Below are 126,713 nucleotides of genomic sequence, written 5' to 3' on the forward strand. Positions count from 1 at the left end.
ACATAGTAAAATTACACCAATATTTAAGTCGGGATGCTCTTCTGACCCGAATAACTACCGTCCTGAGTCGGTTTTGCCGACCCTTAGTAAAATTTTTGAAAAAATAATTTTAAGCCAAATGCTTTTACTTTACTTTAATTCTCATAACTTACTTCATTTGAAACAATTTGGCTTTACTAGGCAACGTTCATCAACGGATGCAGGTGTTGAGCTAATCATGAATATTTTTGATACCTGGGAGGAATCGCAGAATGCACTTGGCATCTTCTGTGATTTATCTAAGGCTTTTGATTGTGTTCAACGTTCAACGCTGGTCAGGAAGCTATACCACTATGGCATAAAAGGAAGTGCGCTCGATCTTCTAACTTCATATCTAAACAATAGCTGTTTAACCTGATTCCTGCCGCCGAATTCCACCTTCGCACGACACGCCACAAGTTAGGATTTCATCCCCACATCCCCCTCTACAGTGCGGTTTTCAAGCAGCTTTCTCCCTCGTACTACAATACACCCTCCTTAAAGGCCGGCAACGCTCTTGTGATTCCTCTGATGTTGCAAGAGAATGTGGGCGGCGGTGATCACTTAACACCAGGTGACCCGTACGCTCGTTTGTCCTCCTATTCCATAAAAAAAAATAGAATGCAGAGGGTCGACGTTAATGGCAGGAGATCTCCTGGGACTCCTCTCAGTATGGGGATCCCACAAGGGTCTATTCTTGGACCCTTCCTCTTCCTTGTCTATATAAATGATCTTCCTAATCTTATAGAGAAAAAACATAAGGTAGTATTGTTTGCGGACGACACGAAAGTGAAAAGAAACTAAGCTATGTATGACGAAGTGAACGATATTCTATCTGACATCGTGTACTGGTTTAGCGCTAATAACCTATTGTTAAATAGCAAGGAAACTAAATACATTGACTTTACCGTACCAAATGTCAAAAATGTAAATGCAAATGTTTTGTTTAACGGAGAGGTGAGAGAGTGAGAGGAACCGGTGGAATCTGCTTTATTTCTTGGCATAGCTCTAGATTACAAATTACAATGAAGGATTCTATTAGATAATATTAAAGGATTGGCGAACAAACTTAGTTCTGCAGCATACGCGGTTAATAAGATTAGACAATTAACTGACACAGATACGGCGCGACTAAGTATACTTTAGTTATTTCCATAGTATTATGTCCTATAGTATATTGCTATGGGGCAACGCTGCCGATATTAATACAATATTTGTGCTGCAGAAGAGGGCTATTCACGCTATTTACAACCTAGGTCCTAAAGAATCATTGAGAGCAAAATTCAAAGAAATTAACATCTTGACTGCTGCTTCTCAATATATTCTTGATAATGTAATGTATGTTCACAGCCACATAAGTGAATTTGCCAGAAACTGTCATAACCATAATGTTAAAACCAAGAACAGACATAAACATATGATGATGCCTACTATTCGGCTAAGTCGAGTTAGTAAGTCTTTTGTGGGGCGATGTATATGTTTTTACAACAAGATCCCAGAAAATGTTCAAAACAAAAGTATTACGTTATTCAAAAGAATTGTTAAAAAACGTTTGTGTGGTAAAGGTTACTATAACATAAATGACTTTCTTAATGATACCACAGATTGGGAATGGAGTTACCGCCCTAAGGCTATTCAATAATAAGTTTTATTATACAATATTACTGTGTAAACATATTTATTCGATGAAAAAAAAAGGCCGCTGAGTTTGTTGCGCCCATTCTTCTCAGGTCTGAGGCATTCATTTTGGAATGGGTGGTAGTTTTTGACTAAAAAATATTTGATTTTGAATTTGAATATAAATAACTATTCCTTGTTTTTTATATCAATTCTCATGACTGTCGGACGGAGAGGGGACGCTACTTGTTGTAATTTTATGGTGCACTAATTCGCACATCCCGCTTTAGTGACACTTGTTTTATTTTAGTATAAGGTACATATTGTGTAAATAATAAAATTTCATTTTGCGTCGTGCGGGCGGGCTGCTGTTGTCGAACTATCGATACTTTGTTATCGATATATGATTTATTATAAGCCGGAAATCATCTATAATATCTATAGGGCTATCGATATAACATTGAATATTTAGATTCAAGTATACTATAGTATTACTGTGTATCGAAAATATCCATACTATCGATAGTTTATCGATATTTATGGCTTCAATTATCAGCTGTTATAATATCCTATTGATAGCGGACTGTTGAACCGAAACACTTTTGCGTGTCCTCTCATTTATATTAGGTAGATATGACGCCTGGCTCAAATGTCGTTTGTGCAATGTACAGTGTGCAAAAAAGTTTTTGAAGTGAAACTTCTTTAGGCGCATGAGAGCGTTTGACACCGATTGAAGAAGAGTATTTCTTCCTCCTCGGGCTTCCCTACTAGCCTTCTATCGTGCAGGCTTAGCGCGCGGCTGCTAGTAAGTAGAACATCTTCCCTACTAGCCTTGTATCGTGCAGGTTTTATTTTTTTAAATCTAAGATGGCTGCCGCGCAAAATTATGATTTCAACATTATGGATATCATTTCCGAGGTTCTCGAGGGTGCTGAAAACGAATTTGGGATCATTTTTGAAATCCAAGATGGCCGCCGCTCAAATTTATGATTTCAACAATATGGATATCGAATCCGAGGTTCTCAAGAGTGCAGAGAACGAATTTGGGATCATCTATTAAATCCAGTGCTAGTTATATGTGGCAATAAAGTGTCACGTAAATATGGGACGTTTTTATCCAAGATGAGGGAGAAGGACATTGAGACCGATTGAGATAGAGTGAGAAATAGCAAACGTGTCATGAAGCGTAGGGGTCACCTGGTGTTAAATAAGCCGCCCACAGTCTCTTGCAACACCATAGGAATAACATCAGCGTTGCCAGCCTTCAAGGAAGCTGTACGCGCTTTTTTTAAAGGTACCCATGCCGTATCGTCCTGGAAATACCGCACAAGGAAGTTCATTCCACAGCTTTGCTGTACGTGGAAGAAAGGTCCTTGAAAACCGCACTGTGGAGGACCGCCAAACATCCAGATGGTGGGGATGATATCCTAACTTGTGGCGGGTAGTGCGAAGCTGGAATTCAGAGGCAGGAATCAGGTTAAACAGCTCTTCGGAACATTCCCCGTGATAAATGCGGTAGAAGACACACAATGAAGCGACGTTTCTACGCAACGCTAAGTGATCCAGCCGTTCACAGAGCACTGGGTCCCCGACAATTCAAGCCGCTCTGCGTTGCACGCGGTCAAATGGATCGAGCTGATACTGGGTGCGCCAGACCAGAGATTGCAGCAATACACCATGTGTGGCCGGACCTGCGCTTTGTACAGCGCCAGAATGTGGGCCGGCTTGAAGTATTGCCGTGCTCTATTAATAACGCCCAGCTTCTTCGAAGCCAATTTGTCTTTGACCTCAAGATGGCCACGGAATTGGCAATTGCTCGAGATTTTGAGACCCAGTATTCCGATACTAGGCGAGGCTTTAAGGCAAGTGTTGTCGAAGAGCAGTGATACGACAAATTGGGTTTTTTTGGTGGAAAGGTTCAAGGTTATGGTCGACGATTACCCGAGAGAGACCTGCAAGGCCCGTGTATACGGCATCACCAGTCCTGTCGTCTGCATAGCAATGTATGTTGGAGGTGTCCAACATATCATTGCTATGCTGATACAATCTCAAAAAAACTGTTAATGGATCGATTCCTGGGAAGTGGGATCTTTAGACAAGTCTCTACCTAGCAACAACATATTAAATACATAATTATCATATACGTGTAAATCATGTGTATGTGTATTGGTGCATTTGTTAATTCGAACACTCTTGTTTGACGTTAAAGTACTATTTTTTAAGTGAAGCTGAGCGGAGCCGGGTGACTCCAATTGATTTCTGAGTTAAATTGTTTTTCGGCCATTTCTGGACCGATTTTAAAAGATTAGAATTCATAGAAAGCTTTCAAAAATTTCTTGGTTATTGTCTAGAATTTTGAATTTCGACTTGATTCAATAATTATAATTAAAAACAAACATTATTTACAAAATATTATAAATTATCACGTGCTATTTATATTTAAACAATTCATGTTTTTAAAGTATTCAATTGAAGTGATTTTATTTGAAGTGTGTGACTTCTAGGATTAATAAACAAATATAATTTGAATACAAAATTTTATGAACGATGCGGGACTCGAACCGACGACCTCTGGCGTTCCGTACCAGTGATCTCAACTAAGCTAACCGTTCGAGTGACGCATCGTCATAAAATCTTGGATGCTTTGTTCAAATCTCAGGTTGTGCCTTCATCTAGAGGATCTACTTTACAGTAATTGTTAACCTGCTCAATCCAGATATTTGCATATTAGGCAAGTGACTTGAGATTTTGCTCTTGTAAATCTACTGTTGTATACTACTACTACTCTACTGTTATAGGAAATTGACTTGATTGAGGTTGTATTTGTTACATTTGGACTTTTCTTCTTGAAATAGATATTTCTAATAGATGACAATGATAGCGATAGAGTACAAATAAAACATAGTAAAAATATAACTTTTTAACAATGGAAAATAAATAAATCTCAAACAATAACACAAATATTCTTTTTTATATTTTTTTTTATTTATTAAAATATTTTTGTTTTATTTCCATATCTTTTTTCTTTCTTTCTAATAAAAATGACAGTCATGACACACAAAAGTGTTTCAGTTCAATAGTCCTTTATCAGTAGGATTATAATTGATAATTGAAGCCAAATAATATCGATAAACTATCGATATGTTCGATACCTACACAGCAATACTATAGTATAATTAATCTAAATATTCAATGTTATATCGATGGCCCTATATATATTATAGATGATTTCCGGCTTATAATAAATAATATATCCATAACCAAAGTATCGATAGTTCGACAACAGCCGCCCGCACGCACGACGCAACGATGGAGTAGCCGATTACAGCGCGGCCGTGAGGCCAGCGAAAAATTGCCGGGGCCCGGTAGGTGCGGGGAAAACATCTCGCTCCACCCAGATACTCAAGGCCGTTGGCAGATACAGCACCCTTAAATCGGCGAAAATGTGAAAAACCGGAGCCGATCCCCTCCCCTACTCTCCCACAACAATATGACAGCGCTCGTTAAAGATATTTTCCTCCAGGAGACACTGCCAGAGTCGGGGAATCCCTCCCAGAGTATTCTCAATTTGGCCACCCGTCGTACTCTGGACTGTATAGACTGCCTCTTACCTAATATTATACCGGTATGTTCGTTTATGAATGGATATATATTTGATATTTTGGCGTTTGTAATTTGTTTTGAGAATAATTATTATTATTGTAATCCGAATTTTAGAATTTAATCTTGGGCTAGTACATGTCCATTTTTATGGCCCTTATGAATTATATACTTAAAACAGACGTAGGCCATTCTAATGTATTCTGAGACTTACGTCCTATTTTCATTGGACGATTTTTGCTTTAGGTAAATTATTATTATTTATTTAGCTAGGCTGTGAGTTGTTTGCAATTGGTCTTAAAATAATTTTACTTGTACCAGTCGGCCTCCGGATATCCCACTCACCGGACGAAACACAGCGGCATAGCCGCTATTTCACGCCGGTTTCGACTGGGGGAGTGGTATTTCTGACAAATTACATTGATTGTTTATTTTATTTATTTAGAGCATTGGTAACAAGGCCAAATCAAACGAAAATACAATAAACGAATATTTCAATCATATTTAAATAGGTTTATAACTGCAATAAAAATTACGTTTATAAAAACTGACTTCAAAAACTGAAAAGTATCAAATAACTAAAATTTAATTTAATACACCTATTATGCAAACCTGTGTTTGAGCTACCTATTGATAGATCTTAAGTCGGTGCCACCACACGGTTTTTTTCAAATTATCCATACGCCGTTGGTCTCCTTATAAGAAAAAGAAATAAAAAACAACTTGAATTCTCCAAAGCTCGAATTGTCGGGGACCCAGTGCTCTGTGAACGGTTGGATCACTTGGCGTTGCGTAGAGATGTCGCTTCATTGTGTGTCTTCTACCGCATTTATCACGGGGAGTGTTCCGAAGAGCTATTTAACTTGATTCCTGCCGCCGAATTCCACCTTCGCACGACACGCCACAAATTAGGATATCATCCCCACCATCTGGATGTGTGGCGGTCCTCCACAGTGCGGTTTTCAAGGAGCTTTCTTCCTCGTACTACTAAGCTGTGGAATGAGCTACCTTGTGCGGTGTTTCCGGGACGATACGACATGGGTACCTTCAAAAAAAGCGCGTACACCTTCCTTAAAGGCCGGCAACGCTCTTGTGATTCCTCTGGTGTTGCAAGAGAATGTGGGCGGCGGTGATCACTTAGCTCCAGGTTACCCGTACGCTCGTTTGTCCTCCTATTCCATAAAAAAAGGTATGAAAACAACTGGCTGGATAATCATTAGATATATATATATATATATATATATATATATATATATATACTTGTTTCAAATTAAATATTCGTCATGCAGTTCTAGGTATTAGGCCAAATCCGGGTAGATTGATTAAAGCGAATATAAGAATATATATTTCCTTCAAGTGCTACGATATGCCTTTTACATTTTTTTACTTCTATGACCAATTATATCACTCTTTATTCTAAAGGATGGTTAAATTTTAAGGGCCGATGTTAATTTTGAATAAAATAGAATTATTTGGGAAATTATTGTCATTTCATATTATTATGATAAAATGGTATGGTCATTTGTGTATGGAAAAAAATATCGGCCAAATAGCCGCCGTGACCTCGGCGGCACACCTCCATCCGATGATCCAAATTTTAGATGACGCTGAGGCATAATTGAGGTTCAATGCAGTTAATGTATCGAATTATCTTATCATTTACCTCTTGAATTGTTGATGGCTTATTGACGTACATCTTTTCTTTCAAATAACACCAAGGAAAGAAGTCCAACGTTGTTAAATCACATGATCTTAGAGGCGGCCAATTGACATTGACACCACGTAAGATAACACGGTAACACGGCTATTGAATTAGTCGCGAATTGAGCCATTGTTTCGTTAGCTGTGTGGCAAGTGGCACCATCCTGTTGAAACCGCATATCGTCTACCGCTATAACTTCCAATTCAGGCCATTAAAATTTCGTTATCATCTCACGATAGCGAACACCATTCACAGTAACTGCCTGACCGGCCTCATTTTGGATAAATACGGCCAGATGATGACGCCAGCCCATAAACCGCACCAAACAGTCACTCTTTGTGGGTGCATTGGTTTTTCGACAATCACTCTTGGATTAGCATTCGCCCAAATGCGGCAATTCTGCTTATTGACGAAGGATTGACAAAGTTTGGAATGGTGAAGAGATTTTAATTCTTGAGTCAATTGCACCTTGTAAGCATGTAAATGCAAGTCCTTATGCATAATGTTCATCAACGACGAGCGTGAGAGGTGTAATTGTTGGTCACGACGACGACTTGATGATGATCACTATCGCGAACAGCAGCAATATTTTCTGCAGAACGATCTGTACGAGCATGCACTGGTGTTTTCAAATTTCCTACAGATCCAGTTTGCTCAAATTTTTGTACGATATTTCCGATTGTACGCACATTTGAACGATTAAATTGACCAAAAACATCACGAAGTGCACAATATGCATTTTGATTTGAACACTTTGATTCCTTTTGTAAATATTTTGTATAAATATATTAAAATAAATAAGATTAAGTTTTAAATATTATTTAGTACTTATATTAATTAATTATTTAAGTATTTCTATTTGTCTATGTCGTTTATAGTCTTACAAGCACGTATATAATTTGTTTCAGATATTATTAGAAAATTAAAGTTTATGTAATCTGAACACCGATTATTACCGTTAAACTTAGAAGACACATACTCAAAGCTTGGTAGTCTAATCTAACGTGATTCTGGCAAATCTATGGTATATCTTCCACAGAAGCCACAGTAGGAAGAATAGAATAGAATAGAACTTGACGTTTAGGTGTTATTCACATTCAACATCGGGCCGTAAAATTTAACCACCCGATACTTATTGAATATTTATGCACTTAATATCAATATTTGTGGGGATAGGATTCATATGTAGGTACGAGTTTTGTGTTAACTTTAGTTGTGATCATGTTTGAGGGTTATAATCGTTATGCCCTAAGCCCTACGGGGTCAAACAGAATTGCAATATTTCTTAATGACCGTAACGATCACTTGATGTTAGCTATGTCTGCTGCCCTTACACTTCAGATGATAGCAATACTCCTTAAGTGGCCAGCTTGAAGTATTCTCACGCTTTTTTGATGACATCCATTTTCTTCAAATCCATCCGTTGCAACCCTGCTTCCCCTGTATCAGCTCGAAACATTTTACGATTTAATTAAGCACTGCTCATACTGTCGTAGGTCTATTCTGTGAGTGGCTTCCCCACTTGGCAATTAGTATTACAAATAGATGTTTTTTCTTTGTCATATTTAGCTGATGAAGATATTGTTCCAAAAAGTGACAAATTCAAATATTATTATTCAAAATAGGATTTAGAATCATATTTTATTGGCCGCCAAAAACTACCACCCATTCAAAATAGTGTGCCTCAGACCTGAGATGATCGGGCGCAAGAAGTTGGTTTACAGCATGACTATTAATAAAGTACAGGGCTAAGCATTCCAGTATTGTGGAGTTGAATTAAGGGAATGCTTTGCTCACCGCCAAACATACGTCGCATGCCCACGATTAGGGTCACCTCAAAATTTGTTTATTTACAGTCCGAAACTGCTAGTTTATTCGGGTAGCCTGGGGAATAAAAATGCAGATACATTTTATTAGTGAGCCTCACAAACAGAATCCCTTAAATTTCTAAATTTTCTCTCATGCCTTGAGTAGTAGGTACTCTGAATGCAATGATGTATGATGGTTGGATCAATATTTGGGGAAATATCTTAAAGTTCCAAACGTAAATTCTGTTGTGAGATTCAATACGAAATCCCTTAAAAACAATATATATTAGGTTATAGTAATTCATAACTATGAATAAATCATTAATCGCAACTATTTGTCGTTTGCGGCTAAACCACACCAGCACTCCTCCTCTAGTCTAGTCTGACTAACGCAAAAACGTCACGACGTTAAAACGTCATTACTCATTGGACTAACGGCAGGTTTCAGAAGTTTAAAACTATAAAAATGTTTTATAAAACACCAGCACTAACATAAAACTTTGAAAATTCATCATCACCGTACAAATGCTCATAGATACGTGGCCTCAACTTGACATTGCCTACATTGTGGTGGTGTTTCCGCAAAAGCCGCTACTATAAGAATAGTTTAGAAATTATTTGCTCTTTGGCTGTCACGTAACAAAATGTACTCTGTGGCTGTCATTACTGATTTGTCACTTAGATTAAATGTTTATTTTGTTTCGTTTGTTTACAGTTTTCGTACTTCGGTAGCAACCGTTTATCGATACATTTAAAAATGAGATGAAAGTTAGAATACCTTTATAAAACTAATTCTACTATAACTTCTAAAAATGCGAACAGTGCCTAAGTGGGTTAACAAAATCCACGAAGCTGATAAAATTGAATGCTCTAGGTAATATATAATACTAGTCTAAAATAATTTATAGAAAGCTATGAAAAGAATCGATTTAAAATAGTCTATTTTCTTTTAGTGTCCAAGCAATCTGCTTTAGTCCTGATGGCACTCAATTAGTAGTTGGGGCTGGGGAAAAAATTATGGTGTATGATCCTCTTGAGGGAGGATTGCTTCAACTTCTCCAGGCCCATAAAGGTCCAGTTCATGCGGTAGACTACTGTATAGATGGCAGAAAGTTTGCCAGTGGAAGTGCTGACAAAAATGTTATAATTTGGAACTCTAAAATGGAAGGCATTTTAAAATATTCGTAAGTACAGATGTGTACCAACTACAACCTTCTGAGATGGTTATACATCCACTTATCTCAACTCACATGACTATTCGTTCTCTCTAACTTCATGTTCAAGATCAAATGAAAAAACATAGTATCACTCATCATCATTATTACATGATTATATAATTACTAGCCATTCCCACCCGCTTCCTTGGGCGAATTTTAATAGGAAGGATCATTGGAATTTGAAAAATAAGTAGTCATAAATCATCTAGGATAAATTTCGCATCTAATGGTGGTAGTTTCATGTCGATATGATCAGTGGTTTAGGCGTGAAAGTGCCTCAAACAATGACCATTTTCATTATATATAATATATATAGATCTTAGGCCATTGCTGACAGTCTGCTCTAGGTAAATCAATGATATTTTTTACTCATCTTAATTTATTCTGCTTGCATTACCTGAGTTCTCAACTTTATTAAAATTGTTTGAAAGTAATAATGCTTAAACTGCTATTTTGTTTCAGACACAGTGAAGCAGTTCAGTGCCTTGCATATAACCCAGTTACATTCCATTTAGCATCATGTGCATTATCAGATTTTGCATTTTGGTCAACTGATGTGAAAGCTGTTCAAAAGTATCGTGTGTCTGGTAGAATAACATGTTGCGCTTGGTCTGCTAATGGTCAACACTTAGCCATAGGGTTGGCAAGTGGTATGGTTTCTATTAGAGATAAAGTATGTACAATCAAAATATAAATCTTACAATATTTTTGTTTCAAATTTATTGTGTCATGTTTTCTTTATGAAGCAGTGGTCTTGTGTATAACTAATATACTTTACACAATTTACTACTTCAGAAATTAGTCATAGACAAATGACAAACATATAATATTGCATTAAGTTCTTATGCAGCTGAATCTTATTTTTTTTAAATATATATAATGTGTGCAATTTTGTATTAGACACCATAAGTATTTTATTATTTAAAATTTTCAGCTTGGTGATGAAATTCAAAAGATTGTTAGAGATGCTGCAGTATGGGCAGTGGCTTTTTCTAAGAATGTACTGCTGATCACAGATTGGAATGAAACTCTTTCTTTTTACAATATAGCTGGACAACAAATATGGAAAGAGAGATACATAGGTAATCTTGGCTTTATTATAAACAAACACAGACCTGCAATGCCTCAATGATGATTTTGTGGAGGTGGAACCATTAATCCTTACCATGGTGCCCCTATTTAGATCCTTGCCCGCCATTACCAAAGTGCCTTAATAATTTCATGTGTTTGTATATTTCTTGCTTTATTAGTTTGGTAATGTTCTTGTCATTCATCTGCTGATACAAGAAACTGGCTTGTGGAGATTGTTGGTGCTACTTCATTATTATGAGTTAAGAGTAAAGTTACATTTTAGGTATTTAGCTGTTCAATGAATGATTGAAAAAACTTAGTGTCTAGTTATCAATATATAATTTATACCTATTGCTTTCTTTGTTTCACATGTGTTCCAATTTATGTAAATGCTGATCCTCCCTTAACATATTAGGATGCAAACATACTTCATTATTTGTAGCAAATATTTAATAACTGAGATTGACTAGCAAGATAAACTTCTCAATTGTATTTTCATAGAATTTAAGAGCAACAAGTCAGCCCCATCACACTCAGTCTTCACAACCAACTCTTACTACAATTTTTATGTAGTTATTATCATAATGGAGTTTCTCTCTCAGAGTGTCATTTGTTTCCAAAGTGGTAGTAGTATCTAGTATGTTAGAAATGACATTAAAAAGAATTCTAAAGAATCAATTTTGAAAAATTTAAATGCTTTTTATGCCTTTAACACTGACTAAATAATTTATATGATAATAAAACCGTCTGTTCTTACTCTAAATCTTATGAATCCACATCTGATCAAAGTTCCGAATTGTTATGGAGATGTACTGTGAATGCTTATCATCTGCCCTAGCTAGGGGTATTATGAATACAAGTCAAGACTCTTCAAGCTTAACCCATTGGTTGGTGTTTTCAAAGGTTAAGTATTCCTTCATGGAGCCTTATTGACAAAATCAGATACAAAAATCAAAGCAAAATATAAGTTTTAGTTTAATGCATGATGTATTTATATAAGTCTATGTTTAGATTTTGTCTCTGAATAGACAGTGTCTGGTCACTCTACCGTGTGTAACAGTGAAGTTCATAATTTATATTATTTGCAGGTATAGCAGCTCTGTCGATACATGTCAGCGGGGCATTAGTGCTCGTCGGGGGAATTGGTGGATGGAGTGTGCTTACATCTGAAGGTGTCATTGTGCTCACTACGGAACTCGAGTGGGTCTGGTCCATCGCTCCGTCGCCTTCTTTTGGAGCGCTGGTAACTTGCATTAAGAATTGTTAATATGCAAGGGCATAAGCAAAGTTTACAGGTGGTTGTCAACTAACATATTTAGCGCAAAGTCACAACTAAACTTCAAGCCTGATTTGCCTCCAAACTCGCAAGTGTGCTAGGTTCCGAAAATCGCACAACCTTTTTAATAAGCATGGCAAATTTCAACTTTTTCATTATTGTGGTTTGTAAGATAGACAGATGCAGCGCACCGACAGACAGACGCATGGACGCACTGCGGAGTCTAATTAATAGGATTCCCGTTTAATTAAGTGTGTTTTCGTCTATAGAGTGATTTCTCTAGATTGAAAGGCTCGTAAATAATGTGTTAGGCACGCGGTGGTGCCCACAGCCTTATAAAAACTAGATTATTTTGAATTTTACAAACAAAACAGTGATCATACATACACAGAGAGGAGTGTTGTCAGTTTTGCTACATCCGGCTGTTTACAAAACGGCGATCGCCGCTCCTTTTTTAATACCTATAGCCTCATTGAGTCCACATTTAAAAATTTCAGCGTTATCATGGAGAAGTAATGGTGAAGATCGATTCATGAGTCGGGGTTGTTTCTCTGTTAGTTTTGCTATTATTGTTCGGAGTTCGGCACAGTAGACATCTCCGTTATTTCTTGACCAGATCGGAGAAACCTATAATAGTGAATAACCCCACGCTGAGACCACGAAACCTTACCTTTTTATTACCAATAAAGCTTTGCTTTAGGACACTGTTGCGACGTTTTATCTGGGGTCAGCTATTGCATTTTTCGCTTACGGTTATCGTAAAGAGTCCACTTGTGATCGCATGTCACACAATTCGATCCAATAATCCTTCATTTCACAACACAAGTTTCAACTCACGTTTCTGTCTGCAGATCAGTCAAATCATGAAGCACCCTTTTTTCATATTTTTTATTTTATTGATTTGACGCAAATGCGTCAATATTGTTGTTAAGGTAACATTACAGCATGTCGCTAATTCCTGGGTAGTTTGGCTCGGATCGGCTTCCACCATCTCTTTCAATTCATTGTTATTCACCTGTGTGGGTCTTCCACGTGGTTGGTTCTTCAAATCAAAGTTTGCACTATGAAAACATTTACACCAAAATGGCACGGTGCGTTCATTAGCAGTCCCCTGTCCCAACGCAACATTGATATTGCGAGCTGTTTCTACCGCGTTACTTCCGCGTCGGAAGTCGTATTCAAAAATCACTCGAAATTTCGAAGCATCCTTTCTTGTCTAAGCCGAATTAAAAAAATAAACTGAAAGTCGATTATCGAATGATTTTTTAAAACAAGAACTACATATGTACCATGTGAAAAAAGTTTCACTCAAAAATCTCAAACCATGAAGGTTCTATGTCAATTCGAAGTACCTATTATAATAAAACGGCAATTTCATATTTAACCTCTATTATATTAGATTAGACTAGCTGACCCCGCAAACGTTGTATTGTCATATAAATTAATTGCGATTTAAAAAATAGATGTTGGCAGGTGGCCTCTTCCTAGACCTATGTACGCATATATATTAGATAATCTAACAGCGATAGGAGGAATTTACATAATAGGTATAATTTAAATATTACAATCTATTAAATGTAAGTCATAAAAGGTCATCACGTAAATACAAAAAAGAGTAAGTTTTATTGAAAATATGTTAAATTTGAATAAACACTATTTGAAAGTGTAAATGCACGTGAATGTCTAATGTAGTTTATATGTTTACAGGCGGTGGGGTGTCAAGACGGTAGCATCTGGTGCTACCAGGTGGTGTTCAACACGGTGCACGGTCTGTTCAGAGAGAAGTACGCGTACCGGGAGAACATGACGGACGTGATCATACAGCACCTCGCCAGCGGCAACAAGGTCCGGATCAAGTGTCACGACACAGTGCACAAGATTGCCATTTACAAGCATCGACTAGCGGTTAGTGTCTTAATATATTATATGTCCAATATGTAATCTTATTTTAGATATTTTAGTGCCGACCTGTCACATTCATAACTATATACCGTTCTGTTTTAGTGTGTAGAGCGCAGGGTGGCGACGTCGTTGTAAGTGTATGTAAGTTGGTTGATGTGAGTGATGTACACACGCAACATGTTTCAGGTGCAACTCCCGGAGCGTGTCCTGATATACGAGCAGACTGACAGCGAGGGCATGATGTACAAGGTGAAGGAGAAGTTGGTGCAGAAGGCTGAATGCTCGCTGCTCGTTACCACGAGCACGGCACTGTTGCTGTGTCAGGTAAACAAAACACGAGGTCATGCACTCGCCAATAAAATAAAACAAAAGGCAAGCCAACCAAATTGGGGCATGCCACTTCAAGTGAAAAAATCTTAGCCAACAATATTTTATTGAATGTTGCAATATATTCTTGAATGTTCTTTATGTTCATAAGCAAATTAACGAATTTGCTAGAAACTGTGACAATTTTTCATTATTTCATTTCATTAACATTAGTTAACACGAGGAACAAACATAAACTTGTTATGCCTACTACTTGGTTAAGTCGAGTTAGTAAGTCTTTTATTGAGCGATGTATATACTTTTACAAGATGATCGCAGAAAATGTACAAATAAATGTGTTACCAAATTCAAAAGAGTTGTTAAAAAACGTTAGTGTCGTAAAGATTATTATAACATTTTCTTAATGATACCACAGACTGCGAATGGTGCGGACGCCCTCAGGCTATTTAATTTGCTAGAATTTATTTTACGATACTACATAATATATTCTAGCTAAATTAAGAAGAGAAGTAGCCCGCTGAGTTTGTTGCGCCCGTTCTTCTCAGGTCTTCGGCATATTATTTCGAATGGTTAGAATACCCAATAGTGATTTTGAATCCTATTTTGAATAAAAATATTGAATCACCTCATCATTCCTCATAGCTTTTGTTCAGAAAGAACCGAGAACTCTCCACTTGATAGCTCGAAGACAACAATCATTAACGGCTTCTTTTGTATAACAATATTGAATGCCTCCAACATGCATAGTTATCAGTACTGGACATGCCATGATATGTACCTGCCATGCAGGTCTCTCTCGGTCGGAGGCTGGAGAAACTTGTGTCGTTTGTAGAATGGGGTACAATGAGCCTTGTTTAACGCGTTGTTCACTTAAAAAAAAATCCATTTGTCGTATCCTTGCAATTCGACAACAATCCCCTTAATGCCTCGCCGAATTACAAACTCTCGAAATCTTGTATGATTACCAATTCCGCAGACATCTGGAAGGCAAAGACAAATTGGCTTTCATGCCGCCTCACATTGTTATAACTCTACACAACTCATAAAATGGCGTAAGCCACATATGCAGTATTGCTGTCATGTCATGTCACAGAGGCATAACTTTTCTGTGTGTCTTTTAACGCAATCATCACGAAGTGCTGATTGAGCTGATTTTTGCCGCCCAATGTCACTCACCTTCGCATCACACGCCGTAAACTTGTATGGCGTAAATTATAAAGGAAAATTCTAGCACATACAATATCAGAATGAATTTTCTTGCGTGTTGTATAGCCATGTTCTATCGTTGTCCTGGAAACATCCAGGACTGGCAACGCTCCTGTGATGACGGCGGTTGACCCTAACCAGTTTTCCTTCTCTTCCCTAATAAAATATTTAAATGACCGAAGGACACGAAGTTGACGATGGTGGGGTCACGCTCTTGGGACATGCCGGCGCCGATCCGCTACGTGAAGGTGAGCACTCTACACTTGGAGGAGGTTCTGTTACTGGGCTTGATGAACGGTCAGGTGAGTGTTATTATTGACTTTTTAATTTATTGTGATGTAGGCCGTTGACGGGCGCACCACAGGCCTGACAGGACATAATTATGATATGACATAGAAGAGAAGCGCATTCGCTTATTAAAAAATGTAAACATGACCATATTACCATTTTCTAAAACTATCAACCAATTTACCTTCTGAGCTATGCGTACGAGCTGTTTTCATGTTGAATCATCTCATGTGAACACTTAATGAGTTTTAACCTCCTAAACAGGCCGAGTTTTAAGAAGGACATAGTTCTATAAAGGACATGCAGTTTATACAGAAGTCTGTAGAGTATAGTAACCCTGTGTTTATTATTGAGTGTTTGACTCTTTTGAGATCTGGTCTGTTTGGAGACTTTGCACCGGTGCCTGGCGATATAATTGAATGCTGACCAGTCTTTATGATGCTGCACGATTGACCGTTCAGAATTAGTAGACTAAACATATTGGATGTATTTGAATTAATTCTGGTAACTTAGATTTCCTTTTTTGTTAATGTATTTGAAAGTGCCTGTGATGGTGTAATTGAAATAAATATTTTGACTTTAGGCTATAGAATTTCTCTGAAGGATCTCTGAGGAGATTTGGGTGAATGATGCACGCCGTATTTATGTCCAGTAGTGGAGTAATTGTAGTGGCTTATAAATCTTCAACGATTACACGGTCAAACTTATTATTTACAAAAATTAATTACTTATTATTTAAAAAAACATAAATAAAAATAAATTTGCCTTGGCTTGGCATTGCATATAAACATATATATTATAATATACACATATATAGTACATATAAAGATATATATTATAATATTTATGTTTAGTAATATTAATTAATTAATGGTAATTTCAAATAAATTTATTCTTTTCTACAACACAGACAGTTCAATCTAATAGACCTCGTTTTCATGAATTTTAATCCGAAAACGAAATCGCCATAACGTGGTCGGGTTGGGGGCAGGTTGGCCAGTTTTAATCGGATCGTTCAAAGACTTGTCAGAATTTGTTATGTCATTGACAAACACGTGACCATTAATTAGTGATAGTTGTAGCCCCAGTGTGCACTTGAGTATAATATGCTTTATGTTCCAGATCTGGCAGATAGAGCCCACGAGGGGCGAGATGAAGATGTTGGTGCAGACTGGGGGCGCGGTGCGGTGCGTGGACGTGAGCGCGGGCCGCTCGCGGCTGGCCGTCGTGGACGAGGGCTCTGTGTGCCGCGTGTACGGCGTGCCGCGCGGCGACCTGCTCTACACGGTCTGACCTTCATTGTACAAGCACCACGCTGAACGTGACGTGAGCGCGGGCCGCTCGCGGCTGGCCGTCGTGGACGAGGGCTCTGTGTGCCGCGTGTACGGCGTGCCGCGCGGCGACCTGCTCTACACGGTCTGACCTTCATTGTACAAGCACCACGCTGAACGTGACGTGAGCGCGGGCCGCTCGCGGCTGGCCGTCGTGGACGAGGGCTCTGTGTGCCGCGTGTACGGCGTGCCGCGCGGCGACCTGCTCTACACGGTCTGACCTTCATTGTACAAGCACCACGCTGAACGTGACGTGAGCGCGGGCCGCTCGCGGCTGGCCGTCGTGGACGAGGGCTCTGTGTGCCGCGTGTACGGCGTGCCGCGCGGCGACCTGCTCTACACGGTCTGACCTTCATTGTACAAGCACCACGCTGAACGTGACGTGAGCGCGGGCCGCTCGCGGCTGGCCGTCGTGGACGAGGGCTCTGTGTGCCGCGTGTACGGCGTGCCGCGCGGCGACCTGCTCTACACGGTCTGACCTTCATTGTACAAGCACCACGCTGAACGTGACGTGAGCGCGGGCCGCTCGCGGCTGGCCGTCGTGGACGAGGGCTCTGTGTGCCGCGTGTACGGCGTGCCGCGCGGCGACCTGCTCTACACGGTCTGACCTTCATTGTACAAGCACCACGCTGAACGTGACGTGAGCGCGGGCCGCTCGCGGCTGGCCGTCGTGGACGAGGGCTCTGTGTGCCGCGTGTACGGCGTGCCGCGCGGCGACCTGCTCTACACGGTCTGACCTTCATTGTACAAGCACCACGCTGAACGTGACGTGAGCGCGGGCCGCTCGCGGCTGGCCGTCGTGGACGAGGGCTCTGTGTGCCGCGTGTACGGCGTGCCGCGCGGCGACCTGCTCTACACGGTCTGACCTTCATTGTACAAGCACCACGCTGAACGTGACGTGAGCGCGGGCCGCTCGCGGCTGGCCGTCGTGGACGAGGGCTCTGTGTGCCGCGTGTACGGCGTGCCGCGCGGCGACCTGCTCTACACGGTCTGACCTTCATTGTACAAGCACCACGCTGAACGTGACGTGAGCGCGGGCCGCTCGCGGCTGGCCGTCGTGGACGAGGGCTCTGTGTGCCGCGTGTACGGCGTGCCGCGCGGCGACCTGCTCTACACGGTCTGACCTTCATTGTACAAGCACCACGCTGAACGTGACGTGAGCGCGGGCCGCTCGCGGCTGGCCGTCGTGGACGAGGGCTCTGTGTGCCGCGTGTACGGCGTGCCGCGCGGCGACCTGCTCTACACGGTCTGACCTTCATTGTACAAGCACCACGCTGAACGTGACGTGAGCGCGGGCCGCTCGCGGCTGGCCGTCGTGGACGAGGGCTCTGTGTGCCGCGTGTACGGCGTGCCGCGCGGCGACCTGCTCTACACGGTCTGACCTTCATTGTACAAGCACCACGCTGAACGTGACGTGAGCGCGGGCCGCTCGCGGCTGGCCGTCGTGGACGAGGGCTCTGTGTGCCGCGTGTACGGCGTGCCGCGCGGCGACCTGCTCTACACGGTCTGACCTTCATTGTACAAGCACCACGCTGAACGTGACGTGAGCGCGGGCCGCTCGCGGCTGGCCGTCGTGGACGAGGGCTCTGTGTGCCGCGTGTACGGCGTGCCGCGCGGCGACCTGCTCTACACGGTCTGACCTTCATTGTACAAGCACCACGCTGAACGTGACGTGAGCGCGGGCCGCTCGCGGCTGGCCGTCGTGGACGAGGGCTCTGTGTGCCGCGTGTACGGCGTGCCGCGCGGCGACCTGCTCTACACGGTCTGACCTTCATTGTACAAGCACCACGCTGAACGTGACGTGAGCGCGGGCCGCTCGCGGCTGGCCGTCGTGGACGAGGGCTCTGTGTGCCGCGTGTACGGCGTGCCGCGCGGCGACCTGCTCTACACGGTCTGACCTTCATTGTACAAGCACCACGCTGAACGTGACGTGAGCGCGGGCCGCTCGCGGCTGGCCGTCGTGGACGAGGGCTCTGTGTGCCGCGTGTACGGCGTGCCGCGCGGCGACCTGCTCTACACGGTCTGACCTTCATTGTACAAGCACCACGCTGAACGTGACGTGAGCGCGGGCCGCTCGCGGCTGGCCGTCGTGGACGAGGGCTCTGTGTGCCGCGTGTACGGCGTGCCGCGCGGCGACCTGCTCTACACGGTCTGACCTTCATTGTACAAGCACCACGCTGAACGTGACGTGAGCGCGGGCCGCTCGCGGCTGGCCGTCGTGGACGAGGGCTCTGTGTGCCGCGTGTACGGCGTGCCGCGCGGCGACCTGCTCTACACGGTCTGACCTTCATTGTACAAGCACCACGCTGAACGTGACGTGAGCGCGGGCCGCTCGCGGCTGGCCGTCGTGGACGAGGGCTCTGTGTGCCGCGTGTACGGCGTGCCGCGCGGCGACCTGCTCTACACGGTCTGACCTTCATTGTACAAGCACCACGCTGAACGTGACGTGAGCGCGGGCCGCTCGCGGCTGGCCGTCGTGGACGAGGGCTCTGTGTGCCGCGTGTACGGCGTGCCGCGCGGCGACCTGCTCTACACGGTCTGACCTTCATTGTACTTCATTCAATAAACAAAGATTAGGGTTAAGAAATAATGTAAATAAGAAAACAAAAATATAACATAAAAAGTTACACATTGTTATCAGAAATAAGTATAGGTAAATTATATAATTAATACAATGATTAAATGTAAGTAACTACTATACAGTAGATCGTATTTCATAGCGAGAGTGTATTCTTCAATAAAATACGTATATTTCTTAATCACATTTATAATAAAGGAACTGAACTAAATAAGCTACAGACTGCTACTTTTTTTTTATGGAATAGGAGGACAAACGAGCGTACGGGTCACCTGGTGTTAAGTGATCTCCGCCGCCCACATTCTCTTGCATCACCAGAGGAATCCCAAGAGCGCTGCCGGCCTTTAAGGAAGGTGTACGCGCTTTTTTTGAAGGTACCCATGTCGTATCGTCCCGGAAACACCGCACAAGGAAGCTCATTCCACAGCTTTGTAGTACGAGGGAGAAAGCTCCCTGAAAACCGCACTGTGGAGGACCGACATACATCCAGATGGTGAGGATGATATCCTTACTTATGGCATGTCGTGCGAAGGTGGAATTCGGCGGCAGGAATCAGGTTAAACAGCTCTTCGGAACACTCCCCGTGATAAATACGGTAGAAGACACACTTCTTCGATGCCAATTTGGCTTTGCCCTCTAGATGGCCACGGAATTGACAATCGCTCGAGATTTCGAGACCCAGTATTCCGATACTAGGCGCGGCTTTAAGAGAAGTGTTCTCAAAGAGCGGCGATACTGAATATATAATAAAGTTATAATTAATGGGAACACAGTGTGGACACGCATACAATACAACTACCTTCAAAATGCGTGAATAAATGTTTTTGATACTTCTTTTTTTTACCAGTGGGAGGCTTCTTTGCACCTGATGCCGGCTAGATTATGGGTACCAAAACGGCGCCTATTTTTGCTGTGAATGAGTAATGTTTAAGCATTACTATATTTCGGTCTGAAGGGTGCCGTAGCTAGTGAAATTACTGGGCAAATGAGACTTAACAACTTATGACTCAAAGTGACGAGCGCAGTTATAGTGCTGCTCAGAATTTTTTGGTTTGTCAAGAATCCTGAGCGGCACTGCATTGTAATGGGCAGAGCATATCAATTACCAACAGCTGAACGTCCTACTCGTCTCGTCCCTTATTTTTATAAAAAAAAAAACTTGTAAGGTAGAAATTATCTATCACCAGGTAATTATTGAGGTGTATTGGTGTCCAGGAGGAGAACGTGAGTTCGGTGTCGTGGAACCTCTGGTTCGACGAGCTGCTGTGCTTCTCCGGCGGCGGGCTGCTCTCCATCAAGGTGGCTCACTTCCCTGCCGCCACTCAACCGCTCGCCGGATCCGTCGTCGGCTTTCAGGTCCATCATCACAACGCAGCATATGCATATAATTTAAATATGAATTATACATTTGTTTAATAAACTTGATGGATTCATAATGTTATTTTAAAGCAGCGGTTGTTAGAATTAAGAAATAATTGATTTCATCTTGTATCATTGTAACCATTGTAACACACGTCTTATCGTACTCATTATTTTGTGGCCCTCGGGAGCATGTTCGAGTATCAAACAAATAATTATTTTAATAATGTAATTTAGGTCAATTAGCTATTCGCCCGATCACCAATCTTAACCGCGTAAGGCGTTCCGCGGCCAGCGGTTCACTTACAGCAGCGACCGAGTGCTCTCATAAATTATATCAGCTCATATATAGACTTAATTTAGCAGTAATTTAATAAAGTCATAGTTCAAATTAGCAAAGTTATTTTCTATCTAGTAGTGACCTAATACTGTCCATTAGGTAATACGTAAACCGTACAATTGTACTATTAATAAATCGTATCGCTGTAGCCGCACAACAATTTCAATGTGCTGGTATATTGTAGGGTGGGCGAGTATTCTGCTTGCAGTCGAGCCTGATGCAGACTATCAAGGTGCCCTTGTCGCACGCCGTACACCAATACGTGCAGCAGAAGATGTTTCAGTAAGTATTTGTAGTAGTTACTGATTGTTATTACGGCTTTTAACTACGTGCGCCACAGTAGAGTATAAATATTTTAGTCGTAGTATTCATAATCCGAGGGACACTCTTACCCCTCAAACGCGCTACGTCGTGGAGTCTAGGTGTCTTCATAAATATTATTTTATTTTCAAAATGTCAATGTAAGCCGTATCGCGTTATAACAATTAATTGTCTCGTACTCTTTTTCTTTGGAGACGGAATAGTGCTTTGTTCTAATTTAATGGTAATATTCTCCGTGAACCACATTCTCGGGTAAATAATAAAACTTGATATTATTAATATCTCCTACTACTCAGTGAGGCATATGCCGTCGCCTGCCTGGGCGTGACTGCATGCGACTGGGAGCGGCTGGGAATGGCAGCTTTAGAGGAGCTGTCCTTCGAGGTCGCCAGGAAGGCGCTGCAGAGGAGCGAGAATATCGTCTACCTCACGCTGATCGACCACTTAGAGGTGACTCACCCTGCTTCCGTTTGTACTAGAGCAAGCACATCATGTTTTTCAGAAGGTTTTGAAGATTGTCACCTTTCTCAGGTTTTATTAAATATAAGCGGGAAAAGGAGCTTTCTGATGGAAAGAAGGAAAACCAGTCAAGAAGTTAAGAGAAATGTTGCCGAGCTATATTTGGTTTTAGTTGAGAGCCTGTTATAAGTGTGAATACTGCAGCTGGCAGTCATTAGTATCGGGCTAGTAATTTCCTGGGAGGTATTTGTACATATGTGATTGATTGACAATGCCTCTTTTAGGTAGAAGGTAACAACTGAAGTTTGAAGAGACAACGGAATGTAGGGTTTTTCAAATGTGTAATACTTAAATGAAGCACAGTTTTAGTAAAAAGTGTTGTAAATGAAGATCCTGATTTTCTTTTGGTAAAAATAACAAATGAAAATCTCTAAACACGATATTGTCATATCTAAATTAACATGTAGCACGCGTTTCTAATTTGTAAATCGTATATTTGTGGCTTAAAGGTTTATATTGATGATGATATGAGTTGAGAGTGTGTGTGTGTGTGTGTGAGGGCAGGAGCGGTTGTCTGCGGGGGAGGAGCGCGCGGTGGTGTCGGGCGAGGTGCTAGCGCAGCGCGGCAGGTTCGCGGCGGCCGCGAGCAGCTACCGCGGGGCGGGCGCACACCGGCGGGCGCTCGACATGTACGTGGAGCTGAGGATGTTCAGCAAGGCGCAGGTGAGCGTTAGTCTCATATTATAATATATATTACATAGGTTATCACAGAACATACATTAGTCATATCATGACCACTAGGGAGCCATTTTATTCCTATTTTTGGAATTTATATAATTTTCATTTTAAAAATGGCAACACGCGCAGTGGCACTACTATTTGTTCAAATATATTTATTCCTTGTACTTATAATTTTATGTGAGTTGAAACGAACATACAAGTGAAGAATTTTCAGTAAAACATTTTTCTGACATAAAATTTTCATAAATAATGCCTAAGTACCAAATGCAGTAGATACCTACTGAAAAAAAATATAAATTACTTGTTTGCTCTAAAATTATACGTTGTATAAAAAATAACTATATTATTTTAGCACATAAAAATAGCTCGTTAAATCAAGCTAGCTTCACCTCGATCGATGTCGGTTATTATGTGTTCCGTCTGACGTCTGAAGTCCTTTATGAGAGTACATCGCTCCTTTCGACGTTCCGTCACTAGATATCGCTACTAGTTTCCGTGCCGAGCAGTGCTGAGAGTCACTCTATCCATTGCTTCCGGTTGCAAATGGTACCAACCGATGCCAATGTTAAGCAAGCCACCATGTCAGTTGGTCATTGTTGCATCGTTCTTCGATCCGAACGGACCGATCCTAGATTCAATGAATAATTTTTAGAATTTTCGAGAAGTAAGGTAGAAAATTCATTTAATGAACAATATTTAAATAAATTACTTCTTTATATATTTTTAGTGAGTTTCTGTGCCGTGCTTCTAGAATGGAAAATTTAAGTGAAAATTCCTATAGAGCCTTGGAGGACAATAATTTTGAGGATTTTTCTGATCCTACTACTGATAAGGTTCTCGTTGAAAATACCATACCTATCAGTTCAAGGAGAAAGCGGGCAAGCGAACAGCAATCATCGGAGGGTAGTTGATCATCGCAAAACTCATCAGATAATGAGGGTAAAAATACCTCGAAGCGACATAAAACCTGTGACGATTTAGGACTAAATCAAAGGTTTGAAATGTTATCCTATCAGCTGGTGAGTTATTTAAAGAATATTATGAAAAGTTTTAATTGCCGAACGCTTCATATAATCAAATCACTGTTACATCAAACGCTGTTAATCAGGAACAGTTTTTGCGTCCTCCAATCGGCAGTAAACATAAATTTGACATATCTGATCTTAGTGTATCTGTAAAAAGGCCTACCTTGCCAAAGGCAAGTTCAGATAGGGTCACTAAACTGAGTGCATTACAGCGTTTCGATACCTGCGAATGGAATTCAGTTCGTTATACCGACGTGCAAAAGAAATACGTTGCATGTCCTGGTTTTATGGAACTGAGAGTAAATGAAGAGTTGAAGCTGTTTAAAGAGCAGGGTAGCGCCTCGAGAAATGTGCACAATGAACGCAGTTTTGCGGCTATTTCAAATGCTATTATGGCTCAAAATGAGTCCTTGAACATTGCACTTCAAAATCTTGTAGACTGGTCGTATAAACCAGAGACCACCCTAACGCCCTTAGCTTTATATGATACACTGAAAGAACTGTTTAGTAACCAGTCTAGTTACAAAAATGTCTCAAATGACATCCTTCAAATAATTTGTGGTAAACGAGCAAAAGCTTTGGAAATGCGACGGCGGTCTCTCCTGGCTGCAATGAAAGACAATTATATGAGAGAGGATATACAAAAGATACCACCGAGTGCCGAATATATGTTTAGTCCTGAAGCGTTGTCAGTCTACATACAAAAAATCGGGGGTGTAGATAAACTTCATAATATAAAACCGTTGCTGTAAAGCTCGTGCGAAGTCGCCCACTCCCTCAATGTCATGTCAGGACAAATCATTTCAGCCTCGCACTAATAAAACAAAAGGAGACAAGAAGTTTTTCAACAATAAAAGAAACCAAGACAACTCATCAAAAAAAAAAAAATAAGCTATATGATCATCTAGCTATAACCTCCCTTTTTATACTCCTTACCCAACTGTTTCTGTACTGCATCTCGATCTCTGGTTTCTAAATCCATAAACTTGTTTTCGATATCCACATGTGATGGGATTTTGTCCCCGAATAGTCGACCGTAGAATAATTCTGAAGGGAATTTACCCGTAGTCTGGTTCTGAGTACTGTTATACATCATTAGATAGTAGAATAGGTCTTGTTTCCAATCTCTTTTCTCTATTTGGCTGATGCGCAACCTTTAATATGCTTCGGTTCTCTCTTTCGACTTCACCATTTTGTTGGGGCCAGAAAGGTGTGCTGTTATAGAATTTTATGACACACTCTCGCAAGTACACGTTACGGGATAGCCCAGCCTTGAGAAGATTTCTTTTAAAATCTTTATTATTTCAGTAGAAGTTATGTTCCTTGTTACCTTTATTTCCTTGTAGCGGCTGTAGTAATCGATAACTACCAAAATATGCTCTCCAGATGGCAGAGGTCCTAGAAGGTCCATAGATACATCAACCCAAGGCGCAGTAGGCAATTCTCTCCGCTTCATCGGGTTCGGTGGGTTCGGAGCGAATACTACAATGCAGCTGTTACAGTTTTTTACCATCCGTTCTGCGTCCTTCTCAATTTTCGGCCACCAGACCTTCGTGCGTAGTAGTTGCTTCATGACCACTATGCCAGGGTGTCCTTCGTGATCTGCTTCCAATACTTGATTCCGCAGTTTGCTAGGTATAACAATCTTACTACCTCTCAGCGCAGAAGCAGAACTCCGTAGCAAAATGTTTATAACTTGTGACTGACGAATCCCCGAATTGCTCATACAAACCTGCTCGTACATTGATGATTTCTGCATCTTCAGCTGAAAGCCCTGCTATGTCAGCAAGGGACACTGCAGTTGGTTTGGAGTGTTCCACAATTTGGTTAATGGTATCAGCAAATTCTGGTGCACTGACAGCATTGACGCAAAGCCTTGAAATTGGATCTGCAATATTAGATTTTCCAGGCCGGTACACAAGGTTTCGAGTTTTGTCCAAATATGACTTCTAATGGTTTGTGGTCGCTGATAAGTTCGAACTCCTTTCTATATAAATATATTTTGAAGTGTTCTACAGCCCACACCAAGGCAAGCGCTTCTTTTTCGCAGTCCGTTAGGCTTTTGCTGCCATATGCTATAGACTCGGGGACCCTTGTAATCGATTTGGTTCAAAACTGCTCCCAGGCCTACAGAACTAGCATCCGCAATTACTTGAGTCTTGTCGGCGGGATCGTAGTAGCCCAAGGTTTTTATTTTCGAGAGTTCTTTTTTTAGTGTCTGGAATGCCTCGTCTTGCTCAGTTGCCCATTCATCCGAGATATTAAGCTTTTTACCAGTCTTGTTCCGCAACACCTTTCTTAATGGTTTAGCAAGATTCGGTATCCATTTTCCGACATAGTTGACTAGACCCAAGAAGCTTAGAAGCTCTTCCGTTGTAGCAGGAGCCCGTTGACTAGACCCAAGAAGCTTAGAAGCTCTTCCGTTGTAGCAGGAGCCCTAAAACGTTGAATGGATTCCACATACTTACTCAAGGGTTTGATACCTTCTGGAGCAAGCTCATGACCCAAAAACTCAATTCGGGGGATGTTGAATTTGCATTTTTTCTCGTTCAACAAGACGCCGTTGTCTGTCAGTACTGACATCGTGTGTTGTAGGTGCCTCTTGGCTTGATCCGTAGACCACAATTTCATCAATGAAATTGACTGTACCTTCGCATCCCAAAAGAATTCTTTCCAAGGTCTTTTGGAATATTTCCGGCGCACATGGGATTCCGAACATGAGTCTTTTATACCGGTACATACCCTTGCCGGTGATGAATGTAGTTATCTCACGAGAATCAGGGTGTATCTCTATTTAGTGGAAAGCTTCTTTTATGTTAAGACGTGAGAATACCTTTGCTTTCCTAAAACGTGGTAGCATCTGGTCCATAGTCGGCAAAGGGTGGTTTTCGCGCATGATTGCTTCATTTGCTTTTCGCATGTCAACGCAGAGTCGTAAACCTCCGTTTTCCTTTAGTATAAGAACTATTGGTGATACCCACCGGGATGGTCCTCTCACTTTGTGATGTCTGCGTCCAGAAGATCCTGTAGTTTGTCACTTACTTTTTCTTCTAGTGGAATAGGTATTCTGCGATTTGGTTGGCAAACGGGCTTCATTTCTTCGTTCACAGGTATCTCAACAAGAACATTTTTGAATTTCAGGAAAGGAATCGGATCACGTAGAGATGGAGAAGTGAACATAATGGGCGAATACGGATATGGCAAGCGAAACAAAAGAGGTGAAAGGTTGGTCCAATTTTGTCTTCAAAACAACCTGAAAATAGCGAACACAATGTTTAAGAAACCACTTAAGCTAAGATGGACATGGAGATCACCTGATTTCATTGCCACAAACAAGCCGCAAATTATACTAAACTGCAATGTCATCAGTAACTTAAAACATCCAAGTAACCACCGCTTAGTAAGGATTACTACCAACATAAATGTTAGAAAGCAGTCAAGATGTAAATTCAATACTAAACTTTCGAACAACTTTGACTGCAAAAACTACAGCTTACATCTTTCTAAATTCGAAGACACAGAGAGTACTTCAGTACAAACTTACTACGACAGTATTGAAAAAATGATTGTGAAAATTACTTCACGCCCACAGAAAGTGCGAAATAGAAGGGAGAAAATAATGACACAAGAGGTAATGGAACTATATGAACGAAAACATATATTAAGGGAAAAACAAAACAAAACAAAAGAAGAAAAACATGAACTAAGTAAAATACATAGAAGAATTAAAAAGAAAATAGAGAGAAATAGAAAAAAATATAGATGTGGCATTATAGAAAATTATTTGAAAAAAAACAGGAGCAGTCAAGAAGGCAAACAAGCATTTAAGTAATAACAAACAACTGATGAATCAATTACGGGCAGAAACAGGAGCAGTAGTCACAAATAGGAAAGAATTAGTACAAGTTGCGACAAATTTCTTTAAATAACTATACATGCCGACAGAATCTCCTGAGGAATATTTCGAATTGAAGCAAAATATATGCGAAGAAATTCCATTGTTCCTCGAAAGTGAAGTAGAAATGTCAATAAAAACGTTAAAACTGGATAAAAGCCCCGGACCAGATGGCATTACTAACGAGATGATCACTGCTGGAAAAGATACACTGATTAGGCCATTAACTAAGCTATTTAATCTTATTTTAGTAACGAAAAAGATACCAAAACAATGGACAAGCACGGATATAGTATTACTATTCAAAAAAGGCGATTCAAAAGACATCTCCAATTATAGACCCATCAGCCTCAGTTCGTGTATATACAAATTATTCTCGAAAACAATATTAAGACGATAAACTAAAATATTGGACGAAAATCAGTCAGCGGAGCAGGCGGAAAGTTTTCTACAAAGTTTTTCGACATTAGACCATATCAACACAGTGAAAATTATCATAGAGAAATACTGTGAATACAATATACCACTATACATATGCTTCATAGATTACAGCAAAGCTTTTGACTCAATCTCTCATAACTCAATTTGGAAAGCTCTGTCCATGCAAGGCATAAATACAAACTACATTGACATAGTCAAAGAGATATATGAAAAAAGTACTTCCAAAATTAAATTAGATACTCCAGGACCATCATTCAAAATAGGAAGAGGAGTAAAACAAGGAGACCCGCTATCACCGAAGCTTTTTACGTCTGTTTTAGAGGAAGTCTTCAGGGCACTAAACTGGGAAGATAAAGGGCTCCAACTTCACGGCAAAGTTTTCTCACACCTCAGGTTTGCAGATGATATTGTATTATTCTCAGAAGATGCAATAGAAATGCAATTTATGATAAACTCACTCTACCAAGAAAGTAAGAAAGTTTGCCTCGAAATAAATCAAGACAAGACAAAAATAATGACTAACAGAGAACAGGTACCTATGAGTCTTAATGCAAAATTTATTGAATATGTTGACGATAACATTTACCTAGGGCATGTAATATCCTTCAAATCCTGGAATGAGAAAGAAATAGAACGTAGAACTAAAAGAACTTGGAATAAATACTGGTCGATGAAGGAAATTTTCAAATCAAATTTGCCAACGAAGCTTAAAACAAAAGCTATGGAAAACAGTTTAATGCCATGCCTCACTTACGCTTGTCAGACATGGCCTCTAACCTATAGAAACTTAGAAAAAATTAAAGTTTGTCAGAGAGGAATTGAGAGAAGTTATATGGGGCTAAGAATAAGAGACAAAATTAAAAATGTCACAATAAGAAATAAAACAAAATCAAAAGATGTAGCCTTATCTGTTCTACGTTTAAAATGGAAATGGGCTGGACATATACAAAGAACAACGCGGCGGTCGGAAATTGGACTGCCCCTTCATCTGCATGTTCATGCTATTTATAGGCTCAGCTTGGTGACGTCATCGGGTGGCGTGATATTTCATGTTTGGAATAAAGCAGTAAATAACTATACAAATATTATAATTCATAACACGAATTTATATGCATAAGATAAGCTGATAAATAATTACTGAATTAGACAAAGTAGACTGGCAAACTGAACTGAAGAATTGTGATAATACCAATACGATGGTGGATAAATTCTACAAGTCTATTCACAATATTATAGAAAAGACTGTACCTAAGTCGATTCATAAGAATTATAAATTTCCCATCTGGTTCTCTAAGCCCCTTATTCGTATGTTAAACGAAAAGGAAAAATTAAGAAAACGATATAAAAAATATAAAAATCCAAGAGATCTGTTTGAATACAAAATTCCTAAAGACCGAGTTGATAAGCTTATGCCTACTTGTTACAAACAATACATTAGGGATATTGAGAGTGGTATTCATGGTAATCCTCGTAGATTTTGGCCATTTGTTAAAAATCGTAAGAGCTCTTCATCATCGCTTCCCAGCAAAATGAGTTACAATAATATGACGGCTGACACAGGTGAAGATATAGTAAACCTATTCGCTGGTTATTTCTCCTCCCTTTATCAAGGTACCCCTATTAATGACTCTTATGATTGTGTAAATACAGCCCACGGGCACTCCACTTTGAGTTATATATATATCAATGAACACGTGATTATTAAAACCCTTTTGTCTCTCGATCCTTCAAAGGGGGCTGGCCCTGACGGTATCCCACCAATATTCATAAAAATATGTGCAAAACAACTAGCCCTTCCACTAAAAATTATATTTTCACATTCCTTATTAACATCTTCTTTTCCCACTAAGTGGAAATTAACTAATGTCGTACCAATATTTAAGAAAGGAGATAAATCTGATGTTTCTAATTATCGCCCCATTTCTCTATTATCTATATTTCCGAAAGTCTTTGAAATAATTCTATATAAATTTATGATTTGGCATTTTAAAGAACTTATTTCTAACACTCAGCATGGTTTTGTTGGTGGCAAATCTACTGTGACAAATCTTATGAGTTTTGTTAATAACCTAGCTGAAAGCGTCGACAAGTGGTATTCAAATGGATGTCATTTACACGGATCTCAGTAGTGCGTTTGATAAAGTCGATAACCTACTCCTGACTAAGATTTTCAACTACGGTATCTCTAACCCCCTATTATCTTGGTTTAAGTCATACCTAAGTGGTAGGTCTCAAAAAATCATCACGAATGGTTATACCACTCCACCTCCTACCTCCACTCTACCTCCACGTGTTACACCACATTTTCTGGCGTTCCCCAAGGTTCTCTCGTAGGGCCTTTGCTGTTTGTCGTTTTTATTAATGACGTAATATCAGTTGTGAAGCATAGCAAGGCGCTACTGTATGCTGATGATTTAAAGTTGTACAGATTAATTAAGTCGCATAATGATGGAGCGTTGTTACAAGAAGATCTTTACGCTGTTAGTGACTGGGTCAGAAGTAACAAAATGATCCTCAACGCTCATAAATGTGTTCATATTAAAATCACGCGGAAGAAAAATGTAATATCCACAACATATTTTGTTAATGACCTTGCCATCAATGAAGTAAATACTGCCAGAGATCTAGGAATTTTAATCGACACTAGACTTTCATTTAAACCACATTTGGATGAAGTTGTTGGAAAGGCGACCAAAATGGTTGGGTTTATTAAGCGTACTTCAAAAGATTTTAAACAGATTAATTCTGTTGTGTGTTTATACAATGCATTTGTTCGGTCGCATTTGGAATATGCTTGTGTGATTTGGGACCCCTTTTACAAAATTCATGTTGATAGGTTGGAAAAAATACAACGGTCTTTTACTCGATTTCTGGTATACAAAGACACAAAACATAGAGGTTCATGTTTACGATACAGCCAGAGGCTAAATATTTTTAAATTAAAATCTCTCGAAAATCGTCCTCGTATTCAAGATTTGCTATTTTTATTTAAATTATGTAATGGTATTGTTAGTGCCCCAGAAATATTACGACAAATTGATTTCAATATACCCCGCCCCGGTGCAAGGCTTATTAATCGAGAATTCTGTCATCTTGCTATTCCGAGAACTAATATTGGTCTTCACTCTCCACTGCAGCGCTCTATGAGATCATTTAATGAGCTTCTTAATAATAATTTTGACTCCATAGATATGTTTGGGATGTCGGTGCTACAATTTAAAAGACTTTGCAACAGTGTTATTTATAATAGTTTTTAATTATATATGTGGTCTGTTCGCTTTACTCATATTCAACATAAGAAATAATTTGTATTTTTAACATTTATTAATCTTTAAATTACTTTGCGTTTTTTGTACTAACATTATCTTTAATAATACAACAGAGCTGTAAATACCTGTAAGAAAGCTATTCTGTTCATAATGTTCGTTTTATATTTTTCTTATTTTTGTTTAGTTTAGAATAGCTTGTTGGTGTGTCTATTATAAATAAATAAATATAAATAAATAAATAAGCTATATGATCATCTAGCTATAACCTACACCTTTCATACCCCTGTATCCCCTCAAATGACAGACGAAATTCAAAAATTGATTACACTACGTGTTTTGGAACTGGCCCCCTTATCTACAAGTTTTATATTTCCAATGTTTCTAACCAGAAAATCAAATGGAAAGAACCGAACGATCTTCAATTTGAAGCCGCTAAACCAATACATGAAACCGAAGCATTTCAAGCTTTTCAATCACTATCAGATGCACATGTTTTTGTAGCCACACGACTGGATGGCAAAAATCGATATAAGCCAGGCTTATTACCATGTGCCAATCATAAACTCCCACAGGCGGTACCTTCGCATCAGCTATCAAAACCAACTGCTACAAATGACATGTCTGCCTTTTGGACTTTCGGCAGCGCCGAAAATGTTCTCCTCCACAACAAATTAGATCGCAGAAATACTGCGAGCGAAAGGAATACGTCTGATTGTATACCTGGACGATTTTTGCCTAGTACACCAGTCCCTCGGGACTGGTGTCTCGACATGTAGTCGAAGCTGCTCTCGAGCAGCTTCGACTACATATGATTGCACTAGAACTTCTGAGCAACCTCGGATGGTGTGTCAATTTCGTAAAGTCTGTCGTTACTCCGACACAGACGATAGAATTTTTGGGCATAACGTGGGACACACGGAGCAATTCCAAGTCCTTGCCAAGCGAAAAGGTGCAAAAAATTCAACATTGCCTTCAACAGCGGTTGGACCTCGGCAGTTGGACCCTCAAGCAGGCGCAACGCCTCTTAGGGTATCTCAACTTCATCACCCACCGGGGAAGGTTGCATTGCCGCAGTCTTCAACTTCACTGCTACCTACTGAAAAAGACTACATTAACAAACGTCAAGTATCCAGAAGAGGTTCAAATAGACATGAGTTGGTGGATGGAAAACTTGACATTGAGAACTCCGATTCACGTGGAAAAGACACGCACCAACTTTATTACAACCGATGTCTCCGATTACAAGTGGGTTGCATTAGTCAACAACAAAATGGTAGAAGGCAGGTGGCAAGCTCACCAGACAAAATGGCACTGCAATTTAAAAGAGATGTTTGCAGTAAAAGCAGCAATATTGTGCGAAAAGGACAAACTTAGAAACTCCAGAGCCATTCTTCAGAGCGACAAAAGACTGTTATAGCTTACATAAAAAACGAAGGTGGGACGAGGTCACAACATTTACTAGAGATGGCGAAGGATCTTCTAAAGCTGACAGACAGGCTAAATATACTGTTAGTGTCGCATTTCCTGCCCGGGAAATACAATGTCGAAGCGGATCATTTATCCCGAAACAGGAAAGTTGCCGAGTGGCACCTGACAAGAGAGGCTGTAAGACCCATCTTCGCCAAATGGGGAATTCCAGAGTTCGATGTGTTTGCCTCCGTTTGACTCTAGACTTACTAAGACTCGAGCGCCAGCTTTCAGGACGCATTCAGCAGGCCTTGGCGCTTCGAGTTGGCTTAAGTGTTTCCTCCACCCAGTCTCCTAGCGAGAGTTCTACAACACATGAACACGGCCACCGGACGGTACATAACGATAGCACCGAAGTGGGAAAAGTGTTTTTTGGAAGCCCGATCTGAAGAGCAGAGCAGTAACCCGTCCAATGAAAATCCTGGATTTAGACACGGTGACAGGGAAAGCTCCAGTACAGGTTCACAGCCTGCAGTTGGAAGCTTGACTTCTTTCGGGTAGGATACATTAATCGAAAACTGGTCACAACAGGAAAAAGACCTACTATCTAAATGCTGGCGAGATTCTACATTAAAAACGTACACACCAATCTGGAATAAATGGATTCAATGGTATTCACAAAAACAAATTAAACACCAAAAACCTGCTGCCAGCAAAGTTGCTTGATATTTAGCAAAATTACATATCATGGACAAATTAGCTTATCGAACGATTCTGATTCATAAATCCGTTATTACTTCGGTCTGTGAAACTACATCTGAGATGAAATTATCTTCAAATCCTCTAGTAAAGCATATTCTAAAAGCTATATCAATATCAAAGCCATCTCCACCAATGGCTCCCATATAGGATGCAAGAGTTCTAATTGCTCATTTGAAGAACACAAATCCCAACCTAGACAGTTTATTTGAGGTTTCCCAGCGAGCAGCGGCAATTCTACTGCTACTGTTTGGACGTGGAGTGCATGATTTAACATTATTACATTGCGAGTCCAGCCGATTTATAGAAGAATGCGAAAAAATTACGTTACGTCCCGAATTTGGATCTAAAACAGATACTGTACACCACCAGCAATCGGATTGGATACTATCACCGCATCCTGACCTCCATATAAACCCAATATTTTGGGTGCGTCGATTAGTAGAGCTCTCCAGCGCAGTTAGGGGCTCACTTACTAAACTTTTTATAACCACAAGAGCTCCGTATTAACCAGCATCACGAACTATTATAGGCGGTTGGCTGAAACGTCTGTTATTAGATGCAGGAATTAACGCTTCTCCTGGCAGTTTCAGGTCGGCTGTAGCCTCGTTAAACTGAATAGAAAACTATCCTATTGATGAGATTTTGGCAAAAGCAAATTGGCAACACGAAACAACTTTTGGAAAACATTATTTCAGAACAATGCAATCCTCATCGCATTCAAACGAAAAATCACTGTCGGAATAATTATTTTCTGTTAAATAATATTAATTAATTGCCCCTCACATTGTTGCATTTATTTAAGCCACCAGGTGATAACAAACAACGTCTCTCATAAAGGACTTCAGACGTCAGACGGAACACATAATATACTAATTTTACCTTACAATAAAATTGTTATTATGTTTCCTTAAACGTCTGAAGTCCTAGTGATGCCTACCTGGTGCATCTACATCATTTATGATCCTTACAATGACGAACTGGGGGAAGGTAAACAGCACATATACCTAATTGGTTCGAACTTGATTGGTGACTATTATATTGACTGCCTAAGGATACCCACACATTTTCATCTTTGGTTTCAAGATTTATCATTCTTTTGGTTACATAGGAGCTTAGGATTGCTATTAGGACTCCATCTCCTCTAGATTTTTGGGAGCAGATCCTATCTTTTCTGCAAACAGTATATCTAGGATCAAATAATTCTTCATGATGTATATCAGCTGTTAGCCACGTTTCGGTTAGAATAATTACATCATAATTTTGATTCAGACTGCTTAAATAGAACTCTGTCAATTTAGTCTTTAGACCGCCGACGTTTTGATAGTAAATATTAAGCATGAAGATTAGCTACGTTCAGGGATCAATGACTAAGTGACTTCCGACACTATTGCTTAATATCATCTAAAAACTTTAGGGATGATATACGTACTGCCTGTGACTTTTCATCCTTGCGAATGTAAATTTGACCATTTCGAACCCAGATGAACTTGTAGCCCAACTTTTTACATTTTATCCTGGTGGCACCATGAAGATTTTTCTTATCGGGGCATAAATGCTCTGATACATATATTGAGCTAATTCTCCTCCAATACCAAGTAGTTGTGTATTAAGTTTGTTGTTTGCGTTGGTTTTGTTGTATTTTTGAATTGCAGCCAAAATATTATCACGACAGCGATTACTACGACTACATCTAGTGACGGAACGTCGAAAGGAGCGATGCTCTGCAATGAGCTCTCATAAAGAACTTCAGACGTCTAAGGAAACATCACAATTTTATTGTAACGTAAAATTAGTATATTATCGTCGGTAGCAACTTGGATAGCTCCCAAGCCGTTCCCGCTGCTCGCATGGTGGTTATTGCTCGAGGTGTTTGTGACATCGGCAGGAGGTGGCTGAGCAGACGGGCGGCGCGGACGCGGCGTGTCTGACGCGGCTGCGCGCGGAGTGGGCGCGACGCGTGGACGAGCCGCGCGCCGCCGCCGACATGTACCTGGCCGCCGGGGACGTGCGCCGCGCGGCCGCCGTGCTGCGGGACAGCGGCAAGACGCACATGTAACACACACAACATGCCGTCGACATCAGGGACGCCTGCCTACTTATAGCTAGAGGTGTTCGCGGAGGGGGCGCGCCGCCGCCGACATGTACCTGGCCGCCGGGGACGTGCGCCGCGCGGCCGCCGTGCTGCGGGACAGCGGCAAGACGCACATGTAACACACACAACATGCCGTCGACATCAGGGACGCCTGCTTACTTATAACGAAAGGTGTTCGCGGAGGGGGCGCGCCGCCGCCGACATGTACCTGGCCGCCGGGGACGTGCGCCGCGCGGCCGCCGTGCTGCGGGACAGCGGCAAGACGCACATGTAACACACACAACATGCCGTCGACATCAGGGACGCCTGCCTACTTATAGCTAGAGGTGTTCGCGGAGGGGGCGCGCCGCCGCCGACATGTACCTGGCCGCCGGGGACGTGCGCCGCGCGGCCGCCGTGCTGCGGGACAGCGGCAAGACGCACATGTAACACACACAACATGCCGTCGACATCAGGGACGCCTGCCTACTTATAGCTAGAGGTGTTCGCGGAGGGGGCGCGCCGCCGCCGACATGTACCTGGCCGCCGGGGACGTGCGCCGCGCGGCCGCCGTGCTGCGGGACAGCGGCAAGACGCACATGTAACACACACAACATGCCGTCGACATCAGGGACGCCTGCCTACTTATAGCTAGAGGTGTTCGCGGAGGGGGCGCGCCGCCGCCGACATGTACCTGGCCGCCGGGGACGTGCGCCGCGCGGCCGCCGTGCTGCGGGACAGCGGCAAGACGCACATGTAACACACACAACATGCCGTCGACATCAGGGACGCCTGCTTACTTATAACGAAAGGTGTTCGCGGAGGGGGCGCGCCGCCGCCGACATGTACCTGGCCGCCGGGGACGTGCGCCGCGCGGCCGCCGAGCTGCGGGACAGCGGCAAGACGCACATGTAACACACACAAAATGCCGTCGACATCAGGGACGCCTGCCTACTTATAGCTAGAGGTGTTCGCGGAGTGGGCTATATCGGCTATATCTTGAAATCGCGTTATAACGATGCGGTATTTTTAAAACGCCTATTATTTTTTACGCTATAATATATTAGTACACTTCGTTATGACTTATGACACGTTTTATTATTGTTGCTATTCGTTACAGAATGTTGATGTATCGTGCACTGTTCAGTTTTATTCTAGACATTATTATTGTGTGAGCTTTTAAAAGTGCTTACTAATGAAATGAATGATGCATAAGGGAAAAGCGTCACGGACAGGACTGCAGAAATTACCGCGGTATAAGCCTTCTCAGCGTCGTCGGTAAATTGTACGCAAAAGTGTTGATTGAAAGAGTTGTGAATGAAACAAACGAAAAAGTATGGGATGCACAAGCGGGATTTAGAAAGGGAATTTTCCTTGCGGTAGCATGGCCGAAAAGGTTTTGGCTAAAAACAAGAAGGTCTATTGCGCGTTCGTAGATATAGAAAAGGCCTATGATAGAGTGGTGAGGAATGAATTGTCGTCAGCATTGTCCGCAAACGGTGTGAGCAGTGTCCTCATACGAGCATTGCAATCTCTTTATAGAGATTCTAGTGCTTGTGTAAGGATAAACGGGACATACACTGAATGGTTTAATATCGAAAAAGGTGTTAGACAGGGATGTGTAGCGTCACCGTGGCTGTTTAATCTGTTCATGAACAATTGCTTGACAGATTTAAAAGAGAATGAAAGTGGGTTGAGAATGAATGAGTTACTCGTCAAATGTTTTCTCTATACTGATGACCAATTATTACTTGCATCTTCGGCCGATGAGTTGCAGGAGATGGTAACTGCTATGAATGGAGCTTTTGGTAGAAAGGGAATGAAGATGAATGTAAAGAAGACGAAAGTGATGGTGCTTGAAAGAGATGAGGTAGTGACAGACTGCAATATCGTGATTGGAGATGAAAAAATTGAACAGGTGAATGAGTTTGTGTATCTGGGTTCTAAATTTACAAGAGATGGAAAGTATGAGAGTGATATTGAAAGAAGAGTGAATGCAGGAAACATGGTGAATGGAGCTTTGCACTCCTTTATGAGCAGGCAGAAGGTGTCTAATAAGGCTCGTTTGGCTGTGCATGAGGTGGTGTTGGTTCCAACACTCATGTACGGAAGTGAAAGTTGGGTATGGCAGAAGAAACATGAAAGCAGAATAAATGCAGTTGAGATGAGAGCTGATGACAAGTATGATAGGAGTTAAACTGAGTGACAAGATAACAAATAGTGAAAAAGGGAACGTTGTGGTCTGAAAGAAGATGTTGGGACAAAAATTGAGAAAGGTATGCTGAGATGGTTTGGACATGTCGAGAGAATGAATAAAGAACGATTGACTAAGAAAGTGTATAAGGCCAGTGTGAATGAAAGTGTTGGAAGGGGTAGACCTAGGCGGACGTTTCAAGATCAAATCAGGGGCGTCTTGAAAAAAGGCCAGGTCAAGAGTACCCTAAATCGGAGAGCATGTAAAGTGGACGAAGCGAAACAAGTATGTAAGGAAAGTGAATCGTGTTGTCAATAACTTAAAAATAGTGAAAACATACAGAAAAGGAAACATTTATTGATGATAGATGGGATAAGAATACTTTATTAAAATTTTTTGTAAAACAAAATACTGAAAATAAATACCAAAAATGAAAATACTAAATACAAGGCAAGCAAGACGAATTAAAAAAAATGTACTCTGTGGTCCTATCAAATAAAACATCAATGGAGGTGCGTTCATAACTTATTATTTTTCGAAAACACCTAAGCAAACATTTAATTTGCAATTCAAAGAACTATATTTATTTATAATACTATTAATTAATAAGTACAATAAAGGGCTTAATGGTTTATATTTTGACGCTATAAATCGCAATTTTAAAATGTATTTTAAGTATTTTCTACGTAAAAAACCGCTAAAATCATATAATTTTAGGATTCGAAACGCAACGCATATGGTTCGAGTAAGAGAGACAAACTTATACAACGACTGTCAACTCTTTCTCACATCGTGGACCACAGACAAATTTATTTCGTTCTTTCTTCATAAGCGATCCAAACGCCATTCAGTAAAAGGCACTTCATGGTACGAATTTTAGTGATTCAGTTTAGGTACTTAAACTGAATTGCATCGGAATCGCATCACTTATTAAAAGTTGATGGTAGGCCCTCAGGACTTTTATTTGAATAAAGTTCTTATGCAGTCCTCTTATTACTTACAGATTTGATACTTATTTAACAAAAATATAATCTAACGCGTTGCAATAGCCAAACAGAATATATTATTTTGCCTAATATATTTCCAATTACAACTGGACTTTTATTTGAATATAGTTCATATGCAGTCTTCTTAGAGCATAATTTGGCAGGTGACAAAAATAGCGCATCGCATGAATTATAAACGACTCTCATTTGAATTTAGTTGTTATGCAGTCCTCTTAGAGCATAATTTGGCAGGTGACAAAAATCACGTATCACATAAATATTAAATAACGCCTGCCAGTTTTAAAAATTAATAGGATATGATTATAAATATATATATAATTATTTTATCAGCTAGCTATCTAATATAATGAACACCTCTACTTATAACCATGTGTTGCCTTCAGTAAAGCGTGTAACCATTGATCGGGCCGGTCCTAGTTACCGTTAACCATTTGTCTATAACCATTACAGGACCGGTCCGTGTAACCATTTTAACCATTGTAGCCAATTAATAGTAGAGATCCGCGTACTCACAAGTATAACCATTAATTAAAGTTATTTAACGTGTCATAGATTTATTTAGTACCTTAAGTTAATAAATATTTTTACCATAATAACCAATATATATATACACCCCTAAGTATAACCCATTTCATGGTCCTTCGACCCTACCAGTCCTGTACCTACATCGCACATAGTATTATACTTGTAAGTGGTTTACGAGTACTCAACATTACTCATGGTTTTAATAATTAGTTAGCACGTGCTCACGCTACCATTAACTATAAAATAATATTGTCGGTAGTGATAGTGATGCTGGTGTGTGGTGGTGTCCGCAGGCTGATAGAACTGGCGCGCAAGATGGACAAGGGCTCGAGTGAGTCGCTGCGGCACCTGGCCGAGGCTCTGGTGGCCGCTGGGGAGCTGACCACCGCCGCCGACCTCTACCAGAGACTCGGAGACTACAGGTGATACCCTCACGGACTTCACTCTATTCTCTCACTGTACCGATGATCACAATATACAAAAAAATAATTTTAAACATTTTTTTAGAAGACGTTATTTTTTTTATGAAAATAAGGGACGAGACGAACAGGACGTTCAGCTGATGGTAATTGATTACAATGCAGTGCCGCTCGGAATTCTTGAAAAACCCGAAAATTCTGAGCGGCACTACAATTGCGCTCGTCACGTTATGACATAACAATTGCTCAGTTATTTCACTAGCTACGGCGCCCTACAGACAGAAACACAATAATGTTTACACATTACTGCTTCACGGCAGAAGTGGGCGCCGTTGTGGTACCCATAATCTAGCCGGCATCCTGTGCAAAGGAGCCTCCCACTGGTAAATGTACTGTACAAACGGTTGATCGGTGGTAATTTTAGTAATAAATTACGGGAAGATTCATATTCTATCTTATGCCAGATCTACATATAACGAATGATGACGAACGAAAGCTGACTTGAAGAAATGGGAAACATTTGCTGACTTTCCTTAACCATTGCTGTTTGTATGTAGATTAGCCCTTAAAAGAACAGAACAAGCATATTAAGAGAATGTCATTTCTTGTGCCCCATTTTAGTTTCAAGCTTTCCAAATTTATTACTTTTATGCTGTTATTTTAAGTTTATATTAAAGCGGTATTTATTATATTATTATACGCACTAAGTTCAAACGATTCTCTTCTTAGATTTGCAAATTGTATGAGTCGTAACTATGTTGAATTGATGGAGATTCTGTCGAAAGCAGGCCCCCTTCTAAGATCTTGGACATATGTTAAACGATAGCTCCTGGCAAACTTTGAAGATCGTCAGCAGATCAATATTACTTCAACATCGCAAACATGAAACTGTAGGTTATGGGCTATGGAGATGATCTTTTCATTCCGACAATCTTAAAATGGGCTTCTTTGAGAATCATTAAAAAATAAAAATCAAAACGTTTATTGAACTCATAACATTGATTAACAATGGCTTAAGCTCAGTAATAGACCTTTGAGAATAAAAAAACAATATATTTTAAGCCTCATACGATCCGCTTTAACATTGTTGAAAAGGTGTAGTAATCAAGTAAGATCACAGTATAACCGCTATCCGTCTAAGATGGAGCATTCTCTGATAAATGCAGCTTAGTAAATCTTATGTTATCAAAACGGTTCAGTTGAGCCAGTCAAGTACGATATCTGGCAGTTGAACTGGACAGTAAAGATAAGGAGATGGCTTTATTCAGGTGTCATAAGGCCGATTGTCACTTTATGTCTTGCGATATTCATGGTAGACAAAGCTTGCAACTAGATTTGCAGCGATTCAATTAACTGGCCATCTACATTCAACAAGAAGCAACGATATCGGCTTAGTGTATGTATGAGATGACGACGACTACCCCATAGCAACTCCAAATAAATACAACATGACTGTTCGATGTAGAACTAGACCAGTCAGGTTTTAATGAATTTAGAATTTACACAGGTGGTTCAAAAAATAATATTTCATTTATCAACCACTGCCATTCAGCCAAATACGTACATAATACCCAATGGGAAAACTATCACAAGCTGCTGGTACTTAGTTGAAACTACCATAAAAGTAATAGTTTTGCAATAATGCCGCACATCACATTCACCTCTTACGTAGTATAAATAAAGATCCCAAACGTTTGAACAATCAACAATAGACTGATAGTTACACGACACCACACTTAATCTCATAAACATATTAGTAAAATGGCAAATCTTTTAAAGTGGATTGTGTTATATTTTCTACTAAACTCCCAAATCATATTAAAATATTACCCATTAAAAATTTTAAATGTATCGTAAAAAATAAATTAATATCTAAGGCCTATTATAATGTGAAAGATTATTTGAATGATAAAGATAGTTGGAATTAATGTTCTAAGTTTTGTTAATGAATGTTGTTATACTCATTTGAATGCTATTGTAACTTTTGTGCTTCATCCTGACTTGCACTAAATAACTTATAAAGTTTTACAGTGAATAAAGATTTTTTGGACTTTGACTAATATAACGTATTGATTTTCAAAGGAGAGTCGGCCAACTCGCAGTGGCTGCGGGCGAATGGTCGCGAGCTTTCGCGCTCGCTCGCGATCATCCCGAATGCAAGAAAGACGTTTACTTACCTTACGCGCACCGGATGGCTCAAGAAAATAAATTTGTTGAAGCGCAAAAAGGTGATTCATATTTTCTAATATATATTGACTTCATGATTATTAACATTGCTGAACTTAAAATTCATTTAAAAAAGTTTTAAAGATTTTCAACATCGCTTCGTGTTAAATATCACAGTGGCCTTGGACTTAAAACCCAAACGCTGTGATGAAGCACAGCAAATATGTTAAAGATCACTTACCAATCACTTGTAATGTAGACATATCGCAACTACAGATGTCTGATGATGATGTCAGATGCATACAGATGCATGCTGATCAATTACAGTCGGCCCACTAGACCAGACCAGACTTTGAGAAAGGCTTGTTCTCCCAGATATTATTATTTAAGTAAAAAAATAGTATATAATAGTTTTGCCCTTTTGAGTGCGATAAGCTTTTAACGGTGTATCTTTAGCTCTGTTGGTGAGGGGAACAGCACCAAGTAATCGGACTTGAATTGCGGTACTCTATGTATAATGTTAGGGATTAAAGTATGAAATTGCTTTTACGTACCTACTGATTTTTTTTTATTGTATTTAAGTTTTGGTATATTTATTTAATGTAAGTATTTAGCCTCGCACATACATATACAGTACATTTCATTGTTCAGTTGGTACATGTATATTTCTGCCATCTCACAAGAAGGTGAAGTATGCGGTTGAGGTAGAACTCTGCCGAGCTGGGTTCAACATTCTCTGTGAAGGCATTTTATTTTGCTTCTTGAGAAGGTAATTTTTCTATTGTTAATAAGTAATTGTAATTAGGGAGCTGTTTTCTTACTGTCTTTTTATGGAATAGGAGGATTAACAGACAAACAGCCATATAAGTTGATGTACTCTGTGGACGAGTCGTAGCTCGTTACTATCTAGCTCTGTAATCCATCCTGAATACATAAGTCGTATATGTCGTTGGCTCGATTAGCTGTACATTAAGAGACAGGCCAGTCAGTAATGCGGGTATGCACAGCGTACCACATGGCGGGCGACTGGCAGACCGCTCTCCGCGTGCTCACCATACTGGAGCAGGGCGCGCTGTCTGAGGAGCGCTTCTCGGACGCGGCTCACCTGCGCCACCTGCTGGCGCGGCAGGCACTACACTCCCTCCACACCTCCGACAGGTACGTTAAGTTATACACAAGCTAAACATTGTTTTGTAATAGAAAAAGATAAACTCTATTTTAGACGTCGTTATTGGGTTACTGAAGTTGTTATAGTTAGGTTACTGTCTAACAAAACACGTGTCTAAGTCGTGTTTAAATTTTTTTTTTTTGTAATAACACCGTAAAGGTTATAAAATATTTTTCTATGTTTAATTAACAAATGCGATTCTTAAACTATTGACTTTGCCATGACACATGCTTGTAACGTAACTATTATGATTGTAAACTAAATCTGATCTATTTAAACGTAACGTACTTAGTTGGTTCTGTTGGTGCTCTTAACGAATAAGCAAGGGGGGTTTCATTGCCTGTATTTTTATTTTTTTTTTACCTAGAATATGAAGAATTTAAATCTAACTTTAAGTTCCTTGCCGTAGATCTTTTTGACACCATTAATAAGTTGAAACCATAAAATTGGTGCTTTATTATTTTATGAAAAATCATTAAAATATAACCAATTTTTTAGTAGATTATATTAGTATTGTATTATATTGATATATATTATATAGTATTGTATTGTATTGATATATATTATATAGTATTGTATTATATTGATATATATTATATAGTATTGTATTATATTGATATATATTATATAGTATTGTATTATATTGATATATATTATATAGTATTGTATTATATTGATATATATTATATAGTATTGTATTATATTGATATATATTATATAGTATTGTATTATATTGATATATATTATATAGTATTGTATTATATTGATATATATTATATAGTATTGTATTATATTGATATATATTATATAGTATTGTATTATATTGATATATATTATATAGTATTGTATTATATTGATATATATTATATAATATTGTATTATATTGATATATATTATATTGTATTGTATTATATTGTGTTGTATTATATTGATATATATTATATGGTATTGTATTATATTGATATATATTATATAATATTGTATTATATTGATATATATTATATAGTATTGTATTATATTGATATATATTATATAGTATTGTATTATATTGATATATATTATATAGTATTGTATTATATTGATATGTATTATATGGTATTGTATTATATTGATATATATTATATAGTATTGTATTTTATTGATATATATTATATAGTATTGTATTATATTGATATATATTATATAGTATTGTATTGTATTGATATATATTATATAGTATTGTATTGTATTGATATATATTATATGGTATTGTATTATATTGATATATATTATATAGTATTGTATTATATTGATATATATTATATGGTATTGTATTATATTGATATATATTATATAGTATTGTATTTTATTGATATATATTATATAGTATTGTATTATATTGATATATATTATATAGTATTGTATTATATTGATATATATTATATAGTATTGTATTGTATTGATATATATTATATAATATTGTATTATATTGATATATATTATATAGTATTGTATTATATTGATATATATTATATAGTATTGTATTATATTGATATATATTATATAGTATTGTATTATATTGATATATATTATATGGTATTGTATTATATTGATATATATTATATAATATTGTATTATATTGATATATATTATATAGTATTGTATTGTATTGATATATATTATATAGTATTGTATTGTATTGATATATATTATATAGTATTGTATTATATTGATATATATTATATAGTATTGTATTATATTGATATATATTATATAGTATTGTATTATATTGATATATATTATATAGTATTGTATTGTATTGATATATATTATATAGTATTGTATTATATTGATATATATTATATAGTATTGTATTATATTGATATATATTATATGGTATTGTATTATATTGATATATATTATATAGTATTGTATTATATTGATATATATTATATATTATTTTATTTGCCGTGGGGTATCCGGCAGAGTAGAATAGACCTCCCTCACTCTTACCGAGGCGTCGTAAAAGCCGACTAAGGTATTTTGACGTCAGTAATATCATCAAGCTTTTAACGTCTCCGATCTTAGAGAAGGAAAACTTGAAATAAACCCGGTATTCTGTCCCGCCGCTTAGGGGCTGGCTGTCAAACCCCAAAGACATCATACAGCCTAACAAACAATTACCGTCGGGAACATGGCTGTAGGAAAAAATACTGTAACTGTACCCCAGGGGGGTACCGGCAGAGCCGGAGAATCCCCTCCTCCTCCTGTATCTGCAGGACGAGGCTGCTCCTCGTATTCTGGGGGGAGCAACCTAACAGCTGTAGGCGGCGACGATATTCGCCATACGTCACGCCAAAACCGAAGTCCAAATTGTTCTCGCCGGGGCGGAAAGTGGGCATCGGAATGCCGTTTTGCGACTTTGAATGTTAGAGGAGGAATGAATGAGAAACTGGATGAAATTTACGAGTTAATGAATGAAAGAAAATTAGATGTGCTGTGTGTGAATGAGACAAAACGTAAAGGGAAAGAGATACTGACGCGCGGCCCGTTCACAGAAATATGGTCGGGAGTTCCAGATGAAGAACATGGCAGTAAAGGCGTCGGTATACTTCTTTCAGAGCGAATGTCAGAATGCATGCGAGAGTATGAGTGCGTAAGTCCCCGCCTTATCTGGGTCCGATTGAAAGTAGGTCTGACACCTCTATTTTTGGTAGGTGTATACGCTCCGGACTCTTCCCATAGTAAGGCGGCAAGAGAAGAATTTTGGGAACAAACGAGAGAGGTTTTGTTATTGCGTAAGTTGAATGAACGTATTGTCATGCTTGGAGATTTCAATGCAAGGGTTGGAGTGAAGCGTGATGGGTATGAAAATGTGCTTGGGACGTTTGGGGATAAGAGTGTGAATGACAACGGCGTATACTTGTTAGATATATGTGTGGAGATGGGTCTGTCTGTGATGAATACGTGGTTTCAGCATAAGATGATACATATGTACACGTGGCAAAAGAAGGAAGGCAATGTTGTGTTAAGGAGTATGATAGATCTTGTGATAGTCGATGAAAGAATAAAAATGAAAGTAGTGGATACTAGAGCCTATCGTGGACCAGATGTCGGCACAGATCACTATTTGGTAATTAGCAGAATAAGTGGTTTGTTTAAGCGCTGGCGGCACAGATCAAAAGGGTCAACTACTGAATTAGAACGTATAAAAGTGGAAAGATTGAAAGATCAGCAAGTAAAAGAGATGTATAAAAAGCAATTGAGTGGACGGCTAGAAAAAAGCTGGAGTGATGTTAATGAGGAAAGTGTGAATGATGTATGGTCGGTATTTAAAACCAACATTATTAAATGTGCTGATGATGTATGCGGTGTGAGTAAAAGAAGGCGCAAGAAATGCCAAAATGCCGACTGGTGGGATGATGAAACTAGAAGAATGGTTGAGGAAAAGAAAAAAGCATGGCTGGATGTCTTGGCAATAGAAGCAACAAATAGAGCGAGTGGCGGTATGAATGAAGATAATGTTAAAGAAATCAAGGACAAATATAGATGCGTGAAAGCGAAAGTTAAAGAATGTATAGAGAAGAAAAGGAATGAGAAAAAGGTGAAATATAAGGAACAATTCGGCGCAAGTTTCCGAGATAATATAAAACTGTTTTGGAAACTCGTGAAAGAAGCGCGGGGAACAAATATAAATTCATCTATGAAACTGATTAGGAATGAACAAGATGAGGTCATACATGAAGAAAGTATGATACTAGAGTGCTGGAAGAATTATTTTGATACGAGAAAGATGTAAGTGAAAAAGAGCAGGAAGAGATAATAGATATGTTTGTGGACCCGAGTGATGAAATAGGTTTGGATGAAATTATGAAAGCGTTAAGAGGTATGAGGTCGGGAAAGTCTGCTGGGTATGATCGAGTGACGACTGAAATGTTGAAGGCTGGCGATGGACTAATAGTGAGCCTGCTGCATCGCCTTTTTAATTTATGTTGGAAACAGGGCCAAGTTCCAGACGATTGGACGAAGGCAGTGATTGTCCCAATTTATAAAGGCAAAGGCTCGCAGCAGGAATGTCAAAATTATCGCGGGATCAGCCTTCTTAGTGTTGTTGGAAAAGTGTATGCCAGAATATTGATTGAAAGAGTAATGAATGTGACTAATGACAAGGTATGGGATGTGCAAGCGGGATTTCGGAAGGGAATGGGATGTACGGATCAAGTCTTTTCCTTACGCTGCATCACTGAAAAATGTCTGGCAAAAAACCAGAAAGTATATTGCGCGTTCATAGACTTGGAAAAGGCATATGATAGGGTGAAAAGAAAGGAATTATGGAAGGTCTTATCTATGTATGGGGTGGACAATTTTCTGATAAGGGCTCTGAAATCTCTGTACAGGGATTCTCAAGCCTGTGTTCGTGTTAATGGTGCCTATACGGGCTGGTTTGATATCTCCAAAGGTGTCAGACAGGGTTGTGTAGCGTCGCCTTGGTTGTTCAACCTATTCATGGATAGATGCATGAATGATGTGAGAGAAATGCAATGTGGAATCAATATGGAAGGGTTGTGTGTTAAGTGCCTCTTGTACGCCGATGATCAAGTCATTTTTTCATCATCGGTAAATGAGTTGCAACAAATGATTGACTGTTTGAACGGGAGCTTTAAAGAGAGAGGTTTGAAAGTAAATGCAAGAAAGACGAAAGTGATGGTATTTGAGAAGGATGAAAGGTTGACTGAGTGTACTATCACGATTGAAGGTGAAAGGGTAGAACAAGTTACAGAATTCGTATATTTGGGTAGCATGTTTACAAGAGACGGAAGATATGAAGGTGATATTGAAAGGAGAGTGACTGCGGGAAATTGTGTGAATGGAGCGCTGCATGCCTTTATAAACGGTAAGACTGTGCCAATAGAAGCGCGAATGGCTGTACATAATGGAGTGCTTGTCGCCACGTTAATGTATGGAAGTGAGAGTTGGGTATGGCAGAAGAAGCATAAAAGCAGAATTAACGCAGTTGAGATGCGATCACTGCGTAGTATGTGTGGGGTAAGACTGACTGATAGAATTCCGAATGCGGTAATACGAGCGCGCTGTGGTTTGAAAGAGGATGTTGTGACAAGGACTGAAAAAGGAATGCTTAAATGGTTTGGACACGTGGAGCGAATGAGTGAAGAAAGAATGACGCATCAAATATATAAGGCAAGTGTGTGTGGGCAAGCCGGTCGCGGGAGACCTCGTAGAACATTCGTCGATCAAATTGGGGACGTTTTGAGAAAAGGAGAGGTCCGAAGCACCCGCAACCGGCGAGCATGTATGAAAAGAGTAATGAATGTAGAGGAAGCGCGTGAGGTTTGTAAGGATAGAAGCAAATGGCATTCTATTGTCTCTGCCTACCCCGACGGGAACAAGGCGTGAGTATGTGTGTGTGTGTGTGTGTATATATTATATAATATTGTATTATATTGATATATATTATATGGTATTGTATTATATTGATATATATTATATAGTATTGTATTATATTGATATATATTATATAGTATTGTATTATATTGATATATATTATATAGTATTGTATTGTATTGATATATATTATATAGTATTGTATTATATTGATATATATTATATAGTATTGTATTATATTGATATATATTATATAGTATTGTATTATATTGATATATATTATATGGTATTGTATTATATTGATATATATTATATAGTATTGTATTATATTGATATATATTATATAGTATTGTATTATATTGATATATATTATATAGTATTGTATTATATTGATATATATTATATAGTATTGTATTATATTGATATATATTATATAGTATTGTATTATATTGATATATATTATATAGTATTGTATTATATTGATATATATTATATAGTATTGTATTATATTGATATATATTATATAGTATTGTATTATATTGATATATATTATATAGTATTGTATTATATTGATATATATTATATAATATTGTATTATATTGGTATATATTATATAATATTGTATTATATTGATATATATTATATAATATTGTATTATATTGATATATATTATATAATATTGTATTATCTTGATATATATTATATAGTATTGTATTATATTGATATATATTATATGGTATTGTATTATATTGATATTAGTATTATACAGTATTGTATTATATTGATATTAGTATTATATAGTATTGTATTATATTGATATATATTATATAGTATTGTATTATATTGATATATATTATATAGTATTGTATTATATTGATATTAGTATTATATAGTATTGTATTATATTGATATATATTATATAGTATTGTATTATATTGATATATATTATATAGTATTGTATTATATTGATATTAGTATTATATAGTATTGTATTATTTTGATATATATTATATAGTATTGTATTATATTGATATTAGTATTATATAGTATTGTATTATATTGATATATATTATTAGTATTGTATAAGAGCGTGTGCGTGTATAGGAAAAATTTTCTCAGTGTGAAAGTGTAAATGAAATGTCATTGCATTTTTACACTTCATTACACAGTCTAATAGAAAAATTTGTACCTAAAACTAGAGTCGCTTAAGACAAGTATACACCGTGGTTCAAAAAGCAATTAACTTAGTTAACAAAAGAGAAAAATAAACTTTTACATAAATACAGGGTCTATCAAAACCCGTTAGATAAAATTTCGCTTCAAATCTTAAATAAGAGATATAAGCAACTAGCTACATCATGCTATAATTATTATATACAAAGAGCTGAAGATAGTATTTGAATTAATCCCAAATATTTTTATTCGTATCTAAAAAATAAACGCAGTAATTTAGTTCAGATACCTCAAAATATGACTCTCAATGATACAACTGCATCCGATGGTCAGAGCATATGTAACTTGTTTGCCAACTACTTTTCTTCAACGTTTGATAATACTTCAGCTCATCCAACCACACAAATTAGTACAACTGTTCATAATACTAACTTTATCGGCAAAATTAATATTGGTCGAAAAAGCATCCTAAAACAGTTAAATGAACTTGATGTTCACAAAGGGGCTGGACCAGATGGCATTCCACCGTATTTCGTGTCTAGGTGCAGCCTAGCTTTGAGTTTTCCACTTTTTCTTATAATAAATAGGTCTCTTTCTACTGGTATATTCCCTGATATATGGAAAACTGCCAAAGTAGCTCCTATCCATAAAAACGGAGATAAAGACATTATTTCGAATTATAGGCCCATCTCAATTCTGTCCGTATTTGCGAAGTTATTCGAAGTATTGCTCTATCCGTATTTAAAGAGCCATACAAAACAACTTCTCGTACATGAGTAACATGGATTCACTCAATCCCGTTCAACGAGCACTAACTTGGTTGTACCATAATGAAATAGTAAATGCAATTGATGCTGGTGTACAAGTAAGCGCTATTTACATGGATTTTGCAAAAGCCTTCGATAGAGTTAGCCATATTATTTTATCGCAAAAATTAAAGTTATATGGAATAGGCGGGACGCTTTTGGAATGGTTTAGTTCCTACTTATCGGTAGCGGTGAAGGGCTTCAAATCCGACAATTACGCAGTGATCTCAGGAGTACCTCAGGGTTCTCATTTGGGGCCATGGCTGTTCAATTTATTTATTAATGATATTGTATCTCACATCCAACACAGTAGCACTTATCTCTTTGCAGATGACCTGAAGTTATGCAGAACTATAACAAGCCCTTTAGATTGCGATTTATTACAAGAAGTTCTTAATGCAATATACAAATGGTGTACTAGTAATAAAATGACATTGAACACAAGTAAATGTTACTCTTATCACATTCACTCGCAACCGCGATATACTCAGAACTCAATATAGCATTAATGGTTTAATTCTAGAGGATATAACTGATATTAGAGACTTAGGGGTTTTTTTTGATAACAAATTAACGTTTCTGACTCATATTGATAATGTTATTAATAAATCTTCAAAAATGCTAGGCTTCATCATCCGTAACTGTAAAAAATTCCGCAATCCAACAACTAAAATAACCCTGTATAATGCTTATGTGCGCAGTAATCTAGAATACTGTAGCATCGTTTGGTCTCCTTAATTCAACATTCACCAATTAAGAGTTGAACGCATTCAAAAACGGTTCTTATGGGGTATATAAGCAATTGCCATGGTACTGCGATAAGTTGAGACTTTTTAACTTAAAAAGTATATCTGTTCGACGACAATTAATGCTAGATCTAATATTTTTATACAAAATAATTAGAAATCAGTTCGACAGTCCATTACTCGTGCAATCCATCAGCTTACGAGTTCCCCCCCCCCGAGTACCAAGGCGTGCGTGCATCAGCCATTTGCCAAAACTAACCTTAAGCAATTTTCTCCCATACCACGTCTATCAAGAACTTATAACTCCATCTGTGGTGAAGTAGATATTTTTAAAGATTCAGAAGAGAATTGTTAGGCGCCAAAATATGATTAATATTCTTCTTTGTTTTCCTTCTTTTCAAATTCGTATCTTGATTTTATAATTTTTGCTTTATATTATATAATTGTTTTCTTGGTGTCACGCAAGCAAAGACTGTGCAGTTTTGTGACACCTTAATTTGTTGTACATTCAACTCATTATTTGTTAATATTTGATATATTTTAAGCATATTAGAATGTAACGACTACTGGTTGTCCTATAAATAAATAAATAAATAGGAAAACATATAGTATTAAAAATAAAAATAAGTTAATGCCATGCGAATAATATACCGGTGCCCAATGTAACGAATGATAATATATTAACCGGCGCGTGAGTCAATTGGTATTAAATGAACCAATCAGATATATAATAATTAATCTGTAAAATATATAGTAATGTATCTGTTGTCTATAGCCTATAGGTATCTCTCTATTTGTACAAGAACTATCTGCATTATAGTTTGCCATAACAAAAGAATTACATCAAAGAGAATGATAATTACGGCGCAAACAGGTATAAAGTTAATAGTATAAATGTGACAGTATAAATGTATTTTATTCGTTAAACTAGTTACGTATTTAAAAATTGACAAGCCTCGTTTGGATAACTAAAATACGTGGCCATCATAGGTTTAACTAATAACTATTGCATTAAATAAATATAATTAATTATGTTTGATAACCGTTATTGTAGTAGTGAGCGCGCAACATTGCTGCGTCAGTACGAGAAGAGCGAGTGGTTGTCGCGGGTATACCACGCATACGACGCGGTCCACCGCAGCGTGCACGAGCCGTTCTCGTTGAGCCAGCCGGACGGCCTGCTGCACGCGGCGCGCTACGTGCTGTCCCAGCTGACGAGCGCACCCGCACCGCCGGGCCTCTCCATGTTGTATCCTTGTCACGTTCATACTTACACATGCACATCATATTTAAAACAAAATAAACACACATTTAACTTTTATTTTGGAGTGCATGAAACACGTTAAACTGATTTATATAACATTTGAAGAACCAGTGGGAGGCTCCTTTGCACAGGAAGCCGGCTAGATTATGGGTACCAAAACGGCGCCTATTTCTGTCGTGAAACAGTAATGATGTTAACCATTGCTGTGTTTCGGTCTGAAGGGCGCCGTAGCTAGTGAAATTACTGGGCAAATGAGACTTAACATCTAATGTCTCAAGGTGACGAGCGCAATTCTAGTGCCGTTCAGTATTTTTGGGTTTTTCAAGAATCCTGAGCGGCAGTGCATTGTAATGGGTAAGGCGTATCAATTACCATCAGCTGAAAGTCCTGCTCATCTCTTCCTTTATATTCATAAAAAAAGAAAGAATATTGAACTTTAACCAGATTAAACAGCTGCCTCTATCTCTGTATGGCGAAACAGGCCAAACAGCTGAACGCAGGACTTCTGGCGCGACAGATGCTGGACAAGATTCTCGGTCTGCAGATACCACACAAATTTCAGGTACTTTATTTCCATACTTACATACCATAACGAATATCTTCCAAGGAGGCAGTCCTTGAGACAAATTGTCTTAAAACATAAATAAAAAGACGTGAGGCACTCGGGACTGCCGCGGTAAAGCTATTGCATAGCATTTTTATCAACTTATACTATTATAATTATAATGATAACCTCGGGCTGCTGCAGGAGAGTGTTGAGCTGCTGATGCTGAAGAGCGGCAGGCAGGCGGGTCGCGAGGAAGACCTGGTGCCGCTGTGCTGGCGCTGTCGACGACACGCCCCGCTCATGGCCACGCACTGTCCGCGCTGTCGGCACGTGTTTGTGCACTCTATGGCCACACACGGTAAAATAGTCACCTGTTCAGAGTGGTTTGTATAGATCAATCTAATGAGGCCTTAATAATGCGCATATAGTTGCGCTCGGGCGAGCCAGGCATTCTGGTGATAAAACATGGTATTCAAAATGCTGGGTTGATCTGATCTGTGACTTATTAACGGAAAGAGTTGTTTCATCATCATTCTGTTACTTCATTTGAAATGAATATATTATTGTATTGTCATTGGTTTTTCATTAATGTGTACGGTTTCAATTCAATCCAACATTTTAAAGTGGGTGAAAATAATGTACAAAGCTTCGATACATGCAAATAAACTAACATACAAGATAACACTTGTCGACTAAGAGATGCAATTTTATTTTTCACAACAAAATTGTAATTGAAAGTACTTGGCGCACAGAGGTACTGGCGCTGGTGCAGTTCGTGCCCGAGACCGGCATCTCCGAGGAGGAGGCGCTGGATCTAATCGAGCGGACAGCGCCGCCCGAGGACGTGGAGTCCGACCAAGACGTGCTGGTCGTCCACCGAGACACCGACAACGCAGACCCCTTTGTAGATAAGTTCGACGAGGTCAGTTGATATAGCCCCAGCACGGTGAAACAGTGACGGAAAATAAGTGTGTCACGTCAGATGGTTTTCAGTTTACAAATACTTTGCTTGGTAAATATTAGAGTGTCTGCCTAGGCTTGGCGACACAAGATGGCGGATTATCTCTATCCTAACACATGGGGATAATATTGCGTATTAAACTTGACCATGTTGACAAGGCTTTTCCATTTTTGGGATCAACTAAAGTAAGAATACGGTTTTACCTTATCGAGTACAATTAATAAATGTGTTTGGAAAGGATACGACTTATGAACGGACCTTTAAGAATAAACCCTGAAGACCAACACCTGAACTAACTATTATTACTGGTAACTATTATTACTGGTAACTATTATTACTGGTAACTATTATACTGGTAACTATTATACTGGGCAGTCATTTCATGTGATGTTAGCATATTCTCAATATTGATCCATTTTCAACAAATCAGTAAATACAAGTGCCTCGTAGGAGGACGACGGTGGAGTAGTGGTGTGCGGACGCGCTGCTCTGGTGCGGCTGAGCGCGGGCTGCGTGGTGGTCGTGCGCCGAGCTCCGCTGGCCACGCTGTTCTACCGGAACATGTTGCCAGAGCTACCTGTCACCACGTGCCCCGCCTGCCACACGGTGAGTATACGTACTTCACAATTGTATTACCAACATTACTGATCAAATAGCATATGTAAACAGCCAATTGTTTCGAACCTTTCAAATATTGTCGATTTTGTTTCTACGGCATAAAACTAAACAATTTTAAAATATTATACGCTGATAAGCAGCTCAATAATTTAAAAACATTGTATATTTAGCCAATCGCACGTGTCGTCGCTTTCCAAGTGCTTGTGTTTCTCAAACACTAAAAATATTTAAAATCTTTTGTATTGTTGAAATATCTGGCGATTGGAAGCCCTTCATATTGTTATCTACCTCAGCTCTACTACACGGAGGACTATGAAGTACAACTGGTAACGCGGGGCCACTGCGGCTTCTGCCGTCAGCCAGCCGCTTGCGACCAGAGCGAGGACCACGAGCGGGTTCGGGGCTCCTCTACCGACGACTCCGGCCCGAGCAGCCCCCGGACTCCCCGCGACGATCAGGCCACTTGGTGATGGCTGCCCCTAAATTGACAAGTGTACTGAATGAAAGACGTCAAGTGATATCCGTCGCTTCTATATATACAATCCAAGTTATTATCGGCCAAAATTAATGGACAATGCAAGGCTTGAACCCGCGCCTCTAACCTCCGGAACTTTTAACCTAATGAGTGTACCATTTAACTAGCCATGCTCAGACATATGACAAAATTGCTATTATCATTACCATCTGGAAGTGTAGTCATCTCTTCAACGAACTATCTTGCACGCACAACAAACTATGGAATGAAACTCTGTTTGAAAAAATGTTTCCAGGACGATATGACACGGGTGTCGTAAAACGTTCTTGCTCGTACACTTTTCTAAAAGGCCGTCAGCGCTCAGCCACTGTGATGTCTGATGTTGCAGATGAATGTGGGCCGCGGTGATCACTTAACATGAGGTGACTATCTAATATTTTATAATATACAATAAAATATTATATAAAAGTAGTATTTAGAATAAATTAAATAGAAGGCTACCAGAGAAGGAGGCTGTTTGATTGTGCAACAATCCCTCGTGTGTTTTGATTTTCGTACTCCGACTAAGAGCCACCGCAAAAAAGTTATTCTCTGCAACTAATATAAGTTTGACAACGAAATAATATTGATTTAAAATTACGATTAAATACCTATTTATATTATAGAAAAAACTGATCTATTTTTATAAGATGAACTTAGGTATACTAGGTAGGTACAGGTTTAAGTAAAGAAGACAACCCTTACGTCGTCAGAAGAGGTAAGAATGACGCGATAAAAAGAGAGAAAGCTTTAAAGGGAATATAAAAGTAAGTTATTAACGTTGTGCGATATGAATTGAGCATAATGTATCCGCCTTAACACATGGCAAGAATCCCTATTTCTTTAATTGATTTTGCGAAGTAAGAGAGGTCACTCCGCAAAGGTTAACTCAGGTTAGAGCAACGGAGGCATTCACTATAGAGCGCGGATTCGAATCCCGAATCACCTATAAAGTTTTGATACGAAAACAAGAAAAAGTGTTTTTTTTTAAGTTCAGTGAATATGTAAAAGCCATAACTTTGAACATAATATTATAAACTAATGCAAAAGTTAAAGTAAAGAAAGTTTGTATGTTGTGAGCCATGTCGCCATAAATGAATGTACAAACACTTATATTAATGACCATTGCACGCCTGTAAATAATATCATACTTAGTTTATAAGTGGTCCATATTTACGAACTACACCTTGTGATATTGCCACCGCCGTTATTCCAAATAAATTCATTCATTAACATAACATTGGTTTTTATTTTAGGTTTATACCACCCATTTAATCTAGTTCAGTGATCACCCCGTACATAAAGACCTACTCCTAGCAGTGGGAGAATCACTATCTATGACTTGAAAAAATAATTTTTAGTTTGATTTTTAAAAATGATCATTCCTACCACCCAGAAATACTTGGATAACATTTGAATTAAATGGGATTCAAAATAGATACTAACTCAATAAGTAGACTTACTCAACTGGTGTTACGTGGTCCCGAGGAGATTTCCAGAACACAATTAATTAAATATTCTAGACCAGTACCTAACAGTTTGTGCTGCTGACTGAGAACTCAAATTTAGTTTCCATTTAGCCATAGTGTTGAGACACCATTGTCAGAACACTAGATAATAATACTCGGGAGTATGGTGAAGGAAAGAAGCATCCTGAATTGGCTCCTGAAAATATGATGAATACATAGATGACGGTGAGTTGCCTGATCCATGAAATTCATCTAAATTACACCTTTATTCAAATTAAGCTTTTGTTATCCTGCCAATTTTAAGGCAACTTCTGTAACGCCTGTTTTTAATAATTTAGCAATAACAACCGTTTTTGTTGTTAGCTCATCGCATAGCAAGGTATAAGGGCCATTGAGCACCTATTTGACAACCGGAAGAGGATGCATTAAGACTTTATTTGTCTAAGCTTTGATTTGACCGCGACCACCATGAAACTACTCCTAAAACTTAAGCATTAAGGAGAAAACAATACAGCTAGAAATCTGTTTTAATCATTTTTACATTGAACAGTTCAGGTAGTCGACGTAAACAGCAACATTTTCGGGTAAACACATAGGAATAAAATTACTGCGGGGTTCTATTCTCGTTTTTTTTATTGTTGTGAGAATCTGTTTTGAATTACGCTGATTATGGATGAAAGAATATACGTTTGGTATCTCGGGGTGTGATGGTATTTGGGAATAAGTAGTTCTTTTTCGTATTATGAAGATAATATTTACTTTCGCTACATTACTATGCATTAAGTATGCACTACACTCTAAACAAGAGTGCTTGCTAGGCATCTGTGTCAGTTAGTCATCGAGTTTTACAGCAAGGGCTGGTAATCTTATTTAAGAAACAAATCAAGGTTAAGTAAATGAGGTGCTCATTGGAGCTGTAGGTAAGTAAATAATACTTACCTACAGTATTTCTAGGTTTAACATTTCAAACTCCTAATAAAGGTATCAACTATTTTTTAACGTTTTGTACCAATATTTTTTGACGTATTTTTTATGGAAAACGAGGACAAACGAGCGTACGAGTCACCCGGGGTTAGTTATCACCGCCCCCACAATCTCTTGCACCACCAGAGGAATCACAGGAGGGTTACCGGCCTTTAAAGAAGGTGTATGTGCTTTTTTTGAAGGTATACTTATATAAGGTCGTATTTTCCCGGAATCACCGCACTAGGAAGCTCATTCCACAGCTAGGTTGAACGTGGAAGAAAGCCACACATCCAGATGGTGGGAACGATATCCTAATTTTCTAATTTGTGGCGTACCGTTCGAAGGTGGAATTCGGCGGCAGGAATCAGGTGAAACAGCTCTTCGGAGCACTCTCCTTGATAGATGACACACAATGAAGCGACGTCTCTACATAACGCCAGGTGATTGAGCCTTTCACACAGCACTGGATCAGCGACAATTCGAACAGCCCGACTTTTGATTCTTAATTACAATTTTATATTTACACCTCGTAAATATGATTTTAACAGTTTCACCGAGTGTCTTTGTAGGTACATCATAATGATATAATACAATGCAATATTATGTCTAATGATGAATACAACGCTTTTGTCTAATCAAGACCTTCTTCTTAACGTGCCGTCTCCTTGCGAAGGTTGGCAATCATTAGGGCAATTTCAACTTTCGACACAGCTGCTCTAAATAAAGATCTTGTGCTCTTATTCCTTGATATCCTTATTATTTGATATCCTTCTGCGGCCAGGCCTCCTCCTGCCTGCCACTTTCCCTTGCATGATTAGTTGAAGGAGTTCATATTTCTTGGCATTACGCATCACATGTCCAAAATATTCTAACTTTCGTTCCTTAATAGACGTAAGTATCTCTGTAGCCTTTCCCATTCTCTCTAACACGATGCTATTCCGTACGCGCTCTGTCCAAGAAATTTTCAGCATACGTCTGTACACCCACATCTCGAACGCTTCCAGTTTTTTGTCATAGCTTCTGTCAGCGTCCAAGCTTCTACGCCGTATAGGACTACAGAAAAGACATAGCACCGCGCTATGCGTATACGAAGAGAGATGCTTAGGTTCCGGTCACAAAGTACTTTTTTCATTTTTGAAAAGGCGTTGCGTGCTTGCTCTATTCTGCATCGTATTTCGAGGCTGTGATCTCCTGAGTCGTCAACCATTGTGCCTAGATATCTGAACTTGGCAACCCTTTCAAGACTGACCATTGAGGGATAAAAAAGTGGTAAGCTCAGGTGTACGGCTTATTACCATGTACTTCGTCTTTTTGGTGTTGATGTTAATACCATACTCAGCACTGACAGAAGCTACGGAGTTGACTAGTCTTTGAAGGCCCTCAAGACTGTCCGCGATTAATATCGTGTCGTCTGCGTACCTAATATTGTTCAACATTTTGCCATTAATTGATATTCCGTCTGTGCTGTTATCAAGCGGTTCGGAAAATATGGCTTCAGCATACAAATTAAAAAGTAAGGGTGACAAAATACAGCCTTGTCGTACGTCTATCTCGATGTATGATGAAAGTTTCCCGTTTACCCTAATGTTTGCACGCTGTTTCCAATATAAGTTTCTGATGAATTGACAGTCTTTAAAGTCCAAGACAATTTTCTGGAGCACTTCCATCAATTTGACATGTTGAACTCAGTCAAAGGCCTTTTCATAGTCAATGAAGCAGACAAATAGATCTCTATTCATATCCCAGCATCTTTGTACCAGCACCTGATAGCCGAAAAGTGCATCTCTTGTACCCAAACCGCTTCTAAAACCAAACTGGGTATATGATAGTAAGGACTCACATTTCGAGTAAATTCTGCTATGAAGTACTTTTAAAAAGAGCTTCAAAACGTGACTCATGAGTGAAATTGTGCGGTAATCACTGCATTTTTTGGGCTTATTGATTTTTGGTATGGTGATAAATGTCGATTTGAGCCAGTCAGAAGGAATCGTGCCCAAGTCGTAGATAGCATTAAAGAGGTTAACGAGATAATCTAGATTACACTCTTCGATTGCTTTTGCATTCCTTATGGCATGATAGACTTCACTTTCTTAATGGCTGGTCCCGTGTCATCACAAACGAAATCTACAGGATTGTCAGCTAGTATATCTGCTAGTATATTTTGTGGTTTCCGCTCGCCTCAAGACAGCAACACATATGTACCCTATGTATGATCCCATTGTTGGAAAAGAGAGAGAATGATCTGTGGTGTGGTTTCTCACTAGAGTGAGAAGATAATATAATCTTCTACTACCTTAGAAGATAATTTAATTTCATCCTCAACATCTAGATATTTGGAGTTGATATCCCCAATGTTGTTTACACAGAACTTTATTTCACTAATAGACACATCTATGATCCCAACAGTAATTTAACTTGAAAACCAGCTACTATATAAGCTTTATAAATAAATGTAGTTGTTAATCCCAAATAAGGAGCCATGACAAATACAAGTAAACTTTTACAACAGCTACCAACATACTTGTTCAAAGGTGTTGAAGAATGCTTATAAAAGGCCATTTTTATAATATTGTTTATTAAATACGGGAACACAAAATTATTCAATATATTGCACTCAAATGTATTTTTATGAGGGCAGCTTTACGTTTTCCATTCCTTTTATTAATATATCATACTTTTCTTTAACAGATCTACATGCCCCTTGAAGATCTTCAAATTGACTCTGAAAATTAATAAAATAATACTGGAATATTAAAATGTTATAAATGTTAAGTAAATTTACGAGTTAATGAGACTGGAAAAGTATTTATTATATTATTTTAGGACATAGTATGCATCACTTGGCCTGTTGATTACTGGGCTAGTCACTTTATATTAAATGACAAGCTCAATTGTGATGCCCTTCAATTTTGGGTCCAAGTAAAAATCCAGATTGGCTGTGCATTGTGATGGGTCAGGTGTATCACTCACCCTCAGGTGAATATCTCTCTTGTATTATACTTTATCTGATAAAAACATAGTGATTAAAACAATAAAATAAGATTTTTAGACAATCAATATACAATAGAAAAACCTTGTGGATTTCAGACCTACTAATGATGCTAACTGGAGTCTGCAATGCTGAAGTTGGCACAATAAGTAATCTGTGATGCTGAGTAAGTCACTATCCTTATAAATGTGCAAATAGAATTTATCACAGATTACATAAGCTGAGAGCCTAAGATTAATAACTCCATTTATGAAAAATAAATTATTATTGAAGAGGAGAACAATAGTTTATGGCTCTCTTAATGTTAAGTGTTCATCACCAGGCCCCCTTTACCTGCAACAACAGAGTTATCAGAAGTGTTGCTTACATTTCTCAAGCTATATTAGTCAGATACATATTCAAGTATCAAGCTTACTCAAACATCTCCTAAACTCTGCTATTACTGATTTCCATGGGTGGCAAAATTTTTTTTCTATTTTATATCAGGGGAGCCACATTCCTGTTATTTCCCCTCCAATATAAAATTTGTCAGAATAATATTAAGGTTAATTTTCATAGTAATTATATAAAATGCATGTATTTGGACTTAATTTTGTTAATAATTTTCCTTATAATAAATAACACATTTAGCTAATTCACCATTATTTTGATGAAAAACCCATATGTTTACCCTAGTGACCAAGAGGGTTTACACATTGAGAGACTGGGTCCAGCAAGATTTTTTTAAATGTATCAGACAGATTATTGAAATGTTACATTGTTTTGCAGATTTTTGCACATCTTGTTTATGTTCACCTGACATATGGCAGCCTGCTGCTTCATGGCTATACAATTTTCTATTATATCCTTAAATTGCTCCTTATCATCATTATTTTTTTTAATGGTTTCTGTTAATAATTTGTCTATATGATTTTTATATTCTGTTACAACTGTAAAAATGAGAATTTTTTATGAAACATTAAGTCTGATACCGGCTACATATTTTTTATGTGTACTTAAAAATAAATATGATTTATTTTTTTAAACTTACCAGCCAATTGATACTTTAAAGATGTTAATTCCGACATACATCTTTCGCCATCATTATTTGTTTCATACTTTTCTTGTAAATAATTTAAATACAAATAAATTACACTCAAACACAATGCAAGAACAGGAATAATATACCAACGATGGTTCAAAAGATTTCTAAGCATCGTTTGGGTAAAAAATCATATTCTATGTTTTTGTAATCTAGGTACCTAGTGCCAAATGCTCGTTAGAGGGTAAGTGTTCTGTGGACAAATGCCAATCCAATATTATATCGTTTTGGCGATTTAGTTTAATAAAATTATTTCCAAATTCTCTGGTGATAGGAAAAACATAGTAAACAAATGTACGTCGTAAAGTCTGAAATTTTTTAAAATTCGAGATCAAAAAAATAATAGTGTTGCCAACTAAAAAAAATAACCTTTTCGTGTAACGAAATATACTCAATATCATTTTAAAATTATAGTGTAGTCTAAATTCATACAAAAAAATATTGCACAACGTTTTCTCTTTGTAGTATTGTATAACATACATCCAAAAACTAAAATGTTTCATGCAAACTTTGCTTTCACATTCGCAATAAGATAGAAGCTTTAAACATTGTCTATCGTCTGCAGAAGAAAAACATAAATATAGTCGATTGTAATGTTAGGTACACGACCTTTGCATTTTTTAGAGGACGCAATTTTATTTTTGGGACATGTGACATATAACTTTTTTTTTTATGGAATAGGAGGACAAAAGAGCGTACGGATCACCTGGTGTTAAGTGATCACCGCCGCCCACACTCTCCTGCAACACCAGAGGAATCACAAGAGCGTTGCCGGCCTTTAAGGAAGGTGTACGCGCTTTTCTTGAAGGTACCCATGTCGTATCGTCCCGGAAACACCGCACAAGGAAGCTCATTCCACAGTTTCGTGGTACGAGGAAGAAAGCTCCTTGAAAAACGCACTGTGGAGGACCGCCACACATCCAGATGGTGGGGATGATATCGTAACTTGTGGCTTGTCGTGCGAAGGTGAAATTCGGCGGCAGGAATCAGGTTGAACAGCTCTTCGGAACACTCCCCGTGATAAATGCGGTAGAAGACACACAATGAAGCGACGTCTCTACGCAACGCCAAGTGATCCAGCCGTTCACAGAGTACTGGGTCCCCGACAATTCGAGCTGCTCTGCGTTGCACGCGGTCAAATGGATCGAGCTGATACTGATACTAACTTAATTAAATATTTTAATTTTTTAGGGTAAAGAGGTTTATAAACATATTTGTAGGCCACACAATTCGCTACAAATTATGTCGTGCGTCTTACAAATTTTTGTAAGACGCACGGTTTCCGAGATATCGCGAAAAAAGGGTTTTCACCACTTTTTCCAAGATGGCGGCCGGGGGACATGGGAGGCGTCAGGCGACCCCACAAACTTGAGGATAGGCGTCTATTGACCCCCCATACATGATTCAAAAATAAAATTGCGTCCTCTAAAAATTGAAATATTTGGTCCTTAAATTGTAACATTTCATAATAATGTTACAAAAAATCTAGGTCAAGTGACAGGTATAGACTGGTCGCCGAATTGTTTTGATAATTCGGTTTCTGACGTTCGTCGTGATCAAATGTGCTCTTGCTTTTCCGTTGTAGTTGTTAAGTTTTTGTTTGTTGTTTGTTTTCTTTATTTCATTTATCAATTTTGTTTTATTTCATTGTTTTCATAACAAAACGAATTCTGGATGTAACCATAACAACCAGAAAAGGAAGGCATCTTATAATATCTCATATAGGTAGCGAGGACAGTTTTGTAGATGGAGCAATATTAATGTTCGAATACAAAACACACTAAAAAACTCGCTCATTATGAAAGCTATAGGGCATACTGCTAAAGCCAAAAGCCAATTCGGTATTAGTTTTAGATAAAGTCCCTTACCACTCCCGAAGGTTAGGATTGAACCTCACTACTGCCGGCCATAAAGCGCAAATTATTGAATGGTTCAAATCCAAAAATATAAATGATGAAGATAATATGATAAAAACTCAGTTACTTACTAGAAATCGTAAAAAGAGAAAAATCAAATGATCATACTCTTGCAATGGACAAGTTGGCTGCGGAAAATACAATTTATAATAAAAGTAACCAATTGCGATTCATCGTCATCAAGCTCTTCAGACCCCGAAAATTAAGACATTTGTAAATAATATTTTTTGTATATGTATGAATCAAAATAATTTTGTAATTCAACAACATGTAAAAATATTCATCATTCATTTATCATCTCTGAATTATTATTTCAACAGTGGCATTTCTTTGTTTAAATTTTTAATCTCGAATTACATTTCCGACTAATAGGTAGGTAACAAAATTTCATTAGATCATTTGGAAATTTCATCAGAGTTAAACAGTTCTTCCATCGTTGGTTCTATTACTGATTTTGTGTAAAATAGAGCAAAATAATTTTCAAAGCCAACACTAAATTACTATAATACATAACATAATTATTTCACGAATTCGACGGGTTTTTTCTTCACACGACTGCAAAATTACGACAACCCTGCGTGTTTAACAAAATTCTATGTATTCATGACTAAAGAGCATGGATAATAAATATTATACTGATTACTGATTTTCATTCAAATTCAATGACTTTCTATAGATATAGACAATGCATGTTATACAAAATCAAACCGAAATATAGCACATGCCATAAATGACACCTTACTAACTTTTCTATACATTTCTGCGTTACTCCAGTAGTTTAAAATATTATTGCCCAATAGTCATCAATGTAAACATTTTTTAAGTTCAAGCTGCATATTTTGAATTTAGAATCCGATTTGGACAGTGACATCAGTGGAGTAGCAGTTAGGTATTTTTTTTAAACCCAGACGAAAAAGAGGGTTGCTATAAGTTTGACGATCATCAGTCTGCCCCTATTTTCTGTTCAAGATCTATTCAGCCGCAGGTTTTTTTAATAAAAAATCACACAAAATTTGACACTATTGGCAAAAAAAATCTTATTGAATCTACCGCTAGTTCGTAAATGGTTGAGCACACAGAGTACATTATATAATATAGGTATAGAGTTGTCAGTCAATTTCAAGGCGAAAGCGACATCGCGTGGGAACTTGACAAAACATTCCTTGGTTATACCTACATATACGTATGTCGTATAACATAAATACCTGTATTGTTGGTTGTTACCTGGTTGTTTTAATTGTAACATTAATTTTACACAGGATTTCCGCAATAAATTTAATGCAGAATTACTGAAATGTAGATATTAGGAACTTATGTTACAATAAAAAAACATATTATTTCCTTCTTCTTTTAGTATAATACTGTATAGCGAATGTTTGCATTATTTCCTCCTCATCGTGCGTTGAAATTGCTCCTTGAAGTATTTTATTGATGGACTGCACCAATTATATATAAATATCATAGTAGATATAGTAAATATCTTGTCAGACCATTCGGACCTATGCTCTTTGCATTTTAAGGAATTAAACGGAAATCAGTATATACTCAACACGCAACGAACACCAAACAACAACAATAATGAATAAGCAAAGCGATGGCGGCAAATAAATTAATAAACAAGATGGCGATTGGCAGCTACCTACTGTGTAGGCGGGCGAAGCGGGTGTAATGTGTATCAATCAGTGCCCTCTATATTTTTTTTTTATTCTTTATTCTTTATTTGGCTACTATGGCCCACTTAAATGTCATAATAATACAGTCAGATATAATTATAATTAACATAAAATGAGTACATAAATCATTGAATTTTAAAAAATTAATAACAAAGCCCCATATTCCTCCGTCCCTGTGTGCAACGTGCAGTTTACAACAGCGGTTTATATAACCACAGTAGAGCCGATCCGCCAGTGCAGCCAGCATGCTGTTGTTGCTCCCACGGACTCGGCGCACCAGTGACCTGCCTCTCTTTCGCATTATTGTATAGAAACAGTCAACACGGGCTTCGGCAAACATCGCTGAGGCGCTGCAATAGCGAGGGAGCCTCAACAGCACCCTAAATGCATTGTTGTACTGGACCCGAAGGGCGCTGTACGATCTTTGCGTATGGTCAGTCCACAGGCTGCAGGTATAGCATGAGGTGCAGTAAGCCCTAAAAAGAGTAATCTTAACACCTGAAGAGCAGCTTGCAAACCTACGGATCACCATATTAGCTCTTACCGACATCGCCCCCCGTTCCCGCTCAACATCTGCGTCATCCCTCAGGGAAGGTGTTACTAAATGGCCAAGATATTTAAATAGATCAACCATTTCTAACGGTGTTCCATTTAGCCTTATAGTTGGCATCTCTGTTACTTTTCTAGGCCCTCCATGAAAGACCATGCACTTGCTCTTTTTAACATTATACACCAGCCCGTGTCCAGCTGCATAGCCCTCACAAGTGCTTATCAACTTTCTGAGTCCACAGACCGAAGCGCTTAGCAGAACCATGTCGTCCTCGTAGCTTATGTTATTGAAACATACGTCGTCTATGTAACAACCGACATGCTGTTTGCTGAGCACCTCGATCATACCATTTACATATAGATTAAAAATGGAGGGCGAGCTCAACCCCCCCTGCCTCAACCCGCATTCAAATCTGTACGAATCAGACATGGTGCCCGACCATTTCACATTATTCAACTGGTTCCCATACCAGTACTTAAAGATGTTAATAAGCTCATTAGGAATATAGAATTCTCTCATCTTTTCCCATAGGATGTCATATGAGACTAAATCGAAGGCCTTAGAAAGGTCAAGGAAGCAAGCGTAAACCGATGTATTTTATAGACAAGTTGACAAATTAATTTTAATGTGATGGTATTGTATGAATCAAAAAAATGTTCTGAGTGCAAACGCCGTGGTTGAGCAAATGAAAAGAAGTAGCAAGATATTCATTGCCACTCTTTTAAATCAAGATTTACATTTTCATCAATATTTTTATTTACATAAAATAATTCGGGAAACTGGTTATTAAAATTTTAGATTCCCTGAAATAAATTTAAATTGTAAAATTTTGTTTTAATACATAGAAATCTTTTCCAGGGTATCTTTTTGGCATTTTTAATGTAAGCGGTCACCAACATAGCTTTGTAAAATTTTAAATATGGCTAATTAGACTTTTGTATGTGCTTCAATTTGACTAAATTTACAAAGTATATTCACTTTCGAAAGAAATTTCAATACTTTAAAAGTTAAAAAGGTTTTATCATACTTTATAAGAATAATATAGAAAAAGTAAGAATTTTTAAACGCTTAAACCTTTTAGTGAGAGCAAAGTTGGCATTTTCTACCTAAAAGAAAAAAAAATGCCTTTATTACTATAATTTTATCAAGTAAGATTTTATATATTTTACAAATAATGCTATAATGCTTATTTTGACATTATTATTCATCTGAAATTAAACACTTACTTTACAGGTCAAATCATTATCAGGTTCTTGATTTTCTCTTTTATTCTTCTTGATGAAAGAGTAAAATGTTCCTGGGATTCCGCCATTTTATTTGACAGATTATTATTTTCATTTTGTATTCTTTTTATATTTTGATACTAATTCGAACATTTTACAATTTTCACTCATTAAATAAAATAAGTGAAAATAAGAAATTGAAGGTTTGGATTGAAGGAAAATTATTAGCACATCAATATGATGTTGTTATTGAATATTAAAAATATGGCTGTATGGGCTCAATACCCTTTGCCTTTTCAAATACAAATTCAAATTCAAATATTTTTATTCAAAATAGGATTTATAATCACTTATTGAGCGTCAAAATCTACCACCCATTCAAAAGAGACTGCCTCAGACCTGAGAAGAATGGGCGCAAGAAACTCAGCGGGCTTTTTTTTATATAAAATATGGATTACAATGTAATATCGTACAATAAACATTAATAATTAAAGAGCCTGAGGGTGTTCGCTTTAATCCCAGTCCGTGGTGTCATTAAGAAAATCGTTTATTCTATAATAACCTTTCCCACACAAACGTTTTTTAACAATTCTTTTAAATTTCGTAACACATTTGTTTTGTACATTTTCTGGTATCATATTGTAGAAGCATATACATCGACCAACAAAAGACTTACTAACTCGACCCAACCGAATAGTAGGCACAACAAGTTTATGTTTGTTCCTCGTGTTAACATTATGAATGTCACAGTTTGTAGAAAATTCCTCAATGTGCTTATGAACACACAAAACATTATCAAAAATGTATTGAGAAGCAACAGCCAAAATATTTATTTCTTTAAATTTTTCTCTTATTGATTCTTTAGGACCTAGGTTATAAATCGCGCGAATAGCCCTCTTCTGCAGCACAAAGATAGTATTAATATCGGCCGCACTTCCCCATAACAATATACCATATGACATAATACTATGAAAATAACTAAAGTAGGTATACTAATCTCGCCGTATCTATGTCAGTTAACCGTCTGATTTTCTTAACCGCATATGCTGCAGAACTAAGCCTATTCGCCAATCCTTCAATATGGGAGCCCCACTGCAATTTGGAATCAAGAGTAATGCCAAGAAATATAGCAGATTCCACTGGTTTTACCACCTCTCCATTTAATAAAATATTCGCATCTACATTTTTGACATTTGGCGCGTTGAATTTAATATATTTGGTTTTATAATTATTTAACAACCATAACTTTCCTAATAATAGGCGAAGAAACCAAAAACAAATTAGCGAATGTCGCAAATGTCAGAAAAATTCTGAAAAGTTATATATTATTTATTGCAATGGTAGTAATAAATAAACAAATAATACACCTGGAGATTTGTAAAAATTTTACTGAACAATTTGAAATATTTTTTAAAACCATTAAATTATAAGGGATTAAAAAATTCTTTCAATTGACTTTTGTACTGAGCGTTACTTCCGTCAGATAAAAATTCTGAGTTACCCCCAAGTCGTGCCTAAAGAAGTTTTACTTCAAAAGTGACTATCAGCAATGACTTTCCGTACACAAAATAAAATATTGCTAATCATTGTTCACTGGGCCTTTAATAAAAGAGCGACTCTATAGTTTTCATTTCTGACTATGTGCTTGTCGCGTACTATGACCTATCATCTGTCTCATTCTGACAAGCGGGAGAGAAAGGTATGTGTTTACTTGTCAATATTTATTGTACCATATTTAATGAAAAATATAAGTTTTACTAAATTATTTATGCTTTTTCCCAACCTAACTTACCGGTGATAAGTCACACCATCTTTTATTGCGTCGTTAACTTATTATTTAAGCACTTTTAAGCACACCTAAGCGCACTTGGTGATTGACAGACGACTAAGGAGAAAAGAGTGCTTACATTGCCTTTAGCACACTTTTGCCGTTCCGCTATCAGACTGCGAATGATATGTCCATATGTATAGAACGTCATTGTTCAACTTATGAATATTATGTTTGCTTAGCTGTCATGCTGTCAAGTTCCAACGACGTCTACTTACTAATTACAAAGGTAAGAGTGAGCAAATTACTGTTTTCTGTTTCTAACAAAGAGAAAGCCCCGAGGTTGTGGCTAAATAACCAACATTATACCTCTTACTCACCAATTCCATTACCATGCATAATAAAATTCTGTTCTGTGGTTCCGACACATAACATTGAGTACAGCCCTGTTGCACAACACAGTCACTAGATTACCAGCGATAAATTGTAATGTCTGCCATATTGTATGTTTTAAAATTTGTCACGAAAAAACAATTTTACAGCAACATCAATTCATTAAAATTACTATAAAACACTATTTTTTAAATTTATTTATAGCATAATATCCAAACACAAACTATTACGTGGTGTTTACATCTTTTTGACACAAACTACAATCAAACGCTCGAACTCGTTAAAGTAAATAATATATTCTTTGCGCTTGAATCGAATAGAATATTTTAATTAACTTTGAAATTTTCAAATTTGGAACATACAGTCGTGGTCAACTAATTAGGGACATTCAAGATAGTGAAGAGAAATAACCGGTTATGTACATATACACATAAAACCCTATTGATTTCTCAGTAACTATTATTTACATAGTTTGGTCCAATTATTATGCAATAAATGGCTGTAAATAAAAGAGTAAATAAATAGAAAAAAGTGTTTAATATCAAAGGTTAACCATGTATTCAATGTAAGGTAAATAAGTACCTGTAATTAGTATAAGTACTGTACCTGGACATTTAATTAAGGAAAGTAAAGTAAAATTATATTTTTCATTAGTTAAACAAAACTATTAATCTTCAGTATTTTAATTTCTTTACCAAATCCGTTTTATTACGTGTAAAATCAAAAAAGAAAGAAAGTAGCAAAACCTTTGTTAGTAATTACCAATTGACACCGATGTGGCATAGACATTATCAGTTTCTGACATGTTTCGACAGGAATGTTTGCCCGTGCCTCACAAAAAGCTTCATTAAGTTCATCTAAAGTTGTGTTACGATAAGTGGCAACTTTTCTTGATTTCGTGCCAAAGGTGCTCGATTGGATTGAGGTCCGGGTTATTTGCTGGCTAATCCAGCACTGATACCGACTGACTGTTAAGAAACGACTTGACTGACCGGACGGTATGTTTCGGGTCGTTATCATGCTGAAACGTCCATATAATAGGGAAATATTCCTCAGCGTAGGGAAGCACAGTTTCCTCTAATATTGCCTTGTATTGATGTTGGTATAAATAACCCTGAACTTTCCTCACAGGTCCCACTTCACGTCCAAAAAATGAACCCAACAGTTTAATGTTTCCACCGCCATGTTTCACCTGCTTTTTTGTGAATCATGGATTCATTTCCGCTTTTACAGGATACCGTACGTATTGCCTTCCATCTGAAGAAATCAAATTAACCTTGGTCTCGTCAGAGAATAATACATTTTGCCATTGGGCGTAGGTCCAATGTCCATATTTACGTGCAAACGCATTTCTATGTTCTTTCTTCAACAACGGTACTTTGCGAGCCACTCTTCCGAACAACCCTGCTTCTACCAGACGTCGTATAACGGTCCTCGCTGATACTCCGGCTCTTTCGTCCGCCCCAAACACTTCGTGTTTAATTAAAACAGAGCCTAGAAACGATCTTTCTTAGCTAACCTGGTTATCATTCTATCTTGCGGAGTTGTTTCTCTCGTTTTCTGTCTGGGCACATTTAAAGCTGTGTTGTTTTGCCTGAAATGTTACACTGTGGAAACCGCCTTCGGTGTGACCAATTACGCTCGGCAAACTTCATGATGATTTTTCGTAGTGTTGCCTTTTTTGCCCATCTTTCTTCAAAATAGTTCTTAAAACTTAAAATTAATAACCTTAATTGCCGCCAAAACTACCATGAAACAATAGGAGAAGAAATAAAAAAATATTGAGATTCAGATTTTGAAAATAGTTTCGTTTAACTAGTTAGTAGTAGTCGCGTCGTCCGACGCACGACTGGAGTTTACTCCTCAAGAACGATTCTCTTTGCACAGGTACTAAACAAAATCAAGCCCAATGGAGTTGGTTACAGACATAAAATGACTTCACAGTTAATAGTGATTTTTCTTATGGTCAGGTACCTAATTATTAAAAATCTGTGATCAGCGTCATCTATCGAAAACCGTTCAGTGTTTGATTTGGAAATACGAAATAGTTTATGAAAGTGACACTAGATGACGTTTAATCTAGTATTATTTGTTTTTAACTGTCTGTGGTTCAGCGCCATCTAATAAAATTTAGGAAACTAACGTATAGTAGCGAGCGCACTTCTTATTGCAAAATATAATAATTTTCAAAAGTTACGCTAGGTGGCTAGGAAAATACGATTCTAATTGTTGCCTTATTTGTAAGTAGTCTGTTTTTATTTAAATGAGAAAAACATCACTATCCGATTTGATGAGTAGATTTTACTCGCCATATTTTTCTCATACCGGGCGCCTTATTTGAAAATCTATTCTTTAGGAGAAACTCCAATAATCATCTAAGTACTGGTGTTCAGTGTGCTAACGCTACTAAGAGGACGTCCGCGGGGAGGGAGAATGGCATAGAACACTTTTACTCTAACGAGGAGAATGGTCGCTCTCGACTCAGGTACCGAATTAGCTTGACCGTGTAGGGCATAATATTAAACGCTAGTTCATTTTTACTCGAGTGCCTTTGTATATACTAGTAACAGACCTAATATCTCAACTGTTAAAATAGGAAAGACAGGGAACCGCCATCTGTTAGCGTGTTTTGATAACTTTTTAACGCTATAGCTATAATAATAAAACAACAAAATAATTTTTGAAGTCATTAATTATTCCTTCTATAACAGTAATTATAATATTTTTCGCATTTACTTAATCACATTGTCACAAATAATAACAAAATAATCACTGTATAATGATTATATTATGTATTAGTGAACAAAGTAACTCAACAGATATAGGTCTAAAACTCAAATAACAAAACGCATAGCCTTTGTTCTTCCAGAAAAATCACAATACACATAATACCAACAACACAAGTACTTACGATAGCGGCCATTTGTCAATACTCTCATGTATTTATTCCGTGCAGTAACATTTTTAAAAATTTTGGATTTTTCTATGACATCAGCTATGACACCTCTGTGCAGGTTTTGTAGTTATTATAATGCTATAATTTTTTTTTGGCACTACACATTATAATGTTCTCATATTAAATGCAAATATTTGCTCTTACCACTGATAAATTTTGATACTTTTTAATTTTATATAGATAGATAGAGATAAACGTGTAATTTATTACACGTTTATCAACAATGATTGCATACCATTTTTACTTTTTAGAAAATTTATTTATTGTTTTTATATTAACATTGACAACGAGGCCATCAGCTTTAAATATACCTAACAAGAATATTATGTAATAACATTATTCAACCTACTCGATTCCTTGTTTGAAATAAATTCCATAATTCTTGACGACATTCCGAATCGAATGAGCCGAATTATATAAAAATAAATATATTTATATTTACGGCTTTTTAGAGGAATTCCTCAAATTTTGTACAACTGGTTGGATATTTTACATGTGTGCTGAAGCAATTTAGCAAGGATCCTTCACCAATAAGTTTAGAGTCAGTTAACACTTCTATTTGTAAATAAAGGACGTTTATTAATGTATTTGCAAAATTATTTATTTGTTGAAAAAGTTAACAAATTATGCACACAGTGTATTAGGTACCTTTTCTGCAGAACAGGAATTGAAAGAGAAAAATCAAGGGATTTTCACAAAATAAGTACATAGTTATAATATAACAATATTCTCTAGTACAACTACTTGTTGACAATTTATATTTAATGAGTATATATCAAGTTTTTATCAATCCAGTCTGCAAAACAAACTTGATTATATAATTATTTATTATCTGTATCATTTAACACTTTCAGACTTATTATAATTTAGACAAAAATCACACTTATCTATTATTACACATTATGCATTAATAATTATTTAATTGACTACAAAAATATAGTAAAATAAAAATAATATAGATTTAAAAAATATTGCAATGAACACATTCTAAAAGTATAACGATACTACAGGTATAAAACAGATTGTAGTGACAATGACATTGCTTTTATAAACATTTATGTATAATAATATATTTAAATAATAAATTAGAATAAATCAATCAACAAAATTAACTAAATTCATTTCTTTTTACGGTACAGTTAGTATCAAACTAGCATGTCGGGTGGTTGAAGTGATCAAGTGAGGTGGGAATGTTAGCGGCGCGCTCCAAACTCGGCGGCGTCATCTTCCGTGATGTCGCCGTGGCACCACAGGTTGAGTCGCGAGCGCCGGGCGCTCTCCTGAGCCGCGCGGTACTCCGCCACCAGCGGCGCCAGCCGACGGTCGCGCACACCGTCCACCACGACCAGACCCTCCTTTATTAGATTCTGACAACACCAAAAACAATTTATATATTTTACTAGGTGGTGACCGGTGCGAGTCGCTACACCCAAACAAATGCATTTGTTCAATCTTAACAATTATATTCACTGTTCTTGTAATGAAATATTCTCACAGCAGAACTGTCAAGCTGTGCATGAAAAATTAAGCCCATAGAATTATTCATACAGAAATAAAAAAATTAATTAAAAATATTAAGGGTCACAAATTGAAATAAGAACTATCAAGAGACAAGATAAATTGTATCAAATTGCAAACAGTGTGCAAAATTTATTGAGATAGGTTTAGTAGTTTAGGGAGTTTCTTGCGGACAAACATGATATAAATAGCAGCATGCAATCTTAACTGTATTTATTTTATGTAAAATTTTATTATTCTTTATTGTTATATTATATTTCTATAGTTCAACACCAATAAAAAGTAACTGTATGTAGTGTGTGTATTCATCATCCTACCTATGCCTTAATTCGAGGTATTGCTGTAAATTCAAGTTTTAACTTAGAGCTGAGGCAGTTACATTTTTTTTTCAGAAAACTAATCACCTTTCTTACATATCATTCCGAGTTGTCTTGTGGAGTGAAGAGGGAGTATGGCGTGTAACATTAATATATTTGGGATTTAATTAATATTATAGATCATGTGATTCATTCAAAATCACTGATGAAATATTAGCAAATTAATTTATGGAGATTGAAAATATACACAACAATTACCTTGCCAAGATCTAAATTATTATTAGAGGGATCCACTAATGTGACGGCTGAAGGAGACCCTCGTACTTCAATATTTAAGAGTAGTCTCTTGTTAAGGGTATCATAAGACAGAGCCCTTACAGCTTCTGCTCTATCTTCAGGATCAGATGGGAATTTTACTCCAAAGAGTACATATTCAGTTGCATAAGGAGGATCAGATGCTGTGTTAGCTGGTAGCATTGCTAGGCTGCTACAATCAACCACCTAAAATACAAACAATTCATTCAATTTAAATAGATATTTTACGTTAGCTAAAAAATATTTTACATGTCAAAAATTAAACATAATTAAAAATAACTACAATAAACAGAAAATACACATATACTCTCATGGGACTTACCTCTCTATTTCCATAGTCAATATATAAAACATGTGCTCTTTTGTTCTCTGTTATTTTTTCAACCCTAGCTCTATACCACTGTTTGTCAATTGAGAATTGGGCCGCACATATATTCCCTTTTTTAGCAGTAAATGATCCTGGGAGAGGTGCATTTGATTTCAAGTTTTGACGTATTTCATCCAATAATGCCTCTAATTTAGTACCTAGCTCTATGTTTTGAGCAAAGAATCTGCCGTCTTCACTGATATCTGTTATAATAACTTTCTCATATTTGACAGTGCGGTCCTGAACAATAGTATTTTTCTCCTTCTCAACTTCTTTTTCTACTTCTACATAATCTTTCCAGATGCCAAGGTGGTTGTTTCGTGCTGTTTCTTCTGCACTCTTCAGTTGACGCGCGAATTCTGATGATTCGCCAGTATGGTGCATTGTAGCAAAACCATGTTCAATAATTGAGACAGAAATATTTTCATTGTCAAGCCAAAGCCAGCCAATGAAATTTCCAGCTTTATCGATATCTTCAATTGTGACATTTACATCACGTTGCAAACATTTTTCCTTTGTGAAAATCAAAGCATCCTCGCCAAAGGGTTCTGCTTCTACTACTCCACCACCTCCAACAGTAGGCCGAGCGCCCCTTGGGCAGTTAACACCAGCCAATAAAAATGTAACTAAAACAGATTCCTTTGGAATATACAGTCTCATGCGGGACCCACTTGCAACAAATTCAACAACTGCCTCAGTTTTCTTTGCCCTCTTCAAGAAAGGAAAGAATTTTTTAGCCTTAGCAGGGTCACCACTGGTGTCCTGTATTCTATGAGTTGGTATATCTTTTTTCGCATGAACTCCAATTCCCAGTCCTAGAGCCTTTACTTCTGCCTCATATAACTTATCATAGTGTGAACTTCTCTGATCATTATCATTTCTGTATTTCACTACAGTGGCATACCCCTTACTGACTAAAGCTTCTGCGATGTTTCTAGAAAATTGATAAATGACATTATTATTATCAACATGCATTTATGTTAAAAGTTGTGACACAATATATAAATGTAACTTACATTCCACCAGACACAACAGTGCAACAAATCTTCTCAGGAAAATTGTCTTTAGCAGGTTGAATATAATCAACAGTAACATTAACCTTTTTTCCAATTAATTTTTTCCTGAGGAATTCACGGGCTTCATACATCCATGGTATGTCATAGAGAGGTTTGAAGCCTTTAGGTCTTGGTGACTGCTTACCTTCCTCATCATTTTGCCTAAAATGTAAAAAAAAAAAACATAATTACATAAAAATATTTCAAAATAAAAAATTAAGAGTTGTCTACAACTGCATATGTGTAATCATACATACTTTTCCCGTGGGGGTCTAATACTTGATAGAAATACTTTCTTCTGCACATTATTTAAGGTTTTTACTACAATAGCATCACCATTCACAATTTCCATGACTGTCCCGGAGAACTGTTTATCTTTAGCAGGAATCAAAGGAGCTGTACTGGTGTAATTAGTCCATATACGAAGCTTGTTTGCTTTGGCGATACTTTCAGCCTTCCTGAGGTTTTGTGCACCTGAGTAATACAAATGACATATTATTTTTCATTTGTTAGTAAGTCTATAGGTCAAAATGGTCTCGGATCTTATTGTGTATCATATTTTGGGGAAATTCCACAGACAAGGGTAGAGTTTTTAAATGTCAGAAAAAATGTATAAGAGCTATACTTCGTTTGCGCCCCACTGATACTTACTTTCCCTTGCTTGTATATATATGAAGTGCTAGTATTCATTAGGACAATTAATGATCAACTATTTAGATACACTGATAGTAAACACAGAAAAAAATATGTTTCATGTAGTGTACAATGGCACTTTTTGGTAATAGTATCTTTAATATAGCTCCTATAGTAAACTACCAGCATTATTAGCGGACCACAACTTAAATATTAACTCTTTTAAAAATAAAATTAAGGAATTTTTAATGACGTAGAAATATTCTCAGTCTCGTGCCAGATTTTGGCGAGACAACACATCCTGAGGATGCCTCGTGTAGAGGCGAAACACGTGTCGAATTGTTTTAAAAACAAATATTGGCGGAATTAACACTAAAGAAGACTTAAATCAATATTTTTTTTTGTAGAAATATTATTCAGTTAAAGAGCATTTAACAGACATGAATCTATTGTCATTAGAATAAGTTATTTAGATATTTAAAGTTGACATCTTTAATAAACAATTTTTATTTTTCACATTTTAATAATATTATGATGGATAGTAAACCAACACTTTTATGAATAAAGTTGTTTTTATGTTGTATGTTTTCATTGCAAACTTAAAGTAAGAATTGTAAATTATTATTTTTGTATGCCTACCCAGCAAATTGTTAGTCTAGCATAGTTTGTGAATCTATACAAATAAATGATTTGATTTGTGTAATATTTGAGAGCTTTGAATTTCTCTCATGAAACCATCACATTACTCTATACAAGCTATCAAAATACAGACATAGTAAAACACTTTCAAAAGTACAAAATCTTTGAATTTCAAAAAATTATGGAGATGAGTTTGTGAATTATTGTCACAAGAATTTTCTTTGTCAAGTTGTTTTCTGTATCTATTACAGATTAAACATACTAATTCTGAAGTATAACATATACCACATACATATTCCTCAATGATTACACAATAATAGCACATGCAAGTGTGAATAGCATGTAGTGAATAATATTTACCAGACTTCATAACAGCAATGGACCAGTCAACACATTTTGCAAACCCTTGAATTAACAGTGCCTCTGCAATATTTCCAAGTGGATGTAGAATGGTTCCAACAAAATTATTATTGTTGACAGACTCTAGTATAATTTCAACATCTCTCTGTAGCAGCTTAGACTCCACAAAAAAACGTGCTTCATCAGCAAAAGGCTCTGCTTCACCATCTTGTTTGATCACTGGACACTAAGATAATAAAATGTTTAATAAGTTGGTAACAATAAAAAACTACAGAAATTAAAACATATGCAATTACCCTTATTCCAGACATCATCAATGTGATTGGTATATAATCAGGAAGAAGACATGCTCGGACTGTTGAACCGTCTCTAACATATTCAATTATAGCTTTAATTGGCTCACCATTCATTTTATTCACAAACTGTTTTGGATTTTCAATATTCCATTTGATTTGTCTCACATGGTTCTATAAAAATAACAATACATGTTCAAAATCATTGTTTTTACTATTATTTTAATTCTAGTTTAATGGAGTTTGAAATGACATAAGTGGAAAAATACCTGTACATTGGTTCCCCAAACACCTTTCCCTTGCGATTTTGCCATTTCCTCAATTTCCACAAGCTTCTTTAACTGTGGAATATTCCTACTACCTTCCCTAACTTTCACAAGACCTTCAGCTAGCAAAGCATGTGTCATGTTCTCATCCTTATTGGCATCTTTCCCTCCCCAAACATTTCCATACTCTTTAGTTGAGTTTGCTGGTTTCTCAGATGTAAAAATGACTTCCTTTCCAACCAGCTTTTTCCTTAAAAATTCACGAGCCTCCCATGCAAATGGTTCATCAGGTGTTTCAATGTCACTGAATATAAAATTTATAACAAATATTATTAATAACTCACATCAACTCTTTTGTCACCATGAAAACTATATTGGTGTACCATTATTTTACAAACTGGCTTCCCCAATGGTGGATACAGAAAATGAATTGTTAAAAACATATTTGTTGTAAAGTTCACTATACCAAAATAGAAATTCTAAATGATACACCTTAGGGATGAAACAACTGTCCCATGCTCTTTTATTGTAATGCAATTTTATAATAAATGTGTCTTGCCGAGTTCATTGTGCCTGTTAGGTCTCTGCCAGCCTGAGGCACATTTTTTCATATTTGTAATAGATTCTGATATGCAAGAACTGATTTAACTCTTAGATTTCAACAGCAAACCAGAACCTTGAATATTAGTATAACTCAAGTTCAAACTGGCAGAAGTGTCCATGTACTAAGGACAATTGCTGTTAATTTCTGACTGATCCAGATGGAAACAAGGGATGTTTCAATAAGCTTACAAAAAATTAATCTCTAATTTTAATATTATATTTACTTTTAAACTTATTAGTGCATTTAGTTTATGTTCTATGATATTAACCATAATTACCTATTTGGTGTTCTTTGCCGGGCTAATTTCGGAGCAGAAATACCAGAAAGTGTAATTGTCTTCTCTGGAGGTGGCCCTCCAATTGGCTGCTTCCTTATAACAATGGTATCCCCTGACAATACCTTTAAGAAAAAGTACAAAAATTCAATATGGATTCTCTCATACACATTGAATGTTGTAGCGGTCATCTCGAATCAAATTCGTATATAATATTAATAGCATTCACAGGATTAATGTAGCACTGAGAAATAACAAATAGCTATTTATATTCAATACAGTACGCGAACACTGCCAACAAGACATATTATGAAGAAAGCACGAGGTTTATGTTACAAGAGTCGCTATGCAGAATAAAATTTATTTAAAACAATAAATATACCTGCTTTACAATTCCAATTTTAAATGCAGGCGCTGGTGCGGGGACACTCATTTTTAGATCTTTAACTCTTGGCTTGAGAGGTTTTCCTATTAGACTACGTTAGTATTTGAGTGCTAGCAAGTTGTGACGCCGACAATTATCATGAATCGACAAGCAAACTAAAAAGTGTAATGGTTGGCGAAACGTGGCAGGCATGCTTTTTTATTAATAGTTTATGGGCCTGGATACTAGTTCTGTAAGACTAACTTATAGTAATCCTGAAGGAGTTGATGTGTTTATTTAATATATTATGTAATCAATAGCGAAATAATTAAAACGGACAAAATGAAAAACAGAATTTTTTTCTTTAATGGATTGCCCATTTAATTAAATAATATTAAATAAACACAACTGTGAAAAGTCCTAAGGCAAGGTCTAGTAGAAAAAGCATTAGAAATTAGAATTCGCACAAATTGCAATAAAAATGATTCTTTATAGATTAATAGATGGTAACGTGTTCTTAATTCACAAACTAACAGTATAAATCCGTCTTGAAAAATATGTTTTTTCCACCACATTGAATATTACCAAAATTTTAAATCAAATAAAAATATAGGGTTATATATATTATGAGTATATCTATTTCTTTCGTTTATAATATTGGTTAGTATTCGAATGGTCATTATCAAAGTTGAGGGTATTCTTAAATACATTTGGGTTATACAGAGACTGATGGCTTTGTTTTTTATTATAAGATAGTACATCAAAGTGTAATTGATTTGGTGTATTTATTAATTTTGTTTTGATTAAAAGCAAACTGTGATAATATCTAAAGTGAAACTTTATTACATCGCCTCAAACTTTTTCGACCATCTATCGAATGTCTCATTACAGCCGCGGAGTAGGGGTGAAGTTGAATCATTAATTTCATCTATTGATTTCAAGCCAGATTCAGGCTTAGCACGCACTGCGATTAAACGCGAGCGGCTTAGAAATAACTGAAAACGCAAAACCGCACACAACCTCGCACTGCGGTTGGCGTTTTGCTTAATTTTATTCCAGTATCACCATGGATTTCTGGCGAGCAGCATGTGTTGCGGCTTTGGTTTTCAAACTAGAAAAAAGAAACCGAAAACAGCGCCGCCATAGGTACTGGGTGCACCCATTAACAGATCAAAGACATTTAAAAGGATATTTTTGCAAAATGTACAATGACGTGCGACAGCATGCTGATAAGTTTTTTAATTACTACAGAATGTCCATTGGTACTTTTGACAAATTATTACAATCTGTGGGTCAGTATTTACACTATGAAGACACTTCATTTCGTAAGGCAATATCACCTGAAGAGCGATTTTCAGTCACCTTAAGGTAAGAAAACAATTTCTAACTATTTAATAACCTTTATTTCAAAGCATTGAACCCGGCAAATAAGAGAAGAAAATGCAAAATAAAAAGTAAGTAATAAGATTTTTTTAGATTACTCTTTGGCATAGTCATGTTCTTCTATTATCTGATTTCCAAATTGTAAAAAATAATTGGCAGTCGCACTAGCGGGTTTCAAAATTTCTTGATCGATGATTTGCACCTTTTGTATCGTTGGCGTAGATGGTGCTTACACAGTCTTAGTTGATAGAATCTGAGGAGTTAAATTTACAGATGGCTGTGGAGATGGACTTGGTGGAGGCATTGTTGCTGACGGTGATTGGACCGAATATACTATATCCATTGATAAGGATTGTGGAGAATACTGATACTGATAGGTGCTTTGTGGCTGGTCATACTACGTGAACTACTACTTATTTTCGATCTTTGTAATTGAGATGGTTGATTCAAAACTATTTGAGAGGGTTGTGGAGATGAATGAGAACATGCTTTTCTTAAAACATTAAGGATTTCGATCTTCGCATAATGTTTTTGATCTTCATTTAATTTACTTAGCATAGGAATCAACATCAGCGCAAAGTTTTTTTCTTCGTCGTCGTCGTCCTGTACTTGTTTATCTTTTAATATTTCGAGTAATTGTTTTTCATATTCTGTTGAATTATCTCGAGAACAGTTCTTCTTTCGTAGTGATGTTCTCTTGTTATTAGTGAAATGTAAATTCTGAGTTGAAGCAGACAATGTTATATCCTGAGTAGAAACTGGCGATAATACATTAACATCTTGAGTAGAGTCATGCGATAATAGGTTACAGCTCGTTTCTCGTTTCTTCATGGAAGGAATAAGAAAAAGCATTGAATCAAAATGAACATATTTCTTTTTCTTTGGAGGAGCAGCTTGTCCAGATTTGCCTTGTTGAGCTGCCAATTCCTTAGCGAAACAATCTTTCATATTTTTCAATTTTTTTTGTATTGAGTTTCCTGAAACCAAATAAACAAAATTAATATCTTGTTCACAGGTATCTTGCTACGGGAAATAGCATAAAATCTTTGTACTTTGAATACTTGATTGGCGCTACATTTATCAGTGAAATTATTTATCATACATGCAAGCAGCTGTGGTTATATTTGCATTTATTATTTATTTAAAAGAAATGACAAAAGAAGACTGGTTAAAAATAGCACAAGGGTTTTTAGAACACACACACTTTCCAAATTGTGTCGGTGCGATAGATGGCAAGCACATAAGAATCGAAAGACCCGATTACACCGGCTCAGAATCATTTAATTACAAGAAGTTTTATTCGATTATTCTGCTTGCGATTGCAGATGCTAACTATAGCTTTGTAGCTATTGATGTGGGGGCATACGGATCCAATAGCGATGCCAGCATATTTCGAAATTCAATTTTTGGTAAAAGACTTTTAATAAACCATCTAGATTTACCAGCTTGATCAATCATACGAAATTATAATGAAGGATCTGAAATGCCTTTTGTATTTGTTGGGGATGAAGCTTTTCCACGTTTAAAACATTTGATGAGACCATATCCAAGCAGAAACTTATCTGTGAAAGAAAAGATTTTCAACTACCGACTTTCGTATGCCAGAAGGACAGTTGAATGTACATTTGGTATTATGGCAAATAAATGGCGAATTTTTCATAGGCCATTAGATACAAAACTGGAACTATGCGATTACATTGTAAAAGCGTGCTGTATATTGCACAACTTCGTGCGAAAAAACGATGTCAAGGAATTTACAGAAAATTTGTGCCAATTCCAATTACATTCGGAACTACGAAACTTACACCCAATAAGACTTCGTCCTAGTAATGACGTGATGCAAATACGAAATTTATTTGCCGACTTCTTTACACCTCGATCTGGTGCTTTAAATTGGCAATACGATGCTATATAACTTAATAATATATTTTTAATAATAAAATAAAACACAACACATACCCTTGTTCTTCTTTTCTGCCACCGACAAGTTTGTCCATTCCCTGCAAACATTTTGATATACCTCTTGTTTGGCAAGTGGCCTTAATATTCCTATTTCTGTACTGATTCAACGACTTGTCATATAATGCTGGCCTTTTTTCAACTTCAATAATAATGTTTTTCGACATATTATCGTTGTCTACAGACGTTGTTTCTGAATCGGACGACATGACACAATCTCTTTACAATAGCACCGCAAACAACGTCTAACCTCTGCTATCGTCCAGTCGAGACTGAATAGAAAACCGAATGCGGTTAACCGCTGTACGTGCGACACCATACTAATACTATGGGTCACAAAAAAAACGCGCTTTTACAAACCGCGATCAAAATGTAGCAAGTTGCGTTTTTAAAATTAGTCACTGAAAAAAGTCGTTAATGCGTGCGCTTGTATAGAAAGCTGTGTTATATTTTTTTGCGTTTTCAGACTTACGTTTAAAAGCAAGCGTTTAATCGCAGTGCGTGCTAGGCCTCAAGCTGGTTCCCGAGAGGCATCGAATCCCACAGCTGAAATAGGCTTTTTTTTATTACATATATAAAATTATCACCTTATATCTAAAATTCTCGTGTCTCAGAGTTTAAAGTTTTAAATATTTCATTGATGGTAACTTCTTTATGACGGGTGCTTTGCAGAAACCTCCACGTGTGGGCGGTGATGTCGATCCACGATGAAACCTTTCTTAGGCGTTCTGAATAGAGTGACACCTACCTCCCCGGTGCACCCTGGAAACATTGCGCCTGTGACTGATTAGTTACTGCGCTCGATTTTCACGAATCGCTGCGTAATGGCAGTCCTTTGCTGGCCAGTGGCTAATATCTGCTCTACTCTTCCGGCGGTTAGTGGGTGCCAACCGGAAGATTTTAAAGCATCCACCTGCTTCTTTGGCCTGCGCAGTCGATCGCCGTACGCGGGGATGACGGTGTCCTGGGAGGTTGAGCGGGACAGGGGTCCGGGTTTAGTTACCCCTGTAACGTAATACGCTTCCTTCGGTCCTGATTTCAAGCTAAACGGTAGCCCCGTGAGTAGCCGCCAAGAGGTCCCCGCCTTGGCGGGGCCACAGGCGAGGTTCGGCTGGTCCCCGCAAGGGGAGGTGCTCAGCCATGCTGACGGGGTTAGAATGGGTGGAGGAACTGATGGATAAGATCGAATCCATTAGCCGCTCATCTCAAGCTCCCGATGTCGCGCAAGAGGCCAACCAGCTGGACCTATATTCCCCTTGCAGCCCTGATGGTTAACCATCCCCAGTTGCGGGCTCGGTGGAGGGTGGGGAGCAAGGGGAACGAAGTTTTTACCCGGTAAAATATGGACAACCCAAGATCCAAAAAAAACCCCAAAACAAACCATTCCGCGGAGAAATCCACCGCGACCACACATACCTATGGAGCGTGTTCAGCACCTGCTGGCACCCAGAAATTACAGACCAAGGAGCCAAATAGGGAACCGTCTATGGGCACAGACGCCGCATCAGCAGTGTCTGCCCAATCAGTCAGCAGACTGGAGGCAGGTTAGAACCTCGTATCCTTCAAGGGCCGAAACCAAAATAAACCCCGAATAGGGGAGAGTCACTCGGCACAAGATAATTCAGATCGCCATCGACCCAACAGGAGGCAAAGGCGCATAGCAGCTCACCTTCGCAAGGCCAACGCTCAGAAAGCTAGCGCCTCAATGCCCTCCTCTGAACCCGAACCGCAACCCAGCACCTCACGAGGTTCGGATATGCCAGTCAAGCAAGCCCGGTATGATCCCAGGAAGGCCCCAGACAACCGAGGGCCTCCTTCCAACAAAGCAGGCAGAGTAGCCCATCCCTCGACATCCACCAAACGCACTCGCTTGGATGACACCAACTCTCCGAGGGGTGACCACAAGAGGGCCAAATTGCTAAATCGGCCCTAACCGACGTCATACGCCAACGCCGCGAAAACCGACTCTGTTGTGGCCATAACATTTACCACTACAGGGCATATTGACGCGAATATAGCACAGCTTATACAAAGTAAGCTTGAAGATAAGCTCATGACAGCCATGATGGCCGCTATGAGTGAAGACAGAGAAGGGCCTGCGTTTCTGGGCAAACCCGTCTATGATGGGGGCGTCCTAAAACTTTGGTGCTCTAATCTTAAAACATTGGAGTGGCTGAAAACGGCTGTCCCAGAAATCCAACTCCCTAACGGTGACACCCTGGCAGTAAAGAACATCTGGGACATTCCCAACCACGTCAGGTGTGGCATTCTACTACCAGGTGAATGGAAGGACACCAAAGCAATCGGCGGGATGCTACGGTTCCAAAACTCTTGGGCCAAAGTAGACAGCTGGTTGTTACACGCCCTTTATCACCACAACGACCACAGCTTCATCGTGGTAAGCATCCCGGAGGACCAAATCCCTAAAATCTTGGAGCATGAGCGCCGGCTTTCATTCATGCTGGGCTCAGTATATCTGAAGTTCCAGGGGCCAGGAGGTAAATACACCGAGACCCCCCCCTCTAAGGATACAAACGGTGAGGCAATGACAACAACAGGGAATAGTATAGACGACAGTGATACACTGCCGGAACCCATGGACGCTCAAACAATTGACCCAGCAGATGGCAACTGCGCCACTAGCTCTCCCTCGGAGGACACTCGACAGCCTAAAGGAGCTCGAAGAGCTTCTGGCGGCGGGCACCAAAGGCGATGCCGACTGCACCAAGGGCATTGAAGAGCTCTGCATCGGGGATGGCGAGGAGGGTGTGCTATCCAAAGATGGCATCCCCTTCTAAGTGCAGCACCATCCAAATAAACCTCCACCATAGAGAAACCGCAACGGCCCAACTTCGGAAATGGTTGGAGGTTAGCCCTACAGCTCTCGCCCTAATCCAGGAGCCGTGGGTTAGGCGGGGCCGAATATGCCATCTCTCCAATATCGGAGGTAAGCTTATACATTACTCAGGGCCAGAACATCCTAGAGCCTGTATCTACATTTCTAACAATCTACATGTGCAACCCCTAACAGATTTTTGTTGCAGAGACTTATGCGCAATAAAAATACTGGACAGACACATCCTTCCAACCCACCAGAGAGCGATAGTGGTCGCCTCCGTCTATATGCCTGACGGGGAAGACCCACCGCTGGAAGAACTTGTCAAACTGGTGAACTACTGCGAGACAACCAAGAGCGAGCTTATTGTGGCTGCAGACTGCAACGCACATCACCCGCTCAACTCACTGAATACCTTTTTTCTACTAACCTCAATATTTTAAATGTACCTTCAGAACCCACCTTTGTAAACAGGAGGAGCAAAACAATTATAGACATCACTTTAGCAACAGAGGGAATGTCTGATTCTATATCCAACTGGCATTTGTCGAAAGAAGCATCCTGCTCAGACCACAGATGGATACTTTTAATCTGGAGGTAAACATCACTACACCGCCTCCCAAGAGGAAACCCCGCAGAACGAATCTTACTCAGTACAAGTTGCTGATGGAATCGCGTCTAAAGGACGAAACACTCCCAGCCAGGATAATCGGAGTAGATAACATCGAAAACCAAATAGCACAAACATACGAATTCATGACTGCCAGTTATCATGCTACATGTCCCCTCACCAGCCCTCAATCAGACAGACCAAGACCTGGTGGGGACCTGAATTAGAAAGGCTCAGGAAAAAAATGAGGAGACATCTGAACCGCGCAATGAACACAGGCGATCAATACGACTGGGACATCTACAAAGAGTGTAAGTCTGAATACAAGAAACGCATCAGATACAGAAGATCAGAAAGCTGGCGTAAATTTGCAGTATCATCCAATGCCATAACCAGGCCAACAGGGCAAGGAAATTAATCTCTAACCAACCCAGGCAAATCCTCGGATCCCTGCTGAAACCTGATGGTACATTTACCAAATCACCAGAGGAAACAGAGCGAGTCCTGACGGAAACTCACTTTCCAGGATGCAAAATAATGCAGCATATAGAGTGGGTAAATGAAAACATAACCGCTGAGGAAGCTGACTGGCAACAAGCACACAAGTTGGTGACAACCGATAAAACAAAGTGGGCTATAAATTCCTTTCACCCCTTTAAGTCAGCAGGACCTGATGGGATCTTTCCCGCCTTGTTGCAATGGGTAGGAGAGGGTCTCCACAACCGGCTGATCAACATATTCAGGGCGTGTCTAGCGCATAGATACATCCCTAGGAGATGGAGGGAAGTGAAAGTGATTTTCATACCTAAACGAGGTAAAAGTGACTATTCTAACGCTAAATCTTACAGACCCATAAGTCTTACCTCTTTTGCCCTGAAGACCCTAGAAAGGCTGTGTGAAAGAGAACTGAGGGAGAATTACCTTAAGAACATACCCCTACACCCTAACCAACACGCATACAGTCAAGGTAAAAGCACCGAATCTGCACTTCACGCTGTAGTGAACGTTATAGAGGGCGCACTTTCGGAAAAAACCTTTTGTCTAGGAACCTTCGTGGACATTGAAGGAGCCTTCGATAAGACAAAATTTACAAAAATAAAAGAAGTATTACACCGCCATGGAGTATGTACAACTCTGTCATCATGGATTGTAAACATGCTCAAACACAGAGTGATATTGCTAAATGAAAGTGAGACACAGAAAGCAATTGTAAAGGCTGCCCCCAAGGAGGAGTTATCTCACCTCTTTTATGGAACTTGGAAGTAAATGATCTAATTACCACTCTAAACGAAAATCACTACTTTACGGTAGGCTACGCAGACGACCTAACTATATTAATAAGCGGAAAGTTTGCCAGTACTATATGTGAAGTAACAAATGCAGCATTGAAAATTGTGGAAAGATGGTGCATAGATAACGACCTATCAGTCAACCCACAAAAAACGGAACTGGTAATGTTCACAAACAAAAGAGTTCTGGGTAACTATAAACTGCCAAAACTGTTTAACACCGAACTCCAACTAAACAGCGAAGTGAAATACTTAGGAGTTATAAGTATAACTAGTCAAGTGACAGCAAGTTAAACTGGGCCGCCCACTTGGAATCAAAAATAAATACAGCTACCTTAACCTTCTGGCAATGCCGTAGAATGTTAGGAAAGACATGGGGACTTGCCCCGAACATCGTACTATGGCTCTACACAGCTGTGATACGACCTATGATATGTTACGGCGCAGTTGTATGGTGGCCACGCAACAAGCTGAACACTACTTGTAATAAACTGCAACGATTCCAAAGACTAGCGTGTATGGCTATCACAGGATGTATGCGAACCACACCTACCGCGGCTGTAGAAGCTATGCTGAACCTTCCGGCTCTTTATAAAACAAGAGGCGGCCTGCGCCGCAGTAAGGTTGAAGACATTAAATCTTTGGAAAACCACTCAATCCCCACACCAAGAGGTTCTAAATGAGGTGATTGAAAAGGAGCCTCTGCTGTTGGCAGTAAGTGATAGATCTCCAAAGGAATACATATTCGATAAGAGATACAAAATACAGCTGTATGAAGAACTGAAAGAGGACTTCAGTACAAAAGACCGCAGGATTTTCACAGATGGCTCAAAGTCAAGGTCGGGCACGGGATACGGAGTGTTCTCGGATGACGAAATATAAGAATAGCTGCATCACTAGGAGCTCATAACACTCTCTTCCAAGCAGAATGCATGGGTATCATAGAAGCAGTCACAGCTACTTTGACTCGAAAGGTGAAAGACTACTACATCCGCATCCTTTCACGTAGCAAATTAGTACTACAAGCCCTACAAAGCCACACTATCACCTCTAATCTAATATACAACTGTCACCAGTGTCTGAGGGAGTTATGCGAAAATAACAACCATGTAACTCTTCAATGGATAAAGGGTCACAGTAACTCACGAGGGAATGATGCCGCTGATGAATTGGCCAGGAGAGGCTCAGCGATGACAGCAAAAGGACCAGAACCAACTATCCCTCTCCCGCCTAGCTGGCCTACGACGGTAATACGCCAACACACCAAGGAATTACATAATAAGTACTGGATGGAAGTAAGTGGGTGTAGACAAGCAAAAGAAGCTCTACCTCAAATAGACCCCAAGCTCTCTCGCAAGCTAGTAAAACTTCCACGACCTAGGTTACGGAAAATAACTCATGTACTAACGGGTCACGGCCCTTTTAACAAGCATCTGTTCAATATAGGTGTCACCGACAGCCCACTGTGCAGAGCCCGCATGGAGGCGGATGAAACGGCCGCACACGTCATTTTGGAGTGTAGGAGTGTGGCCACATACCGGGCCAAACATCTGGGGTCACCGAGGACTCTCCCCGAGGTCATGGGTGACATCAGAGGTTTGATACATTACCTTGAGGAACTGGGGTGGCAGGATTAGCCACCCTCCTCACTACGCAAAATAGGCGCGCTGTAGTCGTCGAGTTGCGGATAATAGCCCGTGATAACCTATAACCTCTTTATGAAGTTTGACTTTGACAGTTAGTGATTGCAATGAGAAATATTATATGATTCTGTTCATATAAAATATGTAAATAAATCCATTTCCAGAAACTAAAGGTATGTTAGGTTAAGTTAGAACATAAACAAATATGAGGCCGGCCACAGACCGGGCAACAACCAATATTTATAGTAATATTTCAGAAAACAGAATCTAGATGAGATTAAAGATTATAGGTATACCAAGCTAAAACTTATCTGAAAACCAAATCCTTCTCCATAAACTAAAGGTAGGTTAGGTTAAGTTAGAACATAAACATATATGAGCCCGGCCGCAGGCCGGCCAACACCCATTATTTATAGCAATATTTCAGAAAACAGAATCTAAAAGACTCAAAGTAATATACCGAGTTTAAGTAATTAATAAAACTAAAAAAAAATTCTAAATCTGAAACTAAAAGTTTCTTCACCCTAATAGTGCTTCCCCTTTAATAATATTAACCAAAAAAAATGTGAGCCGTCACGGGACGCCTGGCAGATGTGAAACATCGACATTATTTTGTAAAAGTAATATGCAGAAAATATTTAATAATATTGTGATAGGAACTAAATATGTCATAATGATAAAATAAAATATTACGATTTTTTTCCAGATAACGATGACTATTTATTCAATAAACATTTATTTTCATTAAATACAAAAATTAACGAATTCATTTCAAATCGTGACTACTTAATTCGTTTAATCAGTGACTTCGGTAATAGTTATATTCGATGTTGCCTCTGAGGACGGTATTACTGTGACAAGGCGACGCGTCGCCACGGCATGCGTCGCCACGCCAGAAATCTGTTTTACGTGCGGCTATAGATGTTTCACATCAAAATGAAAATACTTTTTCATAGTAGTTATATTTGTAAAATACGTCGGAGAAAAAACCGTCGAACCCAAAAAATAAATTATATGGCAAAAGAACGTTTGCCGGGTCAGCTAGTTATATATAGTAGTAACCATTATAATTATAGTGTTATAATTATAGTAATATATATATTTTCTTTCGGTTATTATGCTGTTATTGATATCTAATTTGTGAAAAAAAGTTTCACTTGCCTCGTGGTTTCTTTAACCATACAACTAGCTTTTTTGTATTAAATACATATTGCTATAAGTGATATAGTAAGAAAACAAAATAACGAAGTGCATTAGTTAAAATAATTGAAGATAGTTTTTTCCAGATAACGATGACTATTTATTGAATAAACATTTATTTTCATTAAATAGAAAAATTCACGAATTTATTTCAAATCGTGACTACTTAATTCGTTTAATCAGTGACTTCGGTAATAGTTATATTCGATGTTGCCTCTGAGGACGGTATTACTGTGACACGCATGCTGTGGCGACGCGTCGCCACGCCAGAAATCGGTTTTCCGTGCGGCTTTAGATGTTTCACATCAAAATGATCCCAAATTCATTCTCTGCACCCTCGAGAACCTCGGATACGATATCCATATTGTTGAGATCATAATTTTGCACGGCGGCCATCTTGGATTTAAAAAATTATGTCAAATTCGTTCTCTGCACCAACGATTCTAAAAAACTTCTTTACTTACACTTCAAAAATTGTTGCAACAATAATTAAATACGTGATGTATTATTAAATTCTAAATTTATATTTTATTTCTTCTTTCTTATTACGTATAATCTAGTACAGGGTGGACCAAAAGTCCGTTTATAATTGCAATGATGATTAAAAGAAAACTAATTACAGTAGATCAAAATTGTTTATTGTTTTCGATAGTAAACAAAAGGGGAATTTATTTCTTAAAAATCACATCATCCATATGCAATCCTTCATTATTCTGGCATTGCTGCAATCTAGAGCGGAAATTTTCGATGTCAGCTTTACATGTTTCTGTTGAGATGTTTAGGATTTCTGTGCGAATACGATCCTTTAATTCGTCAAGAGTTACTGGGTTGGTTGACTGGAATGCAGGGGTTTTTGATCACCATGGCATAGTGTCACTCCAATAACGACAATTTTGTCTATTAACATGTCCATTTAGGTGGAAGTGTGCCTCGTTGAGAAAAAAATTTTTGTAAAACTTGTGAATCGCTCTACCATTTCGTTCGCAAACTGCAACCTAGTGGCATGGTCCTGAAGCCTTCCTGCACCACTTGGATTTTATAGGGATGTTGACTTAAATCTTTCTTGAGGATGCGGTTTAATACATCATTATCTTGGCACGTTAAGGACAGCAGACCGCTTTCGAGTTGAAAGTCCAGGTTGGTCACGTACAGACGATTTTACTCGCTCCACGTTTTCGGGGTCCCTCGACGTACTAGGCCGGCCAGATCGAGGTAAATCCATTGTTGAACCCGTCTTCTCAAACTTGAGCACCCATTTTTTAATTAACACACCTGATGGAGCTTGATTTTTGTGTCGTATCTTGTAATATATACTTAGATATATTTATGTATATACTATACTCTAGCTAGCATTTTGCTAGATACCTACTGTCTGCTAAACAGCGATTGGTTTCCATATCGACACAGAGTACCTATACTTGAAATTTCAGTATGTCGTGGTTCAATGTTATTTGTTTGAATATTGCCATGTTTCATTTGATTTTTAATTTGATTTGCCATATAAATTTTTTGTAGAGTTAGACCGTTTCTTCGACATTCGTTTTTTTTCTAAAATAAAATATTTTTTCTAAAATAAACGAAGCCTAAGTTACTCCTTATTACATCAACTACCTGCTAATAAAAGCCCAGTCAAAATAGGTTTAGCCATTTCAGAGAGTAGCCGGAACATACAGACAGACATAAATTTAAAAAAATGTTATTTTGGTGTATGTACCGTATTAATATACATCTAGTAAAAAACAGTTAATTCAATTTCAATTCAATTATACAGACTCTCATTTTTTTTTATATGTAGTATAGATACACATAATACTAGTGGGTACGATAAAGAGTAGGCCTATTGGTACGATAGCTGCCTGTGAACACTGATGCACATATGACAGATCACAGAACATTATTTACTCTAAGTTGTTGTTGCTATTTGTATTTACATTTTACTCATATACATAATTTAAATAACATAATTAATACTATAATATTTTTTTTACTAAACAAAAATACTGGCTTCTACTTCTAGTTTCTACTGGACTACTGGTACAACTTCTGCTTACGAGCTAGCTATTATATATTTAAATTATTTATGGCTTACGACTGATACTGATACTATGGCTTTTTTTTAAATAAAATGATAATAAATAGCGTGTTCCTATTATAAATTTATCATGTATAACTTACTTAAAATAATTATATATCGTTTATGGGTTTTTGCATCGTTAGTTATAATATCTAGTGGTCTATTACTTTGGTTTTATGGACAACTTCTAGCATTCACTGTGTTTATATTGGGAATTTGTGGTAAGCTGTTCAATTTTATTTATTTTTATTGCTGTACAATAATGTCTCAATTCATGCTTTATCATATTGTATAAAACTAACTACTACTTAGTTTACAGCTTCCACATACTTTATATTGTAGTGCAGTTAACAAAAACACGACTTGAATAATTTTGATTACAGTTTTATGAACACATTTGTAAAGATATTGGTTTGAAATAATATTATTTTGTTTTTACTAATAAAATTATAAAAAAGAAATTCCACTCAGGTTCACTAAAGCTATCATTGTTGGCAGACTAACTTAGAACAGAAAATATATTTTTAACAAATTACATACAGATACTTTAACTTACATAAAAGTCACCAAACTCAGCTCAACATCTTGAGACATTGTAACCATTTTTTGTACTTTAAGACTTTATATTGTGTATATAATAAACTGATTAACAACTCTATTGTTTGTTACTTGGCGAGCACTAGAACTAGCTATCACAGTTTTAACCTGATGCAACTGAATTGACAAATTCATTGTTTGTTTTTTGGCTCCATTCATTTTATTGCCATAATGTTTCCTAAGATATTTAATGTAATAGATTATGTAATGTAAATTCTTAATATCAAGATGTAGGTACATTTTAAATTATGGTCTAATTTTGCAGTTTTCAAATAAACTAATCCTACATAAACTTATAAATGGATTGGTAATGCCAGTAAAATTGGTTTTCTTATATAAATTTTAATAATTTAAATATTTCAGGTGTTTTGTACACTGCTCAAGATCTGTTGTTGTATTATCCAAATGACCCACCTGATTCAAGAACATTTGTACTTCAACCCAGCAACTTCCAATTACCATATGAAAACATAAAAATAACAACAAATGATGGTTATAAGATACATTTGTATCTCATAAAACAATTGAGTAATAGTAATCACATCCCAACTATGATATTTTTCCATGGAAATGCAGGAAATATGGGCCAAAGGTAAGTGTTACAAGATTAATTAAAGTTGTACAGATATCACTAACAACCATATCAAGGTTTTCACATGTATTTGTAGAGTGAGTGCTGTAAATATTTAAACAAAAACAACCACCACTATGATTTGCCCCATGTTTTTCTACTATCTTAGAGTAACAATAGCTTAATTTATAAAATTATGTAGTAAATGATGCAGTGCTGTCCAATGGGACGGGCAATTGAGACCCTGATTTGAGCTTTGAAATGGTAAAAAAACAAAGCAAGAAATTAAACTACACTCACTGCTATGTAGTAATTGGAATCCTTTATCACACAACACCACTAGACATAACAGGTAATATGGTACTACCCAATGTCTGAAGGCAAAATAATAAATGTTTGGTATGGAAAGGACAAACTACTAAGAACATTAAGGTGACCAGTACCAAGTAATGGTTATAGAACATCCATGAGAAAGAAACACAGTTGTGCAATACCAAAGATGCGAAGAATACAGACAACTATTGTATAAAACCTTATCATTGTGTTAAATGTGCTGGGGCACACATAACTTCAGAATGCACAAAACTAGATTGAATCACTTCTGCAACATGTGCTTGGATCTACATCCAGCTAATTATAAGGGGTGTGAAGTGTACAAGTAGATACTCGCTCAAACCTGTCAAACTCTGTAACATTTTTCAAAAACACCCATCAATCAATTAAAGGAATAGAAAAGCTACAGTTCATACAGAGATGCTCTGATGATTCTATGGTAAGATTACGTAGGGTTTGGATTTTGGAATTGCAGTAAACATCTGCTTGATAAGGCTACATTCCATAAATCCTATAAAAATATAAAAAAAAACTGCAATGAAAGCACACCAGGAATCACTTTAGAGAGCTTATCATACAATCGGAAATTAAATTTAAATAAAACGAAGTTCCTTACGGCAGGCTTGGAGGAGATAGGGATTTTGCTGCGGCACCGAACTGAAAAAAATGTGATAGTAAAACCGTAAGAAAAAGTCCGTGGAATAAAACCGTTAAATAAGACGTGCGCAGGCGCGACAGTCGTATACACTACTCGCTTGTGTATACGACTGTCGCGCCATACCTTTTTCTTTCTAATGGACTTTATTATGTGAGTGCAAGAAATCTTAGCAGGGTTGACAATCTTGTCATTGGCAATCAAGTAATAGATATAATATAACTTGAAAAAATTAAGATGGATAGCAGCTCTACAATAGTTCCATACATTTTTATAACATAACATTTTGGTTGCATTAAACTGTATCGTAATTTAAAAACCCTTCTAGAGATGGCGGTAATATGCATTCGATGACCACGTAACTTTACTACGGCATGTAAGATGGCGCCACGTTCTCTGTTTTTGCAATTATTTCTATTTCTATGTAATTTTATGTTGTCAAACAAAAATTTAAAAAAGAGACATATTTTGTTATTTTAATTGATAATTTGGATTACGATTTTTTTTATTTTACGTAATTTATTATTTCCTAAAATACTGAATTTCCTAAATACTTTCCTGTACTTAAATAAAAACTAATCTGCAAAATTTAAGAGAAAAATCAAGAAAACCTACATAAAATAGAACACGATTTTTTTTTACAAATTGTGTCGATTCTACATTCGCCGAAGGAACTTCGTTCCTACCTGGTGTCCCACGACACCACATCTTTTTATAAATTAATTAAATTTAAATTTCAATAATCAGGCAACGCTCCTGTGATTCCTCTGGTGTTGCAAGAGATTGTGGGCGGCGGTGATCCCTTCACAACAGGTGACCCGTAAGCTCGTTTGTCCTCCTATTCCATAAAAAAAATAAAACGGTCACCCTGTGGAATCAAAACTTTGATAGTATCTGGTACAAGGCACTTTTCTCAAAAGTTCCATTATTTGGTCTTCCCGAGAGTTTATGCAAGTAGACCACCAGATTCCTCACTAGGCGCAGTATACAGGTCATCGTCGATTATCAATCGAACTGGAGACCCGTGAACGTCCAGTGTACCCCAATGCTGTGAGTTGTTCTTCTGCATAGCGATGATGTTGAACACCTCCAACATACTTTGCTATGTGGATGACAGTACTGGTGATGGGCCATGCAGATCTCACTCGGGAAATCATCGACCAGTGCTGGAAGAATCTTATGTTTTCAATCGAGTCCTCTCTTGTAAAGGTCGCGAAATGGGGTAAAATGAACCTTGTCAGATTTAACTACCAGAAGACTAAAGTTTGCGCGTTTACCACTAGAAAAACCCTATATCACCGCACATTGACAACTCTTCCCCTAAAGCCTCGCCTGGTATCGGAAAATTAGCTGTGTCTCGAAATCTTGAGCGATTGCCAATTCCGCGGTCATCTGGAATGCAAAGACAAATTGGCTTCGAAGAACCTGGGCGTCATTAATAGAGCAGGAAAATGCTTCAAGCCGGCCCACATTCTAGCGTTCTACAAAGTGAAGGTCCGGCCACATATGGAGTTATGCGTCTGGCTTACACCAATGTCAGCTCAAACGCTTTGATCGCAGAACTGCTAGCTGCTTAAATTGTCGGGGATCCAGTGCTCTGTGAACGGCTAGATAGCTCACTTGGCGTTGTGTTGATACGTTGGTTCATTGTGTGTCTTCTATGCATTTATCACGGGGAGGATTGAAGAGCTGTTTGACTTGATTCATTATATACGCTACAAATTATGCCCACGCTCTGGATGTGTGGCGTTCCTCAACGCCATACAACAATTCGGTTTTCAAGGAATTTTCTTCAACGGTAAACCAAGTTGTGGCTTGAGTTGAGCCATGACCTTCCTTATGTGGTGTTTCTAGGAGGATACGACATGGGTGCCTTCAAGAAAAGCACGTTCACATTGAGGAAACGTTAGCAGTCAGTGGTTCCTCCGGATAGATCGTTGGGCTAGATAGCCCAACGATCTATTGACATTGACATCTGTCAACAGGAAAAAGCGAATAAATGCCTTTGGAGAAAGTCTAGCCAATATTTATACTCCCAAAAAATCTGATCCAGAAACAGACAAATCAAAAATAGAAAATGTATTGCTTTAAGATAAACAATTTAGAGGTTTTCGTGGTATTTAAATGTATAAATTTTGTTGAATTGCATAGCATACACAATCTACATATTATGCAAAGTCATCTAAGATACATTTGAGAATAAAGAATACTGTTCATCTATATTTCTAGATATTAGACAGGCATTTGACAGAGTTTGGTAAAAGGGCTTGCTATATAAGATCAAAACCCTCATGCCATATCAATATTTTACTCTTATAAAATCATATTAACTTGAGTGACATGCATATAAGTGACAAATGCTACTTGACAGGGCAATCTTGTTCATGTCTTATAGAAGCCTCCATGAATCTGCAATGCAGCTTAAATCAAATTGAAAAGTGGCTGACAAAGTGGAGTATAAATAATAGTAACCAAAAATCAGTCCAACTAACATTCAGTCTGAGAATAGAAGACGCCGGCCAGCCACATTCCAGAATAATCAAACTCCCCAAAAACAACTATGCAAAATACTTGCCAATACATTGGGATCGTCGCCTTACCTGTAAGGCGACGCATACAGAGCAAAACAGGTGAAATAAATATTAAATACTTGTATTTAATATTTATTTCACCTGTTTTGCTTTTAAAATAAAATCTTGATTTTATATTATCCCATGTTGGAACAGAGGTCCAGACTATTACTCGAAAATAAGCTGTCTATTTTTAAGACTATCTTGAGGCCAAAATGGACCTATGGAATTCGACTGGGGGGCTCGGCAATTCAAATTCAAATATTTTTATTGCAAATAGGATGTGAAATCACTTATTGAAAGTCAAAAAACTACCACCCATTCCAAAATGAATGCCTCAGGCCTGAGAAGAATAGGCGCAACACACTCGCGGGCTTTTTTTCAATCCAGAGTAATGATAAAAAATTTTGCAGATTCCACCGGTTTTAACAAAACTCTCTCCGTTTAACAAAAAACTTGAAATAACATTTTTGACATTTGGTACGGTAAATTTAATGAATTTAGTTTTCTTGCTATTTAACAATAGGTTATTAGCGCTAAACCAGTACACGATGTCAGATAAAATATCGTTCACTTCGTCATACATAGCTTGGTTTCTTTTCACTTTGAAAATCAGTGAAGTGTCGTCCGCAAACAATACTACCTTATGTTTTTTCTCTATAAGATTAGGAAGTTCATTTATGTATGTGGTACCCCCATACTGAGAGTAGTCCCATGAGATCTCCTGCCATTCACGTCGACCTTCTGAATTCTATTGATATTAGATATGAAATCAGAAGATCGAGCGCAGTTCCCTTTATGCCATAGTGATATAGCTTCCAGAACAGCGTTGAATGTTGAACACAATCAAAAGCCTTAGATAAATCACAGAAGATGCCAAGTGCATTCTGTGATTCCTCCCAGGCATCATAAATATTCTTCATTAGCTCAACACCTGCATCCGTTGTTCAATGTCCCCTAGTAAAGCCAAATTGTTTCAAATGAAGTAACTTATGAGAGTTAAAGTAAGTAAACATTTGGCTTAAAATTATTTTTACAAAAATTTTACTAAGGGTCGGCAAAACCAACACAGGGCGATAGTTATTCGGGTTCAGAAGATCATCCCGACTTAAATATTGGTGTAATTTTACTATGTTTCAGAAGGTCAGGAAACACACCATGGTTAATACAATTATAAAAGACTATTGCAAGATATGGTGCTATGACATCAATTATTGAACTTATTATTTTAACAGAAATGTAGTTTACTACTACTAAACTAAAATTGAAACTTTTTAGAAATTCTATAACATTTTCTAGAAGAAATGATTCAGCAACACTGGTGGAGGAGATAATTCTCAAAAGCAGTAGCTTCAAAAACTTCCTGCTGAGATTGAATTATTGTATTGTTTATTGATAGATTGTATTCAATGTTGCGGTCTTTCAATCTTCCAGATTCCTAGTTAATAAAATTCCAAGTCATCTTTATTTTATTAGGTGCATTTTTAATTATCTGTCTGATATGCATAGACTTTGCAATAGAACAAACACTTTTAAATAATTTAGAGTATTTTTTAACATATTCGAGAAAAGATCATTAATGAGAGAAGATTATTATACAATGATCTCTCACTATATAGTTCATATAGCCTTTGTCTGCTCCTATGAATGCCAGCTGTTGCCCAATCATTAAATGACAGGAGACCACCTGATTTGACTGTCTTAAAAGTAAATATAGAAGCAAACTCTGTTTTAATTATTTTAAATAACATATCATACATTTCATTGGGATTAATATTATATTTGAATTAACTCCAAGATTAGAATAATACAGAGATATTAGACAAAATTACATCCTGAAACAGATATCAAACACATCGTGGTGTCTAAGAGTTTCTGAAATCAGAGAAAGAGGAAATTAGTAATAACAAAATTAAATACTAAATCAAACTCACGTACCACCCAGACTAACTTGTTGTGCTGTTGACCGTTCTATAGACAACGCACAGGCAGAAAAGATGGCATATCCTAGACAGCCATGATAAGTGTATAAAAATTACTAATGAAGAATTTACTTCGATCGCCTCTGTCCATAGTCTGTCGATTGATCGAATGATATTATTTTGTATTAATATATACCAAGAAAATTTATTAAAGTAGGCGTTACTTTGCGGAAATCCATAATTATCCAAATGATTTGAGTTTTCTTTAGTGTTAATTCCGCCAATATTTGTCTTTAAACAATTCGACACGTGTTTCGCCTCTACACGAGGCATTCTCAGGACGTGTAGACTCGCCAAAATCTGGCACGAGACTCAGTCTCGTTGGCAAATAGCGTTGAAAAATCTCGTTGGCGTCGACAAACATTGGCGGAATTAGGTAACACTAAAGAAAACTCAAATCATTTGGATGATATATACCAATCCAATAGCAGATCACCTTGTGTAGTCTGTTGTGCGCGAACTCATTTGACAAGATTCGTGAGACAGTCAATGCAGGATTAAGGCTCAGGATCACGCCAACGACCTTGGGCGTTTGGACGGAGCTATCTATCTCGATAGACGCGCGCACACCAACCACAATCAAATATGATTCGTGTAAAGTCAGCGGCACTCTGTCTCCCGTTTGTGGTGAATATAGTATAAAGTCCCTTATTTCGAAGTAATATTATGTTCTTTAATTTTTAATACGTTCGCTTTTTAGAGAAAGAAAATAGCTAGCTAGCAGAGCACTTGGACCTCAAAGGTGATCAATTCACGATACCGAGCGCCTTAATAGCGCGGCGCCCGTACTAAATTCTGTAGAGGCCCTTGGCAGATGTAATTTAATTTTTATAAACGTAATACTCAATACTTCTTGTATTTGTCTTTTTTGTGTTAGTTTTTTAGTTAATTATCAATAGATAAGTATTTTAATGGGCAAGAATATTACTATAACCAATGAAATTATAGTATTAAAAGCGGTAGATATGTCACTAGCACGCCAAAAATAAATCGCCTAAATGGAGACAATTGGTCCCTTTGGTCGTAGTTGCTCTCTCGATACGAAAACGGTACGAACGCGTTTGTTGTTGACAGAATTGCTTACAATTTGATATAGGTACAACATTAAAATGCCGTCTTGTGTTGTGGGAAGAAGTACTAATTACGAAAGTAAAAAAAATCATAGAATTACCACGGACTAGTAAAAAAATAAGGACTCCGTGTCACCTTACATAACAGTGTAGCACCAAAACAAGCCGATTAACGTGTAAATACATAGTCTCACGCACACACTTACACTACTACAGGCCGATAGGCCGCCATTATGAGAATTGTCATCATCTGTAACAGATCAGTTTGTGTATCAATAAAATATTTTAAAAATGCTATCGTGCGTTGTGAAAAAGTGTAAAAAAGATACTATATAAGTATTTGTGGCCATATATGCTTATTTAAGGGAGAAAAAATTGTGTAACTAGTATCCCCCGTAACCGCACACACACTAGCATAAAGGTGCTTCATATCACGGCGCGGAGTCCTTCTTTTTTTACTCGTTCGTGAGAATTACATACCACAGTTAAGAAATCATGAATTATAACATTTTATTTGATTTAACTATTTATCTAACAAAATATCAGCATGACAACGCCGATCGCCGCCAAGCTGTCTGTTGCGGGATGATCGAGGTAGAATATTTGAGGAAATGATGTAAAAAAGTCGTTATTGCAGTAAATATAATACGAAATATGAATTTTTTTAATAAACAAGTGCGTATATAGGATAAGTAGCGGACCTCGACAGTGAGTGCTATATGCTTACGTAGGAGTTTTTCAGTAACACTGTCCCTTGCTAACTGCAGAAGAATCAATAGATCATTTTCTTCTTCTCCCATTACCTACCTTAGGCTAGGGTTACTATGGATGCGAATTCTGACGAAAATTTGTTCTGACGAGTACCTACGTCCGAAATCCTCGTCAGAACAAGGCGTTTACACTGTGCGCGTTTTCTGTTATTCTGATAGTCAGTTCGTTTCTGCCGTCATATATAATCACTCGAAATTCGCAGATGCAGGTCGTGCGAAAAAATCAAACTCGTTTGAACGCTCGAGTGGTTCTGACGACGTCGTGCATGTTCTGACGCGTTCGTCGTTGCCAGTGTAAATACTGTCATTGGATACCAGGCGTTTGTTTCTTCTGACGAATCCGTCAGAACTCGTCAGAACAAATTTTTGTCACAACTCGCATCCATAGTAACCCTAGCCTTATTGTTATAAACCCTCAACAAAAAGACATTCATAAATAATATAAGATTCAAAAACTAATAATTGTACACTTAAAACTTTTTGGGAGCCGTCGTTAGTAAAATTGTAAAAATGGGACCTTTCCTGTAGATACCTTTCGGTATTGTTTTGTTGTCTGTATGTTTTTTTTATTATTTTATGTATAAATAATTGATATCATCAATGTGGCTATATATTATAATCAATATTAAATAATTTTTTTATAAAATCAGTGAAACATTTATCTAATTTCAATGCAGTTTTACTACTTTATAGCTTTTACTACATGCACTCATGAATGAATCGTAATTTAGGCATAAATCACGGTGTACGGTAAAAAATCAAATCTGATGAATTAACTCTATTTTTTCTATACAAATACGAAGCAATTAGCGAATTAGATTTATCTCTTTTTCGCTTGCGATAATTGCATTTACTATCCTTATTTGACGTGTAATCGTACTTAATGTAGTGTGCTATTGCAATGTTAAATTATTCATGTGTGCGTTATTGTATCATTTTCAAACACCGAATGTTGTGTAGGTAACCTATCTATACTTTTAAATATCATTGACTATAACTCCTGTTTAAAAATTTAATATTTCCTCGAACTTAAGGCACTGTTTATTTAGTGTATTTTGAAGATGACTTTTGGTCGAGATTGCTTGCTGCTTGCTTGATCTCCAACTTCTCCTGAAATGGCTGTATTACACTGGGTTGTCTAGTTTATACAGTTATTGATATAATATGTATGATATAAAATGTAATCTACCTTAATATTAAATATAAGTAAGGATAACAGAAGATGAATAAAGCGTTTTCTAGAAGAGTGTAATGACCGTTCACCTTGGTTAATTAGTTTAAATCGATTAACAGTTCAGTTTAGGTTCGGGTTGAAATAAACATTTATTTTAAGAGGAATGCAGATATAATAGGTATATTCATTATTATATAGGAAAATAACACTTAGACACTAGCTACTAATGCTAATAATTCAAAATGATAATTCTTATTTATATGTATCATATAGAAGTACGTGTTTTTATTATGGACATGGTGTTCGCGCGACATATTATTGTTACAGCGCAACTCACAACTGTCTTTTACAGGACTTTGTTTTATAATGTAGTGATAAGCTTTATTTATGCTGCTTGTAATAGAATTTTGCAATTATTTCAGATTGACTAATGTTTCCAAGCTATATCACAAATTAAATATAAATATTTTGCTTGTGGAGTATCGGGGCTATGGTCTGTCTGAGGGTTCGCCTTCAGAAACTGGGCTCTATACCGATGCCCAGGCAGCCTTTGACTACATAATGCAGAGGAGTGATGTAGACCGCAGTAAAATCCTTTTATTTGGGAGGTCACTAGGTACGTAGCTAATATGGCAAGCCACATGTGGCATGAGTTATGATACCAAATCATGGCTTCAGATGCTGTACTACTTAAAGGCCAGGATCTCTCTAGTTCTTCGGTAATAAGAGTTTGTTTTATTATAAATATACTTATTTGTTGTATATGAGATTTTCCTAAAACATGGTCGAGGTAGCGAGGTAATTAATACCTGTATTTATTAATTTTAAATATTGTTTGGATTGTTGCTACTGTATTAACTACATATTCTATTAAAATATTTTATTTACTCTAATATTGATATTGCGTTTGAGTATTATTGTTGCATCACTTTGAATGGTTGGATTAAAATATTTGTAAACTGATGAATTGATATTGATTTGAAGGAGTGGTAATGACATTCCTGCATTTTTTTTATTAAAAGTGCTTCTCCAGTTTTGATGTCCAATAGTTAAATGGGGAGAGACGTTTGATGTTTATGACTCATAGTAGGTATACCTAACCCTTACTTAAATGGGATGTTCGGACGGAATTGCCTTTAAAAGTAATAACTAGTAGCTAGTAATTATACTATATTGTTAGAAGAGGCTCCGCCAACTAAAACCATGGCAAAGATTTACACATTTATTTCAATTAATAAATTTTAAACAATTATATAATATGGAAAGCTTTTAGAGGCATGTATGCTCCATTTGAAGATTCTAAAATATAAAACTCCAAATCTTTTGCAGGTTGGATTATTATTTTATGCTTCTATTGAATGTACCAGATATAATGCAGAATGATATTTAATGTAAAATTAAAGGAATGATAAATTGCTACAGGATCAAATTGTAGGCAAATTTTATTTAAAAAGAAGACGTTCATAATATTTATGTTTCTTAGAACTGTTATCTTATAGAGTTCCATCTCAAGGCCTAACTTGATAGTTGCTGTCCTACATATGCCAACCTAGCATGCTAGCTAGCATGGCAATCAAACTTGTAAAATACAATCAATATCAAATGTCTTCTATTTGTTAAATATATATAAAGTTGATGCAGTCCACATGATATTAAAAGACAAATGTGTACATAGATTGAGTGCATTAAAAATGAAATGTCATTGAATGCTGTGAATTGTGTTTAAATTACAAATTTATCTTGTTCAGGTGGAGCTATAGCAATAGATTTAGCATCTAGGATAGAGAATAGAAATAAAATATGGGCTATGATCGTTGAAAACACATTTACAAGTATACCTGACATGGCTAAAATATTATTAAAATGGAGAATTCTTTCATGGTTGCCACAATTTTGTCATAAAAATAAGGTAAGCACTATTACATTATGCTAGATGTCAAGAGCATTATCTATTGAATTTAGATTAAATATTTTGTTATATACCTATTTTTGTGAAGTTACGTACATACTAAGGAATTGTGGAATCGGTAAGGCACTTCTGTTAATGTTATGGGGCATTTCTGCTAAAATAATAAGTTCAATAATTGATGTCATAGCACCATATCTTGCAATAGTATTTAATAATTGTATTAAGCGTGGCGTGTTTCCTGACCTTCTGAAACACAGTAAAATTACACCAATATTTAAATCGGGATGCTCTTCTGACCCGAACAACTATCGTCCTGTGTCGGTTTTGCCGACCCTTAGTAAAATTTTTGAAAAAGTAATTTTAAGCCAAATGCTTACTTACTTTAACTCTCATAAGTTACTTCATTTGAAACAATTTGGCTTTACTAGGGGACGTTCAACAACGGATGCAGGTGTTGAGCTGATCAAGAATATTTTTGATGCCTGGGAGGAATCGCAGAATGCACTTGGCATCTTCTGTGATTTATCTAAGGCTTTTGATTGTGTTCAACATTCAACTCTGGTCAGAAAGCTATACCACTATGGCATAAAAGGAACTGCGCTCGATCTTCTGACTTCATATCTAAACAATAGAATTCAGAGGGTCGACGTGAATGGCAGGAGATCTCCTGGGACTCCTCTCAGTATGGGGGTACCAATAGGGTCTATTGTTGGACCGTTCCTCTTCCTTATCTATATAAATGATCTTCCTAATCTTATAGAGAAAAAACATAAGATAGTATTGTTTTCGGACGACACTTCACTGATTTTCAAAGTGAAAAGAAACCAAGCTATGTATGACGAAGTGAACGATATTTTATCTGACATCGTGTACTGGTTTAGCGCTAATAGCCTATTGTTAAATAGCAAGAAAACTAAATTCATTAAATTTACCGTACCAAATGTCAAAAATGTAAATGCAAATGTTTTGTTAAACGGAGAGGTGATAGAACCGGTGGAATCTGCTATATTTCTTGGCATAACTCTAGATTCCAAATTACAATGGGGCCCCCATATTGAAGGATTGGCGAACAGACTTAGTTCTGCAGCATACGCGGCTAAAAAAATTGGACAATTAACTGACATAGATACGGCGCGACTAGTATACTTTAGTTATTTCCATAGTATTATGTCCCATGTTATATTGCTATGGGGCAACGCTGCCGATATTAATACAATATTTGTGGTGCAGAAGAGGGCTATTCGCGCTATTTATAACCTAGGTCCTAGAGAATCATTGAGAGCAAAATTCAAAGAAATTAATATCTTGACTGTTGCTTCTCAATATATTCTTGATAATGTAATGTATGTTCATAGGCACATAAGTGAATTTGCCAGAAACTGTCATAGCCATAATGTTAACACCAGGAACAGACATAAACTGATGATGCCTACTACTCGGCTAAGTCGAGTTAGTAAGTCTTTTGTGGGGCGATGTATATGCTTTTACGACAAGATCCCAGAAAATGTTCAAAACAAAAGTATTACGTTATTCAAAAGAGTTGATAAAAAACTTTTGTGTGGTAAAGGTTACTATAACATAAATGACTTTCTTAATGATACCACAGATTGGGAATGGAGCGACCGCCCTCAGGCTATTAAATAATAAGTTTAATTGTACAATGTTACTTTAATTGTAAAACATATTTTTAATGAAAAAAAAGCCCACTGAGTTTGTTGCGCCCATTCTTCTCAGGCCTGAGGCATTCACTTTGGAATGGGTGGTAGTTTTTTTGACTTTCAATAAGTGATTTCACATCCTATTTTGAATAAAAATATTTGAATTTGAACTGGTATAGCTTTATTTAATTCCACAATAGTTACATAAAAGTTACTTAGTTTGATATTTTATAATTGTATTACTACTTAACTTTAATAAATCTACTACTAATGCAATTTAATCTCCTAATGTGGACCCCCTTAGGGTAAAAGCGTCCTCCGAAGAATTCCATTTTTCTCTATCTTGAGCAATGGTCATCTAGTCTCTCCCTGCGTTGGATGCAATCTCGTCTTGCCACCGGGCGACCTCTACTTCTCACGCCTTGCGGTCCTTTCCATTTTGTTGTCTAAATTGTCTATCGATTGTCATCGGATCTCCCAACATGGCCAGCCCATCTCCATTTGAAACTTTGAGAGCATCCTTTACCTTGGTTATTTTCCGAATTATTATGTTTCTTACTTTATATTAATTATCTCTCAACTTTATATTTAAACAGCTCCTTTTCATTGCCCTCTGAGTTGTCTGTATTTCACTATATTGTACTGCACTGGTACTACTAATCTGTAAATTTGTAAGATGTTGTCTACAAATTTCCTACTGCTTACACAGAATACCTACTATAATTATATTTATTTCCAGTAGTCTGTAGGTACTGACTGGCTCATTTATAAACACAGCCTCAGCTGTGGCTTAGTCTCAGCTTAAATTGTCAATCAATATTGGTAATAGTAACTATAGATTCGATTTTAATATTGTATGTCTGCATTCAATACTCACGAAATACATTGGTCAGGACAAGAAAGTACTGTCGGTTCACTGTAATTTTATGAGTGTAAGATTTTTAAAAGGCGTTGAGCTACGTCTTCGTAGATTTAAAGACGTACGTTATAAAATCAAGTACCTATAGGTTCTCTTCTTCTTCTTCTTAGTCGGACACTCTTGTCAGAGTAGTCGTGGTTGCGCTGACGAGGTACATGGTGGAGTGTTCGGTGGGTCAACATCCTTTCCGAGGGTAGATCTCCTGGCGATGTGCTTCCATTTCTGACGGTTAGAGGCGTTGCGAGTACACTGGACTATGGTGGACTCAGTAGCCTTTGTGATGGCGTCTATCCAGCGGGTTGGCGATCGACCGCGTGCTCTCTTGCCTTCCACCTGGCCCTGAACTACCAGTCTCTCCATCGAGTTCTCATTTCTAGAGACGTGACCAAAGAACTTTAGTATTCTTAGTTGCACAATTGACGATAGTCTGTCTTTAATACGAAGCTCTTTGAGGATGGATACATTGGTGCGAAATGCCGTCCACGGGATCTTTAGGAGGCGTCTCCAGCACCACATCTCTAATGCATCGATTTTACAGCGGTCCTGCAGTCTCAGAGACCAAGTTTCGGCTCCATAGAGAAAGATTGGAAACACAAGGCATTTCATCAATCTGACTTTAGTCTTCTTGGTAATCCTCCTGTCCCTCCAAATCTTTCCCAGTTGTTCCACTGCAGACCTGGTGATGGCGCACCGTCGTCTGATCTCGTCGCCACATCCTCCAGTACTTGATATAGTAGAACCAAGATAAATATAGGTCTGAACCACTTCACAGTTGGCTACATAGGGTACGTTGGTTCCAATTTGTTCGGCCCGGTCTACTATCATCACCTTCGTCTTGTCTCGGTTAATAATAAGTCCGAATTGGAGACTGGTACTTTCTAGACGGTTTAGAAAAATTTCCATATCTTCTCTAGTCTGTGCGAGAAGGGTAGTATCATCAGCGTATCTGAGGTTATTTATCACGCGTCCCCCAACAGATATTCCTTTGTTCCAATCTTCCAAGACAATGCGCATAATATACTCTGTGTAGATGTTAAAGAGTAATGGCGATAAGATGCATCCTTGTCGTACACCGGCCTCAGTCTTGAATTCGCTTGAAAGGGTATCATCCACTCGTACCGCTGCAGTACCGTGCTCATACAACCTCCTCAATAGAACTATTAAATGGGATGGTACACCCATTTCCGCAAGTATCTTCCAAAGGTGTGTCCATATGACCGTGTCAAATGCTTTGCGAAAGTCCACAAAGCAGATGTAAAGGGTTGTATTGAATTCTCTGGCCTTCTCAATAATCTGACGCAGTATAAGAAATTGTTCCCGAGTGCCTCTTCCCTTAACAAATCCGGCTTGCTCGGGTGCAATCTGCCTTGAGAGGTAGGCCAACAGCCTTGTATTAATTATGTGGAGCATCACCTTACTTGCATGAGATATCAAGGATATGAGTCGGTAGTTGATGCATTTCTTGGTGGACCCTTTTTTGTGGAATGAAAATGGATTTTGACCAATCGTCAGGCCATATTCCAGTCTCCCATATTTTACAGCAGATGGTATATAAAATATCAACTCCAGGTTCTCCCATCGCTTTGAGGACTTCTATTGGGATCTCATCACAACCTATGGCTTTATTGCATTTGAGGTCTGTAATTGCTGCTCGTACTTCATCCCGCATGATGTCGGGTTCACGGTCAAGTATGTTGTGGGGAGAACATGTGAAGCTTAGTACCAAATTATTGGAAAATAATGATTGACAATATTCCTTCCACACATTCACGATATCCTTTATCTCCGTAACCGTATTCCCAGCGGAGTCCTCAACAGCCCACGTCTTAGGTTTAAATTGGCGTGTTATGTATCGCACCTTATCATGCAGATCTTTGGTTTGATATTTGTCGGAGTGCTGTTCCAGTTCATGACATATCTTACTGAGATGGTTATTGCGGTCACGTCGGCAAGCAGCTTGTATGATAGCTGACTTGGCATTTAGCTTCGTAATGCTAGCACCACTGGCTTTAAGTTTTCGGCGCTCTTCAACCAAATGCCAGGTTTCTTCCGTCATCCAATGTTGTCGTTTTGGTAAGACTGTTTTCGGTTGTGACTCAGCAATCGCCTCCACAATATATGTTTTTGCCGAGATCCACAAGTAGTTAGAGTCATTGTTTCCGATACCTGCTCTCCATGCGGCATGTCTGTTCTGTATCGAGGTGGTTAGTGACTTTCGATCTTTCACCTCCATTCTTCTAGCCATTTTAATTTGTCTTGCTCTTTGCAATTTCAATCGCAGGTTCCCAATGAGCAGTTGATGGTCGGAATGACAATCAGCACCGGGAAGGGTATGTGTATTGGCAATTGAACTTTTCCATCTGGTTCTCACTAATATGTAATCTATCTGATTGCGGTGGTTGCCATCAGGGGAGGTCCAGGTATATAGGCGTCTAGGATGGTGTTTGAACATCGTGTTTGCTATGGCCATGTTGTTATCGGCTGCAAACTCTATGAGTCGTTCACCCCTTGGGTTACGAACACCATGGCCATAGTTCCCAACAATATGTCGTATGCCCGTATTCATTGTGGTGTTTCCCACCTTGGCGTTAAAGTCCCCAATGATGATTAATAGCTCTCTTTTGGGGATCTTAGCTATTGAAGACTCAAGTTGACAATAGAAGTCTTCTACTTCTTCATCTTTGGCAGAACTTGTAGGAGCATAGACTTGAATTATGTTGAGTGGGGTCGGTGATGCGCTAAGTTTAATGGAAATAATTCTATCATTAATTAGGTGATATCCAAGCACCGAGTTTTTACATAATTTAGGGATCGCAATAGCCACACCCGAAAAGCTACTTTTATCGTTGCCGGAGAAATAGATGGTATGTTTCTCTGAGTCAAAGTGGCCGCTACCTTTCCAATGTGTCTCACTGATTCCCGTGATAGTGAGTTTGCATCGCTCAAGTTCTTGTTCCAGAATATGAAGCTTTCCATCTTCAAGAAGCCCTCGAACGTTCCATGTACCTATGCGAAGATCGTTTCTTAAATTAATATTCTTTCTTCTTCTTCCAGTAGCATTTTTTCCATAGGATGCCTGGTTGCCTGCATCCTGATGGCCGGTAACCCATTTCACACCCTCAGCCCCGGAAAACTCAGGGCGCCGGTCGCTACGCGGGTTGCCAGGCGGTCTTACTCTGTCTTTAAACATACTCATCATTGCAACTCTCATGGGATAAATAATGTAGTAGGTTCCCGTTACTTTCTACATCGCGGTACTATAGCCTCAGTGGCTATACTAATCCAAGAGTGAACCGGTTCAGAACATATGGTTCTTTCGCTTCACTTCGGTACTGATGGTTACCGCTGCCCTCCATCAGGATCCAGGTTCTACGCCCCTGTAGCTTGCCTCCTCCGCTGGTTAGTCCGTACCGACAACTGTTGTCTCCGCATTCACCACCGTTGAGGTCTTCACCCGTAACCCTGGGCACGGGTTCTGCGTTATACCCCGCAGTACTGGGTACCTATAGGTAGGTAGATATTATATTTTATTTTAAAAGTACGTTCAACCCAAGAAGGTCACTATTGAATATATTAAGTAAATGAGAAGTCATATTAAAATTATTATTATAGGTCTCCTTCTCCATGATGATGGTCATAGGGCTTACTTCGTTTCTTTCGTTGTCATGATAGAAACTCTTCAGAATATCATTGTAGTGGTATTTTAATCGTCAAATCTAAGTATTTTTTTTTATTATTATTCTTTTATATTTATAATTATTGTTAATTTACTTTGTTTCAGTACATGTCCTTAATGAAGATGAGGAGTGTATTGACACCAACACTGGTTATTTCTGGCTCGAATGATTTATTAGTTCCTCCAATTATGGGAAAAGAATTATATGTGAGATGCGGAGCTGTGTATCGAAACCTGGCTGTCATGCCCGGGGGTGATCATGATAACACATGGACTTGCATTGACTATTACAGCACAATACAGCAGTTTCTTGATCATGTCCCAGAGCTGCCCGAGAGTGTGTCACCATTGTATGAAACAAATGATAATGACTCTCAGCTTGTGCATATAGTGTGAACTATGGTTTATGTTGCTTCTCAATTTGGTCATAGTACAAAGTAATGATATAGGAAATTTTATTAGTGAATGTATTCATTCTGGTATTCTGGCATGATATAGTGATAATAGCAATGCCGTTTGTGACATCCACTGACAGTGTAAAGTGTACATCATCAGTGTTAGCAATAGTGAAGTTGCCTTATATGTGTCTACAGTCTAGATAGTCAATTATATGCATGTTTAAATTTATTATCTATATTTTTATAAGTCTGCACAATTTATTTTTAAGCAATATTTTTTAGCATTGTTAAAATTTTATGCCCAAATAAATTATATAGTGTTCATAAAACATTGTTTAATTAGCATAATACTATTATTCCTTTCTACCCATAAAAAATCCATGCACACCAAAGATCATTACCCACAGATGTTATTCCACACTGAGCCTGTGAAGTATGGTAAAACATTAGTTGGAAATCATAAAATTCCAGAGTGAGCAAACTTGTGTAGTATTTTGTTGGAGCTTGTCACTCATTATGATGATGATGTATATCAAATAACTACGTTTCTGGGCATCACTTTAGGAGCTACAGTGGGGCGGCTCTCATATAAAAGAACCTATTTAATAGACTATGCGCTGCAGTTTGGGCAATAAAATAAATTGGGCAGGTGGCGGATGTTGACAGCTAGACTTGCACTTACCTATTACTTTCATAAACTTTAATAATAATATCCTTTTATTCAGACAAAAACTAATCTTTATGCATTAAAAATACGTGACACTTTTAATTGTGTTGGTATGTCTGTGTGCCTCTAGGCAAAGGCCTCACCTGATTTTCTCCACTCTTCTTTAATTGCAATTAGTCGAGGGTACCAACATATATATTTTTTTTTATTTATTTATTTACATATAATAAATAACATTCCTAATGATACCGGATTGAGAAGTGTGCGACCGGCATCGGGCTATTCAAATCAAATACATTTTTATAAATAACTGTGACGTCTAGGGAAGAAGATAAAGTGGAGGAGATTCATATTTTTATATATCGGTAGATACTAGATAGTATAGGTAACAATCTGTATCTATCATGACGAACACAGAGCGGCACGTCTAGCGGTACTCCGCAGACGGAACACTTGCCGTCTGCGGAGTACCGCCGACAACTTTATACAACGGAGAGAGAACAAACGATTAAAAACGGTTAACGACCCGATGCTCTCGTTGTTCGTGCGCGTACCGGCTACCGAGTAGGTGATGACCCGTGAATGATTATTAGTTTTACATTACCTACCTAATAACGACATTAATAAGCATTAAACAAAGCTAATATAAGAAAATAGAATCTCTTTTCTTTTGGTTATTTTTCATTTTGTAGAGATACCTAATTGTACTTTATTACCTTTGCAATACAACTAAGATCATAATATACGCTGGTCCGCATAAAAGCTTCGCTTCAAAAAGAAGCCCGCTGAGTTTTTGCGCCCGTCCTTCTCATGTCTGAGGCATAAATTTCCGAATGGGCGGTAGTCTTTGACAAGAAGTAGGTACAATAAGTGATTTCATATCCTATTTTGGAAAAAAATTGAATTGTAACGCAGTACGGTCACAGATGACAACATATTTGGGCTACAGAAAAGGGCTGTTTAAGAAGTCTATAAAATGCTTTCAAATGACGTAATAATTTATTATTATGACAGTACGCTGCGGCAGGTTATACACATGGCAAAGGAGTATAACCAGCCACTCAGTGGCGGATTTACCAGCAGGCTGAGTAGGCTGGAGCCTAGGGCGGCATATTTAGTTCATAATTTTTTATTTCGATTTACAAATTGGAAAAAAAATAATAAACACACACAAAATACGAATTTAGATAATTGCTGTGAAATTAAAATATTAAACAAAAATCGAAATATAGTCCTATTTACAGTGCTAAATACTAAATATTTCAAGGTCCCTATGTAAGCGCAAAGGGCGATTTGATGTTATAGTGGAAATTTAGTATTTTTTACATATTTTCTTCACTGATAACTGCAATAATTTTATCTCCGTGTACCTAATAAGTATGAGATCTCCTTACACAGGTCAATCTTGATATGATATCGATGGTCTAATTATGTTTGCTGCAGAAACTTTGCAAATTGTCAAATTCAATGTCAGAAAGTTATTCTTAGTTATTATTTCTTTATGCGTAAAAATACTGACTAAAATTGACAATTTATTAATAATTCAAAACTAATTCATTATCTTATAGAGATATACTCATTTGGTTTAATTAAATAGAATTTTAAACGAAATTATATGAACGACTGCGACTTGACAGTAAAAAAATTCCCTTCACAAAATATGAAGTTAGGCAATATGCTGATTAGAAAATTGAAACTGATTAAATATAAGTTAATTTTTTTATTTGTAGTAAGAAAAAGTTTGGAAAATCCAAATGAGCATCCAAGCGCTCATGTCGTACACGAAGTATTTAAATTGAGTTCTTACAAACCCAACTTTTTCAGAAAATGCCAATCGGAATGAATTAATTATAATAAAGTTATCATCATTACTGTGAACACGATCTTCAAAAATCATTAAAAATTACTTTTTTATGTAAAAAGTAGTTAATCATGACTGAAAAAATATTTTTTATGAGCTCAGCGATCACTTTTCTTTCTGATAAGTTGCTTATTAAATAATATACATGTACATCATATTTCTTAGGTTCGGTTTGATGTGATAAAACAATCGGATTTTGAATATGCCTTTATAATTTAACTTTAATTTTATTACTAACAAATAATTACGAAAAGATATATTTATTGCTATGTTTTTAAACTGTAAGTGTAGATAATAATAAATATTTATCAACGTTCGTCAAATGTATATTTTTTATGTAAGCTTTATTCATATTGACACGTGAGTAGGTCAGGGATTGGAAATAATACTCCGCTTATAGGAACGAGTCTTTATTGGCGTTCACTTTTTCTGAACTTGCACTTGCCGGTCTGCCGCTATTCCTCTTGTGGGCGGCAGTACCTTCAACGCGTCACACTGCACCGAACACTAGGTCACTTCTATTTTCTTCTTCTTGGAACACTTCCACTTTTCACTACTTCTTCTTTTCTTCTTCTTCTTTACACTTTCGAGTCAGAACTAGAACTGCCGTAGGCCACACTTAGTACGGCTTATATACCCCAGGATCTGTTCCATTTTCAAAATGATTCCCCCATTCCATCTTTAAATTTAAATTGTACTAGAAAATTCTTTTAACTATTTTTATCCTGCTTACACATTTTCCATCCCTTTTTTTCTGTTCGATTTGATCCTGAACTTACTAGAAATTTCCATTAACTTGACAAAACCCAAAAAATCCATACACTGGTAGGTGTATCGAACCCGGGTCTACAGCGTCTAAAATAAACACTTTTCCGCTGAGCTACGAATATTGCTGACAGAGCTGTTGAAATTAACAATGTCTTGAAGTTTGACAACTCTCGTCATATACTTCAAAGCGTTGCTACGCAACACTGCCCCCTCCCAAGACATGATCGTCCCGATCATCGTTGCTTCCGTAGTACTTAGCCACCCGATCGACATGTACGATTTTCGGGGGACTTCGAGGGGTACGCTGGATCCTGAGAGTCACATCATTTATCCTTGTGATTACTTTGTATGGTCCCTCCCAACTTGGTTGGAGCTTCGGAGACTTCCCCTTTCGCCTTACAGGATTGTGTAACCAAATCAGGGTTCCCTCTTCGAAACTAGGAATCTTTCTTATCTTAACATCTTTTTTCGTAACTCATCCACATATTCTGTTATACTTTTCGGAGTATCCGGTGGACAGCCTGAGAGTAAATCAGCTGGCAATTTCAATTTCCTTCCAAAATTGGCGTACGCAGGAGTCACCGTTGTCGGCTCGTGTATTGCGCTTCTATACGACATAAGAAACAGTGGAATGTACTCATCCCAGTTATCCTGATGACTGTCCACTACTTTTGCCAGATGTCGCTCCAATGTTTGGTTAAACCTCTCCACCATCCCGTCCGATTGTGGATGATATGGCGTAGTTCAGGTCTTATGGATTCCCAAGATCTTGCAAACTTCTTGAAATACTTGTGACTCGAAGTTCCGCCCTTGGTCACTGTGCATCTCCAAAGGCACACCGAATCTGCAGAATACTTCATTCACAAGCTTCGTCGCAACGGTAACTGCTTCTTGATTCGGTAGAGCAAATACTTCCGGCCACTTCGTGAAATAATCCATCATCACCATTATGTAATGGTTTCCAGCTTTGGTGACTGGAAACGGTCCGGCTATGTCCAGAGCTACTCTCTCCCACGGAGCCCCAAGATTATACAATTTCATAGCTCCTCTGCTCCGGGTCTGACGTCCTTTGACAGCTGCAGAACTCTTGCATTTACGGCACCAGTCTTCCACATCATCACGGCAATGCAACCAGTAAAATCGTTCTTTAATTTTTATGAGAGTTCTTCTTATTCCCAAATGTCCACCTGAAGAACCATCGTGATAAGCTCTCAGGATCTCGTTCACCTTCTCTCTGGGAACGACAAATTGCAGATGGCAATCCTTTCCTTGCGGGGTTTCCCATTTCCGGCAAAGCATCCCGTCATGCATCACCAAACTGTTCCATTGTGCCCAGAGACTCTTAGTAGCCTTACTGTGTCTAGCCACTTCAGACCATTTTGGTTTAAGTGATCCACTTGCAAGCCAATGTAAAAGTGGTTGAAGATCCTTATCATTTTCCTGAGCTCTCCTCATTGCATCGTTGCTCCAATTCTCGTCGATCGAATCTGTTCTGATCAGCTGGATTATAAAATTCTCTTACTCCTCCTGACGAATGCAATGTTTGCATTCCATCGGACAAGGTCTTCTAGATAACGCATCTGCATTTCCGTGACTTTTTCCCCCTCGATGCTCGATTTCAAAGTCATACTCTTGAAGTTGCTCAATCCATCTGGACACTTGTCTTCCTCTGTCATCCCTTGGCAGGACTACCGGGACAAGGGACAAGGACTGCGATCTCGGATTTAAAGTAGTGTCTCGTAAGCACAACACTTTCCCAAAAGTTCCGCCTTTTATTGGTATTTCTTCACCTCCATGCTTCAATACACCATGTTTCATGTTAATCGTACACTGATGATTTCGAAGAAAATCCAACCCAATGATGCAGTCATCTGTGATATCCGCGATTACCACTTTTTGCCAGTACAACGTATTTTCATGGCCATGATCTTCTCTCCCTGTACTGGTATGCGCTGGCCGGTAGCTGTTGTGAGTGTTAAGTTTGCATTTTCTCGCATATGTCGTCTTCCGATGCTCTCTAGTCTTCTTTGGCTAACGACTTTACGTGAGGCTCTTGTATCCAAAGTGAAACGGCAAGATTTTCCATTTATCATTCCTTCTATAACTAAAGTGATTCCATCACATGTCTGCTTAACGAAGATCCTTTGGGCTTTGCTTCTACCGGCCAGCGCCCACCCCACTGCCCTGGCCTTTTTTTCCTGCTGCTCCAGCGGTGACGTTGAAACCGCCGCATCCTTCCTACCTTGCGTTATGCTCTCACGCCTGGGGCAAGTGCTCCTAATGTGTCCTCGCTCCCCACACCCATAGCATACTGGGCTATATGCTTGCCTTCGGCTGGAATCTGCTGGTACAATTTTGCGGAATCTCAACGCCCGAGAATCGTGGCGAACCGCTTCCACTTCCAACGCATGTGCACCGCTTCCTTCAAGCTAGTATGATGACTCAGTCGTACGGCTGCTCTTACTTCGGCGTCCCGTATTCCATCGATGAACACTTGGAGCAACATTTCTTCTATTGCAGCTGGCGACGACTGATATGCTTTGCGCACTAGCTTCTCAGCTTCCACGGACCACTGCTGCAGAGTTTCGTTGGCCCTTTGACTGCGGTCCTTAAGCTGCGCCCGATACACATGCTCAAGGTGTTTATCGCCAAAACGTGCCTCCAACGCGTCAAGAAGGTCCGTGTAGGTTACTTCCTCCTTCCCAGCGCTGAGTGCTTCCAATACGGAAAGTGCTTCGTCACGGAGCGCTAGTGTTAGGGCAGAGTGTGCTTCTTGGTCACTCCAACTACTTGCTTTTCTGACCGTCTCTAATTGTAGCTTGAAGGCGGCCCACGAAGACTTGCCGTCGTAAGGGGGTACTTTCAAACTTTTGGTCGATGTGATTCCGCAGGCTGAAGGATGTCGACTGTGATTCCCCACACACGACCTTCCTATTGAGCTGATGAATGGTTGCTTCCATCTCCCCAATCTTCCTTTCCACAGTGTCAATCCGGGCGATCTCCTTTTCTACAGTGTCAATACGGGCGATCTCCTTTTCCACAGCGTCAATCCGGGCGGAGTTTTTCTGCACCACGGATAAAATTTCCTTGGAGAGGCCTTCATGCAGACCTCGCAGCTGCTCCTCCTGTCGACGTGCTTGCTCTTCCTGTCGGCGCACTTGCTCCTCCTGTCGGCGCACATGCTCCTCCTGTCGGCGCGCTTGTTCCTCTTGCAAGCCCCGCAGCTGCTCCTCCTGTCGGCGTGCTTGCTCCTCCTGTCTACGCGCTTGCTCCTCCTGTCGGCGCGCTTGCTCCTTCTGTCGGCGCGCTTGCTCCTCCTGTCGGCGCGCTTGCTCTTGCACCATGGCGGTCATCTGCTGCATGAGCGCGATCCTCTGCCGCTGCAGCTGCTCCCGCTCGCGTGGTCACTCCCTTCTCGTTCCTAATAGCATCTAATCGTCGCACTAATGGCATCGTTCCAATCCCACTTCTGACACCAATTGACACGTGAGTGGGTCAGGGATTGGAAATCATACTCCTCTTATAGGAACGAGTCTTTATTTGCGTTCACTTTTTCTGAACTTGCACTTGCCGGTCTGCCGCTGTTCCTCTTGTGGGCGGCAGTACCTTCAACGCGTCACACTGCACCGAACACTAGGTCTCTTCTATTTTCTTCTTCTCGGAACACTTCCACTTTTCACTACTTCTTCTTTACTCTTTCGAGTCAGAACTAGAACTTCCGTAGGCTTTTTTTTTTTTTTTTTGAGAGGAGGAAATACTGTTACGTATTTACGCCCCGGAACGGGGCGTAATATGTCGGACTCGAGTGTCCGCGTAAGCGGACACCCCATACCCACTAAAACCTCCTCTGTGCTGTTAGCAGCTCTGGCTTTCACAGCGAAGTAGGACGTGGGCCGTGGAGGCCGCAAAGACTACGCAACAACAGTCGCGGGGCGTCTCCTAAGGAGACTCGAACCTCAGACCGGCTGTGTGCTTGTGGGAAGGAGAGAGAATGAAAATGAAGATGAAACTGCCGTAGGCCACGCTTAGTACGGCTTATATACCCCCGGATCTGTTCCATTTTTAAAATGATTCCCCCATTCCATCTTTAAATTTAAATTGTACTAGAAAATTATTTTAACTATTTTTATCCTGCTTACACATTTTCCATCCCTTTTTTTCTGTTCGATTTGATCCTGAACTTACTAGAAATTTCCATTAACTTTACAAAACCCAAAAAATTCCATACACTGGTAGGTGTATCGAACCCGGGTCTACAGCGTCTAAAGTAAACACTTTTCCGCTGAGCTACGAATATTGCTGACGGAGCTGTTGAAGTTAACAATGTCTTGAAGTTTGACAACTCTCGTCATATACTTCAAAGCGTTGCTACGCAACAATATTATGTAGGTATTTTATAGTTTTAAGACATACCTTACCTTACTTTAAAAGTGGTAGGTACATGACTGAAATATTTTTTCATTAAATAATGTTTTTTGATAATTCTTTGGTGTAAAAATAATTAATGATCTAACACGGTACCATAGTTCTTAATGATACCATACGGGAAAAGTTGATGTTGTTAACGAGCATGTTGGAGCACAAATCATAAAGTTGGAATTTTATTGATAGAAAATTGAAATGATTGTGGACTAAGATATCAAAATTTAGAGGCGGGAAAAATTGAATAGCCTACGGGCGGCAATTCTGTAAATCCGCCACTGCAGCCACTATGCTTGGCGTTCGTAGACTATGAGAAAGCCTTTGATTCGATCGAGATCTCGGCGGCGCTTCAGTCTCTCCAGAGGTGCCACATTGATAATCGATATATCAAAGCGTTTAAGTGTTTGTATGGAAACGCCAACATGTCAGTCCGTCTCCAGGATCAGTTCTCGAAACATATCCGACTGCAGTGGGGAGTCAGACAAGGCGATGTCATATCGCCGAAGCTATTCAACGCTGCATTGGAAGATATCTTTAAGCTTCTGGACTGGAACAAGCCGGGCATCAATATCAACGGCGAATACATCACTCGATTCGCAGACGATATCGTAATCATGGCAGAGACCATGGAAGACTTAAGCCATATGCTTGATGGCGTGAATACAGCTTCCCAAGTACCTATGTTTCAAAACGAACATGGTTAAGACGAAGATCATGTCTAATGCCCATGTCGCACTTACTCCGATAACAGTTGGGAACTGTATTCTCGGCATTGTTGACGAGTACGTTTACCTTGGACAAATAATCCAGTTGGGCAGGTCCAATTTCAGGAAAGAGGTCACTCGTCGAATCCAATGCAGATTGGCAGCGTTTGGAAAGCTCCGTAAAATTTTCTCGTCCAAAATATCACAGTGTCTGAAGACGCAGGTTTTTAACCAATATGAGTTGCCAGTGATGACATACGGAACGCAGATGTGGTCGCTAACTATGGCCCTTATAAGTTATGCTATGCTCGGAGTTTCTCCGCGAGATCGAATCAGACATGAGGAGATCCGTAGGAGAACCAACATACATAGCCCAAGTGTTTGCGAAACTGAAGTGGCAGTTGGCAGGGCACATAGCTCGAATGGTGACCACGTACCGGAAGAATTAGTATTGGTAGGCTCCCCACAATATTGACCGACGATCTGGTCAAGATCGCCGGAATAGGATGGATGAGGGCAGCACAGCACTTTGGGGGAGGCCTTTGTCCTGCAGTGGACGTCTTCTGGCTGAAATAATGATGACGAATATTATGACGGTACATAAACGAGAATCTCTTGTATTCTCATAAAAACAATAGTGGTGTAAGTACCTACTCATGTCAATACACGAAATAAACTCGGAATCCTATCCACTAGGCTCGGTAAAACTGCTCAATCTTTTAAAATAGATTGCATTTTATTTCATATTAAGCTCCCAAAAGATATTACTCCAAATGTTGTGACTTTTCTTAGGTGTTAATTCCGCTAATATTTCGACTGCCGCAACGAACAGTACTTATCGATTCTGAAAATTTTCCTTTTTTGTTTTATTATACTAATCGATAGTGCATTATAATTAGTCTTAGAGTCAATGAAAATATTTTTGAAAAATAATTTATATTAAAAAAAATTGAGTTGATCACCATCGATACTTCACACTTTGAGCACCGAATGTTCGATAGTGTTCGTACGTGTCGATACGCGCGCACATTGAAACTGCTCGAGTCGATAGTGTTCGCCGTTATGTGAGCGAAGAAGCGCGTGTTGGTTTTGTTTAATTTTAAGTAGTTTTATTAAAAAAAAGAAACATTTTATAAGACTGGCAAATGACACCCACAATGTAATACTGGGCAATGAAGTGGTAAGTTACACCAATGCCATCACTTCTCTTCGCACAAGCACTCAATTGCGGATCACCACTGACTGAAGACCCCGTAGACCCAGAAGATGCTGTGAATAAAGAAAGAACGCCGATTCAGTTGCTTCCTTTCGGACAAGACCTTCTCCTCAAAGAACACCAACTGTAACCAAGTATAAGCTTGATAATTTTGACATCCGATAATAACTAAGCGGAAACCCACCTGAAAAACCGATCCTAGTCGTCAAAAATATTTTTGATGAGTTCTGGCGATTCTCAGATCATATTAAGCAATGGGAGTATATAAATAAATAGACTTAATATTTAATAATAATAATAATAATAAACTTTAATTTTATTTAACGGATATAAACTTTATCTTGAAAAAAGATTTGTGTGACAAGTGCCATGCAATTTCCAACGAAGTCATCCCCACTGAAGAACAGGTACTCGCTCATAACAAACATTTCAAATAAGAAAAGTGCAATAAAATATAAAAATAAAGAAGAGGCCATTCAATACTTCATCTAAAATAGTCTGCGCTACATTCGACTTTCACAAATTTCAAGTGTCCATCTGGTGGTATCTCTTTTTTAATATAAAAAGAAGTTATCACTGATGCATTTTACTGTTTTCGACGGATGTTGGTAAACGAGGTGGGAAGTTGCTATATTTTTTAAACAGCAGTACCTATAGGTAGGTACACTAGATATAGAGTTTTTGTCGGACTATTGTAATGAACACATTAGCAATATATTGATATTATAGTCTTACCATGTAAAAAATTTACAAATGTAATATTGATATCACACACAGATTTCTGGATTCTGGTCATACTAGAATAATATTAAGGAAAATAGCGTGATCTGAACCATACATTATTTTATACAAGTTTGATTTTGATTCTGATTAATCATTTCAGTCTCTGAATACGTCCACTGCTGGACAAAGGCCTCCCCCAAAGATCGCCATGACGATTGGTCCTGCGCTGCCCTCATTGTATCATGCATTTTGTTTTTACAGAAAACATCTAATGAAGGGATTTTTATTTAATTTTGATATAATTTTAAATTTAATTGGACTGATTATGGTAGTGATTAATATATATGTTATGTTACATGGAAAGATTCCTTAATTAACATAAGACTTATTGAAATCAGGGTATAAGTAAAAAAATTATATTTAATTTAAACAGATATTGTAGGTATGATATGTTGTGTGATTACAAGTTATGGATCTCATGCTAAGATAGCTATTTTTTATAACATTATTCTTAAATATTTTAAAAGTTCAGATAACAAAACCAATATATTAATATAATAATATAATATTTAATCTTCATTCTTCAGAAGGCAACTATAATATAATATAATTACTTATGAACCAAGTATTGAAATTTCATATTTCAATAAGTGTTTCATAAATTGCCAAGGAATAGATGTCATCGAAACTGGTAGATTCAATATTTTTCATGATTTTAAAAACCATGAGTACTATCGAATCATATGCCACTTTCGATGAATTGGCAATTTATATTGACAAGGTACATCATCGGAAATGAAATATATATAAACTACAAATTAAATTCGAAAAGCAGGTGCAAGCAAACGAAAATACGTTAAATAAACTATCTTTTAAGGGTATCACTTATATACTTAACATTTTATAATTTAAGTATGTGTATTGTAGTTTCGATACTGTTCGGCAGTCGATTTGTTTTCAATAAATTCGACACGTGTTTCGCCTCTACACGAGGCAGCCTCAGTAGATGTTATACCAGGAACAAACATAAAGTTACTACTATGCCTACTACTTGGCTAAGACGCGTTAGTAAGTCTTTTGTGGGGTGTTGTATATGCTTTTACAACAAGAAAGATCCCAGAAAAATTCAAAACAAATATTAAAAAACTTTTGTGTGGTAAAGGTTACTATAACATAAATGACTTTCTTAATGACACAACAGATTGGGAATGGAGCGACGACTCTCAGGCACAAATAATACATTTTATTGTACGATTTTACACTGTAACCATATTCTGCATTCTGAAGTACACTCAATAAAACTCATAACTTTGGATAATTATGGATTTCCACAAAATAATGCATAATGCAATAAATTTTGATGATATTAGTAATTACCAGCAAGTAAAATATTTTATAAATATAATTTGTTAATTATATAAGTTTTAATGTAAAATACTTTTTGCATGACAAAAATAGGCGGGACTAATGTTTGTAACTGTATTAACAATTATGTAAAAGTAGACCACCAAGCTTAGTGTGTGCATTTGATTGGTGTTTATGAATTTACCTTCATTTACAGTAAAACAATAAATGAAAACACATTCCATTCATTTGAGTATATTGTATATTTATTTTAAATAGTTAATACATATTATTATAATTTTTCTAGTTTTGGGAATGTATATAATATTATAATTATGCTACAGATGATTAATACTACAAAGATAGTTAAAATATTTTTGGAAAAGTTGATATTAAAATCATTTGCATTTTATTTCATTTCAGCATCAAACAAATTACAGTTTTAATATTATATTATTATAGAGAAGACTTATTTTAGGAAGTTGCACCGGAACTTCTATTTTATCCAAATCGTTATAACTTCTGTTACAAGGTTATTCTAATGGGCAATATATTTTATGTTTACACAGTTACTAGTATGCCATAAGTAAAGTATTATTAACTGACAACTATTTCACATCTTTATGAAAACATATCTCATGTGAATGTTGTTAACATACACAACAAACACTTAAATATGAAACATTATTTTATTATATCAATAAGTAAAATTAGCTATTACTACTTTATAGAATATAACAAATATCTGTCAAACAAATTTAACTAATATAAGCATTAATGTTCATGTTATTACATGGTTGACAATGTCAAAACTGTTTACATGTCCATGGGGCTGCTGGATCTACCTGGAACCAGTTATAACATGCCATTACATGTAATCAACCCATCATTATGATGTTTTCAAGCAACTTTCTGCCACATAATTAAAAATGTTTGTGTTGCAATATAATATGAGAAAATAATAATTAAACATCTTAATTAAAAATAAATAAATGCCTCATTAACCTTAAAATACAACTGCAAAGTACTATATAAAAATGGCAATAAGTTCATCGAAGATAAAGTGATAAATTAAGGGATTAGAAATCCTTCAAGTGCAAGTTAAGGAACCACTGGACACAGATCTCATGTGGGGATTAGTTAGGCAATGTTAGCTCTTAGAAAAGTGAAAGCTACATATAATATATAAATATATTATAATATATATGTTGGAGGAAGCTATGAGTTGTGTGGATTGTTGTTTGTGTGCATAGAATTATTACATCACATTTTAAATTCTGTATTTAATTTGTAACATTTTTAAAGCTTACTGATGTGAATATTGTAATCCATATAATGATCAATCGGAGTAATGCACATAGCTCAAGCTACTGGCTCTAATCTACATGAGTCATAACTTCCTCTATCTCCATCCTTCCTATATATATTATAGACTTTAGTTAACACAAACATGACTTCTCCATTAAATTTAAAATATTATTACATATTTTTTGATCTAAAAAATAGATAATCTATTTTTAAACATGTTTACATATAAATATACAAGAGACAATGCTAAGAACGCCTATGGCCTCTCTCATGTGTATTTAAGTTACTTACTCAATCTAAACAACCTCTACATTTTGGCAAAAAAACATGATTTCCTTGTTTTTATTGATTAAAAACGTAAAAATATTCTAGTTGTGAATAGGGTATGTAAACCAAAGAATTAAAGAACTTACTTCAGTGCTATTAAAAAAGCCACAGTGTTTAAGTAACAGGCTCAGTTTGTTAATTATTTCCATCTTGAGCTTTCCAACCTCCTTCAGTAAATAATGGGCTGCTAATGGCACATTCCCTGAACTCTATATGGACAGTGATTATATATAGCAACAATTGATGTATTATTCTGTATTTAAGTTACTGAAACTAAGAGTTTTAGTAATTTTGTGTTAAAAATCACTATTAAGCCATAAGTACAATATTCAAGTAAGCAACACACATCAGAAAAATGAGTTATGTTCAGAGCTAAATTTGGATACAAGCAGTATGAAAGTACAAAGCTAGTTAATTTCAAACAAAACTATTTCTCTGAATGTTCTTACAAATATATCTCTGTAAATATTATTTATACATACATATTTATAAACATATTTTGTGTAACAAATGCAGACAGAAACATATATAGGAATAATAAGCATTTAAAGGATAAATTTGAAGTTCACATTGGAGCTGCATTTATACCATTTTTGTGGTCCAACTTATTACCATTTGTCTTAACCATGTAAATAAAGTAAGTCACAATCTCTTTTTCATTTACAGGTAAATACTTAAAGTGTTTCTGAATAGCTTCTACTAGTTGAGCTTTGTTCAGAGCGGGCCTTGCACATCCGGGTAACTTGAAGTGCTTGTTGTATCTCCTGAGTGTGGCTAACTGTAGCTGCGACCAGTCCACCTCAAGGGAGTCAAGCTCTCCTTCATTGCTGTCATCCTCTGATTCATTGCTCCTCCTTTGCTTTGTTCTTGCACATTGAATCATTGCCTTGTGATAATCACAGATATATGTGTGCCTCGCCTGTAGATCAATGTTCAATCTTAGCTTCTTTTGTGCAACAGTTCTCTGTATTCGCTTGCTATACGCTGCATTGCCCGCAATTCGTCGACATCTATTGCTATCGTCCAGGAGACAACAAGTTTGATCAGAATTACTTCTAGAATCTTCTTCTGTACTAAACCCGTTGTTCATTTCGGAATCTCGTTGAATCATATATTAAACGAGTAGTAAGAGTAATAGAGGCTAGTTCTATTTCACTAAATTTAGGTAATGTAGCACAATAGAAAACAAATTATTCGTAATTTGCAGAAATGAATTAACAGAGGAAATTAGAAGGTAGTAGAACAGCACTTATCGACATTTTTTATTTTACAATTATACTTTTAGTTCCAAGTTTGCCAACTCACACAGACAGTAGATATTTTCCATTTATAATCAACATTCATCAGATAAATCACATAAAGTCAAGATGATTTAAAATAGCATTTATTCTCAATAATCATAATATTTAAATTTTGTTATTTTTAAAATAACACTAATACACCCTTACCCTTCAAAGTTTAATTTTTTTTCCGGATTTTATGGCCTGGTAACGAGCTTCAAGGTTTAAAGATTCAACCAAAGAGCATACACTACGATAAAATTCAACACAATTCGCATGATTCAAAGAGAATTTAAACACTAAGTTGCATGATTCAATTCAATTCAATTCAATTTTGGTGATATGGCGTGTGGCTGCTGTCCAGTCGGGCGCAAATTATTTCGCCTATGACGAGAAGGAATTGAAGAGACACGTTATGATTGGTTGATGATAGCTGGAAATTTTGTATGAATTTTAAATCGTTTAATTAATTTTTATAATTAACTAGCTGACCCGACAGACGTTGTTCTGTATATAATAAATAAAATAATGTTTTATATGAATTTGTCAATAATATATCATAGCATCAAAAATTACTTCGTAAAATATGCACCCTGCTGTCGTAAAGAAATTGTTTCACAGCAGAACTGTCAAACCGTGCGTCAATAAATTCTCTCATAGAAATGATGTATGAACACATCAAAGGAAAAACAAATTTATTGTTTTTATTTAATTTAGAAGCATTTTCCTTTTTATTGACCTTTTAAACTTCCACAAATAATTCAAGACCTAAATTTGCCAAATCGGTCCAGCCGTTCTCGAATTTTAGCGAGACTAACGAACAGCAATTCATTTTTATATATATAGAGGCAGGTTTTTTAGTGTATTGCGCTTATTATAGGGCTAGTTTCAAGCCTGAAACAACATTTGTGGGGCGATGTATATGCTTTTACAACAAGATCCCAGAAAATATTCAAAACAAAAGTATTACGTTATTCAAAAGAATTGTTAAAAAACGTTTGTGTGGTAAAGGTTACTATAACAGAAACGACTTTCTTAATGATGCCACGGATTGGGAATGGAGTGACCGCCCTCAGGCTATTAAATAATAAGTTTAATTGTAGAATATTACTTTGTAAACATATATTTGATGAAAAAAAAAGCCTGCTGGAAAGGAATACCACAGACGACAATGAGTCAGAAATTCAATTGGAGAGTAATACTCATGCTATCAAGGAAGAAAACTTTGAAGATGCGGTGTCGACTCATGAAGAACCAATTGGTTCAATTCAATAGGAGAGAATAGAAATGACAATAGTTATTTTGTA

At 37.7% G+C, this 126,713-nt stretch overlaps 5 protein-coding genes and 1 long non-coding RNA gene across 8 annotated transcripts; 3 read left to right on the forward strand and 3 right to left on the reverse strand.

Annotated features, from left to right (window-relative positions):
* The first annotated feature begins 2,424 nt into the window (after positions 1–2,424).
* Positions 2,425–36,016, forward strand: LOC126978883 (intraflagellar transport protein 122 homolog). The gene is made up of 14 exons (XM_050827997.1): positions 2,425–2,440; positions 9,461–9,619; positions 10,425–10,635; positions 10,897–11,044; positions 12,122–12,276; positions 14,017–14,214; positions 14,398–14,535; positions 15,927–16,046; positions 17,155–17,319; positions 21,157–21,297; positions 21,825–21,922; positions 22,258–22,411; positions 22,985–23,143; positions 35,846–36,016. Exons 2-14 carry the CDS (start codon positions 9,558–9,560, stop codon positions 36,014–36,016), a joined length of 1,920 nt encoding a protein of 639 aa, XP_050683954.1. The 5' UTR covers positions 2,425–2,440; positions 9,461–9,557.
* A 255-nt stretch (positions 36,017–36,271) lies between these two features.
* Positions 36,272–56,759, forward strand: LOC126978750 (intraflagellar transport protein 122 homolog). The gene is made up of 10 exons (XM_050827797.1): positions 36,272–36,477; positions 40,051–40,179; positions 42,259–42,404; positions 43,350–43,500; positions 52,672–52,866; positions 53,335–53,443; positions 53,630–53,786; positions 54,181–54,350; positions 54,840–54,995; positions 55,301–56,759. The coding sequence occupies exons 1-10, from the start codon at positions 36,410–36,412 to the stop codon at positions 55,475–55,477; spliced, it is 1,458 nt and encodes a 485-aa protein (XP_050683754.1). The 5' UTR covers positions 36,272–36,409; the 3' UTR covers positions 55,478–56,759.
* Positions 56,760–60,514: 3,755 nt separating this feature from the next.
* On the reverse strand, positions 60,515–61,990 carry LOC126978940 (uncharacterized). Its single transcript, XR_007732730.1, has 3 exons — positions 61,976–61,990; positions 61,702–61,874; positions 60,515–60,678 (listed from the first exon to the last, which is right to left on the reverse strand). It is a non-coding gene; the product is annotated as an uncharacterized LOC126978940 (long non-coding RNA).
* A 10,233-nt stretch (positions 61,991–72,223) lies between these two features.
* On the reverse strand, positions 72,224–79,696 carry LOC126978896 (staphylococcal nuclease domain-containing protein 1). The gene is made up of 10 exons (XM_050828016.1): positions 79,529–79,696; positions 79,150–79,271; positions 78,272–78,572; positions 78,006–78,176; positions 77,710–77,935; positions 76,335–76,551; positions 76,039–76,239; positions 74,978–75,956; positions 74,599–74,841; positions 72,224–73,872 (listed from the first exon to the last, which is right to left on the reverse strand). The coding sequence occupies exons 1-10, from the start codon at positions 79,577–79,579 to the stop codon at positions 73,699–73,701; spliced, it is 2,685 nt and encodes an 894-aa protein (XP_050683973.1). The 5' UTR covers positions 79,580–79,696; the 3' UTR covers positions 72,224–73,698.
* Positions 79,697–92,355: 12,659 nt separating this feature from the next.
* On the forward strand, positions 92,356–111,115 carry LOC126979129 (protein ABHD13). The gene is made up of 5 exons (XM_050828348.1): positions 92,356–92,725; positions 93,465–93,693; positions 102,649–102,842; positions 103,975–104,135; positions 110,494–111,115. The coding sequence occupies exons 1-5, from the start codon at positions 92,593–92,595 to the stop codon at positions 110,782–110,784; spliced, it is 1,008 nt and encodes a 335-aa protein (XP_050684305.1). The 5' UTR covers positions 92,356–92,592; the 3' UTR covers positions 110,785–111,115.
* A 9,204-nt stretch (positions 111,116–120,319) lies between these two features.
* Positions 120,320–125,593, reverse strand: LOC126979198 (histone deacetylase complex subunit SAP30 homolog). 3 transcript variants are annotated; one of them, XM_050828445.1, is made up of 2 exons: positions 124,213–125,593; positions 120,320–120,477 (listed from the first exon to the last, which is right to left on the reverse strand). In XM_050828445.1, the coding sequence occupies exon 1, from the start codon at positions 125,235–125,237 to the stop codon at positions 124,692–124,694; it is 546 nt and encodes a 181-aa protein (XP_050684402.1). In that variant the 5' UTR covers positions 125,238–125,593; the 3' UTR covers positions 120,320–120,477; positions 124,213–124,691. The 3 variants fall into 3 exon arrangements, with proteins under 3 accessions (XP_050684402.1, XP_050684401.1, XP_050684400.1); XM_050828444.1 differs by lacking the exon at positions 120,320–120,477 and adding an exon at positions 122,736–123,332; XM_050828443.1 differs by lacking the exon at positions 120,320–120,477 and adding an exon at positions 122,736–123,336.
* Positions 125,594–126,713: the final 1,120 nt, after the last annotated feature.

This window comes from Leptidea sinapis, chromosome Z, assembly GCF_905404315.1.
Source record: "Leptidea sinapis chromosome Z, ilLepSina1.1, whole genome shotgun sequence".
Lineage (NCBI taxonomy): Eukaryota > Metazoa > Arthropoda > Insecta > Lepidoptera > Pieridae > Leptidea > Leptidea sinapis.

What these genes read in the sequence shown, in the direction of transcription:
- LOC126979198 (XM_050828445.1), bottom strand. Translation starts at nt 125,237, where the DNA reads ATGATTCAACGAGATTCCGAAATGAACAACGGGTTTAGTACAGAAGAA.
- LOC126978750 (XM_050827797.1), top strand. Translation starts at nt 36,410, where the DNA reads ATGTACCTGGCCGCCGGGGACGTGCGCCGCGCGGCCGCCGTGCTGCGG. An exon ending in ATTTGTTGAAGCGCAAAAAG is followed by an intron (nt 42,405 to 43,349) that starts GTGATTCATATT and finishes GGGTATGCACAG; the next exon opens with CGTACCACATGGCGGGCGAC. An exon ending in TCCCTCCACACCTCCGACAG is followed by an intron (nt 43,501 to 52,671) that starts GTACGTTAAGTT and finishes CCGTTATTGTAG; the next exon opens with TAGTGAGCGCGCAACATTGC.
- LOC126978896 (XM_050828016.1), bottom strand. Translation starts at nt 79,579, where the DNA reads ATGAGTGTCCCCGCACCAGCGCCTGCATTTAAAATTGGAATTGTAAAG. An exon ending in CGGCAAAGAACACCAAATAG is followed by an intron (nt 78,573 to 79,149) that starts GTAATTATGGTT and finishes TTTTATATTCAG; the next exon opens with TGACATTGAAACACCTGATG. An exon ending in TTTGGGGAACCAATGTACAG is followed by an intron (nt 78,177 to 78,271) that starts GTATTTTTCCAC and finishes TTATTTTTATAG; the next exon opens with AACCATGTGAGACAAATCAA.
- LOC126978883 (XM_050827997.1), top strand. Translation starts at nt 9,558, where the DNA reads ATGCGAACAGTGCCTAAGTGGGTTAACAAAATCCACGAAGCTGATAAA. An exon ending in TTTACAAGCATCGACTAGCG is followed by an intron (nt 14,215 to 14,397) that starts GTTAGTGTCTTA and finishes AACATGTTTCAG; the next exon opens with GTGCAACTCCCGGAGCGTGT. An exon ending in GGATGTTCAGCAAGGCGCAG is followed by an intron (nt 23,144 to 35,845) that starts GTGAGCGTTAGT and finishes TGACATCGGCAG; the next exon opens with GAGGTGGCTGAGCAGACGGG.
- LOC126979129 (XM_050828348.1), top strand. Translation starts at nt 92,593, where the DNA reads ATGTATAACTTACTTAAAATAATTATATATCGTTTATGGGTTTTTGCA. An exon ending in GCAGGAAATATGGGCCAAAG is followed by an intron (nt 93,694 to 102,648) that starts GTAAGTGTTACA and finishes CAATTATTTCAG; the next exon opens with ATTGACTAATGTTTCCAAGC. An exon ending in TTTATTTGGGAGGTCACTAG is followed by an intron (nt 102,843 to 103,974) that starts GTACGTAGCTAA and finishes TATCTTGTTCAG; the next exon opens with GTGGAGCTATAGCAATAGAT.